Raw genomic sequence first — 144,179 nt, 5'->3', positions numbered from 1 at the left:
ATGTTGCAACCGGTGTTCGGAATCTGCAGGATTGCCACGATGATATTCGGCATATCCTTGATGCCCAAGGCCATTCTGTCCTCCAGGTTGACTCGTTTACTCGTCCCCCTCGTGGTCGTCGCCGTCAACCCCTTCGCGTTGTGAAGATCACCTTTGATGGTAGGACCCTTCCATCCTCTGTCATTCTTGCTGGTGCTCGGTGCTCTGTCCAGGAGTATATTCCTTCTCCTCGACTTTGTAATAAGTGCTGGAGGTTTGGGCATGGTGCCCTCCGCTGCTCTGGGACTGTCTCTCTCTGTCCTTTGTGTGGGAGTGAAGGTCACTCTAAGTCGGAGTGCACTGCTCCCCAAGCTCGCTGTCTCAACTGCGGTGAGGCCCATCCTACCTTCTCCCGTGCCTGTGTCCATTACAAGCTTGAGGCAGCCGTCCTCAACCTGAAGCACCGGGAGCGTTTATCTTTTCCTGAGGCAAGGCGCCAGGTTCGCCGGCTCCCGCCTTATACTAACATCTCTTATGCTCGCGTGTTGCGCTCTTCCTCTTCTCGTCCTTCCCGCCTTCCTCAGACTCACAACCGTTTCCGGGCCTTGGACCCTGATACGCCCACTGCCCCCTCCTCTGTCCCTTTGTGTTCTGTCCCGAGGGGTCCCCCTCCTGGTCCTCTGTCTGGGGTTCCCCTTCTTTCTACCCGGTCTGTCCTGTCTCCTGTGTCTTCTTCCTCGTCCCCCTCTGATCCTCCTTCCCATCCTCTTCTTCCATCTATCGACTCTCCCCGCCGCCTGTTGGTGCAGGCGGATGTCCATCGCTCTCCTAACGGCCGTCGTGTGTGCTCTCGTTCAGCTTCTCCTGTTGAGACACTGGAATCCGTTGCCCGGTACGTAGTTGCTGGGACACCAGTCTCTTTAAGTCAAAAGCGTAAGCCTGGCTCCTCTCCCTCCTCCCCGGCGGGTAAGAAGGCTTCGCTTTCTTCCTCAGCTCCTACTTCTGGCTCTGTTGCTCCTTACCCTTCCTTTCAGTGATTGCGCCCCCTGTTCCTGCTATGGAGGTTTCTTTGGCCCCTGCTTCCCTTTCGGTTGCTGCTCTTGCTGGGGTGCGCTCCCCTCTTTCTACTCCCCCTCTTCCTGCTGCTGTCCTTGACTGCCCCTCTCTGATGTCTCCTCCTCTTCCTCCTCCGGACCCCGCCCGCCCACCCACCTCTGATCTGTTCTCCCGTTTCCTTCCCTTCGTCTTTGCTCAGTTTACCCATGCCCCCTAACCAACTACTTGTATATATCTAAAAAAAAAAAAAAAACTCTTGTATATATCTCAAAAAAAAAAAACAACCTGACTTTGCTGACCCTGATCCCGACCCTGATATTCTTTAACGTGCTCTGTTGCTCTTTCGCCTTTGTTTCTTCCTTGTTCTCTGTTTTTGTCCTTTCTCTTCTCGTCGTTGTCCATTCTTCAATGGGACGTTCGAGGTTATTACGCCAATTTCCTCGAACTCCAACTTCTGATTTCGTGGTTTTCGCCCCTTTGTGTCTGTCTCCAGAAGCCGATGCTTGGTGCTCGTCCTGGTCGTTTTCGTGGCTATTCCTTTCTCTCCCCCCCCCCCCCCAGCCGTTGCTGGGGCTTCTAATTCTTCTGCTCTCTTGATTCGTGCTGATGTTCCCTTTGTTCCTTTACTTTTTCCTTCACCTCAACCTTTGTTCTGCTGCTCGTATCTTTGTGGGGAAATGGTACACAGTTTGTTCCATTTATCTCCCCCGAGTGTCCCGCTCTCTCTTCCTGATTTGAAACACCTCCTAGACTCCTTGCCGGAGCCTGTGCTCCTGCTGGGTGACTTCAATTGTCGTCATTCTCTTTGGGGTGACGTTCTGACGAATACCCGGGGTCGCCTTCTTGAGCCGTTTCTCCTCTCTTCTTCCCTGTCTCTTCTGAATTCTGGTGAGCCCACTCATTTGGACTCTCGGACTCGCACCCTTTCTTGTCTTGATCTTTCTCTCTGCTCTTCTTCTCTTTACTTAGATTTCACGTGGCAGGTTCTTGATGACCTCCATGGGAGTGATCATTTCCCTATCCTTGTTTCCTTTTTCTCTTTTCGCCCTTCCCTCTCTTTCCCTAGGTGGCAGTTTGCTAAGGCGGACTGGACCCTATTTACCCTCAGTGCTACTCTCTCTGACCTCTCCCTTCTGCCTCTTTCTCGCGCTCTCCTCCTTTTTCATGACACTGTCATCGACGCTGCCCTCCACTCTATCCCTCGCTCTTCCTCTCGGGGTCCACGGAAGTGCGTTCCCTGGTGAAATGCGGACTGTGCTCGGGCTGTCCGCTGTAAGCGTGCAGCCTGGAAGAGGCACCGCCGTAGGCAGACGACCGATTCTTTTCTTTTCTTTCGGAAAGCGAGTGCGGTGGCCCGTAGGGCCATCCGTACGGCTAAACATGAATGTTGGGCATCTTATGTCTCGACAATTACGTCCGAAACTCCTCTGGCCCAGATCTGGAAGCGTATCCGCAACATAGCGGGTAAGTTCGTTCCCGATGTTTCACCGGTCCTTCACCTCCATGATACTCTTGTGGCGGACCCGTTGCAAGTCGCTTCCGAACTGGGTTCCCACATTTCTTCTGTTAGCTCTGGTCTTCATCTTCCCCAATCTTTTCTTCTTCGTAAACCTGTCCTTGAGTCTCGTCTTTAGATTTCTGCACTCATCTTCAGCTTCCCTATAATGATCCCTTCTCTCTCTCTGAACTTCGTTCTGCCCTGGTCCTCTGCGGTTCTACGGCGGCGGGCTCCGATGATATTCATCATGAGATGCTTCGCCATCTCCCTCCGTGCACGTCTCAGTATTTACTGAGTCTGTATAATCGGATCTGGGAGTCGTCGTCAGTCCCTGAGGACTGGCTCGATGCCGTTGTCCTCCCTGTTCGCAAACCGGGGTCTCTGGGTACTTCCCCTAAGGACTTTCGCCCTATTGCTCTCACAAGTTGTGTCTGCAAACTCTTTGAACGTATGGTTAACGTACGCCTGATGTGGTTCCTGGAACACCATCACCTCCTCTCCCCTTCTCAATTTGGTTTCCGCAAGTGCCGCAGCACGACAGATATCCTGGTGAACTTGGAGGTCTATATTCATACTGCTTTTGCTGCGAAGACCTCCGTTGTTGCCGTCCTTTTTTACCTGGAAAAGGCTTACGACACCACTTGGCGTTATCATATCCTATCTCAACTTCATTCTTTTGGCCTTCGTTGTCATCTCCCTCTCTTTCTCCGCAGCTTCCTCTCTCGTCGTTCCTTTCGGGTGCGCCTTGGTACCGCTCTCTCTCCCTCTTTTCAGCAATACGAAGGTGTGCCCCAGGGTAGTGTTCTGAGCACTACTCTTTTTCTGGTTGCCCTCAATGGTCTTCTTTCCTCTCTTCCTTCTGGTGTCTTCTCCGCTCTCTATGTCGATGATCTTATGCTTTGCTGTCAGGGTGATGATTCGCCTCTCCTTCAACGCTGGCTTCAACTTGCAATTGATGCCGTGTCGTCATGGGCCACAGATCATGGCTTCAAGTTCTCTACTTCTAAGACTTGTGCCATGACTTTTACGCGGAAACGGGTTGTTCTTCGTCCCTCTTTGTCACTTTATGGTCATCCCCTTGAATACAAAGATTCCGCGAAGCTTTTGGGGTTATTCCTTGACACTCGTTTGTCTTGGTCTCCCCATATCTTTAACCTCCATGTTGAGTGCTCTAAGGCCCTTACCCTTCTTCGGGTCTTGTCCCATACTTCTTGGGGGGCAGATAGGCCCCCCAAGAAGTATGCTATCTCCTTGCTTTACATTCCTCTCTCGTCCTGTCTAAGCTCGATTATGGTTGCCCTGCTTACTCGTCTGCTTCTCCTTCTACTTTTCGCCGTCTTGATGCTTTGCACCATACTGGGTTGCGCCTCAGTTCTGGTGCCTTTCGTTCGACCCCCATCCTTAGCTTGTATGTTGACACTGGCTTCCTGTCTCTCCAGGACCGCCGTGATCGCTACTGTCTTCGCTATCTTGCGCGGTCCTTGCAACATCCTTCCTCTCGCCTCTGTCGTGCTTTAACTTTTACCCCTCCTGCGGTTCCTGTTCCTCTTCACCACCTCCCTCTTTCTGTCTGGTTATCTCGCCTACAGGATTCTCTTTCCGTTCGTATTTCTGATGTTTCTCCTCGTGTTGTTCCTTCTTTGCCCCCGTGGAGGGTCCCTCTTCCGTGGTTTTGTACATCCTTGACCCGTATCACTAAAGCTTTTACCCCTCCTACGGTTCTAAAACGCCTTTTCCTCGAGCACTTTTCTTCTCACTCCCGCTCCGTTTCTGTCTTCACCGATGGGTCTAAGTCAGCGGACGGTGTTGGCTACTCTGTTGTTTTTCCTGATCGCACTTATATGTGTCGCTTACCTCCGGAGACTAGCATCTTTACAGCTGAACTTTATGCTATTCTCTATGCTCTTCGTCTCCTGCTTTCTCATTGTCAGTCTTCCTTTGTAGTTGTTGTTGACTCTCGTAGTGCCCTCATGGCTCTCGGGTCCTTTAATCCGGTTCATCCAGTAGTTGTCGAGATCCAGCATTGGCTGTTTCTTGTTCACAGTAAATTTAAGTCGGTTGAGTTTTGTTGGGTTCCCAGCCATATTGGTGTGTCTTTAAATGAGTGTGCGGTTGCTGCCGCCAAGGAAGCTGTCCGCTCTTGTCCCATCTCTCGTAAAGGCATTCCGTATTCCGACTTTTACCCGGTTATCCATTCCTCAGTCCTTACCCGTTGGCAGGCTTCTTGGTTGTCTGTTACTGGTAACAAGCTACGTACTCTTAAATGTTGTGTTTCCTCGTGGCCGTCCTCCTTCCACCGTAATCGGCGGTGGGAAACAGCTCTGGCGATGTTGCGTATTGGCCATACTCGCTTATCCCATGGTCACTTGATGGAGCGCCGCCCTGTTCCTTATTGTCCTAGTTGCATTGTCCCTCTTACGGTCGTGCATGTCCTTCTTGAATGTCCTGACTTCCAGGACGAGCTTGTGTCTTGCTTTCCAACCGCCCCTCGCGGTCATTTGTCCCTCGATAGAATTCTTGGTGACTCGGATACTTTTGATATCGTTCGCCTTATGCGTTTTTGTTCTCGTATTGGCATCTTTGGTGATATTTAGCGCCCTCTGATTATTTTGCGCATTTGATGGTGCTACATAGCCTTCCCGGTTTGGTGCCTTCTTTTGATAATTACTTACTTATTTGCATGGCGTCAGCATAGGCAGGACCTGTGTCATCATTTATGTCTGGAGCATGCCACAAGTGTTGAGATACTGTTGCTGTTTGAAGCCAATCTTCCGGGTCCCAGCGCAATAGGGCCCAAATTGCCACCTCGTGGAACTGTAGCAATGTTAGCTTTTTTGATCAGTTGTGTTGTATTTGTACAAAACAAAGGCATTATGCAATGCCATTTGCAGGAAATAAACGTTATCTCTTTGGTCCACTTGTGAGTTTTCCTGGTAAAATGGTAATACCATTTGATCGAAGTGGTCCACACCTTTCATGAACTTATTGTACCATGCAGCCTAGTGGTGAGAAAGAGAACCTCATAGCGCGCAGCTTGAAACAAACCCAAAGTAAATCGGATTAAAATTGAATTTTATACAAATGTTTTTTTGAGGACATCATTTTATGTCCACATTGCGGAAGCGGTTAGGCAAACAGGACTCCAGGTAATGTCCTGATCCGCATAAAGTGTTAAGATATGGGCACCACACAACCACTGCATATTCTAGCTTTAGCCTAACAAAAGTCATGAACAATTTCTTTAGTATATCGCCATCCATGTATTTAAAAGCAATTCTGAAGTTAGAAAGTGTGGCATATGCTCCTCGCACAATATTCATTATGTGGTCCTCAGGTGATAGTTTTCTATCTAGAACCACCCCTAGATCTTTCTTTATCAGAATTCTTTAAAGATTTCTCACATAATATATAGGTTATGTGGGGGTCTATGTTCTCCTATTCCACATTCCATAACATGGCATTTATTAACATGAAATTCCATTTGCCAAGTGGTGCTCCATATACTTATTTTGTCCAGGTCATCTTGAAGGGCATGACAATTATCTATGTTTCTTATCCTTCCTATTATCTTAGCATCATCAGCAAACATGTTCATATAATTCTGTATACCAACTGGTAGATCATTTATGTAGACAATAAACATCACTGGTGCAAGAACTGAGCCCTGTGGTACTCCACTTGTGGCATTTCTCCAGTCCGATACATTGCCTCTGATTACTGCCCTCATTTTTCTATCAGTCAGAAAATTTTTCATCCATGTCACTTACCTGTCACCCCTCCAATATTTTCCAGTTTCCAGAACAAGCTCTTATGTGGAACTCTGTCGAAAGCCTTTTTTAGGTCCAGGTAGATGCAGTCAACCCAACCATCTCTTTCCTGTAATATCTCTGTTGCTCGATCATAGAAACTGAGTAAATTCAACACACAGGATCTTCCAGATCGAAAACCATACTGTCTGTCTGATATTATATCATTTCTCTCCAGGTGTTCTACCCATTTAGTTTTGATTAGTTTTTCCAATACTTTCACTACAGTATTACACTTGTCAATGATACAGGTCTATAATTGAGGGGGTCTTCCCTGCTGCAACTTTTGTAGATTGGAACTATGTTAGCCTGTTTCCACACGTCTGCTACAATTCCTGTACACAGGCAGTAAGGAGAGAGGCAGAAAGAAATTTTGAAAAAGGGATAGCGGATGAATCTAAAACAGAACCGGGCCTATTCTACAAATTCATAAACAACAAATTGCAGGTAAAAGATAATATCCAGAGGTTGAAAATGGGAAACAGATTCACGGAAAATGAAAAGGAAATGTATGAAACATTAAACAAAAAGTTCCAAAGTGTGTACAAAATGAAATCTTCAGAGAACCAGACACAATAAGAATTCCAGAGAGCAACATAGAACGAATAGAGGTGTCTAGAGATGAAGTGGAAAATATGCTAAAGGAGCTCAGTAAGAACAAAGCAGCTGGCCCAGATGGCATTTCACCATGGGTTCTGAGAGAATGTGCATCTGAGCTCAGCATTCCACTTCACCTGATCTGTCAGGCATCCTGTGTACAGGAATCGTAGCAGACGTGTGGAAACAGGCTAACATAGTTCCAATCTACAAAAGTGGCAGCAGGGAAGACCCCCTCAATTATAGACCTGTATCATTGACAAGTGTAATAGTGAAAGTATTGGAAAAACTAATAAAAACTAAATGGGTAGAACATCTGGAGAGAAATGATATAATATCAGACAGACAGTATGGTTTTCGATCTGGAATATCCTGTGTATCGAATTTACTCAGTTTCTATGATTGAGCCACAGAGATATTACAGGAAAGAGATGGTTGGGTTGACATCATCTATCTGGACCTAAAAAAGGCTTTCGACAGAGTGCCACATAAGAGGTTGTTCTGGAAACTGGAAAATATTGGAGAGGTGACAGGTAAGCTTCTAACATGGATGAAAAATTTTCTGACTGATAGAAAAATGAGGGCAGTAATCAGAGGCAATGTATCGGAATGGAGAAATGTCACAAGTGGAGTACCACAGGGTTCTGTTCTTGCACCAGTGATGTTTATTGTCTACATAAATGATCTACCAGTTGGTATACAGAATTATATATGAACATGTTTGCTGATGATGTTAAGATAATAGGAAGGATAAGAAATTTAGATGATTGTCATGCCCTTCAAGAAGACCTGGACAAAATAAGTATATGGAGCACCACTTGGCAAATGGAATTTAATGTTAATAAATGTCATGTTATGGAATGTGGAATAGGAGAACATAGACCCCACACGACCTATATATTATGTGAGAAATCTTTAAAGAATTCTGATAAAGAAAGAGATCTAGGGGTGGTTCTAGATAGAAAACTATCACCTGAGGACCACATAAAGAATATTGTGCAAGGAGCCTATGCTATGCTTTCTAACTTCAGAATTGCTTTTAAATACATGGATGGCGATATACTAAAGAAATTGTTCATGACTTTTGTTAGGCCAAAGCTAGAATATGCAGCTGTTGTGTGGTGCCCATATCTTAAGAAGCACATCAACAAACTGGAAAAGGTGCAAAGACATGCTACCAAGTGGCTCCCAGAACTGAAGGGCAAGAGCTACAAGGAGAGGTTAGAAGCATTAAATATGCCAAAACTAAAAGACAGAAGAAAAAGAGGTGATATGATCACTACGTACAAAATAGTAACAGGAATTGATAAAATCGACAGGGAAGATTTCCTGAGACTTGGAACTTGAAGAACAAGAGGTCATAGATTTAAACTAGCTAAACACAGATGCCGAAGAAATATAAGAAAATTCACCTTCGCAAATAGAGTGGTAGACGGTTGGAACAAGTTAAGTGACAAGGTGGTGGAGGCCAAGACCATCAGTAGTTTCAAAGCGTTATATGACAAAGAGTGCTGGGAAGACGGGACACCACGAGCGTAGCTCTCATCCTGTAACTACACTTAGGTACCCCCTCCCCGCTCAGCTCGTTGTCGCCGTGTGGGGGCTTAGTGGGCGGCTGCCGGAGTGTGATGCTCCTTGGGACAGTCCTCTGTCCATTTCTAGCCTTGTGCTCCTGCTGCCGTCCTCTCCAATTCTGCTGGGCATCTTTTCCTTTTCCTTCTGTTTCGTTTTTCTCCCCCCTCTTCTTCTATCTGCTTGCCGTTTCCTGCCGACCTTTTGCTTGTTCTGGTTCTTCCCTTGGACTTCTTCTATTTTGACGCCCGGGTGCTTGAGGAGGCATACTCTTGCACCCGTAGAACTGTAGTACCCGACGTCGGGAGCGAGGGGAACCTTTTATTGTCAATCCCCCTTTCGTCACTGAACCCGATCTCGACGGACTGTCGGTTTCTTAAGGTGGCTGGCGTTTGTGGGGCGTATACTCACGACGCACCCCTAGGAGGCCCCGACAAGATCGGCGATAGCTTCTTGTTGGGTGTCCTGCCTCTAATTGTGGCTCCATGGTGGGTGTGGGGGCACATTCGTGAATGAATTCTTCTTTTCGTCAAGATGATAACCCCTGTTTCGGCTGCTTCTGGTTTACCTTCTCAGGCTCGTGGGGTGGGTGACCAAGCCCCCGAATCGGTCCGTATTGGAAGACCGGGCTCTGTAGCCTCCGCTGCATTGGGCCCCGACCTTGCTCCTCCTTTGGCCTCTCTGACTCCTTCCCCTGGCTCCCCTCCCTCCTCTGTGGTTGGGTCGAGCCCCAAGCCCCCAGTGGTGACTACCTCGCCCCCTGGCGCGGCTCCTTCTCTAGTTGTAACTACTGCGCCTTTTAACCCCTCTCTCTCTGGGGGTTCTCACCGCCGTCCTCGTCACGGCCGCCCTCGCTCGATTCCTTCCAGTTCTGCTACCTATCAAGCCTTGTTTGGTCCCGCTTCGTGGGCCAAATATTTTGATCTCCTCCCTCTTGATTCTGCGCCTCCTGACGATTTCTCCCTCCATCGACATCTCATTGATTCCGTGGATGCCGCCATTACTTTCAACCCCACTCGTCTCGGTACACGTGTCATTGCTGCTCCTTCTCAGGATGCTGCTTCCCGCTTGGCTGCCTTATCCTGCCTTGGCGAGACCCCCGTTCGGGTCTCGAAGAACGCTCAGTTGAATGCCAGTGTTAGCACTATTTTGCTCCCGCCCCATGTTGCGACCGGTGTTCGGGACCTGCGCGACTGCCACGACGATATTCGACATATCCTCGCTGCCCAGGGCCATTCTATTCTCCAGGTGGACACGTTTACTCGTCCCCCTCGTGGCAGTCGCCGTCAACCCCTCCGGGTTGTGAAGATTACCTTTGATGGTAGGACCCTTCCACCCTGTCATTCTTGCTGGTGCCAAGTGCTCTGTCCAGGAGTACATTCCTTCTCCTCGGCTCTGCAACAAGTGCTGGAGGTTTGGGCATGGTGCCCTCCGCTGCTCCGGGACTGTCTCTCTCTGTCCTTTGTGTGGTGGCGAAGGTCACTCTAAGTCGGAGTACACTTCTCCCCAGGCTCGTTGCCTCAACTGCAGTGAGGCCCATCCTACCTTCTCCCGTGCGTGTGTCCATTACAAGCTTGAGGCAGCCGTCCTCAACTTGAAGCACCGGGAGCGTTTATCTTTTCCTGAGGCGAGGCGCCAGGTTCGCCGGCTCCCGCCTTATGCTAATATCTCTTATGCTCGCGTGTTGCGCTCTTCCTCTCCTCGTCCTTCCCGCCTTCCTCAGACTCACAACCGTTTCCGGGCCTTGGACCCTGATGCGCCCACTGCCCCCTCCTCTGTTCCTTTGGGTTCTCTCCCGAGGGATCCTCCTCCTGGTCCTCTGTCTGGGGTTCCCCTTCCTTCTACCCGGTCTGTCGTGTCTTCTGTGTCTTCTTCCTCGTCCCCCTCCGATCCTCCTTCCCATCCTCTTCCTCCATCTATCGGCTCTCCCCACCGCCTGTCGGTGCGGGCGGATGTCCATCGCTCTCCTAACGGCCATCGTGTGTGCTCTCGTTCGGCTTCTCCTGTTGAGACACTGAAATCCGTTGCCCGGTACATAGTTGCTGGGACACCGGTCTCTTTAAGTCAGAAGCGTAAGCCTGGCTCCTCTCCTTCCTCTTCCCCGGCGGGTAAGAAGGCTTCGCTTTCTTCCTCAGCTCCTCCTTCTGGCTCTGTTGCTCCTTCCCCTCCCGTTTCAGTGCTTGCGCCCCCTGTTCCTGCTATGGAGGTTTCTTTGGCCCCTGCTTTCCTTTCGGTTGCTGCTCTTGCTGGGGTGCACTCCCCTCTTTCTACTCCCCCTCTTCCTGCTGCTGTCCTTGACTGCTCCTCTCCGTTGTCTCCTCCTCTTCCTCCTCCTCCTCCTCCGGACCCTGCCCGCCCACCTCTGATCTGTTCTCCCGTTTCCTTCCCTCCGTCTTTGCTCAGTTTACCCATGCCCCCTAACCCTGACTTTGCTGACCCAGATCCTGACCCTGATATTCTTTAACGTGCTCTGTTGCTCTTTCGCCTTTGTTTCTTCCTTGTTCTCTGTTTTTGTCCTTTCTCTTCTCGTCGTTGTCCATTCTTCAATGGAACGTTCGAGGTTATTACGCCAATTTCCTCGAACTCCAACTTCTGATTTCGCGGTTTTCGCCCCTTTGTGTCTGTCTCCAGGAGCCAATGCTTGGTGCTCGTCCTGGTCGTTTTCGTGGCTATTCCTTTCTCTCCCCCCCCCCCCAGCCATTGCTGGGGCTTCTAATTCTTCTGCTCTCTTGATTCGGGCTGATGTTCCCTTTGTTCCTTTACTTTTTCCTTCGCCTCTCCATTGTTCTGCTGCTCGTATCTTTGTGGGGAAATGGTACACAGTTTGTTCCATTTATCTCCCCCCGAGTGTCCCGCTCTCTCTTCCTGATTTGAAACACCTCCTAGACTCCTTGCCGGAGCCTGTGCTCCTGCTGGGTGACTTCAATTGTCGTCATTCTCTTTGGGGTGACGTTCTGACGAATACCCGGGGTCGCCTCCTTGAGCCGTTTCTCCTCTCTTCTTCCCTGTCTCTTCTGAATTCTGGTGAGCCCACTCATTTGGACTCTCGGACTCGCACCCTTTCTTGTCTTGATCTTTCTCTCTGCTCTTCTTCTCTTTACTTAGATTTCACGTGGCAGGTTCTTGATGACCTCCATGGAAGTGATCATTTCCCCATCCTTGTTTCCTTTTTCTCTTTTCGCCCTTCCCTCTCTTTCCCTAGGTGGCAGTTTGCTAAGGCAGACTGGACCCTATTTACCCTCAGTGCTGCTCTCTCTGACCTCTCCCTTCTGCCTCTCTCTCGCGCTCTCCTCCTTTTTCATGACACTGTCTTCAACGCTGCCCTCCGCTCTATTCCTCGCTCTTCCTCTCGGGGTCCGCGGAAGTGCGTTCCCTGGTGGAATGCGGACTCTGCTCGGGCTGTCCGCTCTAAGCGTGCAGCCTGGAAGAGGCACCGCCGTAGGCAGACGACCGATTCTTTTCTTTTCTTTCGGAAAGCGAGTGCGGTGGCCCGTAGGGCCATCTGTACAGCTAAACGTGAATGTTGGGCATCTTATGTCTCAACAATTACGTCCGAAACCCCTCTGGCCCAGATCTGGAAGCGTATCCGCAAGATACGCTTAGATACGCAAGATACGCGGGTAAGTTCGTTCCCGATGTTTCACCGGTCCTTCACCTCCATGATACTCTTGTGGCGGACCCGTTGCAGGTCGCTTCCGAACTGGGTTCCCACTTTTCTTCTGTTAGCTCTGGTCTTCATCTTCCCCAATCTTTCCTTCTTCGTAAACCTGTCCTTGAGTCTCGTCCTTTAGATTTCTGCACTCATCTTCAGCTTCCCTATAATGATCCCTTCTCTCTCTCTGAACTTCGTTCTGCCCTGGCCCTCTGCGGTTCTACGGCGGCGGGCTCCGATGGTATTCATTATGAGATGCTTCGCCATCTCCCTCCGAGCACGTCTCAGTATTTACTGAGTCTGCATAATTGGATCTGGGAGTCGTCGTCAGTCCCTGAGGACTGGCTCGATGCCGTTGTCCTCCCTGTTCGCAAACCGGGGTCTCTGGGTACTTCCCCTAAGGACTTTCGCCCTATTGCTCTCACAAGTTGTGTCTGCAAACTCTTTGAACGTATGGTTAACGTTCGTCTGATGTGGTTCCTGGAACACCATCACCTCCTCTCCCCTTCTCAATTTGGTTTCCGCAAGTGCCGCAGCACGACAGATGTCCTGGTGAACTTGGAGGTCTATATTCGTACTGCTTTTGCTGCAAAGACCTCCGTTGTTGCCGTCCTTTTTGACCTAGAAAAGGCTTACGACACCACTTGGCGTTTTCATATCCTATCTCAACTTCATTCTTTTGGCCTTCGTGGTCATCTCCCTCTCTTTCTCCGCAGCTTCCTCTCTCGTCGTTCCTTTCGGGTGCGCCTTGGTACCGCTCTCTCTCCCTCTTTTCAGCAATACGAAGGTGTGCCCCAGGGTAGTGTTCTGAGCACTACTCATTTTCTGGTTGCCCTCAATGGTCTTCTTTCCTCTCTTCCTTCTAGTGTCTTCTCCGCTCTCTATGTCGATGATCTTACCCTTTGTTGTCAGGGTGATGATTCGCCTCTCCTTCAACGCCGGCTTCAACTTGCAATTGATGCCGTGTCGTCTTGGGCCACAGGTCATGGCTTCAAGTTCTCTACTTCTAAGACTTGTGCCATGACTTTTACGCAGAAACAGGTTGTTCTTCGTCCCTCTTTGTCATTTTATGGTCATCCCCTTGAATACAAAGATTCCGCGAAGCTTTTGGGGTTATTCCTTGACACTCGTTTGTCTTGGTCTCCCCATATCTCTTACCTCCGTGTTGAGTGTTCTAAGGCCCTTACCCTCCTTCGGGTCTTGTCCCATACTTCTTGGGGCGCAGATAGGCGCACTCTCCTTGCTTTACATTCCTCTCTCGTCCTGTCTAAGCTCGATTATGGTTGCCCTGCTTACTCGTCTGCTTCTCCTTCTACTCTTCGCCGTCTTGATGCTTTGCACCATACTGGGTTGCGCCTCAGTTCTGGTGCCTTTCGTTCGACTCCCATCCTTAGCTTGTATGTTGACACTGGCTTCCTGTCTCTCCAGGACCGCCGTGATCGCTACTGTCTTCGCTATCTTGCGCGGTCCTTGCAACATCCTTCCTCTCGCCTCTGTCGTGCTTTAACTTTTACCCCTCCTGCGGTTCCTGTTCCTCTTCACCACCTCCCTCTTTCTGTCCGGTTATCTCCCCTACAGGATTCTCTTTCCGTTCGTATTTCTGATGTTTCTCCTCGTGTTGTTCCTTCTTTGCCCCCGTGGAGGGTCCCTCTTCCGCGGTTTTGTACATCCTTGACCCGTATCACTAAAGCTTTTACCCCTCCTACGGTTCTAAAACGCCTTTTCCTCGAGCACTTTTCTTCTCACTCCCGCTCCGTTTCTGTCTTCACCGATGGGTCTAAGTCAGCGGACGGTGTTGGCTACTCTGTTGTTTTTCCTGATCGCACTTATATGTGTCGCTTGCCTCCGGAGACTAGCATCTTTACAGCGGAACTTTATGCTATTCTCTATGCTCTTCGTCTCCTGCTTTCTCGTTGTCAGTCTTCCTTTGTGGTTGTTGTTGACTCTCGTAGTGCCCTCATGGCTCTCGGGTCCTTTAATCCGGTTCATCCAGTAGTTGTCGAGATCCAGCATTGGCTGTTTCTCGTTCACAGTAAATTTAAGTCGGTTGAGTTTTGTTGGGTTCCCAGCCATATTGGTGTGTCTTTAAATGAGCGTGCGGATGCTGCCGTCAAGGAAGCTGTCCGCTCTTGTCCCATCTCTCGTAAAGGCATTCCGTATTCCGACTTTTACCCGGTTATCCATTCCTCAGTCCTTACCCGTTGGCAGGCTTCTTGGTTGTCTGTTACTGGTAACAAGCTACGTACTCTTAAATGTTGTGTTTCCTCGTGGCCGTCCTCCTTCCACCGTAACCGGCGGTGGGAAACAGCTCTGGCGAGGTTGCGTATTGGCCATACTCGCTTAACCCATGGTCACTTGATGGAGCGCCGCCCTGCTCCTTATTGTCCTAGTTGCATTGTCCCTCTTACGGTCGTGCATGTCCTTCTTGAATGTCCTGACTTCCAGGACGAGCGTGTGTCTTGCTTTCCGACCGCCCCTCGCGGTCACCTGTCCCTCGATAGAATTCTTGGTGACTCGGATACTTTTGATATCGTTCGCCTTATGCGTTTTTATTCTCGTATTGGCATCCTTGGTGATATTTAGCGCCCTCTGATTATTTTGCGTATTTGATGGTTCTACATAGCCTTCCCAGTTTGGTGCCTTCTTTTGATAATTACTTACTTACTTACACTTAGGTAATTACTTAGGTAATTACAGGGATCCCTGAAAGATCAGGTGAAGTGGAATGCTGAGCTCAGATGTACATTCTCTCAGAACCCATGGTGAAACTCTATCTGGGCCAGCTGCTTTGTTCTTACTGAGCTCCTTTAGCATATTTTCCACTTCATCTCTAGACACCTCTATCCGCTCTATTTTGTTCTCTGGAATTCTTATTGTGTCTCGTTCTCTGAAGATTTCATTTTGTACAAACACACTTTGGAACTTTTCATTTAATGTTTCACACATTTCCTTTTCATTTTCCATGAATCTGTTTCCCATTTTCAACCTCTGGATATTATCCTTTACCTGCAATTTGTTGTTTATGAATTTGTAGAATAGGCCCGGTTCTGTTTTACATTTATTCGTTTTACATTTATCTGTTTTACATTTATTTATCATTTATTACATTATTAAATGTTTTACATTTGTGCGGCGCTGGCAGAGCCACTGCAGCTTGCTTTCGGTATTGATGTTTCTTCTGTGTCGTTTCGCAAGCTGTCTCGGGTGTTGTTTCACCTCCGGCGTGCTCATGCGCCGCCTGAGCCATCCTGGTCTTTGGACAGAGTGCTCTTCTATCTTTCTTCCCTTCGGTTTGTTGTGGCCCCTTCGGTTCAAGATTGTTTTGCTAAGGCTCTTTTTCTATTGGCATTGGCCTCTGGGGGTCGCGTGGCAGAGCTTCATGCTCTTCTCCGGCGCAGAGGTTTTTGCCCCTTTGGTCATGGTCTTCGGTATGTTCGTGTGCAGCCATCTCCCTCTTTTCTGGCGAAGAATGAGACTGCTACTTTCTGGAGGGGTCCTTGGGTTGTTGACGCCTGGTTTGTCAGGCCGGAGGTCCACTGTGTGTTGTGTCCGGTTGCGGCCCTCCGCTGTTATCTGTGCGCCACAGCTTCTGTGTCTGAGGACGCACTTTGGATTGATCCGGTTTCCCTTCTAATCTGTTCACGGGTTCGGGTCTCTCAGATCGTCCGCAGGGTTATTAAATCTAGCCTGCCTGCGGTCTATCCCCGTGCCCATGACGTTCGTAAGTTTGCTGCTCTTGATGCTTCTATATTGGTACTCTGTACCAATATAGAAGCATCAAGAGGAAGTATGGACCAGTAGGCCCTTGCAGTTACTTCCATTCTTATGCTCTCATATATCCAAATAATACCCATTGTTCCGTGTTCTGTCTTGTGTTTGTCAAAAGTTTGTTCACCTCATCTAAAACTGTTGCAACATATCACCTCACCCAAGTGTGAGTATATAAGACGGATAAGCTGTTTAGTGTTAGCATAAGTAAAACTCTGTTTAGTGTTTTCAGGTTACAGTTGTGTGTGTAAACTAAAGTCTTTGAAAATGTAATAAGTTATTACAAAATGCGTTCAAGCGTCCTGTCAGACTAGAAATAAAAATGAATTTTGGAGAATTGATTTTTCAATTACCATCAACAGTAAAAAGAAACATAAGAAATATTAGAATTATTAATCTTACTTTTTCGGTCATATTTAACAACATCTGAATAATACTAAACAAAATACTGTATGTATTATTGTTGATTAGATGCCTCATGCCTAATGCTTTATATATTGTTGAGCAAGTGTCCTGTATGTATTATTATTATGAAGTTACACTCCTTGCTCCCATTTCCTTCTGAACATTGTTTTCTACACCAACTTTGAATTGTTGTTTAACCCTTAAATGGTGCAATGGCTATATACCATTTGACATCCACAGGCGCATACAAAAAAAAATTCTTTTTTCTTCCTAACCTGTTAATTTGTGTTCACTTATCATGGAAAAAAATAATAAAAAAATTGTAAGTGGCATATATTGCCCGCTATAGGGCGGGGAAGTCTGGCGAAAAACGGGTGCTGACTCAGCGTGCGTCCCAGGCGGTCTGATGCTCGCCAGCTGTCAGGCCAGAGTTGCCACAAAGATATAATTACCTAATTATTTCATTGTCTCTAATTGATTTTTCGTAGTTTTTTGCTGTAATATTATTCAATAGTATGTAGTGTGATATATTTATATAATAAAATGAGTGAATCATCGCTGTACTCAAAAATATGGTGTGCATATTGTTGATACAATTATGTTCATCAAACAGTGAACAAATACCTTGTCGATTATTACACTATATACACAGGTTATATATAAGTATCTGCATGTTTTGTTCACCATAACGAACCACTAAGTAGCTATTATGAGTCAAAAAGTAACGAGGAGTAACTGCCACATTCCAGTCAACCACTCACTCCCTCCCTCAACACCTCACTCGCCCACATTCTCCTCCCACCATACTGTTTTTGCTTTTATTCACTATATACAGATGTTATATATAAGTATCTACATTCGTGTTCACCATAACGAACCACTAAGTTGGCATGCTGAGTGGCAGTGACAGCCCGCCACTGGCTGCTATTTCCTCCCTCCCTCAAGTCATCTGACTCACCCACATTCTCCTCCCACAATACTGTTTTTGCTTTTATTCACTATATACAGACGCTATGTATAAGTATCTACATTCGTGTTCACCATAACGAACCACTAAGTTGGTATGGTGAGTGGCAGTGGCAGCCCGCCACTGGTTGCCACTCCCTCCCTCACCTCACCTGACTTGCCACCATTCTCCTTCCACCATACTGTTTTTGCTTTTATATACAGATGTTATATATAAGTATTTACATGTTTTGTTCACCATAACTGTACATCTAAGTTTGTATGGTGAGTAAAGGCACAAAGACGTAGGACCTCACACAGTCAGCTGGTGGCGGCCGCCCTCAAGGCCAGACGCACTAATATTTCTCCTCCAACAATACTGTTTGTGGTGTTATTATGCTATATACACACATTATATATAAATATCTACCTGTTTTATTCACTATACTTGTACAAATATATTGGTATGGTGCCCAAAGACCATCGTGGTCACCAGTAAACAACATGATAAGTCGTGCAGAAGACGCCACGGCCCTCACCAAAATGGCGGCTCCCAACCTACTCCTCTTGCTGTTTATATCCTCTATACACACGTTATATATAAGTATCTACATTTGTGTTAACATAGCGAACCACTAAGCTGGTATGGTGAGTGCAGTCAATAAAAGGTGGCCACACACAGTCAGAAGACAACACCACTACCCTCCCCTCCCACAGCATTACTCCTCGCACCATGGAGCACAGCGCTAAATATCACCACAATCCTGCTATTATCAGAACCCTGGTCAGTTTTATCACAGTCAGGGGTCTTCTGTAATAATATCATCGCTACATAATAGCATGAATAAGTATATTATGGCATTTTTAGGCGATGCTGTGGTCACAAGCTGAACATCGGTGCTGTGAGCTCATACTGCGTGCGTCAAGCTTGGTAGCTCGCTCAATACTGAGGCCCCTAACACCCTGGAATTTGGCCCACGATTTTTTAGAAAAATGTTGTCTGTTTACAAGTGCCCTGATGGCGTGGTGAACCCCGTGTATCCGCGGGCCGTTTAAATCTTGTGTAGTACTCCAAAGCATCATATGATGCGATGCTCAATTTACTGCAAGTCGGTCAAAGCATCATATGATGCAATGCGCAATTTCAGGGTTAAACTCACGATAAAATTACTGTAAATGCTTTGTTGATCTTTGCCTCATAAACATTCACTGTTTACAGTATTATTGTCCCTATATGTCTTGTTTATATCATTGTTTACTTAATATTAATATACTTTGCTGTAATTGTGATTTTTTTAGGCTACATCCTCAAGTTTATTATACTACTAAGGTGTAATATTCTGTTAATAGTTTCTTTTTTTCTTTACAGGACACTTTCAACCACTACCTAGAACACACTCCTCCACCTCCACATCATGATCCAGTTCAAGGCCTCTTACATTCAGCATATATTTCTATTGCACAGAATGCGTTTAAGGATGCTACAGAGATCTTGCATCAAGCCCACAAACTCAACCCTAACAATGGACTAGTAAGCCTAAACCATTTTCAGTTCCCACTATATGGTAATTGATGAGCATTTGTCACCAGATATTAACACTTTCGCTCTCCATTAACACCTCTGGCGTTAAAAATTTTTCTCTTGAGTCCGAGCCGGTGACTCGTGCTTGCAGTTTGATAAAAAAATATTTGTATAAAATTAATTTTTTATCAGATCAACTTTGGGAAAGTTTCAAAATGAACGCCATTAAATTTCTGTTCTCCTTAACACTTTCGCGCTTTGGTGAATTAATTACTTAAGTGTAATTAAAATTTGGTGAAATAATTACCTAAGTGTAGTTACAGGATGAGAGCTACGCTCGTGGTGTCCCATCTGCCCAGCATTCTTTGTCATATAATACTTTGAAATTACTGACGGTTTTGGCCTCCACTACCCTCTCACTTACATTGTTCCAACCGTCTACCACTCTGTTTACAAAAATGAATTTTTGTATATTTCTCTGGCAGCTTTGTTTCGTTAGTTTAAATCTATGACCTCTTGTTCTTGAAGTTCCCGGTCTCAGAAAGAAAAATAGATTCCTGTTACTATTTTGAACGTAGTGATCATATCGCCTCGTTTTCTTCTGTCTTCTAGTTTTGGCATATTTAATGCCTCTAACCTCTCCTCGTAGCTCTTGTCCTTCAGTTCTGGGAGCCACTTAGTGGCATGTCGTTGCACCTTTTCCAGTTTGTTGATGTGCTTCTTAAGATATGGGCACCATACAACCGCTGCATATTCCAGCTTTGGTCTAATAAAAGTTGTGAACAATTTCTTTAGTATTTCTCCATCCATGTATTTAAAAGCAATTCTGAGGTTAGAAAGTGTAGGATAGGCTCCTCGCACAATGTTCTTAACCACCGTGCTGCGCAGAGTTTATTGAGAAATTTCCCCGGTGCGCATGAAATGAAGTGCTCCCAAAAAATTCTTTTTTCTTCATAAAATGATAAATTCCCTTTCCTGAACATGTCTGTGTAAAAATAAGTACCAAATTCCACTTACTTTGGCTGTAGGGACGTGGACAAGATGCGCTGTGATGTCATCAGGGCCTGGTCGCCCGTGCGTGACTCGCCCAGAAACGGTCGCGCGGGCCATTCAAGCACCGGGTGTTGCCACAAATATATTTTCAATTATTTGTTTTATGTATTTCCAATGCGGTTTTATTTGTTTTTTTTATCGTATATGATGCATTTTTGTGTCCTTTACAATATGTATACAGTAGAATGTTTATAATGTTCCATGGAACTGTGATACATGTGTCAGTAATGTGTCCACAATAAATGTTTATTGTCGCAATATTACCTGTTAAAAAATCACTAAAATTACAATATGTACAGTTTCACACACTATTTACACAGTAACACACTGTATTACACACTCAGTACTTCGGAAGTGAATAATAATCAACGAAGTAGCCCATGGTACACAGCGCGACTTCGCTCTCAGTGCACTAGGTACAGATAAATTTTCGCTTCCTGTTTCTTCATTCTGTGTGCTTGCAAATAATGCACTCACATACACCCTTGGCTTTAGAACTTGTAGGTTGTATGTAACCAAGCTTGTAAAGTATAAGGTAGTATTGAAAAGATTATAGGAAAAGATAAATTTGTAAGGTAGTCTTGAAAAGATCGCTTTGTAAGGTCCCACACAGGAAGAGATTCAGCTTACCTCAAAAGTGTCCATCAGTTGGGAAGAGATTCAGATATTCTTGAAAATATCTATGGAAAACACCACCATGGAAGCCGCTAACACTGTTCATCTATGCTATTTGTATCAGATGCATCATCACTGAACGCAGAAAACGATTCATCTAAGTATCATCTAAATAAATAGCATAGGATTGCAAGGGTGACGCTCAGAGCTACAACTGGATACGCTCGCTATATCGTCCTCATAGGTGCTGTATCACTTGCATCTGACCTTTGTGTTAGGTCCATATTGCGCCTGGCTACCCCAATATTATGACCCTTATGTTCTTCAAACAATAAGGTTTGAATCTCACCGACAGAGTATTATCTTTCAACACCGCGTCAGACAGGTGTTTGGGAGCCAGAGGCGCGTGCGCCACCCATGGTTGCTCATTCAGTACTAACCCAGCCAGCAGCCCTAGGGCATTATGGGATTTTTTTCCAAGATGGCTGCCTCTAACTGGAGGTCCTAAGTCCATTTCGTACACAACCAACCTCGTACACATTTAGAATTGGTTACGAAAAATCAAAAGGAGTTTTCTTGGTTGGCGCAGTTAAGTGGTTAATGTGGTCCTCAGGTGACAGTTTTCTATCTAGAACCACCCCTAGATCCCTTTCTTTGTCAGAATTCTTTAAAGATTTCTCACATAATTTATAGGTAGTGTGGGGTCTATGTTCTCCAATTCCACATTCCATAACATGGCATTTATTCACATTAAATTCCATTTGCCAAGTGTTGCTCCATATGCTTATTTTGTCCAGGTCTTCTTGAAGGGCATGACAATCATCTAGGTTTCTTATCTTCCCTATTATCTTAGCATCATCAGCAAACATGTTCATGTAATTCTGTATTCCCACTGGTAGATCGTTTATGTAGACAATGAACAATACCGGTGAGAGAACTGAACCCTGTGGTACTCCACTCGTGACATTCCTCCAATCCGATACCTTTCCTCTGATTACGGCCCTCAGTTTTCTGTCAGTTAGGAAATTTTTCATCCATGTTAGTAGCTTACCTGTCACTCTTCCAATATATTCCAGTTTCCAGAACAACCTCTTATAGGGAACTCTGTCGAAAGCCTTTTTTAGGTCCAGATAGTTGCAGTCAACCCAACCATCTCTTTCCTGTAAAATCTCTGTGGCTCGATCATAAAAGCTGAGTAAGTTCGTTACACAGGATCTTCCAGATCGAAAACAATACTGTCTGTCTGATATTATATCGCTTTAATCCAGGTGTTCTACCCATTTAGTTTTAATTATTTTTTCCTGCTTGTGTAATTACCTAAGTGTAATTATCTAAGTGTAGTTACAGGATGTGTGCTACGCTCGTGCTGTCCCGTCTTCCAAGCACTCTTTGTCATATAACGCCTTGACACTACTGACGGTCTTGGCCTCCACCACCTTCTCATCTAACTTGTTCCAACCATCTACCACTCTATTTGCGAAAGTGTATTTTCTTATATTTCTTCGGCATTTGTGTTTAGCTAGTTGATATCTATGACCTCTTGTTCTTAAAGTTCCAGGTCTCAGGAAATCTTCCCTATCGATTTTATCAATTCCTGTTACTGTTTTGTATGTGGTGATCATATCACCTCTTTTTCTTCTGTCTTCTAGTTTTGGCATATTTAATGCCTCTAACCTCTCCTCGTAGCTCTTGCATTTCAGTTCTGGGAGCCACTTAATAGCATGTCTTTGCACCTTTTCCAGTTTGTTGATGTGCTTCTTAAGATATGGGCACCACACAACCGCTGCATATTCTAGCTTTGGCCTAACAAAAGTTGTGAACAATTTCTTTAGTATATCGCCATCCATGTATTTAACCCTTAACATGCTCGGGGTTTAATATCCTGTCATCCCCACAGGCGCATATCATTTTGAAAAAAAAAAAATATTTTTTCTTCCTAACCTGTTAATTTGTGTTCACTGATCACGGGAAAAATAATAATAAAATCGTAAGTGGCATATATTGCCCGTTATAGGGCGGGGAAGTCTGGCAAATTATAGGCGCTGACTCAGCATGTGTCCCAGGCGGTCTGTTGCTCGCCAGCTGTCAGGCCGGAGTTGCCACAAAGAGATAATTACTGTCTCCACTCGATCATCCGGACTATATGGGAAGGACCCCCAGCCGGATTATCACATTTTTCGGATAATGGTACTTTTTCACCTACGAGTCCAAAAGTGACCATTTCCAACTATTTTTATACTACAAACAACATAATTTGAATTGCCTTGCCACATACAATTATTAAATATTCAACTAGAAACCTCAACTTACCTTGTTGGTGTTCGTCTTCTTGATTGATGCCACACATCTTGAAGTTAAAAATTCTTAACAATTTACGTAACCTATACTAACACAACACTAAAATTAACACTTAAAATTACTGTACAGTTCATTAAGCTAAGTTAGTTTTGACTGCCAGCTGCTGAAGCCTCACTGGTTGAGGGCATTTGGGTTGCCTGTGAGGCCTCACTTGTTGAAGGTGCTTGCTTGCACCTCACTTGTTGAAGCGCTTGCATGCCCTCACTTGTTGAAGGCGCTTGGCTTGCCTGTGACGCCTCACTTGTTAAAGGCGCTTGCTTGCGCCTCACTTGTTGAAAGCGCTTGGCTTGCCTGTGGCGCCTCACTTGTTGAAAGCGCTTGGCTTGCCTATAATGCCTCACTTGTTGAAGGAGCTTGGCTTGCCTGTGGCGCCTCACTTGTTGAAGGCGCTTGGCTGCCTGTGACGCCTCACTGTTTGAACAACACGTAACTTGTCTTTAATTCCTAGGACAATCTTCTTCCTCTTAACACTTCCAGAACGATTGATGCTGCTACCAGACATATTCTTGGCCAAAAATGTTCAAAATTACTATGAAAATTAAGAAAGTTATTTAAAAAAATATTTCACTAATGGCGCAACACTGTGAGGCCGCATTGGTTGAGGCGTATAACTGTGACTTGTCTTTAATTGTTAGGACAACTTTCTTCCTCTTAACACCTCCAGAACGATTGATGCTGCTACCAGACATAGTCTTGGCCAAAAATGTTCAAAGTTACTATGAAAATAAAAAAGTTATTTAAAAAAATATTTCACTAATGGCGCAGCACTGTGTATAACACGAGGGACGGACGCACATGGGTTGACCAGTGTTGGACAGGTCCACTTGGGGCAGCCATAACGCGTTATGTAGGCCGCCAGGAGGAAAAAAATTCACAATATTTTTTAAGGAAACTTCAGCCTGTGCACAATGCTTTTAGGAAACTTATTTATTTGTTATTACATAATTACTAGTAGTTATTTTATTTGTTTTTGGCTATGATTATTTGTTCTAAAATTAATGGTAATTCCTGTACCCAGGTAGTCCCTCCTGATGCACCCCTCCCACCCTCCCAACACCACCCACCCACCCCACCATGCGCCTCGAGTCTCGGGCAGACGGGATTAATACCGTATGGCCTGCCTCATGTTTTCATATACGGACAAAGGCACGATTATCTGGGGGACTGACCGGATAGTGTAATTTCTGCAGAAAACCTGCTTTAATCCGGTCCCTGTGGCTATTTTGGCCGGATATTGTGATAACTTTATCCATTCACGATTTTGGCCGTATAAGGGCGTTTTTCGGATGTTCGAATCCCGGATAATCGCGGGGTTACAGTACCTAATTATTTCAATGTCTCTGATTGATTTTTCATAGTTTTTTTGCTGTAATATTATTCAATAGTGTGTAGTTTGATATATTTATATAATAAAATGAGTGAATCATTGCTGTACTCAAAAGTATGGTGTGCATATTGTTGGTTCAATTATGTTCATCAATCGGTGAACAAATACTTTGTCGGTTATTACACTATAAGCACAGGTTATATATAAGTATCTGCATGTTTTGTTCACTATAACGAACCACTAAGTAGCTGTTATGAGTCAAAAAGTAATGAGGAGTGATTGCCGTGTACCAGCCAGCCACTCCCGCCCTCCCTCCAGTTATCTGACTCACCCACATTCTCCTCCCACAATACTGTTTTTTCTATAATTCACTATATACAGACGTTATATATAAGTATCTACATGTTTTGTTCACCATAACTGTACATCTAAGCTTGTATGGTGAGTAAAGGCACAAAGACATAGGACCTCACACAGTCAGCTGATGGCTGCCGCCCTCAAGGCCAGACGCACTAATATTTCTCCTCCAACAATACTGTGTGGTGTTATTACGCTATATACACACATTATATATAAATATCTACCTGTTTAAATCACCATACTTGTACAAATAAACAGGTATGGTGCCCAAAGACCATCGTGGTAACCAGTAAACAACACCGTCGTCTGCACGGTGGCGTCGTGCAGACGACGCCACCGCCCTCACCAAAATGGCGGCTCTAAACTTTCTCTTGCTGTTTATACCCTCTATACACACGTTATATATAAGTATCTACATTTGTGTTCACCATAGTGAACCACTAAGCTGGTATGCTGAGTGCAGTCAATAAAAGGTGGCCACACACAGTCAGAAGACATCGCCACCATCCTCCCTCCCACAGCATTACTCCTCCCTCCATGGCGCACAGCACTAAATATCACCACAATCCTGCTATTATCAGAACCCTGGTCAGTTTTATCACAGTCAGGGTCTTCTGTAATAATATCATCGCTACATAATAGCATGAACAAGTATATTTTGGCATTTTTAGGCGATGCTGTGGTCACAAGCTGAACAGCAGTGCTGTTAGCTCATGCTGCGTGCGTCAGGCTTGGTTGCTCACTCAATACTGAGGCCAATAACACCCGGGAGTTTGGCCCACGATTTTTTTTTAAAATGGCGTCTGTTTACAAGAGCCCTGATGAAGGTGTGGTGAACCCCGTGTATCCGCGGGCCGTTTAAATCTTGCGTAGTACTCCAACACATCATATGACGTGATGCGCAGTTGACTGGAACAACGTCCAACACGTCATATGACGTGATGTGCACTTTAAGGGTTAAAAGCAATTCTGAAATTAGAAAGCGTGGCATAGGCTCCTCGCACAATATTCTTTATGTGGTCCTCAGGTGATGGTTTTCTATCTAGAACCACCCCTAGATCTCTTTCTTTATCAGAATTCTTTAAAGATTTCTCACATAATATATAGGTTGTGTGGGGTCTATGTTCTCCTATTCCACATTCCATAACATGGCATTTATTAACATTAAATTCCATTTGCCAAGTGGTGCTCCAGATACTTATTTTGTCCAGGTCATCTTGAAGGGCATGACAATCATCTAAGTTTCTTATCCTTCCTATTATCTTTGCATCATCAGCAAACATGTTCATATAATTCTGTATACCAACTGGTAGATCATTTATGTAGACAATAAACATCACTGGTGCAAGAACTGAACCCTGTGGTACTCCACTTGTGACATCTCTCCATTCCGATACATTGCCTCTGATTACTGCCTTCATTTTTCTATCAGTCAGAAAACTTTTCATCCATGATAGAAGCTTACCTGTCACCCCTCCAATATTTTCCAGTTTCCAGAACAACCTCTTATGTGGAACTCTGTCGAGTTGTCTTGTCTTGTCTTGTCTTGACCCTTCTGTGCCACTGTTCTGCAGGTGAGTTTATGCGGTCTGGCATCTCCTTCGTCCAGGCGCTGGTTTGTTTTTAGGGGTACGAATGGGAGTACATACGTACATGAGTACATGGAACATACTAACAGGGGTGCCTGCGACAGGCCTATTGGCTCATATGTGGCAGCTCTTGTTCCTAACCTCCCGATTCGGACGTCAGCCCGCAGGTGACTTCTGGAGGCCATATGGGGCAGCTCCTGACTGTGCCCATCCAGTCCCACTCATATGGATGTCCACCCATGCGGGCTTGGGGAGTAGATGAACTCCCAGAACCCCATCAAACAGGTTTCGTGCTTGTGTTCGAGGCCCCACCTCCACCGTGTTCCTCGGTGCATTAGTGGTGGTGCCTATTTTGTGGTGTATGTTCCTGTGTCAAGAGTGTTTTGTGGTGACATTTTGCTGCGGTTTTGATACTGCGGTAATCGCTGGAGTGCACTTGTGGCATTTTGTTCAGCCCTTCTGTGCTTCCCGGGGCCTTCCTTGTTTGGGTTATTTGTTCCCTTGCTTTTTGGGTCCCTCATTCCTTGCCGGTCTTGCTGTACCTGGCTTAGCTTTTCCATGTACAGTACATTCAAATTGGGTTCAAATGTTTATTTAGGTAATGTCCATGCTTACAAGGTGAGATAAAAACTTTGATGGAACATTGGATTCTCTGTTTTCCCCTAGTTGTGCTTGTTGGGGTTGGGCTTTGGCTCTTGGTCCCGCCTCTCTGCTGACGATCGCTTAGTGTGCGGGTTCCTGGGCCTGCTGGGCTCTTTCGTATCTCTGTTTGGCCCTGTCTGGAGTCAGGCTCCGCCATTCTCTGCCTTCGCCGCGAGACGTTCCTTCTGGTTGCATGTTTCATGTTGCATATTGCTGTTGTATGTGGTGCATATTGCTGGTGCACGTGTGCATTGGTAACGTGTGCTACGGTGACATGTGGTACTTGTTACTGTGTCGGGATGTTGTGGGGGGTGACATTTTGCTGTAGTTTTCTGCCTGGGGTTGCACTTTGGCTCTTTCGTCTTGCCTCTCCCCTGTCGTTTCCCTGCCATCTCCTGGGCTCTGTCAGGTCTGCACTTGCAGCTGTGTGTGGGGTCCGCTTCCACCGCTTCCCTTCCTCGTGCAACTCCTTCACGTTGTTGTGTGTGTTGTTTGTGCCTTTTGGCCTTCCTGTTGTCAGGTTTGGGTTTCTGTTTTCCTGGCTTGCCCCTGCCTGTGGGCTTTTTCGGGGTCTCGCAGTGTTCCTTCTCTGGGGTCTCGTGTCGGGCTCGTAGTTTCCGGTCTCCTGGCAAGCTCGCTCGCGTTGGGGGGTTTTCTGTTCGACAGACGTTCCGTCTCCATCTTTGCCGGCTTGGGTTTCTGGCTCTGCCTCCTCGGTGTCACGCCCGAGATCTTCCCGCGGCTTCACCTCTTCCTAGGCTTGGATGACTCTTGACGGGGCTGGTTGGGTTCTGCCTCGAATCTCTCACCTTTGGTAGGTGGTCGGGTGGCTTCGTAGTTGGTGTCTCACCTGTGTGCTTTTCTTGGCGTAATGGGGTAATTTGGTGGTCCTTCCTTTTCCTTCTGTCCCTTCTTAGATGGCTGCGTTTGTTGGCGTCTGCTTGACTTTTCTGGTGGGGGTTGGGGGCTATAGACTTGCCGTATACTGTCGCCTCGTTTTGTGTGGGGCTGGCGTAGCCGCTTTGGTTTGCTCTCTGTCTTGGTGTTACATCCGCGGCGTTCGTAGGTTGTCTTGTGCGTTGTTTCACCTCCTGCCTGTTCTTGGGCCGTCCTCGTCTCTGGGCAGCGTTCTCTTTCTGCTCCTCGGTTGGTGGTGGCCCCTTCGGTTCGGGTTTGTTTTGACGGCTCTTTTCCTGTTGGCGGTTGCCTCTAGGGTTCTGGTTGCTGAGCTTCTTGCTCTCCTTCGGTCATGGCGTTTGATTTGTTTGGTTCCAGGCATCTCCCTCTTTTTTAGCATGGGGTGAGGCTGTAGCGTTCCGGGGGAGTCCTTGGTTTGTTGGTGCTTGGTTGGTCGGGCCGGGGGTGTGTCATGTTTTGTGTTCAGTTTCGGCCCTCCGCTGTTATTTGCACGCCGCGGCGTTTGTGTCCTGGGCGCGCTTTCAGTTGATCCGGTTCCATTCTTCCCTGTTCGCGGGAGGTGTCCCAGGTCGTCCGCCGTGTTATTTTGGCTAGCCAGCCTGTGTTCTTTGCCCGTGGCTTTCATGGTTTCGCTGCTCTTGGTGCCGTCTTGGCGGCGTGTCCTTGCTGACTTCGGGCACGGGTTTTTGTGGCTGTCGTACAAGGGCCTGGCTTCTAAGTGTCTCGTGTCGTTCCCGGGCTCGTTCAGGCATGTTGTGCCTTGGGTTGGTGATTGCAGCCAGTTGTCTCGCTTTCCGTTAAGGGGTATGTGGTGTTCTCCTCCCGGATCCGTCCCTTTGACCTTCCTCTGTGGGTAGTTAGCTCCAGGGGAGTCGACGGGGCTTCCCCCAGAAAACCAGCATTGAATGTAATGAAACGCCATTTTCTGGGTGAGACCTAGAGGCACCGGCAACCCTCCCTCCCTCCGGTTGGCAGTTTTTCGCGTGTTTTGACATCCAGCCTCAGAACTGATTGGTGGATATCTGGCATGAGAGGTCTAGGGCTTCCCCTTCCCCCTCCCGGGAAGGGGGAAGCTGCGCAGACAGAGGAGCAGTGACGTGTGACGTCGTACTTGTTTGCTTGTTTTCTGTTGGGGAGTTCTATCCACTAGTTTGGCTTTTGATAGCAATTTTTTACCAGAATAGGGGGTTTGTTTTGGGATGCTTACCTTTCTGGATGTTTGACCCGGTCGATGGCAGACATAGAATGCTTCCAACCACACAGGGGTTTCTATAGGCCATTGCTCCCCTTGCCTCTCTGAGGGGGCCAGGTTCTGGCCGTGGTCCCTGGTAGGCCCTAAGAACTCCATACACATGACTGATGCCAAAGTCTGACATTAGCATTTCAGCCTGGTATAGCTCTGGGGAGCCTCCGGGTCTCACCCAGAGAATGGCGTTTCATTACATTCAACGCTGTTTTTTTGAGATTATAATGTACGTAAAAAAATAATCACTGTTGCCGTCAAATTATGCACTATTTTTTAGACGAAAAAATGTGTAACTCCCAAAATTATGGAATTATGAATACCAACGTGGATGACGTGGATTAAACCTTGGAACTAAGAACTATTCACATAATATGTAAAAAATTATGTGAGAATCGGTCAGAATCTGGATTTTTCAAATCGTCACAAAGTTGAAGTTCCAGTTTTAGAGATAATTGAAGATTATCTCCCTTCGGCTCTCCACAGAAAATTTGTTATTGCAGATTAAAATTTTGGGATTATTTTTGTTTATTTTGTGTATTGTATTGAGGTAAATGCATTTTTTTAAATGATTGTTGGTTGTGACAGATGTGCAGTAATATCTTTCTTTTATTTTGCAGGTCATCAACAATTTAGGAGTGTGTCTAATGTATACTGGTCGTGTTAGTGAAGCTATCAATTTAGTGGAGGGTGCTGTCTTTTCCCAACCAGAACGATTCCTACATGAAGCCATTGTACTAAATTTGGCTACAATGTATGAACTGGAGTCGTCCAATGCTCACCAAAACAAGCTGAAATTGCTTTCACTAATTGCCCAGCATAAAGGCGATTCTTTTAATGTAGCAGCCTTGAAACTTCAGCCTCAGTAGTTACTATAGTCGTTTATAAATTTTGATTAATTAAGCAAATTGTGCATTGAACATAGCAGACTGCTTCATATTGATGTATTTTATGTTTTTTGTCAAAGGATAATTAAACTTTTATTGTATTTTATTAAGTAAATTGTGAGATTAGCTTACATTGTTCCTCATTCCATGAAATATAAAATATAAGTTGAATGTATTTTCATTCAAATACAAGTATAACAGTTGTAGCAGCCTTTATTGAGTCAAATATGTCTGTGTTTAGAGGAGAAGGGTCTCTAAATGTATAGGTAACTAGTTTTGTTTTAAATGAAAAACATTTTGACATTAATAAAAGTTTTGTACAAAATTGGAAGACATAATGTATTAACATGAAGTAATAAATGTAATGAACTGTGTCCGTAACTAACATATAAAGTTAAATATAATATTGTTAATAACTTAGCAATAGAATTTTTTTTTTATTCAAAAATTTTATTTTGACAGTCACTTTTGGAGATGGAGCCTAGATACTGGTGGTATCCCAGTCATACTTAAAACAGAGAAGATTGTGTCACTCCACAGAGGAAGTAGTAAAACAGATGCATAAAATTATAGACCAATGGCTCTAACATCACACATCATAAAACTCTTTGAATGAGTGCTAAGAAGTAAAAGCACAAAACGCATGCAATCACAACATCTACATAACCCCATGCAACACAGGTTCATGACAGGGGCACTCTTGCCTCTAACAATTGTTAGACCACTGTGACATGGCTGCAGATGCCATGGAAAACAAACAAAATGCATATATAATATTCACAGATTTCACAAAAGCTTTCGACAAATATGACTTGGTATTAATACGCATGAAAGGAAAACTGGCAAAGTAGGGAGATAGATTTTTAACTTCGTAACAAATAGAACCGAGATTGTAACAGAGTAAAATATGGATCTTCCACCATAAAAAGCTCAGTCCCCTAGGGTACTGTGTTTGCTCTGGTACTTTTTCCTCATCCTCATATCAGACACAAGGATACAAACTATTTTGTAACTTATAATTACATGTAACATATTTGTAGCACATAACATGTAACATTTACATATTTGGTTGATTAGACACAGAGATCAGTGTTTTTTATATTATTTAGTATAGTCTTGGTTACAGCAGGCAGTTTGTTGGCAGTGTAGTGAAGTGTTGTAAAAGTTAAGACAAGGCCTTGAGCAGGGTAGAGAGCTGAGTGAGGCCGGAGGTAGAGAGCTCAGATGCTAGATGAGTGTGTAGAGCACGGCACTCTGAATGCGGACAGAGTCGAAGAGCTCGATGTGGGATGAGAGCATGGAAGCATGATGCAGCCAGTACCTGGCTGTTTGCTTTGTGTCGAAGCTGTAGTATCTTGTGAGGGTAGGAACTGGACACTTCGAGTGTTACATTATTGTTGGTGAATGTTGAAGATGTGTGGAATCTCTCGAACATCTATACTGAACCATTGTTGGAACTAGACTGATGATTGATTGATTGATTGATAAAGATTAAGCCACCCAAGAGGTGGCACGGGCATGAATAGCCCGAAATGATGATAATTCACTATCGACTGCTTATATTACCAGTCCACACCTTGCCTGACCATCCTCTAGTAGGTTTGGGAAGAGGTATTAATTGTAATTAGTGAACTAAGTAGAATTGACAGACTCATCTCATTATCTGCACATAAGCTAGAGAATATGGAGCAGGTACATTACTGACATAATATACTTGCTACATAACTCCCCCTTCCAGGGGATGAAAGAAAAGGAATAAAACATAAATATGAGGCTATTGTTCCTTGGGTCGCTGTAGAGCATGTGGATCCGGTACCAAAAGATGCAGGCAGCATGCAAACGAGCTCACTGTAGCAGGAGAGAAGAATGTGCATGGTTGTTACATTTTTGGTCTCTGGTGGAACGTGTAGATCTGGGCCGGATGGGCTCAGGCACTAGGTCCATAGGAAGGAATGTAGACAAGTCAGGACAACAAGGAAATCACTGTTAGAACTCAATTGTCCTGGCAGCGACGAAGAATTGGAAGCGCAAGCTGTAGGTCCTATACTGTGCAAGTGAAGTGCTTGAGTGGTAGAGTAGCAGGGTGAAGTGAATGTGGTAGATGAATCTGATGAAGGAGCATCTGTGGTGGGAGTCCCTATCGTAACAGCAGTGCCCTAGCAGCGATGGAGAGTTGACAGGACAGGATATAGATCCCGCATGATGTAGTTACTAATGAAGCTGTCGGATGTGTAAGCGATGACCTTGATGCAGCAAGATGTAGCAAAGATAATCACAGTGAAAGTCGTAGCTGTGGCAAGGTTGCAGGCAGCGTTCCACGACAGGTGGCAGCGGTTGACAGCTGGCAGTAATGGTGGATGAACTCCAGTGAGAGGACGTGTTGTAGTTTGTCGGGGCTAGGTGGCTGGGTATTGTCAACACACACTGGGTCACCAATGTAACGAATGATTACATGTACAGCACGTATATGGTTGTCCTGCATACTCGTCTGCTTTACCTTTTACCTTTCACCATTTTGATGCTCTGCACCATATTGGGTTATGCCTCAGCTCTGGTACCTGTCGTTCAACTCCTACCCCAAGCCTGTATGTTGAAACTGGTGTCCTGTCTCTACAGGATTGCCGTAATCGCTACTGTATAGTTTTTGTTACAGTAGTCAGTTTGTTGGCAATGTAGTGAAGTGTCGTAGTAGCTGAGATGAAGCCTGGAACAGGGCAGAGAGTCCAGTGAGGCCGGGGGTAGAGAGCTCGGAAGCAGAGTGATTGTGTAGAGCGTGGCTCTGAATGCAGGTGAAGTCGAATACCTCGTTGCTGGACTAGAGCGTGGAAGCTTGATGTGGTCAGAGACTGGCTGTCTGCTGTGTGTCAAAGATGAGGCATCTTATGAGGGTAGGAACTGGACACGTCAAGTGTTACATTGTTGTTGGTGAATGCTGAAGATGTGTGGTATGTCTCGAGCATCTTCCAACCTCTAGCAGGTTTAGGAAGAGGTATTAATTGTAATTAGTGGACTAAGTAGAAATAACATGAGGGTGTTGATTGCTTCCATCACATGATGGTGTTGGTCCTTTTAACACTTACATGAGGATTAACAGACCCATCTCATCATCTGCACATAAGCTAATGAGAATATGGAGCAAGTATATTACTGACATAATATACTTGCTACACTTCCTTTGCAGATGACACCATGATTTTTAAGAGTAGACAATATAGAAGAAACAACAAACCTCCAACCGATTGTTAATCAAGTCTTTCAATGGGCCACAGAAAATTAATATACAGGGTATTTGTAATGTTTCTTTATGTAATTACCTAAGTGTAGTTACAGGATGAGAGCTACGCTCGTGGTGTCCCGTCTTCCCAGCACTCTTTGTCATATAACGCTTTGAAAATACTGACGATCTTGGCCTTCACCACCTTCTCACCTAACTTGTTCCAACCGGGAGCCACTTAGTAGCATGTCTTTGCACCTTTTCCAGTCTGTTGATGTGCTTCTTAGGATATGGGCACCACACAATTGCTGCATATTCTAGCTTTGGCCAAAACAAAAATTTGTGAACAATTTCTTTAGTATATCGCCATCCATGTATTTAAAAGCAATTCTGAAGTTAGAAAGCGTGGCATAGGCTCCTCGCACAATATTCTTTGTGGTCCTCAGGTGATAGTTTTCTATCTACAACCACCCCTAGATCTCTTTTTTTTTTTTATCAGAATTCTTTAAAGATTTCTTATATAATATATAGGTTGTGTGGGGTCTATGTTCTCCTATTCCACATTCCATAACATGGCATTTACTGCCCTCATTAATCATGCCCAATCATGCCCATAACAGGGCATGATTACTGCCCTCATTTTTCTATCAGTCAGAAAATTTTTCATCCATGTTAGAAGCTTACCTGTCACTCCTCCAATATTTTCCAGTTTCCAGAGGAACCTCTTATGTGGAACTGTCGAAAGCCTTTTCTGGGGGAGCCCCGTCGGCTCCCCGGAGCTATCCCAGGCTGATATGCTAATGTCAGACTTTGGCATCAGTCATGTGTATGGAGTTCTTAGGCCTACCGGGGACCACGGCCAGAACCGGGCCCCCTCAGAGAGGCAAGGGGAGCAATGGCCTATAGAAGCCCCCGTGTGGTTGGAAGCATTCTATGTCTGCCATCGACCGGAACAGGCACCCAGAAAGGTAAGCGCCGGCTACCCACACCTCAGTTCTTGAGGCTGATGCTATAGGCGATGGTTGTGTGCTCTGGCTCCGGTGTCACTACTGCACTGTGCTTTGCGTGTGGTGTTGGTTTTGTGGGTGCGAGAGCCAGGAGTTACCTTCAGTACTCGGGCTGCATGCGCCTAGGGCTGCCTTCCCTCGACAGACGTCTGTGACGAACAAGCTAGGCTACGCCAGCCAGACAAACGTCTGGGACGAACAAGCTGGGCTACACCAGCCAGACAAACGTCTGGGACGAACAAGCTGGGCTACACCAGCCAGACAAGCGTCTGGGACATACAAGCTGGGCTACACCAGCCAGACAAACGTCTGGGACGAACAAGCTGGGCTACACCAGCCAGACAAACGTCTGGGACGGACAAGCTGGGCTCCACCAGCCAGACAAACGTCTGGGACGAACAAGCTGGGCTACACCAGCCAGACAAACGTCTGGGACGGACAAGCTGGGCTCCACCAGCCAGACAAACGTCTGGGACGAACAAGCTGGGCACCACCAGCCAGACAAACGTCTGGGACGAACAAGCTGGGCTCCACCAGCCAGACAAACGTCTGGGACGAACAAGCTGGGCTCCACCAGCCAGACAAACGTCTGGGACGAACAAGATGGGCTACACCAGCCAGACAAACGTCTGGGGCGAACAAGCTGGGCTGGGCTACAAGGGAGCCGGTCGGCCGAGCGGACAGCACACTGGACTTGTGATCCTGTGGTCCTGGGTTCGATCCCAAGCGCCGGCGAGAAACAATGGGCAGAGTTTCTTTCACCCTATGCCCCTGTTACCTAGCAGTAAAATAGGTACCTGGGTGTTAGTCAGCTGTCACGGGCTGCTTCCTGGGGGTGGAGGCCTGGTCGAGGACCGGGCCGCGGGGACACTAAAAAGCCCCGAAATCATCTCAAGATAACCTCAAGATAACCTACACCAGCCAGACAAACGTCTGGGGCGAACAAGCTGGGCTATACCAGCCAGACCAACGTCTGGGGCGAACAGGCTGGGCTACACCAATCAGCCAAACGTCTAGGTACGAACAGGCTGGGCTACACTAATCAGCCAAACGTCTAGGTACGAACAGGCTGGGCTACACCAGCCAGACAGACGTCTAGGTACGAACAAGCTGGGCTACACCAGCCAGACAAACGTCTAGGTACGAACAGGCTGGGCTACACCAGCCAGACAAACGTCTAGGTACGAACAGGCTGGGCTACACCAGCCAGACAAACGTCTAGTTACGGACAAAACCGAGCAACACCAGACGGACAAACAACTGGGACGAACAAGCTGGGCTACACCGTCCAGACAAACGTCTGTGGAAGAACATGCCGGGCGACATCGGCTGACGCAAAGGCAGCCTTTAGCAAGAAAGCTTTGGGCCTACCCACCGGGGCACCGCTGCCACAAGGGCATCTCCTGCCCGTGGGCGAGAGGGAGAGGGACAGGAAGGTAGCGGAACACAACCCAAGGCAAGCGCTCCACGGAGCGCCATGCCACGTGGGTGATGCCGACCTTGGCATGGGCCCTAGGGACAAAGACAACTAAATAACCCGGCCAGGAGGCATCACCACCAAGGGTGACGCCAGGACGCTCGCAGGGAGCCTGGCCGGGCACGCACGAACCGAGCGCGTCACGAACCCTGGCCCCTAGGGACAAGCCTAGGAGACGCAACATACTGGGTTCCAGGGAAGACGCCTGGGAGGGGGGTGGAGGAAACGAAGGTCATCCCTGGGGCGAGTGCTCCACCGAGCTCCAAGCCACGTGGGCGCCGCCTACCGGACTTGGTCCCCAGGGCTCGGGTCCACAGAAACCAGCCACGTGGCGTCGCCACAGAGGGCGATGCCAGACCATAGTGGGGACCCTGGCCGTGCACGCACGTCCAGGCGCGGGCGAAACGTGGCCCCTAGGGGCAAGCCTAGGGGCACAGCAAACTGGGCTCCAGATAAACGCCTGGGAGGGCACACCTGGGACGAATGCTCCACCGAGCATGCATTAGGGCCGGGCCCCAGGGGCACAGGACCACCGAAACCTGGCCTCGTGTCGTCGCCGCAGATAACCAGCACACCAGTCCCGACCCGGAGGCGCACCTGCAACCCCAGGCAGGCAAACAGGCGGAAGGCCCTAGGGAACTAGCTAAGGAGGCACGAACGGACCGCGAGGGACGGCGCAAGCACACGCCAGCACTGGGGATAGTCCTGACTAACTTGAACAGGAAGCTCTCTTACCTTAAGGTTTGCTGAGTAGGGCAGGGGGCCCCTGCCATACCGGCCTGGGATGTCGAAGGCCCCAACGGATCAGAGAACATCAGATATGGGTCCATAGTAGCGGGGATGGGGTCCATTTGCTTGAGAAATCTCGTGTACACAGTAAAGCAGACTGGAGATGCAGTATAGAGTACTGGCCCACGTGTTGATGAGGCGCGGCGTGGAGCTGCTTCGTGAATCGCGAACTGTGTCGGGAAATGGAGTGAGAGCGAGACCTCACTTCCCGCGCTATTTACGCCACCCAGACTGTCCGCACCGCGCCTTGCGGAACGCGGTGCGCATTTGTCTCTTCCTTCCCCATCAGAAACTCCACCGCCTTTCGTCCTAAAGGCAGTGGCTATTTCTCCATTTCATCTACCCATTTAGTTTCTAATTTCTCCATTTCATCTACCCATTTAGTTTTAATTATTTTTTCCAATATTTTGACTATTACACTTGTCAATGATATCGGTCTATAATTGAGGGGGTCTTCCCTGCTTCCACTTTTGTAGATTGGAACTATGTTAGCCTTTTTCCACACATTAGCTACAACTCCTGTAAACAGGGATGCCTGACAAATCAATTGATGTGGAATGCTGAGCTCAGGTGCACATTCTCTCAGAACCCATGGTGAAACTCCATCTGGACCAACTGCTTTGTTCTTATTTAGCTCCTTAAGCATTTTTTCCACTTCGTCTCTAGACACCTCTATGTGTTTTATGTTGTTGTGTTGATTTAGGGGCGACGACGATCGTGGGATCGGATGCGCCCCGGCTGCCCGATACCGGGAAATAGCGGAGGGATGGGGTCCCTATAGTCTCTTCAGGCCATAGACCCTACAATCTCCTCAGGCAACAAATTTTACAGTCTCTTCAGGCCACGGACATGACGGATGAAGCGGAAGGTATGGCGAACGATGTCATGACGGACGTCTTCGTCTCTCGCACCTGCCCCGTCAAGGAGAACGGGAACTGTGAGGCGGGGAATATTCAGCCTACAAACGGCACTCTGTAATCTGACGCGAGTGCTATGAAATTGAGGGCAGTGAAGTAGAAGGTGCTCCACTGTATCCTCCTGGGTCGGACACCACTGGCAGTATGGGGAATCTACCAGCCGTAGACGATGGAGATGTGTGGCCAGGCAAGTGTGCCCAATCCGGAGACGAGTGATGGCAGTGTCGAGGAGTCGAGAATGATGACGAGTCCATGGACGCGGGGAGGAATCCTCCCGTAGACCCGCCAAAGAGGAGGACCCGAGTGCTGGCTCCATCATTGCCTCCCAACTCGCGAGGCAAGCCGCCCAGAGTTGTGGGAGAATTTCGGAAAGGTCTAAAGGCACATTTGTAGAGTCATGGAGACCATGCGCCATCCCTGCTGCTGCGTCGGCTACCTCATTGCCTTTAATACCGACATGTGACGGAACCCATTGGAGATAGATGGACCAACCTGGAGTAACAGAGTATGACAGCAGTTCTCCACGGATCTGTGACACAGTATGACGATGGACTCGTGGACGCCGAGATGATATCAGATGTAGAGCTGTGATTGAGTCCACGTAGAAAACCACTGCAGAGGGCCCTGAAACTTGTCGAAGGAGTCGTAAGGCTAGTAAGATTGCAAACAATTCCCCGGCCAGGCACGAATGAGCAGGGGAGAGTTTCCACGTCTGACAGAAAGAAAAAGGAGCAAAGTATGCTGCCGCAGATGTAGATGGTGGCTGATCTTTGCGGGACCCATCCGTGTAAACCTCTAAGTATCCAGAGTATAAGGAGGCTCGTAGGTCTGCAAAAATTAAAGGGGCCAAACCCTCTAAATCTCTCTTCCGACGAGGAGGCTTGGAAAAGTCGACAGAAACTCGAATGATCTCTTCTGCCCACGGAGGCACCGGTGAGATGATCGGGCTAGGGGTGAGTACAGGGACGGGAAGGGAAAACTGTGAATATGCATCCAAGGCCCGGACGACGAAAGGCAACTGACGGCGTCTGGAGTGTCCAGCCGGCACATTCCACCAGTTAGCCTCGAGCTGGAGGCGAGTAAGTGGATGGGTAGCAGGGAGACGCACTATCCGTTGAAATTGGCGGCAGTGGGCAAGAAGACGTTGAAAGCTCAGGGGCCATAGCCCCGACTCGGCATGGAGAGAAAGAACTGGCGAGGAGGGCATAGCTCCTAACGCTCAGCAAAGGGCACCATTTTGAATGGGATCCAGCCTTGCTAAGACAGATGCTGCTGCTGAGCCATAGACTTCACTCGCATACATGATCTTGCTACGAATAAAGGCCTTGTAGAGAGCTAGGAGCGACTCCCGTGAAGCCCCCCAAGCCGCACCAGAGACCCGTTTCATGATGTTCACGTGACGAAGGCATGAGGCCCGAAGGTAGTTGACATGATGCCTCCACGTCAGCCGAGGGCTATCTAGAACGACCCCCAGCCACCTGTGTTCGGTAGCGATCGGGAGACGACAGCCCCCGAGGGTCACCACTGGCTGGTCTGGTAAGCGGGTCCAGGTGAAGTTCATGACGCAACTTTTCACAGGGTTAATGGAGAGCCCCTTCCCCAGCACAATTGCTGAGAACACAGTCACGGCATTTTGCAGGGAGCCTTGTGCCTCTAGGAGAGTGTCACCATCTGCCACGAGAGTGTCACCATCCACCATCATCGGCATAGGCTAAAACCTGGACCCCCCGGAATACAGGGAGATCAGACAGAAGAATAGAGAATAGTAGGGGGCTCAGAATCGCTCCCTGAGGGACACCACGCGAGACAGGGCGGGACGTAGAGACGACTCCACCAACCGCCACTTTGAATGAGCGGCCCTGTAGATAGTTTTGGAACCACCTTAACGCCGGACCCGAGAGACCTAGTCGAGCCAGACTCTGAAGGACAGCAGAATGAGAAGCAGAGTCAAATGCACTCTTGATATCGAAGAATGCTGCAAGGAGCACTCTTCTCCGGCGATAAGTGTCCATTATTCGATGTTCCAAGGAGAGGAGGCAGTCCATCGTGCTTCTTCCCGGCCGAAATCCACTGATACCCTCAGGTAGGAGATCTGAGGTTTCCACCACCCATTGTAGCCGGGTGTGAACAAGACGTTCCATCAGTTTCCCGAGACATGGAAGCAAACTTATGGGCCGATATGAAGTCGGGACAGACGGATCCTTCCCTGACTTGGCCAATGGTAGAAGAATGACGTGTTTCCACGGGGCAGGGAAGACACCAGAGGACCAGCAGGCATTGTAGAAGTAAAGGAGGTGGGACTGAAGGTTAATATAAATAAATAAATAAATATGTTTATTCAGGTAAGGTACATACATACAAGTGATGTTACATTAATGGATTGATATACAGTATAGATAGAGCTAGTACATACAATGCCTAAAGCCACTATTACGCAATGCGTTTCGGGCAAGAAAAACATTAATATCTAGAACTTAATACTAATTGAGCATAAAGAATAAAAAGTGTTGAAAACAAATACAAATAAAGATAAAAAAAAAGGGGGAACATGACTGAAAAAGCAGCACAAATACAATAGGTTGACAAACAGTGTTGATTAAAAAAAATAATAATAATAAAATAACAGACATGGGTTGACAATAAAGGAGTGAGGTGGGTTACAGGGAATTTATTAGGTAGTGTTTAGTTTTTATCTTAAACTGGTTGAGAGAGGTACAGTCTTTAACATGGTTGGGAAGGTCATTCCACATTCTGGGTCCCTTGATTTGTAGAGCATTTCTAGTTTGATTAAGTCGTACTCTAGGAATATCAAAACTGTATTTATTCCTTCTTGGGTGCCCTCCGAACAAATCCATATGGGACGTTGTCTATCCCTGGCATAGTGCCTGACCTAGAGAGTGACAGAGCGTCCTTCAGCTCAACAGATGTAAATGGGCGATCCAGGTCCTGAGCTAGTCCTATACCCTGTCCTATACCCTGTTCCAACCTATGGAACTCACAGAGAGGAGCGGGGAACGGTAAACATCTTCAAAGTGGTCAGCCAAGAGTTCGGCTATTTGTACTTCCCCTAGGCCCCCATTACCACTGGGGTCTCTGAGTGGGATGGTAGGCCGGGAGTACCTACCTGTCATCTTACGAACAAAGGCCCAGGCTCCCGCAGAGGAGGAGTCGAATCGGAGAGAGGCACAGTAATCAGCCCAGGCCTTGCATTTGGCAAGGAGGACTGTTTGTCTACACCTGGCGTCCGCCCTGCGGAAGGTCTGCCGCTGCAGTGGAGTAGGGTGGCGCCGCCACGAATTCCACGCACGTCGCCGGTCCAATACTGCCTGCCGACATTCAGGAGTCCACCACGGTGCCCCACGGCGGGAAGGATTGGTTGTCTGGCCACTAGTCCTCCTGAAATGCCGAGAGCCTACACTGAAGAGGGACTCGGAGAGAGCATCTGCTGACCCATGGAGATCTGCAGTAACTGGGGGAAGGGTCAACCAGTCATCTGCCTCATAGCCATGCCACCCCCTCTTCCGATAAGATCCATTTGGATCTACGGGAGGTCAGAGCAGGACGAACAGTGCCCCCGAAGGAGATGACGATGGGCAGGTGATCACTATCCAGGTACGGCCCGGTCCATATCTGCGCCATCGTGAAGGGGCCTCTTCCAATGCAAAGATCGAGTGTTGAAGTATGGCCATTTAGCGGGTCTATCCGAGTTCCCAAACCTGGCGGCGTCAGTAAGGAGAGGTCTGGGGAGTCAAGGAGAAATTGAAATAGGGCTCGGCCAGCCATGTTGTGGTGGCGACCCGATAGCATGGGTTGCCATGATGAGTGCCGAGCGTTAAAGTCACCCATGACGAGGCAGGTGTCTGTGATCTGACCAAAATAGTGTTCTAGTTCCTTAATCGTTACCGGTAGACAGGGGTTATACAGAACTCCAAAGGTGTCCCACCCATGGGAGAGGGCGACCTTCACTGCCATGAATTCTAAATGTCCACCCGGGAAGGAGTGAATCCGGAGCAAGGAACTGAGTCCCTGACCAAGAGGGCAAGTCCCCCCTCCACCCCGTACTGGCCGATCTTGTCTATAGACAGAATATCCGGGCACTGTGAAGGAAAGATCGTCTGTAAGCCAAGTCTCACAGAGTCCCACAATCAACGGTGGTGCGCTGGCGATAAAATTGCGTAGAAATTGCGTCTTCTTAAAAAAGGAGCGGGCATTCCAAAACACCACAGTATTCTCAGGATGGGGCGCCATTATCCCTGAAATACAACAGCTAACTTTTTGACCACCAGTGCACAGACGTCTCCAAAGGGGGAACCACTAGAAAAAGCCATAAAACCCTCATACAAAGTAAGTAAAATGTGTGGTATCAATGACTTCCAGTCAAGAGGATGTTGATCTATGCTTCTCTCTGCCTGACGGAAGCGGTGGTCGGCTCGCGAACTCTCTTGACGGCGTCTGCGACTGGTGGGAGCCTCACTCTGGTCCTCATGTTCCCCTGGTGTCACAATCCCTTGGGAAAGTGCCTGGGGGACCAGAGGATCATCAGGGCTGTCTGTTGGAGCAGTAACTCCTGATCGATGGGTGTGTCGACGACGCCGGTGTTGGCTTCTTTGAGGAAAGGCAGGAGGGTGACGAGTGCTAGGCTCCGGCCGAGACTGAGCGTCCATGTCTGTATCCGTGGATGAGTTTCCGTCAATGTCAAGGCTACCCAGGAGGGAAAATCGATTAGCAACCTGGGCGTATGTGGCATGTGACTGGGACAGGCAAGAGCGTCTGCTAGTTCCTACTTGTGAAGAGGCCCGACCAGGGGGAACCTGGAGGCGAGAAGAAGCGATAGGCTGATTGAGGGTGCGCAACTTCTGCAACAGCTCATGTCGAGGTGTCCCCGCTGTTTTATGATCGATGTCCAACTGGAGGGCCTCAAGATATACAGGGCAACTCTTAGGCGTAACCTTATGATGGCCATGGCATAAAAAGCAGCGAGGTGCAGCAGAGCACCCACCGTTATCTCTGTCTGAATGGCCTGTTTTGCCGCAGTTTGCACAACGTGCTGCATTGATGCATTGCATCAATATACTTAGCCCTTGTCAATATGGCTTCAGACCCAAAAAAAGCACTAACGATGCACTTATTAGTATGCTTAACTCGATTCATACAGCTCTTGATAAAAATGAGTTCCCTGTTGGGTTATTTGTGGACCTGCGTAAAGCTTTTGATACTGTCAACCACCAAAACCTTCTTCTTAAATTACATCATTATGGAGTCAGAGGACACTCCCTACAATACCTCAAATCCTACCTTACTGACAGGCTCCAATATGTTTCTGTGAATAATACAATTTCTCCCACCCTACCCATCAACATTGGTGTTCCTCAGGGCAGCATACTTGGCCCTCTCCTCTTTCTCATCTACATTAATGACCTTCCAAATGCCTCCCAACACCTCAAACCAATTCTATTTGCTGACGACACAACCTTCATTTACTCCAGTCCTGACCCCCTTGCTCTAAATGCCACAGTAAATACTGAGCTAAATAAAGTCCATCTTTGGCTATAACTGCCAACAAACTCACCTTTAACATTGACAAAACTTTCTATATTCTGTTTGGCAATAAATCCTCTAATCAAATAAATCTCAAAATAAACAATACCCAAATTTGTAACAAATTAGATGGCAAATTCCTTGGCATTCTCATTGACCACAAGCTGAATTTCCAGGGACACATTCTAAATATATGAAAAAAAGTTTCAAAAACTGTGGGCATTCTTTCTAAGATCAGATATTATGTACCACGCCCTGCCCTGGTGACTCTCTATTACTCCCTTATCTATCCATATCTCAACTATGGTATTTGTGCTTGGGGCTCTACTACCCAAAATCACTTACGTCCTCTAATTACTCTACACAAAGCTGCTATTAGGACAATATCCAACTCTGGCCCCAGACATCACTCGGTACCCCTACTCAAATCTTTGAATATGTTAGACATTAAGTCACTGCACATTCTCTCATGTGTATTATACATATATAAAACGCTAAACTATAATGCCAATCCTGATCTCAAAAGCTTCATAGAAGGTTGTAACAGAACCCATGAGCACCACAACAGAAATAAATACAGTTTTGATATTCCTAGAGTACGACTTAATCAAACTAGAAATGCTCTACTAATCAAGGGGCCCAGAATGTGGAATGACCTTCCCAACCATGTTAAAGACTGTACCTCTCTCAACCAATTTAAGTTAAAAACGAAGCTATACCTAATAAGTTCCCTGTAACCTACCTTACCCCTCTATTGTCAACCAATGTCTGTTTTTTTTTTTTAAGTGCTGTTTGTCGACATAATTGTATTTGTGCTGCTTTTTCATCTATGTTTTCATTGCTTGTTTTCATTCTACTCATTATGCTCAATTAGTATTAAGCTTGTCATTTAAGTTTATCATGCCCGAAACGCTTTGCGTAATAGTGGCTTTAGGCATTGTATGTACTAGCTCTACCTATAAGTCAACCAATCTTTGTAAAAATTTATTGTATGTATGTACCTTACCTAAATAAACATTTTATTTTTTATTTTTTTTTCATTACGGCAGGTCAGGCGACTGTGGCCCAATAGATGACAAGCGTAACATCGTAACACAGGGAAATTGTAGGGCTGAACCTGATACGAGGTCCTGTGTAGTGCCACTCGGTCAGGGAGGTGCCCATCGAACTTTACACGGACCATGGATGTCGGTCCTGCTGCTCCGCGAATCCTGGTAATTTCCAATAATCTCGCTGATGCACCCCCTAATACCTGCAGAGCGGCCTGAATGTCATCCACATCTACACTCTGGTCAATTGGGCCAATCTTCCCATACCGGGCCCGAGACTCCTCCTCCTGCGACAATACCTGTCGGCACCTGACAGGCCAGTCCCCCAACTTAATAATGTCGGATACACAGATGTGTGATAGAGCCTCCTTTCTGATATGTAGCTTCAGTGCTGCACCCCTACCCAGGGTACGTATGGTCTCAGGCAGGCAATGTGGCCACAATACGGAAGCCTCGATTGCTGCACCTAATAGGTACTAGGATTTGCAAAGACGCACTGACCTGATTCTGACTGGATTAGGACTATCACAAACGAGGAATGGGGTACCACAAGACTAAGGTCTTCTGAAGGGGAAGACATCCTCTTAGCATCTCGCTCTGGGGCAGCATCAGCCGACTCATTTTCCAGCAGACGTTTTCCTCTCTGGGACTTGCTGTCAACATCCATGGCGCCCCCGCTCGGGGAGGCGTCCATTAGGGAGGCTCCGGCCTCCCCCGGTCCTGTGAGCCCCTGGGTAGCTGCAGTGAGCACACACTGGCCCAAAGAAGCCAGCTGAATTCAAAGATGAGTTCCAGGTAAGGTGTGGAAAGTAAGTCCAGCCAGGAGCGTTCAATCTTCAGGGAATTGTATGTACTAGCTCTATCTACAAAGCCAACAAACTTTGTCAAATCTCTTTATGTATGTACCTTACCTAAATAAAATTATTATTATTATTATTATTATAATCCGCGCGCCAAGATGGCCGACCTTCGGGCGGGAATCTCGTGTTTTATATTGTTCTCACCTGCCCGAAACGCTTTGCATAATAGTGGCTTTAGGCATTGTATGTACTAGCTCTATCTATAAATATGTCAATTTTTGTAAAATCTCTTGTATGTATGTACTTTACCTGAATAAACATTTATTTATTTATTTATTTATTTATTTATTTATTTATTTATTTATTTGTTCTCTGGAATTCTTATTGTATCTGGTTCCCTGAAGATTTCATTTTGTACAAACACACTTTGGAACTTTTCGTTTAATGTTTCACACATTTCCTTTTCATTTTCCGTGAATTTATTTCCCATTTTCAACCTCTGAATATTATCCTTTACCTGAAATTTATTGTTTATGAATTTATAGAATAGACCTGGTTCTGTTTTACATTTGTCTGCAATCCCTTGCAGACAATGTGTACAGATCTCCAAACTTGATACATTAACTGTAAGTGACCTTATCATCCTTAATTGCTCTCGACTTTTTAAGTTGCATATTTGTGGCACTGGCATATTTCGATCTTTCCAAATTGTTTTAGAAACGTGCGATGCGTGGACGCTTTAAGTTTAGAGTTTAGAGGCGAGAGTGAGAGAGGTGTTGTGAACGCCCCCGACGGCAGCGGGAGGCTGCAACCAGCGTAAACAACCCGCTCACCAGCCTCAAGCTGCTGACATCAACAATGGCAACCGACAGTGAGAGAATAGACACGGCCAGGGTTCAAGCACACGTGGAGGACCTGGTGATGAAGATACAGGAGGAGGTTGAGGGACTACAAGTGGATGTAGGAGAGAGCGGCGAGAGCCTGGCAAGGAAGGCGGGCGGGCCCCTGCAGGAGGACGTGGGCATCATGCTGGCCACCAAGATGCACCTCCAGAGTGAGATTGAAGCTATGATGCAGTCAGGTGTTGTGCAGTTACCAGAGGACACTCACCTGTTGTTGAGGATGGCAAAGGAAGAAGCAGAAATTATGGCAATTACCAATGCACGGACTTTGGCTGCTTACAAACAAAAGGTAATAATATCAAATATCTAGTTGCTATGAAATTTGAAAATTTGTTACCTGAATTGAGCAATCTTAGGCTACCATGGCTGGTTGTTTTGTTTTGCCCACCTTTTTTGGTGGCATTTTCTTGGTTAAAATGATCTGGTATCCTCAGTTACAGCCCCGCTCCTGTGCCACGTAAGACCACAACAGGCTCACCTTAGCCCGTGGTACTTGAACCTTTTTGTTCCCAGTAGCTGAATCTTAAACAACAAACAACAACTCTGCTCCAGGGACTAGTTGTTACAGACACTAGATGATTCCACAAAGCTCGTTTTCTGCTCGTAAAAAGTGTATATATATTGTTACTGTATTAGCTTAGGTTGGGATGTATTGGGCTCAGTTGGGTAAGTTAGGTTGGTTGGGGGTTAGGGTAGGTTGGAGTAAGCTAGGTCAGGTTAATTAAGTAAGTTTCAAAATCTGCTGGCGAATCATCTTGTGTATTATGTGACTTGTATCCTCTGTTCCTTGTGCCTCTATAGAGTGCTAAATTTTGGCCTCTGGTCCCCAGTAGGCTTAACATGATTCACTAGAACCTGGAAGGGATCTATCAAGAGAAAGTGCCAAGCCACCACAACTATATAGCACAAGCCTAGTCTGAAGTGGATTGAATTGGATGGAGCTATCCAAGTTGCTAGCGAGAATGAGCCACCAAGGACCCACCAGAAGGAGGCATTTCGTAACATTCAATTCTGTTTTTTCCAATCCACAGTATTGTACTACTGACACTCTCCATTTCTTTTTCTCCATTATATATCTGCATATACAGCATCGGTAGCTTTCCATGTTTGAGCTTCAATGACATACTCACCTCTTTCATAGATATATCAGCTGGCAAGCAATCTTGCTTTCTTCTCAGAACAAAGGTTCCTTATATGTTTATGATAGATCCCTGTGTGTGATAGTTCTCTCAACAAATCTAATAAAATCACATTTACACTAGAACATCTTTCATCATTTTAATCTTTTAAAATTTCAAAGTATTTTTATCTCCTAAATGGTTGTGATGTGTCAAAGAGTGCATCGCAAGTTTTTTTGGTGAAGGGTGAAATGGAGCGCATGGCACTAGGCATTAATTTACATTGTCAAGCGCCTGGCGCTTGACAACTATTTAAGTCAGTGGGGCACGCCAAACAGCCCACTCACTTGCCACGCACATCCACGCCAAGTGCTCCTTGTCAAAAACAACTTTATTATGGTCAATTCATATATGCTTGCCACGACTTCTGTTAATCTGGGTCTTTATACGCATGTATAAACATTCATTACGCATTCTCTTATGTGGAACTCTGTCGAAAGCCTTTTTTTAGGTCCAGATAGATGCAGTCAACCCAACCATCTCTTTCCTGTAATATCTCTGTTGCTCGATCATAGAAACTGAGTAAATTCAATACACAGGATCTTCCAGATTGAAAACCATACTGTCTGTCTGATATTATATCATTTCTCTCCAGGTGTTCTACCCATTTAGTTTTAATTATTTTTTCCAATATTTTGACTATTACACTTGTCAATGATACAGGTCTATAATTAAGCGGGTCTTCTCTGCTTCCACTTTTGTAGATTGGAACTATGTTAGCCTTTTTCCACACATCAGCTATAACTCCTGTAAACAGGGATGCCTGAAAAATCAGGCAAAAAATCAGGCTGAAAAAGTGTGTGCACATGTGTATGTGCATACGCACGTGTGTGTAACATACCTTGTGTATGTAATATGTATATACAGTATATGATGTGTATCTTTTCTTTCGGAAGGGGCTCTGTTCCCTTCTCTGTTGACGTGGCGATGGGGGAGCAACTTGCTCTGTTGACTCTCGCATGGTCCCGCAGTTGGCGCTTTTGGATGTCTTCCGGCCTATGGTGGCGGCGGTGGACAGCTTCTCTCCCTTTGGGGGTCAGGGCTGGCGGGGTGGGCGTCTTCCCTTGTGCTTCGTCATGTCATCTTAGTGGGTGCGTTGGACGTGGTCGTTCAGCCCCATCCTTCTGGGGTTCCCGTCTGCTCTTTGCAGACATGGACCTGTCGAATCTGCGGTTCTTTTGGACTTCTTCAGTCTGCTCCCTGGATTCTATGCCCTCATCGAAGGACTGTTGTCTCCTGTCCGGCTTCTGTTGGGGCCGGGTGCCTGGATGGTGGCCCTGGGTCTCCAGGTCAATTCTTAGCACGTTCCTCTCCAGTTTTCCGGGACTGGCACAGTTGGTGGTGGGGCTTCAGGCTTGCCACTTTTGTTGCCTTCCCAATTTTGTAATTGGCATTTGGTGTATTTTTGCATCTCTACCAGATCTTGGTGTCCTGTCTGAGTCTGCTTGGGATTCGGTGTCTGGCCTACCTCGACAACTGGCTGGTGTGGTCTCCCAGTCGGTCCGCTTGTCTGCTCGCCAGGGGTGTGGTTCTGTCCAGATCGCCGGGTTTGGTTTCCTTGTGATCTGGAGGCCATTCCATATATTTCCGTCCTGGGTTCGGACCTGGCTGGGCCTTGTTTAGGTCTCTTGGGCCACTCCTTGTTTTTCCCTCCAGAAGTGTTGCTGCGGTTGTGGTCCCGACTTCGGCTGTTCATGAGGGGTCCCAGGTTGCTCAACTGTTGCTCGAGCAGTTGTGCAGGAGTCTGAACTTCGACATGCTGGTCTGCCCGCGGGGTCGGGTTTGGCTTTGTCGTTTGTTTGGTTCCTTCGGAGACTCCCCTGCCGCAAGAGGTGACCTTCAGGATGCGTTTGCATACAAGGTGTTTTTTCTTGTACACAATAAAAGTGTATTATCATATTACATACTGTACAGTATTATTACTCTACTAAAAATACTGTGTTATAGTTTTATTTACCTTATTGTTGGAGTATGTCCATCGTGAATTCTCATTGAGTTGTAAATACAGTACAGTAAATGCGTTTGGTACTGAATTATGCCGTTAGCACTGTATTGATTATGTAGTTCTGCTGTATGTTGAGTACTACAATGTAGTTTATGAAAACTATTGTACACTAAAATTACTGCAACTTCAATTTTAACACTTTAACACTGTACTTAACACTTTCGCGCTCCCAGTGAATGGAAAAAAAAACCTTTCCCCTTGTGTGCGCGGTGTTTCGAGCGCTTAAGCGGCAACACCGAAAAGTGTATACTCTTTTTCACTTTCCTGAAACTAATTGTCGGTTTACGTATTTCATTTTTGTATCAATGTGTTCGCAATAGAATTGTCTATAAGAACATACCTATAAAATGCAACCAAAGCATAAGGTAGATCACCACCAAATAAAGAACTACCTTTACTCAGATCACTAGCCGAGAGCGCCAAACAGCAACAAAATGTTTCTACTCTCTTCAGGGTTGTCAAGCCCACAGTTGTCCTACAGCATTAATTTTGGTATCACTGGTATAGCAATAAAATTCCCTACACGGACATACACATATAAATGTAGAATCACGGTCCCTGCTCACCCCCAAGAGTGTGGGAAGTGGGCGCGGTGTTACCCGTGAGCGCACAGGCGACGACACGTGGGAAACCTCGCTTTGAAAGTGTATTCTTTTATAACTGTCCTGACTTTAATTTTCGATGTACGTATTCCTTTTTTGTAGCAATGTGTTCACAATAGAATGCTCTAGAAGAACATACGTATAAAAATTCAACACAGCATAAGTTAGAACGACACCAAATATAAAACTACGTTGATCGATATGCGTGCGCGCCAAAAACGGACGAAATACGGCTCACCCAAAAAAAAAATCTAGTTCATCATGCTCAAATTTGAACTTGCCAGTAGGATAATGACAAAATGCTCACATTTACATAAAGTATTTATGATTAGCTATTATAATCTCCAGACCTTAAATATAAAACAAATGGTATGAACCAGGAACAGTAGTTCACAAGAAGCCACAAGCTCTAATTAGAATGAGCTGTTGAAGTTCATAGAGGAACGGTTAAAATACTCGGTGCCTAAACCAATTGGCTACAAGTGTCAAATAAGTTATAAGTTGTCAAAGCCAAAAGGTAATAAACATACCGATTGCTAGGCCATGAATAAGCATAACACTCTACATAATCAGATGTAATTTCAACTTTTTAAACTATTCTAATGCAAATATTCATGATTTATATTGTCAAACAAAATGGACAAACAATATTTTTAAATTGCTAAATTATCAAGGGTATGAATAAATTTGGAGCCAGCTGTACATATGCAATATATATAACATTTTATATTCATCCTGTTCCCCCGGGTACGTCGGTTCCGTCCTTCCGGAGGTTTTCGGCTTATCGCATCCAACTTGGTGTGGTGCGAGCGGCCTTTGCTGCTTACCTCCTGCGTGACCCGGATTATGCCTCGGAAATGGATCCGTCCGCATTCAGGTTTGGGACTTCGTTCCCTTTCTGGCTCCGTTACGAGGTTCCGGAGTCATCTTGGCTAGCAGACTGCCCCTTGTTTGTTCTGGATTCCTGGCATTCCTTCTGTCGTTCCCGCACGCTGGAGTGGCGGGAAGCTTCCACGGTGCTTCAGGTTTTCCTGGGGGGCGAGCTTGAGTATCTGAATGAGTGCTTGTTTGCCCCTGCCCTTCCCCGCGATGTGGGCGTTATTCAGCTCCATGTGCAGGTTCCCTCCCTTTCGGCAGCACTCATTGCGGAGGACTTGCGCACCCGGGGGCTTTTGGCTTCGGCCTTGCGGTTCTTTTCCCTCCTGGAGCTGTCTTCGGATTGGCTCGTGGAGGATGTGAGAACGCTTGGGTCCGTCCCGGGGTCCGGCACCTTGTCCTCGGCTGCGCGTTCGTCGGCTGCCTTGTTGAAGCTGTTCACGCCGATTTTGCGGGATGCGGTTTCCCTATTTTATGCTTCCTGTCTCGCGTGTCGGCAGGCGGTGCTGGGTTCCTCCCTGGAATCTGCTTGGGCTCTGGCTCTTAGGCGTTCTTCACCTTTTTGTCCTCTTCTGTTCGAGGAGTCGGCCGTGGCGCAGTTTATTCAGGCTGCGTCGGTGGCTTGTCGTCCGATGTCGGACTTGTTGGTTTTCCGGGGGTCCCGGGGTGGGTCTTCCCGGAAAGGTCGTGCCAGGGCTCAGGGTTCCTCTAGTCATGGTAGGCCTCTGGTGTCAGGTTCGGGGTTGGCTCCTCCTGCGGACCCTCCCTCGTCTGGTCGGTGCGGTGTTCGTGCTGTGTGGGGTTCTGGGTCTCGTAAGGGTCGCCGGCCCTTTCGCGGTTTGCCCCCTTGACGGGGCGATGGGGGGGCGGCTTGCACTGTTCGCCCGCGCCTGGTCCCACGATTCGTGGGCCTTTCGGGTCGTGTCTCGCGGCCTGCGGTGGCGTTGGGTGGCCCCTCCCCCCTTTGGGGGGTCGGAGCTGGCAGGGCAGGTTTCTTTCCCTGCGCTCTGTCGAGTTGTCTTGGAGTGGGTACGCTTGGGCGTCGTCGAAACGACGTTGTCCCTCAGATGGGTTTCCCGTCTGTTTCCGGTTCCGAAACGGGACTGCGCGGACCTGCGGTTCATTCTGGACTTGTCCCGTCTGAACCCCTGGGTTCATTGCCCCTCCTTTCCGATGACTACGCTGTCTCAGGTTCGGCTCCTCTTGGAGCCGGGAGCTTGGATGGTGTCCCTGGACCTCCGGGACGCTTATTGGCATGTCCCGATTCATCCACGGTTCAGGGACTGGCTCGGTTTTGTTGTGGGGTGTCTGAGTTACCGCTTTCATTGTCTGCCGTTCGGGTTGAACCTGGCACCTCGTGTGTTCACGCGCCTTACACGGGTTGTGGTGGCTCGTTTGCGTCTCCTAGGTGTTCGGGTGTTGGCCTACCTCGACGACTGGCTGGTTTGGGCTCCCAGCCAGTCAGCTTGCTTGCTAGCCAGGGATTTGGTTCTTTCCCAGCTTGCCGAGTTCGAGTTCTTGGTGAACTGGAGGAAGTCCCATCTGGTTCCCTCTCAGGTTCGGACTTGGCTGGGTCTCGTTTGGGACTCTCGAACCGCCTCCTTGTCTCTCCCTCCGGAGTCTCTCCTGCGGCTGCGGTCCCGCCTTCGTCTGTTTCTGGAGGGCCCTCGGGTCACCTGGCGGTTGCTCGAGGGGCTGTGCGGGAGCCTGAACTTCGCGATGGTGGTCTACCCGCCGGGTTGGGTTTGGCTTCAGCGGCTGTTCTGGTTCCTTCAGGGTTCCCCCTTCCGCACCTCTCGCGTTCGCAGAGTTCGACCCCCAGGGGCCTTGCGTCGGTTGCTGCGTCACCGGCTTCCTCTTCGGGTTTTTCGGGGTTCAGTGCCTTGGCGCCTACCCGAGCCCTCGCTCGATGTATACACGGATGCGTCATCTCTCGGCTGGCATTTTGTGACCAGTGCTCACCAGGCCGGCCAGGGGCGTTGGGATCCGTCCTTCCGTCGAGCTCACAGCACGGGGCGGGAGTTCGCGGCAGTGTGGTTTGCTCTGGGGAGGATTCGGGTGGCCCGCGGATCGATGATTCGGCTCCATTCGGACTGCTCTCCGGTGGTTCATTGCCTGAACCGCGGGGGTTCGATGCGGTCCTTGTCTCTTTGGGGTTGGTCGCTTCGGGTGAACCGTGGCGGTTCACGTACGGGGCGTGTCCAACGTCTTGGCCGACGCCCTGTCTCGCTTCGTTCCCCTCTTCACGGAGTGGACGGTCGACGACGAGTCCTTCCGTTGGCTTTGCCAGACGTTCGGGCGCCCCGAGGTGGACCTCTTCGCGTCGGCGTGGTCGCAGCGTCTTCCTGTTTATGCTGCGCCCTTCCCCGATCGCGAGGCCGTCGGGGTCGATGCCTTTCGGCTAGACTGGTCGAGGTGGGGGTTCCTGTACCTCTTTCCCCCGGTTCGGCTGTTGCTCCAGGTCCTGACTCTCTTAGAGACTTACCAGAGGAGAGTTGTCCTTCTGGCCCCTTGGTGGCCGGCCCAGCCTTGGTTTCAGGCGCTGGTTGCTCGGTGTCCAAACCCGAGGGTTTTCCCGCGGCTCCTCCTCTTTCAGCAGATCGGGCCGGTACGTCACGTGGCTGGTTCGATCTTCTCCTCGAGTCTTCGCGTATGGTTTTTTTGACTCGAGTCTATCATCATCTCTATGGTGATCAGGTGGCCTCCTTGTTGGTGTCCCACCTGAGGGCTTCTTCTCGGCGGCAGTATGAAGTTTCCTGGCGGTCCTTCCGTTTCTTTTTGTGTCTTCGTCGTGTTAGTTCCTTGTCTGTTCAGGTGGTCTTGTCCTTCCTCTCGTGGTTGTTTCAGGACCATCATCTTATGCCTAACACTGTCACTTCGTATCGTGCGGTGCTGGCGGAGTCGCTTCAGCTTGCTTTCGGTATCGATGTTACGTCTGCGCCGTTTCGCAAGCTGTCTCGTGCATTGTTTCACCTCCGGCCTGCTCATGCGTCGCCTGAGCCGTCCTGGTCTTTGGACAGAGTGCTCGCTTTCTTATCGTCTCCTTGTTTCGTTGTGGCCCCTTCGGTCCAGGATTGTTTTTCCAAGGCACTTTTCTTGTTGGCTTTGGCCTCTGGGGGTCGGGTAGGGGAGCTTCATGCTCTCCTCCGGCGCAGGGGTTTCTGCTCTTTTGGTCGTGGTGATTGTTTTGTTCGTTTGCAGCCGTCTCCTTCTTTTCTGGCGAAGAATGAGACTGCTGCGTTCCGGAGGGGTCCATGGGTGGTTGATGCTTGGTTGGTCAGGCCGGGGGTGCATCATGTTTTGTGTCTGGTTGCGGCGCTTCGCTGTTATTTGCGCGCCACAGCTTCTGTGTCCGGGGACGCGCTGTGGGTTGATCAGGTTTCCCTTCTTCCCTGTTCGCGGGTTCGGGTCTTCCAGGTCGTCCGCAGGGTTATTAAGTCCAGCCAGCCTGCGGTCTATCCCCGGGCCCATGACGTTCGTAAGTTCGCTGCTCTTGCTGCCGTCTTTGGGAATGTCTTGGTCAGATATTCGGGCGCGGGGATTTTGGCAGTCGAACAGGGTCCTGGCTGCTCGTTACCTTGTGAATGTCCCTGGGCCCCATCGGGCCTGTGTTGCTTTAGGTCGGCGGTTGCAGCCAGTTGTCTCGGCTTCGAGTTTAGGAGTGAGCGACGACCACCTCCCGTGTAAGTCCCTCTTTTTTCCGTCTGTGGGTAGTTAGCTCCGGGGAGCCTACGGGGCTCCCCCCAGAAAACCAGCGTTGAATGTAATGAAACGCCATTTTCTGGGTGAGTCCCGGAGGCTCCCCGGCATCCCTCCCTCCCTCCGGTCGCCGGTTTTTCGCGTTTTTGACATCCAGCCTCAAGAACTGAGGTGTGGGTAGCCGGCGTGGGGGGTCTGGGGCTCCCCCTTCCCCCTCCTGGGGAGGGGGGAGCTGCGCAGACAGCGGCGCGGCAGTGTGTGACGTCACACTAGTTTGCTTGTTTTCGGTTGGGGAGTTCTATCCACTAGTTCGGCTTTTGGTAGCAATTTTAACCAGAATAGGGGTTTGTTTTGAGGCGCTTACCTTTCTGGGTGCCTGTTCCGGTCAATGGCAGACATAGAATGCTTCCAACCACACGGGGGCTTCTATAGGCCATTGCTCCCCTTGCCTCTCTGAGGGGGCCCGGTTCTGGCCGTGGTCCCCGGTAGGCCTAAGAACTCCATACACATGACTGATGCCAAAGTCTGACATTAGCATATCAGCCTGGGATAGCTCCGGGGAGCCTCCGGGACTCACCCAGAAAATGGCGTTTCATTACATTCAACGCTGGTTTTTTCTTCACTCCACCTGCTTCAGGTCAACTATCCTGAAGTTGCTCAACAGATGTTTCGTAGGTGGAGTGAAGCTGTTGCAGGTGGTTACTTCTTGGTCACCCAAAATGCCTTTTTCCGGTGGTATCTTGTGTAGCAAGGTACAACGCACAGTCCCACATCACACTTTTTGCATCCGTGTCTAGTGTCCCTCCTTATGCCAGACTTGTAGCAAACACTGCACTTTAGACGTTTTGGCAGGTTGATAATTTTGATAATTTCGTGTGTCAACTTGTAGTTGAGACGATGTTCAGAATCCACAATACGTCTTTTTCTTTTATGAGAAACAAGACGACTTGTGTCTGAGTCTTGATGAGGAACAGGACGACTTGTCCTGTTATATCCGTCAGGTCAAGGGGTTCTATGCCAGACATCTCATGTTGTGATGTTGAGGACGCGTGGGCTTGAGGTGTTGAAGTGAAAAGAGGCCGCCTCGCACCAGATGGCCCGGGTGTTGAAACTGCAGCATCAGCAGGATGACCTTCATTGGCATCTATGTCTGGAGCATGCGGTATGTTGTAGTTGTTGCAGGCCATTCCTCAGCGTTCCACTTCAGTCGGGACCAAATTGCCACCTCGTGAAACTCTAGCAAGGTGAGCTTTTTGCTATCAGTTGAGTAGTTTCTATGCAAAGCGAATTCATTGTGCAAAGCCATTTGCATAAAATAAAAAGTGATCTTGGTCCATTTGTGGGTTTTTCTTGCAAACTCGTAACACTTGATCATTTGATCGAAGTGATCAACACCTTTCATGAACCGATTATAATCACATATGACTTTCGGTTTGTTCACTGTCGCCAGTTCGAGTCCAGTTGTTCCATCACGTTTACGAATGCGTTTCCTACGCTGTACCTCAGTAGTGTTTGCATTGTGCAGATTGGTGATGAGTGAGACAACGCACTTGTCTTTCCATAGTATAACAAATGTGTTATCTTTGCGCCTGTATAGGGTGGTATCAATTGCAATTTTACCCTTTGCCTGTTGTTGCAGTTCCTTGGGTGCGCCAAGTTGCAGTCTAAATGTGCCACATGTGTAAACCCCAACTTCACGTAACTTTTCTGTCAGGGTAACTGAGTTGTAGTAGTTATCCATGTACAGATGATAACCCTTGTTTTCTAGGGGCTCAAGCCACCCCATGACGGTTTGCACTGTAGTTTTTCCAATGCCAGAATATACGTCAAAATCATATATGTAGCCAGATGTTGATTCAGCCAACATATAAAATTTTATACCATATTTGTCGGGTTTGTTAGGATTGTATACCTTGAAAGAGAGTCGGCCACGCCATGGCATCGCACTTTCATCCAGACTCAATTCTTTCTTTGGAACATATATTTCTGCAAATTTCTTTGTAAAATATTCCATCACTGGTCGCACTTTTATCAACCAGTCACGATTGTTCTCGGGAATTGCTTTGTTGTTATACGTGTGGAAGAACTGGGCAATATGTTGGAACCGCCTTGACGACATAAGCACGTTGAAGAATCGAGCATGCCAGAGCTTGTTTGTTTGCCAGTACATCCTCATCGTAGGGAGCTTGATTATTCCCATTAGTAGGCAGAGGCCCAAATATCTGGCCATTTCTTTTACAGACACTGGTTTCCACAAATTCCTTGAGGTTTCAGAAGCCAGGTGTATGATGTGTGAGGCATACAAATTTGTTTCGAAGGCAAGATATTCTACCAACGCTCTCGTAAAGAATATTTGTATGAATTGTAATGCAGTCGTGTCGTTGGTGTTTGGATGGTCAAGCCTGGGGTTGCAGTAAAATCATCAACGATGGGAGGAGTGTTGATATGACTCCAGACATTACCAACTTTTCCACGTGGCGGGGCTGGTGCTTCTCCTTCAGTCTCATCCTTACTCTCCGTCAAACTGTCCTGCTCACTTGAGGAAAGCTCATATTCCTCAGCCTCACTAGACTCATCTTCACCATGGAAAATATCGCATTCTCGTTCATCACCCTCCATCATCATCTACACCTGATAATGCCTCAATAAAGCCAGGAATCTTGGAGGGTGTGAGCTTGACCACATGATACCTCTTATAAATCATACTTATCTGGTCTTCTTTGTCAGATGTCTTGGCTCCATTTTTGCGTACCACTGCCTGTGCCTTGTCCAGGATCCATGGTAAACGTATTGAATGGGTCACAAACACACGGGAACGGAAATAAATGCGTAAAACGGATCAAGTTTGGTGCGCGAGGGGAGACCGGTCCGGGCACTTCTCGTGACAACAAAACAATTGGCCGACCACATGATCGCATAGGCCGAGGTGCCAAGTGGCTTATTGGGGAGAATGGGAATTCGTAGATCGGAGGGAAAATGGAATTTATACAAATATTTTTTCTTGAGACTTGGGACCTTACGCGGACATGAGAGAAAACTTGGTAACGATGTCTGGCGCCACCGATGCGTGAAAGTGTTAAATTTATCACTTGTTCTAACTGTACACTTCACACACGATGTTCTAGATGTTTGCATCAGCTTTGCTGGTGCTCGCTGGTGCTGTGTTGGTTTCAGCTTCTTAATGATTCTCCGGCAATTTTCCTGTTCTTAATATTATTCCTATTCTTAAATCTTTCCAACCTTTCTTCACTAGCTCAAAAATCTGGAATGTTCATCTTTGAACATCAATCACATCATCATGGATGGATTGGTGGCTGACTGGCGGCAGGCTTCAGGTGGATGGGCGGCTATTTGGGCAGGCGGTGTGGGTGGGCGGCTATTTGGGCAGGGTGGGTAAATTTGGGCAGGGTGGGTAAATTTGGGCAGGTGGATGGGCGGCGGTGTGGGTGGGCAGGTATTCATCGGACAGGGTGGGTCGATTTGGGCAGTCGGATGGGTGGCTATTTGGGCACGTTTTTGGGCAGGCGAATGAGCAGCAAACACTGAGGAACTAGGTTTAACACCCTACAGTAGGCTGAAGTTTAAGCCAGATCCAGAAACAAATTTCTCTCAAATATTGGATTTATATCATATTACTGTACTGTATATATTGTTGGGTTACATATTTAGTTTATAAATACAGTGGAACCTCTATTAACGAGTTTAATCCGTTCTGGCACCGAGCTCGTTACCTGGAAAACTTGTCTTTGGAAACAAATTTCCCCATTTAAAATAAAGGAAATAAATTTAATCCGTTCCACTCCCAAAAACATCCATACTTGTATGACTTTTTTTTATGTAAATATAATACTGCACATGTAAATATAAATGTTTTGTTGTAGTGTTTTAATATTTACTTTACCTTATGAGGAGTAGTTGCTGGCTTGAGGGAGACGATAGAGAGGTGGGAAGAAGGAGAGGGGTTATGGTGTGGAAGGAGAATCCACCTCTGAGTCAGGCGGACTCTCTCTTCTTGGGAATTTCACCCAAATTTCATTTCAAATGTCACACAAGGATGCGTTAGACCAGCACCAAATAAAAAACTACGTTGATTACACTCGTGTCAACAATATAATAGTCTTACCACGAAGATACAATACAATGCCGTTTTCTCAAATAGGCAATGTGGTTATTAAAGAAAACGGAAATTTCATGGCAAACATGTATACAATCCCCAAGTCGGTAGGATAAGAATTGGATTTTATAGAAATATTTGCTCAAATGACGCTTGAGCGCGATGTTTGGGTGCATTCAAGAGAAAAAAAGTGTGTTACATTCAAGCAACATATACCTGCGAAAGTGATAACACTTTCATAAAGTGTTATCACAAAGTGATAAATTAATTAAACATTTTCACACACCGGGTTGTCACTGCTTTATCAGAGCAGCTTTTCCAAGAATGCGTTCACCTTTTCAAACATTCCAAACACTTTCCTGATCTCAGTGGAAGAGGCAGCATCCTCCCTTACCTCCTCATTCCCTTACTAATGGTGTAAATTGTTGATGAGGACCTGCCATACTTCCTTGTGAGATCAATCACACAGACACCACACTCATGCTTTGCTATAATTTCCTTCTTTAAATCCACAGTAATTGTGTCTTTCTTCCTCTTGACAACACTATCTTTAGCAAGCAGCTTCTTTGGAGACATCGTGTGTTACAAATTGTAGTCGCAAAACCACTAAAAACCCAAAGAAAAGCTCAAATAAATCCAGAGGGATGCTTGTCGTGTGAGATACAACAACAACACTGGCGTCGGAGGCGTCCGAGAATTTGCGAGAACCCGCGAGACGCTAGGAAGCGCCATGTGGTTTCACTCGTTAATAGAGGCGAGCTCGTCAATAGAGACAAATTTGCTGCGAGTGGCTTGCTCGTTACTGGAAAAACTCGTTAATAGAGCCACTCGTTAATAGAGGTTCCACTGTATTATTAGGATAATAAGAGCTATAAAAAATACTTAATTTAGAACTGATTTATTTATTTTATTATTTTGAGGCCGTAGGTCACTGAACTGTGGCGATGAAATCGAACGAAACACACATGGTGCTGTGTGTACATGGATTAGACCTGTCCACTCGCACTGGAGTTGTTGTGCTAATAAATAATTTTTAAAATAGCAGTTATCTGTCATATTACAGTACTGTATATTTTTGGTTTTATTTAGTTTATAAATATAATTATGATGATAAATAGCTATTAAAACATTGGTTTTAGAAATTATTTATTAATCTGAATCTTCCAAAGACATGGGTCACTAAACTATGATGACACAGATGAAGGAAATAGTACAGTATTCCCTTATCTGTCCACCCTCACTCATCTTGTTTCATCACAGAAAATGTCTATAAGGAGATTTCACCACATGTAGCTAGCTACTCATGCTTCAGCCTTTAAATTAATTTACAAAGATGCATGTGCCATAAATCAGTGAATGAAAATCATGGAAACTCGGTCGTTCACTTGGGTGGACCCCTCTGGCTTGTGTTTGGTTAATGTGGTCCACTTGTGTGATACAACTTGTCATATGAAGGCATTATTAATTGTAACCTGTGATAGAATGGGAAAGTTTTCCACCACTGTGAACTCTGTCCCAACATCCTGAGCTTGTGGACCACTTGTGGACCACTTGTATGGTCCACTTGTCCACTTGTGTGATCCAATTTGTCATACGAAGGAATTATTAATTGTAACCTGTGATAGAATGAGAAAGTTTTCCACACTTTATGAACTCTGTCCTAACATTGTAAGCAAATCCACACATACCCTGCTCCGGCGAACCAGAGTACGTCAAAACGGGTAAGTAAATCCAGCCTGAAAAGTGCGCGACTTAGCCGGAGATTCGACGAATCAGGGTTTGTTGAATCAAGGTTACACAGTACAACCTTAATTCAACGTACCCCGATTCAACGAATCTCCGGGCTAGTTCGCACACTTTTCAGGCCGGATTTACTCACCCGGTTCGATGAAGAGGGGGATGTTCAGATTTGCTTACGATGTCGAGACAGAGTTCACAGACTGGTGGAAAACTTTCCCATTCTATCACAGATTACAATTAATAATTCGCTCATATGACAAGTTCGATCACACAAGTGGACCACACAAGTGGACCACACAAGTGAACCGCACAAGGGTCCACATGTGGTCCACAAGCTTACGATGTTGGGACAGAGTTCACAATGTGGTGGAAAACTGTCTCATTCTATCTACAATTAATAATTCCTACATAAGACAAGTTGGATCACACAAATGGACCACACAACAAGTGAACCATATAAACCAAACACAAGCCAGAATGGTCCACACAACAAGTAAAGCATATTAACCAAACACCAACCAGAGTGGTCCACAGATGTAAACGACTGAGTTTCAATGATTTTCGTTCACTGATTTGTTGCACATGTATCTTTGTAAATTAATTTAACCCTTTAACTGCACGGCCTATAAATATGACCCCCCCCCCCCCAGTGCGCAAGAAATAAATTCTCGGGAAAAAATTCTTTTTTGTTCTGAGAGTGTCAAAAACCCCTCCCTGTATATGGGTATAGCAACGGAATTTTGAAATTGTACTTAGTTTGGCTGCTATGGGGTCCGTAAGGTGGCGCATGACATCATTTCCCGTGTGCCCTTGCAGTAAGCTCCCGGGGCGGAACGCGCAAGTTGCCGCGAATATATTTTTGTTCATTTTTTGCGTACAGTTCCAAATACGTTTAATTTGTTTTTACGTGCTAATCCTATGTATAATAAACACGTACACTATATTAAGGCAGTAAAACATCCGTACTGTCTGAGGACACTGTTATGTGCATGACACTTGTGTACACATATGTTGCACATATTTACCATGTATCATGCTAATTTATGTGTATATACAATCTATTTACAGACTATACACTCTCACACACTATATACATTCACCATCAACACATTCAGAACACCGCGAGTGTGAGCAGCCACACCCAGCCAGCCCTTCCTCACTCCTCCAACATTGTATTCGCCAACATTGCTCCTCCCATCATACAGTTATTCACACCAATGTTTCATGTTCATTTATGTATATTTACAACATATGTACACGCTATACACTGTCACACACTATATACATTTACCATCAACACATTCAGAACATCGTGAGTGTGAGCATCCACACCCAGACAGGGCCCTCCCTCACTCCAACATCTTACTCGCCAACATTGCTCCTCCCACCATACTGTTATTGTTTTTATTACACTATTTACACATGTTATATATACTTATCTACATGTTTTATTTACCAGAACTATGCAAGTAAGCCGGTATTGTGTCCAAACAGTACAGTGGCCACCATACACTGCATGAGAAATGACACAGCAGATGACACTACGATTACGACGTCACCTCCCTCACCAACATAGCTCCACTCAACATACTCCTGTTGCTATTATTACACTATATACACACACACTGTATATACCCATGTACATGTGTGTTCCCCATAGCGAACCACGATGCTAGTATTGTGAGCAAAACAAGAGTGGCTGCCACACAGTGAGGTTACCTCAATTCTCTCCCTCCCTCCCTCACCAAAATTCCTCCTTCCACAATACTACGCTCAACGCTAATTATAACCACAATCCTAGTCACTAATTTCTGTAAATGAATAATTGACCACAAGTTTATTTTGAAAAGGAACCTAAGAAGTTGTTTGAAGATTCCTAGATGGACAAAATAATGCTGTGGTGCTATGGCTAGCGCTGTGAACATCGCGAACAGCATTGAATCACTGATATTTGAACATTGTACCCAGTCATTATCACACTCAGGTTCTTCTATAATACTATCAGTGCTATGGCTAGCGCTGTGAACATCGTGAACAGCATTGAATCACTGATATTTGAACATTGTACCCAGTCATTATCACACTCAGGTTCTTCTATAATACTATCATGGCTAAATAATACAGGTTATATATATATTTTGACATTATTAGGCGATGCTGTGGTCACACGCTGAACAGCAGAACTGTGCGCTCATGCTGCGAGCGCCAGCCTTGGTTGCTCACTCACAACTGGGGGTCTCACACCCGGCAATGTGGACCATGATTTTTTTTAAAGATGGCGTCTGTTTACAAGAGCCCTGAGGAAGCTGATGTGAACCCCATGTAGCCACGGGAGTTTTGAATGGAACGTGAAAAATAAAAACACCCTGAGGCGCGTTGCACACCCGAAGCCTGGGCCTGCAGGCGCGTTGCGCAGTTAAAGGGTTAAAGGCTGAAGCGTGAATAGCTAGCTTATGTGTTGAAATTTTCTTATTTACATCTTCTGTGATGAAACAAGATGAGTGAGGGTGGACAGATAAGGGAATACTGTACTGTAAACTTCACTTTACAGTGAGGTTTCACTCACTTTCGACTGTGTCGTCATAGTTCAATAACCCATGACTTTGAATGTTTCAGATTAATAAATAATTTCTAAAACTGGTGTTTTAATAACTTTATTATTCTAATTAAACTAAACTAAATAAAACAAAAAATATACTGTAATATGATAGATACCTGCTATTTGAGAAATTATTCATGTTATTGGCAGCTCACAAGTCCAGCGTGAGTGGACAGGTCTAATTCGTGTGCACACAACACCATGTTTGTTTTGTTCAATTTTGTCGCCATAGTTCAATGACCTACGGCTTCGAAATAATAAAATGAATAAATCAGTTCCAAAATAAGTATTTTTATAGCACTTATTATTGTAATAATGTTGCTAAACTAAATATATAACCCAAAAATATATAATTTGATATAAATCCATTATTTGAGAGAAACTTATGTTACTGGAAATCGAACACAACACCATGCTTGTTTTGTTCGATTTTTGTCGCCACAGTTCAGTGACCTACGGCTTTGAAATAATAAGATTAATAAATCAGTTCTTTATAAGTATTTTCTGGGGGGGAGCCCCTACGGCTCCCCGGAGCTATCCATGGCTGATATGGATACCCTAACTATTTTGCATCAGTTGATATGGGTGGAGTTCTAGGCCTACCGGGGACCACGAGCCAGAACCTGGCCCCCTCAGAGAGGCACGGGGAGCAATGGCCCATAGAAATGCACATGTGATTTGGAGCATTCTATATCTGCCATCGACCGGGACAGGCACCCAGAAAGGTAAGCGCCACAAAACAAACCCCTATTCTGGTTAACAACAAAAATTGACAAATGAGTGGACAGAACTCTCCCAGGAAAATGAACTAACAAGTATGACCTCACACGAGCCGCGCCGCATGTCTGCGCAGCTCCCCCATCCCCGGGAGGGGGAAGGGGGAGTCCCAGACCCCCGCGCCGGCGATCCCTGCCTCAGTTCCTCGGCTGATGGGATAATGCACAGTCGTGTGGCTCCAGCTCCGGTCTTGTCTCAGTGCTGTGACTTTTTTGCAGTGCTGCTCTTACGGTGGTCGTGTAAGCTGGGAGTAGTATTCTCAGGTACTCGGGCTGCATGTGCTTAGGGTCACCTTTCCTGAGTGCCCTGTAAGTACCGCCCTTGGGGCTTGGGGTTGCCTTCCACAAGTCGCCTTGGGTCTATCTCTGTTGGCTTTTCGCTGCTTGGCGTTTGACCGCCCCGAAGGTTTGGGGGTTTTACTCCCTTGTTTACCTTGGGGTAAGTGGTAGTTACAGCACTGGTGGGGCGCAGGATACTGCGTAGCTAGTTTTCACCTATGACAGCGGCCGTCTCTGTTCCCTCTGGGTACGTTGTCCACTTGTGTGGTTTTTCTTTTATATTTGTTTTGCCTGGTAGGGGGGTCTGCCTTGTGTCCCCCCCCCCCCTTATATTAGGTTCATTTGTGTGGTGGCACCCCCCTGCTTCGCCCTCATGAGTGGACACGTCCAGTGGGTTCAGCTTTAGTAGTTTGCTTGGTAGTTTGCGGCGCCGGTTAGTAGTGCCCTGCCTGGGATAACCCTTAGCAGACCCAGTCCAGGGACCCTGGAAAACCCCCCGGGGGCTCTCGTGTCCGATAGTGGAGACCCTTGCGTTCCCTCTCGCTTTGTGCGAGTTGAGGGTTGCTCTGGCCCTTTGTCTCAGGGTGACTCCTTGTTTTTGCCTCCATCATGCTGCCTGTTGGGTCGGTGATACATTCGACCCTGAGTCCTGCGAGCTTTGTTGCTTGTTCGTGACTCCATTCGCCCAGTCTGCTGATGAATTCCCGTGGGTGCAGGCAGCTTGCGCATTGCAGGGTAGGATTTCCTGGATTTCCGTCCTTCTGAGCGGGGCTTACTGTTGCGAGGAGTGGGGTTTTCTTTCCCCCCTCTGCGTACGGTTTGGGCTTGGGCTCTGCTCCTCCCCGGGTTCGGTTCCGTGTCCCTGTGGTTTCTTCGGTTCAGTCTTCCGGAGGTTTTCGGCTAACTGCATCTCTTCGCCTGCGGTGCGGTTGACTTTTGCAGCTTGCCTCCTGCGTATCCCGGAGTTTGCCTCCATACTGGTTCCTTCTGTTCTGGACAGGTTGGGCTCCTTGTAGCCGTTTGGGCTCCTTGTAGCCGTTTGGGCTCCTTGTAGCCGTTTGGGCTCCTTGTAGCCGTTTGGGCTCCTTGTAGCCGTTTGGGCTCCTTTGTAGCCGTTTGGGCTCCTTTGTAGCCGTTTGCGCTCCTTTGTCGCCGTTTGCACTCCTTTGTCGCCGTTTGCGCTCCTTGTCACCATTGGGCTCCTTGTAGCAGTTTGGGTTACTGTCGCCAGTTGGGCTGCTTGTCGTCAGTTGGGCTACTTCTCGCCTTGTTGGGCTCCTTGTATCCGGTTGGGCTACTTCTCGCCTTGTTGGGCTACTTCTTGCCTGGTTGGGCTACTTCTTGCCTGGTTGGGCTACTTCTCGCCTGGTTGGGCTACTTCTCGCCTGGTTGGGCTACTTCTCGCCTGGTTGGGCTACTTCTCGCCTGGTTGGGCTACTTCTCGCCTGGTTGGGCTACTTCTCGTCTGGTTGGGCTACTTCTCGCCCGGTTGGGCTACTTCTCGCCCGGTTGGGCTACTTCTCGCCCGGTTGGGCTATTTCTCGCCTGGTTGGGCTACTTTTCTTTCACGTCCTGCGCATGCGCCGTGGGAGTTTGTTTTGGTTCCGGGCGGTGTGCACACGTGTTCTTCATCCATTTTCTCGGGGAGGGGGGGGGGGCTTCGCCTCTCGCTCTTTTCTTAATCCAATCCGAGCCCCGTTGCTTTGAGGGTGTTCTGGGGTGCCGCTGTGGGGAAGTCACGAGGTTTTTCCCTGCGTTCTAGGGTGGGGAGCCTCCTTCGCTGCTCCCTTCCTCTCCAGCATGGGCACCCTGGCTGCCTCCAGCAGATATGAACTCGAAAGCTTGCTTCATGGCCCTTCAGCGCCTATGTTCTGCAGGTGAGTTGGTGCAGTTTGGCGTCTCCTTCGTCCTGCCGCTGATTTTGTTTTTGGGAGTAGGAATGGGTGTACGTGCGTACTTGAGAACGTGGACCGTATCACCCGAGGTGCCTACTGCAGGGCTATTAGCCCATACTGGGCAGCTCTTGTTCTCTCCACCTGATTCCTTCCTCGGTTCCCAGGTGTCTGCGGGTGGCCTCTTGGCCCTTCCGAGGCGGCTCCTGCCTGTACTCCTCCTGCCCCTCTCCTATGCTTGTCTAACCTTGCTTGAGTTCGGGGCCCCGCCTTCTCCTTGTTCCGCAGTGCAACGGTGGGGGTGCCTGTTTGGTAGTACGTTTTCCTCTGTCGGAGGTTTTGTGTTCGCCTCCTTGTGCTTGCAGGTTGGGTTCCGGCTCTTTGGTTCCGCCTCTCCCCTGTCGTTTGCCTGTCGGGCGGATTCTGTGCTTTATGGGCGCTCTCGTCTCTGCTCTTGGGGCTGTGTATGGGGTCAGCCCATGTTGGGCTCCCTAATGTTTTCCTTTGATTGCCTGTTACACTGCACACGTTTCTTCTACCGTCCCTGTGGCTCAGTTGGGTGCTCGGTTTCTGCCTGTGTCCCCTTGTGTGCTACTCGTGTACGATTTATCTATCTTCTCTGTCCCTTCCTCGGGGAGTGTGGTGACGTTTTGCTGCGGTTTTGGTACTGCAGCTGCGTGTCGGGGTTGGTTGTGGCATTATGTTCGGCCCTTCCGTGCTCCCTCTGGGGCTCTCCTTTCTTGCCGGTCTTGCTGTGCCGGGCCTGGTTTTTCCGTGTTCCTTGGATTCTCTGTCTTGTCCTCGCCTCATTGTGCTGGCTGGGGATGAGCTTGGGGTCTTCGTCTCGCCCCTCGCCTATCCTCCGGTTTCGGTTCAAGTTCCAGAGCCTAGTGGCCTCCCTTCCTTCGTGTTTTTCACGACTGCCCCGGGGTTTTTCTTGACGCTTGGGCTTTGAGGGGACAGCTCGGCCCCGGGGCCTGCAGGGTGGGTTCCCGGGGCTGGGGTGGGGCTAACGTGAGGGGCCTCAGGCCCCGTTGGTCCCCGCCGGGGTGTTTCTACCCCTCTGGGCGGGACTTGCAGTTTTGTGGTGTGGGGTTTTTCCGTTCCCTCCTCTCCGCACGTACACTGTGGGTGTCGGCCCCTCCCTGGGCTTCGTTTCCTTGTCCATTGTGCCCGTTGTTTCCGTCCTGTCTGTGGGTGCTTTTCTACGGTCTTCGCCCCTTTTTTCCGGGACGGGCCTTCTCCGTCATGTCCCCCACCTTCGTCCTTTGTGTTTGCATCTTTTTGTTCTCGAAGGTTCGGGACGGTTTTGCTCCTTCCCGTTTTCTGGTACGTCTGTCGTCATTCGGTTGAGCTTCCCTCTGGTCCTTTCTAGGGCTTGTGGGTCTTCTTCCTGGCAGCTTCTGGGTGTTTGGCCTTCTTGTTCTTTTGTGCATATCTCTTCTCTTCACGCTGTCTCGGCGCTACTCGTTTTCCTGGGGGCGATTTTGCTCCTCTTAATGAGTCTTTTCGCTCCTGCCCTTTTGCTGGATGTTGGTGCGGGGCGGCTCCTTATGCTGGTTCCTTCCTTGTCAGCTGCACTTGTGACGGTGGACTTGCACGCTTGTGGCATTTTCGTTTTGGTCCTGCGTTTTCTTTTCCCTTCTGGGGCTGTCATAGGATTGGCTTACGGAGGATGTAGAGGCACTTGGGGCCGTTCCTGGGTCTGGCACCTTGGTTTCTGCTGCTAGCTTTCTGCTGCTAGCTTTCGGTTTCGATATGCCTTCTGTGCCGTTTTGCAGGCTGTATCGTGCGTTGTTTCACCTCTGGCCTGCTTATGCACTGCCTGTGTTGTCCTGGTCTTTGGACAGGGTGCTCTCCTGTTTTTCTTCTCCTTGGTGGTTGTGGCTCCTTGGGGTCAGGTTTGCTTTGCCTCGGCTTTTCTTTTTTTGTTGGCATTAGCCTCTGGGGGTCGTGTGGCAGGGCTTCTTGCTCTTCTCAGGCGCAGTGGTTTTTGGCTCCTATGGTTGTGGTCATAGGTTTCTTCGTCTGCGGCCGTTCTCCCTTTTTTCTGGCAAATGATGTGCCTGCTGCTTTCCGGAGGGATCCTTGGGTTGTTGTCTCGACTTCGTATTGAGGAGTGGTTCACCGACCGCCTCCCGGGTATGTCCCCTTGTTTTCTTAGGTAGTCTTTGGTGAAGTAGCTCCGGGGAGCCGTAGGGGCTCCCCCCAGAAAACCAGCATTGAATGTAATGAAACGCCATTTTCTGGGTGAGTCCCGGAGGCTCCCCGGCACCCTCCCGCTCTCCGGTCGGCGGGTTTTTTCGCGGTTTTGATATCCAGCCTCAGAACTGGGGCGGGGATCGCCGGCTCCCCCTTCCCCCTCCCGGGGAGGGGGGAGCTGCGCAGACATGCGGCGCTGCTCGTAATTACCTAAGTGTAATTACCTAAGTGTAGTTACAGGATGAGAGCTACGCTCGTGGTGTCCCGTCTTCCCAGCACTCTTTGTCATATAACGCTTTGAAACTACTGACGGTCTTGGCCTCCACCACCTTCTCACTTAACTTGTTCCAACCGTCTACCACTATTTGCGAAGGTGAATTTTCTTATATTTCTTCGGCATCTGTGTTTAGCTAGTTTAAATCTATGACCTCTTGTTCTTGAAGTGCCAGGTCTCAGGAATCCTTCCCTGTCGATTTTATCAATTCCTGTTACTATTTTGTACGTAGTGATCATATCACCTCTTTTTCTTCTGTCTTCTAGTTTTGGCATGTTTAATGCTTCCAACCTCTCCTCGTAGCTCTTGCCCTTCAGTTCTGGGAGCCACTTCGTAGCATGTCTTTGCACCTTTTCCAGCTTGTTGATGTGCTTCTTAAGATATGGGCACCACACAACAACTGCATATTCTAGCTTTGGCCTAACAAAAGTCATGAACAATTTCTTTAGTATATTGCCATCCATGTATTTAAATGCAATTCTGAAGTTAGAAAGCATCGCATAGGCTCCTTGCACAATATTCTTTATGTGGTCCTCAGGTGATAGTTTTCTATCTAGAACCACCCCTAGATCTTTTTCTTTATCAGAATTCTTTAAAGATTTCTCACATAATATATAGGTTGTATGGGGTCTATGTTCTCCTATTCCACATTCCATAACATGACATTTATTAACATTAAATTCCATTTGCCAGGTGGTGCTCCATATACTTATTTTGTCCAGGTCTTCTTGAAGGGCATGACAATCATCTAAATTTCTTATCCTTCCTATTATCTTAGCATCATCAGCAAACATGTTCATATAATTCTGTATACCAACTGGTAGATCATTTATGTACACAATAAACATCACTGGTGCAAGAACTGAACCCTGTGGTACTCCACTTGTGACATTTCTCCATTCCGATACATTGCCTCTGATTACTGCCCTCATTTTTCTATCAGTCAGAAAAATTTTCATCCATGATAGAAGCTTACCTGTCACCCCTCCAATATTTTCCAGTTTCCAGAACAACCTCTTATGTGGAACTCTGTCAAAAGCCTTTTTTAGGTCCAGATAGATGCAGTCAACCCAGCCATCTCTTTCCTGTAATATCTCTGTGGCCCGATCATAGAAACTGAGTAAATTCGATACACAGGATCTTCCTGATCGAAAACCATACTGTCTGTCTGATATTATATCATTTCTCTCCAGGTGTTCTACCCATTTAGTTTTGATTAGCTTTTCCAATACTTTCACTATTACACTTGTCAATGATACAGGTCTATAATTGAGGGGGTCTTCCCTGCTGCCACTTTTGTAGATTGGAACTATGTTAGCCTGTTTCCACACGTCTGCTACGATTCCTGTACCCAGGGATGCCTGAAAGATCAGGTGAAGTGGAATGCTGAGCTCAGATGCACATTCTCTCAGAACCCATGGTGAAACGCCATCTGGGCCAGCTGCTTTGTTCCTCCCGAGCTCCTTTAGCATATTTTCCACTTCATCTCTAGACACCTCTATCCGCTCTATGTTGTTCTCTGGAATTCTTATTGTGTCTGGTTCTCTGAAGATTTCATTTTGTACAAACACACTTTGGAACTTTTCATTTAATGTTTCACACATTTCCTTTTCATTTTCCGTGAATCTGTTTCCCATTTTCAACCTCTGGATATTATCCTTTACCTGCAATTTGTTGTTTATGAATTTGTAGAATAGGCCCGGTTCTGTTTTACATTTATCTGCTATCCCTTTTTCAAAATTTCTTTCTGCCTCTCTCCTTACTGCTGTATAGTTGTTTCTCGCATCTTTGTATCGCTGGTATGTGTGTGTGTACGCATGTACATGTGTACACTGTGTGTGTGTGTGCACATGTGTATGTTCATATGCATGTGTGTAATTACCTAAGTGTAGTTACAGGATGAGAGCTACGCTCGTGGTGTCCCGTCTTCCCAGCACTCTTTGTCATATAACGCTTTGAAACTACTGACGGTCTTGGCCTCCACCACCTTCTCCCCTAACTTGTTCCAACCATCTACCACTCTGTTTGCGAAAGTGAATTTTCTTATATTTCTTCGGCATCTGTGTTTAGCTAGTTTATATCTATGACCTCTTGTTCTTAAAGTTCCAGGTCTCAGGAAATCTTCCTTATCAGTTTTATCAATTCCTGTTACTATTTTGTATGTAGTGATCATATCACCTCTTTTTCTTCTGTCTTCTAGTTTTTGCATATTTAATGCCTCTAATCTCTCCTCGTAGCTCTTGTCCTTCAGTTCTGGGAGCCACTTAGTGGCATGTCGTTGCACCTTTTCCAGTTTGTTGATGTGCTTCTTAAGATATGGGCACCATACAACCGCTGCATATTCCAGCTTTGGTCTAATAAAAGTCGTGAACAATTTCTTTAGTATTTCTCCATCCATGTATTTAAAAGAAATTCTAAGGTTAGAAAGTGTAGCATAGGCTCCTTGCACAATGTTCTTAATGTGGTCCTCAGGTGACAGTTTTCTATCTAAAACCACCCCTAGATCCTTTTCTTTATCAGAATTCTTTAAAGATTTCTCACATAATTTATAGGTTGTGTGGGGTCTATGTTCTCCAATTCCACATTCCATAACATGGCATTTATTCACATTAAATTCCATTTGCCAAGCGTTGCTCCATATACTTATTTTGTCCAGGTCTTCTTGAAGGGCATGACAATCATCTAAGTTTCTTATCTTCCCTATTATCTTAGCATCATCAGCAAACATGTTCATGTAATTCTGTATTCCCACTGGTAGATCGTTTATGTAGACAATAAACATTACCGGTGCAAGAACTGAACCCTGAGGTACTCCACTCATGACATTCCTCCAATCCGATACTTTTCCTCTGATTATGGCCCTCATTTTTCTGTCAGTTAGGAAATTTTTCATCCATGTTAGTAGCTTACCTGTCACTCCTCCAATATGTTCCAGTTTCCAGAACAACCTCTTATGTAGAACTCTGTTGAAAGCCTTTTTAGGTCCAGATAGATGCAGTCAACCCAACCATCTCTTTCCTGTAAAATCTCTGTGGCTCGATCATAAAAACTGAGCAAGTTCGTTACACAGGATCTTCCAGATCGAAAACCATACTGTCTGTCTGATATTATATCGTTTTCCTCCAAGTGTTCTACCCATTTAGTTTTAATTATTTTTTCCAATATTTTGACTATTACACTTGTCAATCATACAGGTCTATAATTAAGGGGGTCTTCCCTGTTTCCACTTTTGTAGATTGGAACTATGTTAGCCTTTTTCCACACATCAGCTACAGCTCCTGTACACAGGGATGCCTGAATAATCAGTTGAAGTGGAATGCTGAGCTCAGGTGCACATTCTCTCAGAACCCATGGTGAAACTCCATCTGGACCAACTGCTTTGTTCTTACTTAGCTCCTTGAGCATTTTTTCCACTTCGTCTCTAGACACCTCTATGTGCTCTATGTTGTTCTCTGGAATTCTTATTGTATCTGGTTCCCTAAAGATTTCATTTTGTACAAACACACTTTGGAACTTTTTGTTTAGTGTTTCACACATTTCCTTTTCCTCTTCCATGAATCTATTTCCCATTTTCAACCTCTGAATATTATCCTTTACCTGCAATTTGTTGTTTATGAATTTATAGAATAGACCTGGTTCTGTTTTACATTTGTCTGCAATCCCTTTTTCAAAATTTTTTTCTGCCTCTCTCCTCACTGCCGTGTAGTTGTTTCTCGCATCTTTGTTTCGCTGGTATGTTTGGGGGTTCGGCCTCTTCCTGTATTGATTCCATTTTTGTGTCTTTTGGTCTCTAGCCCTCTCGCAATTTCTATTGAACCAATCCTGTTTCCTAGTTCTGCATCTCTGTTTTGGTATAAATTTTTTTGTGCCTTTATCATATATTTCACAAAACTTGACATACATCTCATTCACTTCCTTGCCCAGCATCAAGTCTTTCCAATTATACTCACTAAAAAAATGTCTAAGGTCACCATAATGTCCTCTCCTGAAGTCTGGTTTTTCAACTGCTTCAACCTCCTTATTTTCTTCCAGCTTTTAACACATTGCATACTTTATTCCCAAAAAGACATGGTCACTTTTACCCAAGGGAGGAAGGTACTGAATGTCAAATATCTCTTCCTCCTTCCTGGTAAATATCAAATCTAGCATGGAGGGAACGTCCCCCTCCCTCATCCTCGTAGCTTGTTTAACATGTTGATACAAGAATGTTTCCAGGATGAGGTCTACAAATTTACAGGTCCAAAAATCTTCTGTTTTAGCTTCATATGCTTCCCAGTCTATGGATTTCAAGTTGAAGTCACCGACTATCAACAGTCGTGATCTATCGTTATCCGCTCTCGCTATAATCTCTCTCATTATTGTTATAAGACCTTCTCTTTTACTATCTAGCTCCTCCTTTGACCATGTGTTGCTTGGTGGTGGACTATATGCATTTATTATCATTAGTTATGTGTGTGTAACATACCTTGTGTGTATTTGTATATACATGATATGTATATATGTGTATGTGTACTTTTTCTTTCGGAAGGGGCTCTGTTCCCTTCTCTGTTGACAGGGTGCTGGGGGAGCAGCTTGCTCTGTTGACTCTCGTATGGGCCTGCTGTTGGTGGGTGCTTTTGGTTGTCTTCCGGCCTCTGGTGGCGGCGGTGGACGGCTTCTCCCCCTTTGGGGGGTTCAGAGCTGGCAGGGTGAGCTTCTTTCCCTGCGCTTCGTCACGTCATCTTGGTGGGTGCGTTGGGCGTGGTCGATCCGCCCCATCCTTCTGGGGTTCCCATCTGCTCTTTGCAGACATGGGCCTTTCGAATCTGCGGTTCTTCTGGACTTCTTCAGTCTGTGCCCTGGTTTATATGCCCTCCTCGGAGGACTGTTGTCTCCTGTCCAGCTTCTGTTGGGGCCGGGTGCCTGGATGGTGGCCCCTGGAACTCCAGGTCAATTATTGGCACTTGGTGTATTTTTGCATCTTTACTGGATCTTGGTGCCCTGTCTGAGTCTGCTTGAGATTCGGTGTCTGGCCTACCTTGACGACTGGCTGGTGTGGGCTTCCAGTCGGTCCGCTTGTCTGCTCGCCAGGGGTGTGGTTCTTTCTAGATCGCTGGGTTTGGTTTCTTGGTGATCTGGAGGCCATTCCATCTGTTTCTGTCCCAGATTCGGACCTGGGCCTTGTTTAGGGCTATTAGGCCACTCTTTGTCTTTCCCCTACTGAAGTCTTACTGCGGCTGTGGTCCCGCCTTCGGCTGTTCGTGAGGGGGTCCCGGGTTGCTCGAGCGGTTGTGCGGGAGTCTGAACTTCGACGTGCTTGTCTGCCCGCTGGGTCGGGTTTGGCTTCGGCATCTGTTTGGTTCCTTCGGAGACTCCCCTTCCGCCTCTTGCAATCGTTGGGTTCGTTCCTCCGGGGATCTTGTTTTGGTGCTGCGTCACCAGCTTCCTCTTTGGGGTTTTCGGGGTTCCGTGCCTTGGCACCTCCCCGAGCCTTTGCTCGATGTGTTCACGGACGGGTCATCTCTCAGCTGGGGCTTGGTGACTAGTGCTCACCAGGTCGGCCGGGGATGGTGGAGTCTGTCCGTCCGTCGAGCTCACAGCACGGTTTAGGAGTTCGTGGCTGTCTGGTTTGCGCTTCGGAGGGTTTGGGTCACTCGGTGCTCTACCATTCAGCTCCATTCAGACTGTTCTCTTGCAGTTCTTGCCGGAACCACAGGATTTCTCTTAGGTGTTGACCTTTGGGGTTGGTTCCTTAGAGTGGCTCGTTTGCTGGATTCTCGGGGTTTGGCTAACCGTGAGATTCATGTCCGGGGTGTGTCCTGTGTCCTGGCGGACAGCTGTCTCAGTTCATTCCTCTGTTCACGGATTGGCCAGTCGTCGCCGACTCGTTTTGTTGGCTCTGCCGGACATATGGACTCCTGGCCATGGACGTCTTCGAGTCGGCGTGGGCTAGGCGTCGCCCATTTTATGTGGCGCCCTACCCACCTGCGAGGCGTTCACGTTGGATGTTTTTCGGCAGACTGGTCGAGGTGGGGGTACCTGTTCCTCTTCTCCCGGTCCAGCTGTTGCTTCGGGTTCTGGCTCGGTTGCAGCCCATCCCGCGAGAGCAGTCCTTATGGTTCCTTGGTGGCCAGCCCAGTTTTCTTTTCAAACGCTGCTTGATAGGTGTCCGAACCTATCAAGCATGTTTTCCAGCGGCTCCGCCTCTTTCAGCAGGTCAGATCAGTCCTGTACGTGACTGGTTCGGCCTTCTCGTCGGCTCTTCACGTCTGGTATTTTGACGTGGGTACCACCATCTCTGTGGTGTTCAGGTGGCCTTGTTGACGGTGTCCCACCTGTGAGCTTCGTCTTGGCGACAGTATGACGTTCTTGGTGTTTCTATGCACTTTTTCTTGCTCTTTGTACGTTGTCTTCTCTTTCGCATCGGGTTGTCTTGCTCTTTCTTGGGTTTTCAGGACTATGGTTATTTGTTGTTTCTTACTGTTGCCTCTTTTGTGTGGCGCTGTCGGAGCCGCTCCAGCTTGCATTCAGGGTGGACGTCACATCTGCCCCGTTTCGTACGCTTTCTCGTGTTTTGTTTCACCTCCGGCCTGCTCATGCGTCGCCTGCGCCGTCCTGGTCCTTGATCAGGGTGCCTTCTTATCTTCTCAGTTTGTGGTAGCCCCTTCGATTCAGGTTTCTGCTCTTTGGTACTGGTGGTAGATTTGTAAGTGTTCAGCCTCTCTCCGTCCTGGCGACGGCTGGTTTCCGGAGGGGTTCTTGGGTTATTGATGCTTGATTGGTTTGGCCGGGGGCTTTTGCTGCTGTGTTGGTGACGTCTAGGGCTCATTTCGGGTGCAGGGATTTGAGGGTCGCACAGGTTCTTGGCCGCCCATTCTTTATGCGCGTCTGCTCCTGTGCGTTCTTGTTGCCTTGGGTCGCAGGTTGCATCCTGTTGTCTCGGCTTCGCGTTGCGGAGTTTGTGGCGGCCGCCTCCCGGGTTAGCCCTTTCTTTTCCTTCTCTTTGGGTATGAAGCTCCAGGGAGCCGTAGGGGCTCCCCACAGAAAACCAGCGTTGAATGTAATGAAACGCCATTTTCTGGGTGAGCCCCGGAGGCTCCCTGGCAACCCTCCCTCCCACCGGTCGGCGGTTTTTGCGCGTTGGTTGAAGCTTAACTTCTGAACTGTAGCTTGGCAGCCGGCGTGGTAGGTCCGGGGCTCCCCCTTACCCCTCTCGGGGCGGGGAGGGCTGCACCGACAATCGGCGCGGCAGTAAATGTTTGCTTGTTTGCTTGTTTCCTTGGGATTGTAGGGAGTTTCTACCTCTCTGTTCGGTTTTTTGTTTTATTTTTTTACCATGTGGGGTTTGTTTTGTCATGCCTACCTCTCTGGGTGCCTGACCCCGGTCGATGGCAGATAAGGAAAACCCCAACCACAAGAGGGTTTTCCAGTGCCATTGCTCCCTGAAACCTCTCTGAAGGGGCCAGGTTCTGGCGCTGGTCCCTGGTAGGCCTGAACTCCTTAGCTAATGTCTCGGTCTAATATAACATACATTAGCCCGATAAGCTCCAGGGAGCCTCCGGGGCTCACCCAGAAAATGGCGTTTCATTGCATTCAACGCTGGTTTTTTAGTAGGGTAAAAATATATAGGTACAGTATATAATATGATAATGCATTTTTATTGTGTACAAGAAAAGAAGGACACTGACACAAACGCGTCCTGAAGGTCACCTCTTGCAAAGCATCCAATGCTCCAACACACTGGGGTTGGTCCTATATAGTACATTGAATCAAGGTTGTACTGTATTGTACAAGCGGGAAACAAGGCCCGCAAGACCCCGAGTCGATGGTGTTCCCGACCCAACAGGCAGCGTTACGGATGATCATTTCCCTGATGCAGGGGCAACAAATAACCTTCAAGGCGAGAGCAGGCTCATAAAAAGTAGCCATTGTACGACCGAGCCCACAGGGGGTTTTCCAGGGCCCGTAGGGTGAATTAGCGCTACGGGAAGCCCAGGCACTGGGGTCAGCTAAGCCAGTAGAACCTTGTCAGGTAGCATGCAAACTGACCTCCAGTAGCAGCTGTGAAATCTTGGGGGCAACAGAGGTGCACTACCACCTAGGCTTGCCTAATAAGAAGCTAAAAAGACCTCCTCTGTCTAAACAAAGCAAAAATTCCAGAGAATGAAAAGAAAATTAAAATAAAAAACCCCAAAGACACAACTAACAAACTGGCCGTCAGAGAGAGATATATCGGCCGCTGCATTGAAGTAAGCTAGCTGTTCCCTACCCACGTAATAACCAACCCATCCTCCGAATAGACATTCCGTTTTAATATTAAATGTAATAAGTACATTCCTGACTTTTTGCATAGTGCATAAATACACTTAATTGTGCTGTTACATTTACCTTCCCATATATTCTCCTCATTTCCTGTTAACACACTCAAAATTTTTAGGTTGAAGTTTTTGTGTTAAATTCTATATACACAAGTTTTAAATATAAAGAATATCTTTTTTAGTTTTATTAAACAGTAGAGATTTTATACAAAATTTGAAAATATCCTGAGTTACTTTATAATTTATTGAAAGACTTTAGTTTTGTTTTATTAGTTTTATAAAATTGTAATATCAATATAGCTATAGGTTAAGTACTAATTGTAATTAAGAAACTATAAATGCTATTTACATCCTTGTCCTCCTACACTCCCAAAGTTAGGTTAGGTCGTGGTTTTCTATACAACTTTTCAGGAAAACTTTTCAGGTTTTCAGATGCTGGCGATTAAGTGTATTTATGTACTATGCTGATAGTCAGGATTGTACTTATTACATTTAGTATTGAAATGTACTGTCTATTCGAAGGATGGATTGGTAATAACACTTCCCTCTCCGGGGCAAGACGGAAAGCCCTAGGGCCCCGTCGTACCCCAAGGGCGAAGACATTATCAAGCACCCGACCCCAGTTTCATGTTTCCCGGTGGAAGACTGTGATCTTATTGACCTCTGTGTAGTTTCTTTCTTAGTAATCAAATTTTACTCGTCTGAAATGATGTGGGTGGTATCTTGATCGACAGGGATCAGTTCACCCAGGGCAATCCCGAACTCCAGATGTGTTGCAGTGGGAACAAGTGGCCGAGTCGGTGCAGACTGTGAGTTGTCTTTGATATTTAGTGAAGTATTGGGAACAATGTCCGTCTGTTAAGTCTTGTTATAATTGAAGCCTGTGTGGAAGTCTGCCTCTGTGTTGCTGGAGACCCCTGCCAGTTTGTTGCTGGAGACCCCTGCCAGTGTGTTGCTGGAGATCCCTGCCAGTGTTTTGCTGAAGACCTCTGCTAGTGTGTTGCTGGAGAGTAGAAATGGTGTTTTAGCACCATGATAACACTGTGTAGGACTGACACATGATTTACTGATAAAGGTGAACTCGCCGGTGTGAGGACTATAGAAGACAGACTCAGGGAGGGAACCTCGGTGGGGGGTGTTCGATAGAACACAGAAGTGGACTCACCTGGAAAAAAGATTCTGAAGTTTTATAGTGTCCTGTGCGAAAGTGACACCTGCAGTGTTATATCATGTACATACGTGTATATATAATTTAGAACTACACATTGTGATGGTTCTGTTTAGTGTTGTTAACCCCCCTTTTCCTTTAAATTGACTATTACTGCCAGCTCATACTAACTTACATATGACACAGGGGTCAAGTAAGAAAAGGCACTAAGGCCCAATATACAGTTTGATAAGTAAAGAACCCAGTTACTGGCTAAGTGAAGCCATAACAGGGAGTGATTCCCAAACATCCCAGGAACGATAACCCTGACACGCAAGGGTTCCCTAGGTACTCTAAAGAGTACCTAGGGAAGGTCACCCTAGGCGTATGCTGCTCCTGTACACTAAGACACCTGGCCACCACACCACACACACAGCTGGAACTGCCACACAGGGCAGAAATCCAAAACAGGAACTTGAGGCAAGAGGTGACTGAACTGACCACCAGCACATCAGTTTAAGAACTGGCATGGTGAGCTGCCAGCTCCCACTCCTCCCCTATGGGGGGAAGTGGGTAGCACTAACAAGTGGAAGTGCTTGTCGCATGAAGGGTTGCTTGTTTGTTTTTTTCTAGGGTAGTTATTTTGATCTTTTGGGATGTAGATTGCACAGGTTAACTAGACAGTGGTCTGTTTTGATTGACCTACCTTTCTGGGCCCTTTCTCATTTGATGGCAATTATGACATACTGTTCTTTAAATGTAAAGTGCTCATAGGCCATTGCTCCCTGTCCCTTTTTGAGGGGACCAAGGTTCTGGCTCGTTGTTTCTGGTAGGCATAAGAATTCCTGTGACTGATGACCCCAAACTAATATAGCAGACATCATTTTAGATAGCTTCAGAACCCCACAGAGCTCCTGAGCTCCCCACAGAAACTGTTTATATTCTCACTTCTATCATCATTTCATGAATAAGCCATAAGTGACCACCTTTACTTTTTCAAACTTGAATTTCTTGCACAAGTACCTTGAACATCAATGAGTAAATTTCATGCATAATAAAAAAAAGTGCTCATTATTCACTGAACTGCGCAACGCACCTGCAGGCGCTCGACAGGGGGTGCACAACGCGCCTCCAGGATCTTATATTTTTAGAGTAAGATTCAAAACCCCCACGGCTATATGGGGTTCACATCAGCTTCCTCAGGGCTCTTGTAAACAGATGCCATTTTAAACAAAAATTGTGGGCAACAATCCTGGGTGTGAGTACTCTGAGAGTGCCTCCTCGTTGTTGGACTAGTCAACCAGGCTGTTGGACGCGGCTGCTCTCAGCCTGACGTACGAATCACCGCCTGGTTGATCAGGTATCTTTTGGAGATGCTTATCCAGTTCTCTCTTGAACACTGTGAGGGGTCGGCCAGTTATGCCCCTTATGTGTAGTGGAAGCGTGTTGAACAGTCTCGGGCCTCTGATGTTGATAGAGTTCTCTCTCAGAGTACCTGTTGCACCTCTGCTTTTCAACGGGGGTATTCTGCACATCCTGCCATGTCTTCTGGTCTCATGTGGTGTTATTTCTGTGTGCAGGTTTGGGACCAGCCCCTCAATTATTTTCCAAGTGTAAATTATTATGTATCTCTCCCGCCTGCGCTCAAGGGAGTACAGATTTAGGCTCTTTAGTCGGTCCCAGTAATTTAGATGTTTTACTGAGTGGATTCTAGCAGTAAAGGATCTCTGCACGCTCTCTAGGTCAGCAATTTCTCCAGCTTTGAAAGGGGCTGTCATTGTGCAGCAGTACTCCACTCTAGATAGCACAAGCGTTTTGAAAAGTATCATCATCGGTATAGCATCTCTAGTGTGAAAAGTTCTTGTTATCCAACCTGTCATTTTTCTTGCAGTTGTGACGGCTACTTTATTGTGTTCTTTAAAGGTAAGGTCTTCCGACATGAGTACACCCAGGTCCTTTACATTGCCTTTTCGTTCTATGTTATGATTTGCCTGCATTTTGTACGTGGTTTCTGTTTTTATATTTTCAATTTTTCTGTACTCAGTACTCAGTACTCAGAGCCTTAGTACTGAGTGAACAACCAAGGCTGGTGCACGCAGCGAGAGCTCGCAGCACTGTTGTTCAGCTTGTGACCACAGCATCGCCTAATGCTGTGGTCAAAGTATATATATAACTGGTATTATTTAGCCATGATAGTATTACAGAAGAACCTGAATGTGATAATGACTGTGCACAATGTTCAAATATCAGTGCATCAATGCTGTTCACCATGTTCACAGCACTAGCCACAGAACCACAGCATTATTTTGTCCATCTAGGAATCGTCAAACGACTTTATATGTTACTTTACAAAATAAACTTGTGGTCAGTTATTCATTTACAGGATTTAGTGACCAGGATTTTGATAATAGCAGGATTGTGGTGATAATTAGCGCTATGTGTAGTATTGTGGGAGAAGGTGTGGTGAGGGAGGGAGGGAGTGAATCCAGATAGTGTCACTGTGTGTGTGGCAGCCACTCTTGTTTTGCTCACCATACTAGCTTAGTGGTTCGCTATGGTGAACACATATGTACATGGGTATATACAGTGTGTGTATATAGTGTTATAACAGCAACAGGAGTATGTTGGGAGGAGCCATTTTGGTGAGGGAGGTGGCATCGTACTCGTAGCATCATCTGCTGGCTGCTGTGTGATTTCTCATGCAGTGTATGGTGGCCACTATGCTGTTTGGACACAATACTGGCTTACTTGCATAATTATGGTGAATAAAACATGTAGATATGTATATGTAACGTGTGTAAATAGTGTAATAAAAACAATAACAGTATGGTGGGAGGAGCAATGATGGCTAGTAATGTGCAAGGAGTAAGCTAGGTGTTGGAGGAGTGAGGGAGGGCTGGCTGGGTGTGGCAGCTCACACTCGTGGAGTTCTGAGTGTATTGATGGTGAATGTATATAATATGTGATAGTGTATAGTGTGTAAATATGTTGTAAATATACTTAAATGAATATGAAACATTGGATATATGAGCAATATATGTGGACACATTTGAGACACACATAACACAGTGTCTTGGGATAGTATGGATGTTCTACTATCATAATATTGTGTACATGTTCATTATACATAGGATTGGCAAGAAAAAACAAAACAAATGTATTTGGAAATGTACGCAAAAAATGGACAAAAAAAATTTGTGGCAACTCATTCATGTTGAAGCTGGCGGGCGACTGGGTTCGGAAGTCTACGTCACTGGCAACTGCCAAATTATGACATCACACGCCATTTTCTGGACCCCATTGCGGCCAACGTAATTACAATTTTGATTCTTTTTTTACATATCTGTGATCAGGGAAGGGTATTTAACATTTTCAAAAGCAAAAAGATTTTTTTCCCGAGAATTTATTTCCTGTGCATAGAGGGGTGCCGTATTTGGAAGGCAAGCAGCACAGTGGTTAAGGGGCAAAATCCTTCCATAATGCTCTCTTTTTCTTTCATTTATTTTCTTAAAATATTTGTACTATTGCATTCTTCATTACAGTATTATTTTATTTTACCATTCTTAACCACCGTGCTGAGTGGAGTTTATTGAGAAATTCCCCCAGTGCGCATGAAATGAAGTGTTCCCAAAAAATTCTTTTTTCTTCGTAAAAGGATAAATTCCCTTCCCTGAACATGTCTATGTAAAAATAAGTACCAAATTCCACTTACTTTGGCTGTAGGGACGTGGACAAGATGCGCAGTGACGTCATCAGGGCCTGGTCGCCTGTGCGTGACTCGCCCAGACACGGTCGCGCGGGCTATTCAAGCACCGGGTGTTGCCACAAACATATTTTCAATTATTTGCTTTATGTATTTCCAATGCGGTTTTATTTGTTTTTTTATCGTATATGATGCATATTTGTGTCCTTTACAATATGTATACAGTAGAACGTTCATAATGTTCCATGGAACTGTGATACATGTGTCAGTAATGTGTCCACAATAAATGTTTATTGTCGCAATATTACCTGTTAAAAAATCACTAAAATTACAATATGTACAGTTTCACACACTATTTACACAGTAACGCACTGTATTACACAATCAGTACTTCGGAAGTGAATAATAATCAACGAAGTAGCCCATGGTACACAGCGCGACTTCGCTCTCAGTGCACCAGGTACAGATAAATTTTCGCTTCCTGTTTCTTCATTCTGTGTGCTTGCAAATAACGCACTCACGTACACCCTTGGCTTTAGTACTTGTAGGTTGTATGTAGCCAAGCTTGTAAAGCATAAGGCAGTATTGAAAATAACTATGAAAACACCACCATGGAAGCCGCTAACACTGTTCGTCTATGCTATTTGTATCAGATGCATCATCACTGAATGCAGAAAACGATTCATCTAAGTATTATCTAAATAAATAGCATAGGATTGCAAGGGTGACGCTCAGAGCTTCAACTGGATACGCTCGCTATATCGTCCTCATAGGTGCTGTATCACTTGCATCCGACCTTTGTGTTAGGTCCTTATTGCGCCTGGCTTCTCCAATATTATGAACCTTATGTTCTTCAAACAATAAGGTTTGAATTTCACCGACAGAGCATTAACTTTCAACACCACGTAGGACAGGTGTTTGGGAGCCAGAGTCGCGTGCGCCACCCATGGTTGCTCATTCAGTACTAACCCAGCCAGCAGCCCTAGGGCATTCTGGGATTTTTTCCCAAGATGGCTGCCTCTCACTGGAGGTCCTAAGAGTCTATTTCGTACACAACCAACCTCGTACACATTTAGAATTGGTTACGAAAAATCAAAACTAGTTTTCTCGGTTGGCGCAGTTTCCCACCGACCGAGAAAACTCGGTTGGCGCAGTTAAGTGGTTAAAAAGCATTTTGCTCACTTCCAAATTCTTCTGTTTCTGATTTATTTCTCCCATATTCCATACAGCAATTGGAATCTGCCTTGACCCCTGACCAGAGTTTATTTTTGGAAGCCGGGGCCCCAGCCTAATACCCCCATTGTATGCAAGGCTGATTGAACCACATAGTGGTGGGTGGTTCAATATAAAGCCTATTGTTTCCATATGAATATTTTTCATATTTACATATGTAAAACATACTTAACGAGTGACTTTCTTTAGCGTGGCTTTTGGTACTAGCCTTAGGTGATAGTTGTGTATTTCTTGGAGTGGCAGATTACTGCTGACATTTCTCTACATTAATGTACAAAAGTAACATTTCTGTAGTAGTCTGGGTTTTGACCATTTATTAAATACTGATAGTGTTTATATTAAAGTTTTCTTTTTTTCCCAGGTGATGAAATTACAAGAAAGAAAAAGGATGTATGAGGAAATGCTGAAGAAAGCAACTCTTGTTAATGACAAGCTGGATCAATTACTTGTCAGACAGTCAGAAAAGGACCAATTAGAATTAGTTAAAAGAAGGTATTTCTGGTGGGGAGCCCCTACGGCTCCCCGGAGCTTACTAGGCTGATATGCTAATGTCAGACTGGCATCAGCTATGTGTATGAAGTTCTTATGGACCTACTGGGGACCATGAGCCAGAACCTGGCCCCCCTCTAGAGAGGCAAGGGGAGCAATGGCCTATAGAAACCCCCATGTCATTGGAAGCATTCTATGTCTGCTATCGACCGGGTTAGGCACCCAGAAAGGTAGGCGTCCCAAAACAAACTCCTTTTCTGGTGAAAATTGCACCCAAAAAGCTGAACGAGAGGATAGAACTCCCCAAACAAAAACGAGCAAACTAGTATGACGTCATCCGTCGTTGCGCCGCTGTCTGCGCAGCCTCTTCCCCCCTCCCCGGGAGGGGGAAGGGGCAGCCCCAGACCTACCGCGGCGGCGATCCACACCCCAGTTCTTGAGGCTGATGCTATCGACTCGGTTGTGTGCTCTGGCTCCAGTATTTTTGTGGCGCTGTGCCATGTGTGTGGCTGCTGTACTCCAGGGGTGCGAGAGCCAGGAGTTATTCCTTAGTACTCGGGCTGCATGAGCCTAGGGTTCCCTTCCCTAGGTGTCTTGTAAGTACTGCCCTTGGAGCTTGGGGTTACCTTCCACAAGTTCCTCAGGGTCTGCCTCTGTGTGTCCATTTTACTACTCAGTTTCTCAGCCGCTCTTTGGGTACTTGGGGGTTTTGTCTTCCCTAGTTAACCTTAGGGTAAGAGGCAGTTTTCGCACTGGTAGGGGCGCAGGGTGCAGTGCAGCTAGTTGTCACCTATCACAGCGGCTGGCACTGTTCATTGGGGTACTTTATCCTCTTGCGGGATTTTGTTTTAATTTTTACCTTGGTGGGGGTTCTGCCCTATTTGCCACTGGTGTTTGGCCTCACTCTGATACTTGGTGGTGCCCCCTGCCTGAGTTTACCTGTGTGTGAGTCCTCTTCAACTAAACGCTCAGGACCCTGGGAATCCCCTAGGGGACGCGTGGGTCTGATGGATGTGACCCCGGGGTCCCCCCTCACTTCATGTGAGTTTGAGGGTTGTTTGGTCCCCTTGCCTCAAGGCAACCCTCACTGTTTTTGCCTTTGTCATGCAGCCTGTTGGGTCGGTGACACTTTCGACCCTGAGTCCTGTAATTACCTAAGTGTAGTTACAGGATGAGAGCTACGCTCATGGTGTCCCGTCTTCCCAGCACTCTTTGTCATATAACGCTTTGAAACTACTGACGGTCTTGGCCTCCACCACCTTCTCACTTAACTTGTTCCAACCGTCTACCACTCTATTTGCGAAGGTGAATTTTCTTATATTTCTTCGGCATGTGTGTTTAGCTAGTTTAAATCTATGACCTCTTGTTCTTGAAGTGCCAGGTCTCAGGAAATCTTCCCTGTCGATTTTATCAATTCCTGTTACTATTTTGTATGTAGTGATCATATCACCTCTTTTTCTTCTGTCTTCTAGTTTTGGCATGTTTAATGCTTCTAACCTCTCCTCGTAGCTCTTACCCTTCAGTTCTGGGAGCCACTTAGTAGCATGTCTTTGCACCTTTTCCAGTTTGTTGATGTGCTTCTTAAGATATGGGCACCACACAACAGCTGCATATTCTAGCTTTGGCCTAACAAAAGTCATGAACAATTTCTTTAGTATATCGCCATCCATGTATTTAAATGCAATTCTGAAGTTAGAAAGCATCGCATAGGCTCCTTGCACAATATTCTTTATGTGGTCCTCAGGTGATAGTTTTCTATCTAGAACCACTCCTAGATCTCTTTCTTTATCAGAATTCTTTAAAGATTTCTCACATAATATATAGGTTGTGTGGGGTCTATGTTCTCCTATTCCACATTCCATAACATGACATTTATTAACATTAAATTCCATTTGCCAAGTGGTGCTCCATCTACTTATTTTGTCCAGGTCTTCTTGAAGGGCATGACAATCATCTAAATTTCTTATCCTTCCTATTATCTTAGCATCATCAGCAAACATGTTCATATAATTCTGTATACCAACTGGTAGATCATTTATGTACACAATAAACATCACTGGTGCAAGAACTGAACCCTGTGGTACTCCACTTGTGACATTTCTCCATTCCGATACATTGCCTCTGATTACTGCCCTCAATTTTCTATCAGTCAGAAAATTTTTCATCCATGATAGAAGCTTACCTGTCACCCCTCCAATATTTTTCAGTTTCCAGAATAACCTCTTATGTGGAACTCTGTCGAAAGCCTTTTTTAGATCCAGATAGATGCAGTCAACCCAACCATCTCTTTCCTGTAATATCTCTGTGGCTCGATCATAGAAACTGAGTAAATTCGATACACAGGATCTTCCAGATCGAAAACCATACTGTCTGTCTGATATTATATCATTTCTCTCTAGGTGTTCTACCCATTTAGTTTTGATTAGTTTTTCCAATACTTTCACTATTACACTTGTCAATGATACAGGTCTATAATTGAGGGGGTCTTCCCTTTTGCCACTTTTGTAGATTGGAACTATGTTTGCCTGTTTCCACACGTCTGCTACGATTCCTGTACACAGGGATGCCTGAAAGATCAGGTGAAGTGGAATGCTGAGCTCAGATGCACATTCTCTCAGAACCCATGGTGAAACGCCATCTGGGCCAGCTGCTTTGTTCTTACCGAGCTCCTTGAGCATTTTTTCCACTTCGTCTCTAGACACCTCTATGTGCTCTATGTTGTTCTCTGGAATTCTTATTGTATCTGGTTCCCTAAAGATTTCATTTTGTACAAACACACTTTGGAACTTTTCGTTTAGTGTTTCACACATTTCCTTTTCATCTTCTGTGAATCTATTTCCCATTTTCAACCTCTGAATATTATCCTTTACATGCAATTTGTTGTTTATGAATTTATAGAGTAGACCTGGTTCTGTTTTACATTTGTCTGCAATCCCTTTTTCAAAATTTCTTTCTGCCTCTCTCCACTGCCGTGTAGTTGTTTCTCGCATCTTTGTATCGCTGGTATGTTTGGGGGTTCGGCCTCTTCCTGTATTGATTCCATTTTTGTGTCTTTTGGTCTCTAGCCCTCTCGCAATTTCTATTGAACCAATCCTGTTTCCTAGTTCTGCATCTCTGTTTTGGTATAAATTTTTTTGTGCCTTTATCATATATTTCACAAAACTTGACATACATCTCATTCACTTCCTTGCCTAGCATCAAGTCTGTCCAATTATACTCACTAAAAAAATGTCTAAGGTCACCATAATGTCCTCTCCTGAAGTCTGGTTTTTCAACTGCTTCAACCTCCTTATTTTCTTTCAGCTTATAACGCATTGCATACTTTATTCCCAAAAAGACATGGTCACTTTTACCCAAGGGAGGAAGGTACTGAATGTCAAATATCTCTTCCTCCTTCCTGGTAAATATCAAATCTAGCATGGAGGGAACGTCCCCTTCCCTCATTCTCGTAGCTTGTTTAACATGTTGATACAAGAATGTTTCCAGGATGAGGTCTACAAATTTACAGGTCCAAAAATCTTCTGTTTCAGCTTCATATGCTTCCCAGTCTGTGGATTTCAAGTTGAAGTCACCGACTATCAACAGTCGTGATCTATCGTTATCCGCTCTCGCTATAATCTCTCATTATTGTTATAAGACCTTCACGTTTACTATCTAGCTCCTCCTTTGACCATGTGCTGCTTGGCGGTGGACTATATGTATTTATTATCATTAGTTTATCATCCTCATGGCAGATCTCTAGTGCTATTATGTCAACTTCTTGTGGATTGGCAGTCATTATTTCGTTCACCTTTAGGTGTTCTTTTACCAGCACAGCAACGCCACCGCCTTTCCTAATTTTTCTGTCCCGTCTCCAAATTGAGTAGCCCCTTGGGAATATGACCTCATTTAAAATTACATCTTCAAGTTTTGTCTCCGTGAGTGCAACAATGTCTGGTGTCTGCAGCTGTATTACATCACTTAACTCCAGTATCTTCGATCTCACTCCATCTATGTTGGTGTATGCAATCTTCAGGAACTTGTTCCCCCTCTTCTTATTCTTCACTCCCCGTCTCTCTATTGATTTTGTTGGTTTGCCTTTATGTACCACTTTACTGGTTTGCCTACCCCTATCACTTTGTAGAAAAAGAATTTATTTCTTCTTCATTCCTGCTCTCATTTAAATGTTTTGCCTCGGCGAGGTTCAGTTTCAGCTTCTCTCTATCTTCTTTTGAAAGATCTCGTCTTAACGACCACCCTTTCCCATCCTCATCACTTTGCAATTTTCTAGCATTCCTTAGTACTTCTTACATCTGTTTGGCACCGTTTAGGGTGATCTTCAAAGGTCGATCTTTCCCTTTTACGTACCTGCCTATTCTCCTGTAGTCGCACACTACAGGAGAATGACAGGAGTCCTGTGAGTACTGTTGCATGCTGGTGACTCAATTTTCCCAATCTTGGATGATAATCTTTGGGTACAGGCTGCACAGGCGTTGCATTCTAGGTTTCGGTTGTTGCAACGCGCTAGTTGGTTGCTCACCCTGATGCCTCGCGGCCGCCCCGTTTTGCTTATAGGGACCTGGACTTGGGGGTGGGGGTTGCTTCAACCCTGGTTCAGTCCGCAGCTCCTGGTCCTTCCCCTCCTGTTGTTCATTCTGGTCCCCCTCCTCTGCTTCCGGCCCCGAAACATCTGAGGGTTTCGGAGTCGGGGCAGGGGTTAGTTGGTCTTGAGACTCGGGCAGCCTCGGGGAATGCCCCTTCCGGTGTGGCGACGGAGGCATTCGAGTCTCCTCCTCCGGCCGGAGCCTCTGGGTCTGACCAGTGGGCCTCATTCTATCCGGATTCTACGGCTGCGCTGGCCTTGTCTAGTGGGGTCGGTGCTTGGGGGGAGGACTCGGCCCCGGGTCCTGCTGAAGAGGACCCTGGGGCTGGGGGGGAGCTGACTTGGGGGCCTTGGGCCCTGCTGGACCCCACCTGGGATTTTCTACCCTCAGAGCGGGGCTTACTGATACAAGGAGTGGGGTTTTCATTTCCCTCCTCTGCGTACGAGTTGGATTTGGTGTCTGCCCCTCCCCTGGTTCGGTTCCGTCTTTCCAGGAGTTTTTGGCTTATCGCATCCAACTGCTGCGGTACGGGCGGCCCTTGCAGCAAACCTCCTGCGTGACCCGGATTATGCCTTGGCAATGGATCCTTCGGCCTTCAGGTTTGGGACTTCGTTCCCTTTCTGGCTCCATTACGAGGTTCCGGAGTCGTCCTGGCTGGTGGACTGTCCTGTCTTTGCCTTGAAGGCTTGGCTCCACTCCTGCCGTTCCCGCACGCTTGAGTGGCGGGAGGCTTCGATGGTGCTTCAGGTTTTCCTTGGGGGTGGCGACCTTGAGCATCTCAATGAGTGCTTGTTTACTCCTGCCCTTCCCTGGGATTTTAGTGTCGTTCAGCTCCATGTGCAGGTTCCCCTCCTTTCGGCTGCGCAGGTGGCGGAGGACTTGCGCGTTCGGGGCCATTTGGTTGCGGCCTTGCACTTCTTTTCCCTCCTGGAGCTGTCTTCTGACTGGCTCACGGAGGATGTGGGGGCGCTTGGGGCTGTTCCTGGGTCTGGCGCCCTGGCCTCGGCGGCTCGCTCGTCGGCTGCCTTGCTGAAGCTTTTCGCGCCGATCTTGCGGGATGCGGTAGCTCTGTTTTATACCTCCTTTCTCGCGTGTCGGCAGGCAGTGCTTGCCTCCTCTGTGGAATCCGCTTGGACCTTGGCTCTTAGGGTGTCCCCTTTTTGCCCTCTCTTGTTTGAGGCTTCAGCCGTTGCGCAGTTTATTCAGACTACTTCGGCTTCTTGCCGTCCTATGTCGGACTTGCTGGTTCTCCGGGGGTCCCGTGGTGGGCCTTCCCGAAAGGGTCGTGCCAAGGCTTGGGGTTCCTCTCGTCGTGGTAGGCCACTGGTGTCAGGTTCGGGTTCGGCTCCTCGTCCTCCTCCGGACCCGCTTTCGTCTGGTCAGCGCAGTGTGCGTTCTGTGCGAGGTTCTGGGTCTCATAAGGGGCGCCGGCCCTTTCGCGGTTCGCCCGATTGATGGGGCGATGGGGGAAAGGCTTGCGCTGTTCGCTCACACGTAGTCCCACGATTTGTGGGCGTTCTGGGTCGTTTCGCACGGCCTCTAGTGGCGTTGGGTGGCCCCTTCCCCTGTGGGGGGTTCGGGGCTGGCGAGGTAGGCTTCTTCCCCTGCACTCTGTCAGGTCATCTTGGAGTGGGTTTGCTTGGGCATGGTCGAAACAACGACGTCCCTCAGATGGGTTTCACGTCTGTTTCCAGTCCCGAAACGGGACTGCGCGGACCTGCGGTTCATTCTGGACTTGTCCTGTCTGAACCCCTGGGTTCAGTGCCCCTCATTTTGGATGACCACGCTGTCCTAGGTTCGGCTGCTGTTGGAGCCGGGCACTTGGATGGTGTCTGGACCTTCGGGACACTTATTGGCATGTCCTGATTCATCCGGGGTTCAGGGACTGGCTCAGTTTTGTTGTGGGGCTTCGTGCTTACTGCTTTCGTTGTCTTCCTTTTTGGTTGAACCTGGCACCTCGCGTATTCACGCGCCTCACGCAGGTCGTAATTACCTAAGTGTAGTTACAGGATGAGAGCTACGCTCGTGGTGTCCCGTCTTCCCAACACTCTTCGTCATATAACACTTTGAAACTACTGACGGTCTTGGCCTCCACCACCTCACCTAACTTGTTCCAACCGTCTACCACTCTGTTTGCGAAAGTGAATTTTCTTATATTTCTTCGGCATCTGTGTTTAGCTAGTTTAAATCTATGACCTCTTGTTCTTAAAGTTCCAGGTCTCGGGAAATCTTCCTTATCAATTTTATCAATTCCTTTTACTATTTTGTATGTAGTGATTATATCACCTCTTTTTCTTCTGTCTTCTAGTTTTGGCATATTTAATGCCTCTAACCTCTCCTCGTAGCTCTTGCCCTTCAGTTCTGGGAGCCACTTAGTAGCATGTCTTTGCACCTTTTCCAGTTTGTTGATGTGCTTCTTAAGATATGGGCACCACACAACTGCTGCATATTCTAGCTTTGGCCTAACAAAAGTCATTAACAATTTCTTTAGTATATCGCCATCCATGTATTTAAAAGCAATTCTGAAGTTAGAAAGTGTGGCATAGGCTCCTCGCACAATATTCTTTATGTGGTCCTCAGGTGATAGTTTTCTATCTAGAACCACCCCTAGATCTCTTTCCTTATCAGAATTCTTTAAAGATTTCTCACATAATATATAGGTTGTGTGGGGTCTATGTTCTCCTATTCCACATTCCATAACATGGCATTTATTAACATTAAATGCCATTTGCCATGTGGTGCTCCATATACTTATTTTGTCCAGGTCATCTTGAAGGGCATGACAATCATCTAAGTTTCTTATCCTTCCTATTATTTTAGCATCATCAGCAAACATGTTCATATAATTCTGTATACCAACTGGTAGATCATTTATGTAGACAATAAACATCACTGGTGCAAGAACTGAGCCCTGTGGTACTCCACTTGTGACATTTCTCCAGTCCGATACATTGCCTCTGATCACTGCCCTCATTTTTCTATCAGTCAGAAAATTTTTCATCCATGTTAAAAGCTTACCTGTCACCCCTCCAATATTTTCCAGTTTCCAGAACAACCTCTTATGTAGAACTCTATCAAAAGCCTTTTTTAGGTCCAGATAGATGCAGTCAACCCAACCATCTCTTTTCTGTAATATCTCTGTTGCTCGATCATAGAAACTGAGTAAATTCGATACACAGGATCTTCCAGATCGAAAACCATACTGTCTGTCTGATATTATATAATTTCTCTCCAGGTGTTCTACCCATTTAGTTTTAATTATTTTTTTCAAAATTTTGACTATTACACTTGTCAATGATACTGGTCTGTAATTAAGGGGGTCTTCCCTGCTTCCACTTTTGTAGATTGGAACTATGTTAGCTTTTTTCCACACATCAGCTACAACTCCTGTACTCACCTAATTGTGCTTGTGGGGGTTTTGGTCCCGCCTCTCAACTGTCAGTCAACTGGTGTACAGATTCCTGAGCCTACTGGGCTCTATCATATCTACATTTGAAACTGTGTATGGAGTCAGCCTCCACCACATCACTTCCTAGTGCATTCCATTTATTAACTACTCTGACACTGAAAAAATTCTTTCTAACGTCTCTGTGGCTCATCTGGGTACTAAGTTTCCACCTGTGTCTCCTTGTTCGTGTCCCACCCCTGCTGAAGAGTTTGTCTTTGTCCACCCTGTCAATTCCCCTAGGAATTTTGTAGGTGGTTATCGTGTTTCCCCTTATTCTTCTGTTTTCCAGGGATGGGAGGTTCAGCTCCTTTAGCCTTTCCTCGTAGCTCAATCCTCTCAGTTCCGGGACAAGCCTGGTGGCATACCGCTGAATCTTCTCTAACTTTGTCTTGTGTTTAACTAGGTATGGACTCCAGGCTGGAGCTGCATACTCCAGGATTGGTCTTACATAAGTGGTATACAGGGTTCTGAAAGATTCCTTACACAAGTTTCTAAAGGCAGTTCTTATGTTGGCCAGTCTAGCATATGCCGCTGATGATATTTTTATGATGTTGGCCTCTGGGGACAGGTTTGGTGTGATATCAACCCCCAGGTCTTTCTCTCTATTTGACTCTTGCAGGATTTCACCTCCCAGATGATATTTTGTGTTCAGCCTCCTGCTCCCTTCGCCTAATTTCATCACCTTACACTTTCCCGAGTTGAACTTTAGCAGCCATTTTCTAGACCATTCCTCCAGTTTATCCAGGTCATCCTGTAGTCTCTGTCTATCTTCTCCGTCTTGATTCTTCTCATAATTTTTGCATCATCAGCAAACATTGAGAGGAATGAGTCTATACCCTCCGGAAGATCGTTCACATATATTAGAAACAGGATGGGTCCAAGTACTGAGCCCTGTGGGACTCCGCTGGTGACATCTCGCCACTGATGTCTTCCCCCTCACCGTTACTCGCTGTTTCCTGTTGCTTAAGTACTCCCTTATCCACTGGAGCACCTTCCCTTTTACTCCTGCCTGTTGCTCCAACTTTTTTAACAGCCTTTTATGGGGTACTGTGTCAAAGGGTTTTTGGCAATCCAGGAAAATGCAGTCGGCCCACCCTTCTCTTTCCTGCCTAATTTTTGTTGCCTGATCATAAAATTCTATCAAACCTGTGAGGCACGATTTACCATCCCTGATCCCATGTTGGTGGTGCGTTACAAAGTTATTTCCCTCTAGATGCTCTACGAGCCTTTTCCTCACAATCTTCTCCATCACCTTGCATGGTATACAAGTTAAGGAAACTGGCCTGTAATTCAGTGCCTCTTGCCTGTCACCCTTTTTGTATATTGGGACCATGTTAGCTGTCTTCCAACTTTTTGGTAAGTCTCCTGATTCCAGTGACCTGTTATACACCATAGAGAGTGGCACACTTAGTGCTTCTGCACCTTCCTTTAGTATCCATGGTGAGATTCTGTCAGGCCCAACAGCCTTTGTCACATCCAGCTCCAGCAGACACCTTTTGACCTCATCGCTGGTGAGGTCAAATTCCTCCAAGGTTGCTTGGTTTGCCGCCTCCTCATTTAGTGCAGGGGCTTCTCCTTGTTCTATTGTGAAGACCTCCTGGAATCTCTTGTTGAGTTCTTCACACACCTCCTTGTCATTCTCTGTGTATCTGTTCTCCCCTTTCCACAGCTTCATCACTTGTTCCTTCACTGCTGTTTTCCTCCTGACGTGGCTGTGGAGCAGCTTTGGTTGGGTCTTGGCTTTACTCCCGATGTCATTTTCAAACTGTCTCTGCTTCCCTCCTCACTCTGAGGTACTCATTTCTGGCCCTCTGGTATCTCTCCCTGTAAACAGGGATGCCTGAAAAATCAGTTGAAGAGGAATGCTGAGCTCAGGTGCACATTCTCTCAGAACCCATGGTGAAACTCCATCTGGACCAACTGCCTTGTTCTTATTTAGCTCCTTGAGCATTTTTTCCACTTCGTCTCTAGACTCCTCAATGTGCTCTATGTTGTTCTCTGGAATTCTTATTGTGTCTGGTTCCCTGAAGATTTAATTTTGTACAAACACTCTTTGGAACTTTTCATTTAATGTTTCACACATTTCCTTTTCATTTTCCATCAATCTATTTCCCATTTTCAACCTCTGTATATCATCCTTTACCTGCAATTTGTTGTTTATGAATTTATAGAATAGACCTGGTTCTGTTTTACATTTGTCTGCAATCACTTTTTCAAAATTTCTTTCTGCCCCTCTCCTCACTGCCGTGTAGTTGTTTCTCGCATCTTTGTATCGCTGGTATGTTTGGGGGTTTGGCCTCTTCCTGTATTGATTCCATTTTTGTGTCTTTTGGTCTCTGGCCCTCTCATACTTTCTGTTGAACCAATCCTGTTTCCTAGTTCTGCTTCTCTGTTTTGGTATAAATTTGTTTGTGCCTTCATCATATATTTCACAAAACTTGACATACATCTCATTCACTTTCACTGTGCGGGAGTTCACGGCGGTGTGGTTTGCTCTTCGGAGGATTCGAGTCGCCCACGGGTCGACGATCCGGCTCCATTCGGACTGCTCCCCGGTGGTTCATTGTCTGAACCGGGGGGCTTCGGTGTGGTCCTTGGCCTATTTGGCGCTGGTTGCTTCGAGTGACTCGTCTGCTGAGTTCTCGGGGTTTGGCTCTCCTGGCAGTTCACGTGCGGGGAGTGTCCAACGTCTTGGCTGATGGCCTGTCTCATTTCATTCCCTTCTCCATGGAATGGACGGTTGACGCCGACTCCTTCAGTTGGCTTTGCCAGACGTTCAGATGCCACGAGGTGGACCTCTTTGCGTCTGTGTGGTCGCGGCGCCTTCCCCTGTATGTGGCGCCCTTTCCCGACTGCGAGGCCATCGGGGGCGACGCCTTTCAGCAGAAATGGTCGAGGTGGGGGTTCCTGTACCTCTTTTCCCCGGTTCAGCTGTTGCTCTAGGTTCTGACTCGCTTAGAGACTTACCAGAGGAGAGTTGTCCTCTTGGCCCCTTGGTGGCCGGCCCAGCAATGGTTTCAGGCACTGCTTGCTCGGTGTCCGAACCCGGAGGTTTTTCCGCGGCTCCGCCTCTTCCAGCAGATCGTCCCGGTACGTCACGTGGCTGGTTCGATCTTCTCCTCGAGTAAAATAAATTATAATTGCAGGTATTATGCAAAAGGACAGTGCAGATATGGGCCCAGAGGCACGGAATGCTCATTCATGCACCCACGGAAATGCCGAAACTGGTTAGGGAAAGGCAGATGTCGTTTTGATACAGAGTGTAGATATTTTCACCCTAAGCTATGCAAACTCTCAGTTAATGAGAGGAAATGCTACGATCTTCATTGCCCTGATTTCCACGTCAGAGGTACACAGCGCTATATAAGAGAGGAAGTCCAATATAATAGCCCTGAAAATTTTTTAGAGGCAGGTACAAACAGAGGGAGAAACAGACAGGCAGAAACGTGGCAGGAGTACGGATGGAGAGGGGGAAATGCCCAAAACTGGACTACGGTTCGTCATCAAGCCCACACATACTACACCCCCTAACTACACAGAGACTACCACACTTCCCAGTACTGTCTCCACTCGACTATCCGGACTATATGGGAAGGACCCCCAGCCGGATTATCACATGTTCCGGATAATAGTACTTTTTCACCTCTTGAGTCCAAAAGGGACCATTTCCGACAATTTTTATACCACACGCATGATTTGAATTGACACACTAATTAGTGTGTGGGGCTGGTGCATGGGTGGTTAGCTGCCTAGCTGGTAGGTGGGCTGGGAAAGTGCGTGGGCAGGCAGGTGGGTGGGTGGCTAGGCAAGTGGGTGGGTGGGCAGGCAGGGTTAGGTGGGTTTTGGATGAGTGGATGGCAGGTAGATGGGCTTGGTGGGTGAACAGGTTCGAGCAGGCAGGTGGGTGAGTGGGTAAGCAGGCAGGTGGGTGAATAGGTGGGTGGGTGCATTGACAGGTGGGTAAGTGGGCGTGCAGGCATGTGGGTAAACAGGTGGGTGGGCAGGGAAGTGGGTGAACAGGTGGGTTAAGCAGGCAGGTGGGTGTGCAGGTAGGTGGGTGGTTGGATTGACAGGTGGGTAAGTGGGCGTGCAGGCAGGTGGGTAAACAGGTGGGTGGGCAGGGAAGTGGGTAAATAGGTGGGTGGGTGAACAGGTGGGTAAATGGGTGTGCAGCCAGGTGGGTAAACAGGTGGGTGGATGGATTGGCAGGTGGGTGGGCAGGGAAGTGGGTGAACAGGTGGGTAAACAGGTGGGTGGGCAAGGAAGTAGGTGAACAGGTGGGTGGATGGATTGGCAGGTGGGTGGGCAGGGAAGTGGGTGAACAAGGTGGATAAGTGGGCATGCAGGCAAGTGGGTAAACAGGTGGGTGGGCAGGGAAGTGGGTGAACAGGTGGGTAAGTGGCGAGACTGGAACAGAGACAGATGACACGTGTGATCTCCTGCCTGGTCAACCCCCCCTCCACCACTTCACGCCAGCCTTCCCATCTCCCCTCCACATGTGTCGACAGACACGTGGGTGTTGACACGCTGTACGATGCGCCTTAAGTTCTGTTAAATCCCATTTTATTTTATTGTAAATATTTAAATGAATAAATAGCAAAAAAATACTGTACTGTACTGTTCATCTGTTATAGTGTTATTTAATTAATATTCGTAACTAGCTCTCCACAGCAATAAGAAAACAATATAATTCTTGCAACACCGCCAACACCACCTTTGTTAGGCTTAAGCGAGTCCCATACACACCACAATAGTTTTTCCTCCTTCCGTGACCAACTCCCTTCCTCCCTTCCTGACCAACTCCCTTTCTCCCTTCCTGACCAACTCCATTCCTCCCTTCCTGACCAACTCCCTTCTTCCCCAACTCCCTCCCTCCCTTCCTGACCAACTCCCTTCCTCCCCAACTCCCTCCCTCCCTTCCTGACCAACTCCCTCCCTCCCTTCCTGACCAACTCCCTTCCTCCCTTCCTGACCAACTCCCTTCCTCCCTTCCTGACCAACTCCCTCCCTCCCTTCCTGACCAACTCCCTCCCTCCCTCCCTGACCAACTCCCTCCCTCCCTCCCTGACCAACTCCCTCCCTCCCTCCCTGACCAACTCCCTCCCTCCCTCCCTGACCAACTCCCTCCATCCCTCGCCAACTCCCTCCCTCCCTCCCTGACCAACTACCTTCCTGACCAACTACCTTCCTGACCAACTACCTTCCTGACCAACTACCTTCCTGACCAACTACCTTCCTGACCAACTACCTTCCTGACCAACTACCTTCCTGACCAACTCCCATCCTCCCTTCCTGACCAACTCCCTCCCTCCCTCCCTCCCTGACCAACTCCCTCCCTCCCTCCCTGACCAACTCCCTCCCTCCCTTCCTGACCAACTCCCTCCCTCTCTTCCTGACCAACTCCCTCCCTCTCTTCCTGACCAATTCCCTCCCTCTCTTCCTGACCAACTCCCTTCCTCCCTTCCTGACCAACTCCCTCCCTCCCTTCCTGACCAACTCCCTCCCTCCCTTCCTGACCAACTCCCTCCCTCTCTTCCTGACCAACTCCCTCCCTCCCTTCCTGACCAACTCCCTCCCTCCCTTCCTGACCAACTCCCTCCCTCTCTTCCTGACCAACTCCCTCCCTCTCTTCCTGACCAACTCCCTCCCTCCCTTCCTGACCAACTCCCTCCCTCCCTTCCTGACCAACTCCCTCCCTCCCTTCCTGACCAACTCCCTCCCTCCCTTCCTGACCAACTCCCTCCCTCCCTTCCTGACCAACTCCCTCCCTCCCTTCCTGACCAACTCCCTTCCTCCCTTCCTGACCAACTCCCTTCCTCCCTTCCTGACCAACTCCATTCCTCCCTTCCTGACCAACTCCCTTCCTCCCTTCCTGACCAACTCCCTCCCTTCCTGACCAACTCCCTCCCTCCCTTCCTGACCAACTCCCTCCCTCCCTTTCTGACCAACTCCCTCCCTCCCTTTCTGACCAACTCCCTTCCTGACCATCTCCCTTCCTGACCATCTCCCTTCCTGACCAACTCCCTTCCTGACCAACTCCCTTCCTGACCAACTCCCTTCCTCCCTTCCTGACCAACTCCCTTCCTCCCTTCCTGACCAACTCCCTCCCTTCCTGACCAACTCCCTCTCTCTCTTCCTGACCTTAATCCCCCAGGTGGTCCCTCCCAACACTCCCCTCTCTCCCGACACCACCCACATACCCTACCCCCTCCAACACCATGGCCTTGAGCCACAGCTGTACGGGATTAATACGGTACAGCCCACCGGCTCAGATTTTTAACTGGCCAAACCGGCTTTTATCCGGCTCCCATGGCCATTTTGGCCGGATATTGAGATAACTTTATCCGTTCACGATTTTGGCCGTATAAGGGCGTTTTCCAGATGTTCGAATCCCGGATAATCGCGGGGTTACAGTATCACTTCCAAAACTGGACAAACCATTGCCACAACAACACACCCTGGGTCAGGGTAGAGAGGAGGGAGAACTACCAAAACCTTCCAGAAGTGACACACAATATGGACAATCATTCATATTTGCAAACATTCAAGGTTTAAAGCCAAAGTCAAGAAATAAAGTTAAGTTCATAAATGGCCTCCTATTAGAGTCAAACTCAATATTTGGGGCATTCACGGAAACTCATACAAAAGATTATATGGATGGTGAAATCTGGATTCCAAATTATAATTTACATAGATGTGATAGAAAAACTAGGTCAAATGGAGGAGTAGGTCTGTATATTAAAGAAGACCTGGTATGCACAGAACTACTAAACTCAACTAATGAGGTGGTAGAGGTACTTGGAATTAAGGTAGAGAAACTAAACCTAATTATTATTCTAATATATAAACCGCCAGATACAACGGTTGAGGAATTCACAGAGCAGATGCACAAAATAGAGAACATACTTGACAACTTAGCAAACCTAGCTCCAGATATTATCTTCCTTGGAGATTTCAATTTACCGAGTCTAAGATGGAGAATGGCAAACACAAATATCATAGCAGGGAATGACCCGGGAAATAACCAACCACAGGTCAGAGAACTTTTGAGATTCTGTGACAAATTCTCGCTCAATCAACAGATTACAGAACCAACTAGGAACGAAAACACACTAGACTTGTTATTCACAAACAATGATGAACTAATCAGAGACATCACAATCTCAGATACTTCATACTCAGACCATAAGCTCATTGAAGTGCGAACTAGCATAAATAACGGTAGTAGGTCTAAGAGACCCAACAAGTGAGAAGGAATATTCAATCAATTCAATTTCAACAAGAGGATTGACTGGGAAAAAATAAATGAAGACCTTGCAACCATTCAATGGGAGACGGTCTTAAGCGACAAAACTCCCACACAGGACACAAAAATTAGGAAAGGCGGTGGAATTGCTGTGCTGGTGAAAGAACACCTAAAGGTGAACGAAATAATGACTGCCAATCCACAAGAAGTTGACATAATAGCACTAGAGATCTGCCATGAGGATGATAAACTAATGATCATAAATGCATACAGTTCGCCGCTAAGCAGCACATGGTCAAAGGAGGAGCTAGATAGTAAAAGAGAAGGTCTTATAACAATAATGAGAGAGATCATAGTGAGAGCGGATAACGATAGTTCACGACTGTTGATAGTCGGCGACTTCAACTTGAAAGCCATAGACTGGGAAGCATATGAAGCTAAAACAGAAGATTTCTGGACCTGTAAATTTGTAGACCTCATCCTGGAAACATTCTTGTATCAACATGTTAAACAAGCTACGAGGATGACGGAAGGGGACGTTCCCCTCCATGCTAGATTTGATATTTACCAGGAAGGAGGAAGAAATATTTGACATTCAGTACCTTCCTCCCTTGGGTAAAAGTGACCATGTCTTTTTGGGAATAAAGTATGCAATGCGTTATAATCTGGAAGAAAATATGAAGGTTGATGCAATTGAAAAACTTGACTTTAGGAGAGGACATTATGGCAACATTAGAAATTTTTTTAGTGGGTATAATTGGACAGACTTGTTGCTAGGCAAGGAAGTGAATGAGATGTATATCAGGTTTTGTGAAATATATGATAAAGGCACAAAAAAATTTATACCAAAACAGAGAAGCAGAACTAGGAAACAGGATTGGTTCAACAGAAAGTGCGAGAGGGCCAGAGGCCAAAAGACACAAAAATGGAATCAATACAGGAAGAGGCCAAACCCCTAAACATACCAGCAATACAAAGATGCGAGAAACAACTACACGGCAGTGAGGAGAGAGGCAGAAAGAAATTTTGAAAAAGGGATTGCAGACAAATGTAAAACAGAACCAGGTCTATTCTATAAATTCATAAACAACAAATTGCAAGTAAAGGATGATATACAGAGGTTGAAAATGGGAAATAGATTGACGAAAATGAAAAGGAAATGTGTGAAACATTAAACGAAAAGTTCCAAAGTGTGTTTGTACAAAATTAAATCTTCAGGGAACCAGACACAATAAGAATTCCAGAGAACAACATAGAGCACATAGAGGTGTCTAGAGACGAAGTGGAAAAAATGCTCAAGGAGCTAAATAAGAACAAGGCAGTTGGTCCAGATGGAGTTTCACCATGGGTTCTGAGAGAATGTGCACCTGAGCTCAGCATTCCTCTTCAACTGATTTTTCAGGCATCCCTGTTTACAAGAGTTGTAGCTGATGTGTGGAAAAAGACTAACATAGTTCCAATCTACAAAAGTGGAAGCAGGGAAGACCCCCTTAACCCTTAAAGTGCGCATCACGTCATATGACGTGCTGGACGTTGTTCCAGTAAACTGCGCATCACGTCATATGATGTGTTGGTGTACTACGCAAGATTTAAACAGCCCGCGGATACACGGGGTTCACCACACCTTCATCAGGGCTCTTGTAAACAGACACCATTTTTTAAAAAAATCGTGGGCCAAACTCCCGGGTGTTATTGGCCTCAGTATTGAGTGAGCAACCAAGCCTGACGCACGCAGTATGAGCTAACAGCACTGCTGTTCAGCTTGTGACCACAGCATCGCCTAAAAATGACAAATTATACTTGTTCATGCTATTATGTAGCGATGATACTATTACAGAAGACCCCTGACTGTGATAAAACTGACCAGGGTTCTGATAATAGCAGGATTGTGGTGATATTTAGCGCTGTGCGCCATGGAAGGAGGTGTAATGCTGTGGGAGAGAGGGTGGTGGCGATGTCTTTTGACTGTGTGTGGCCACCTTTTATTGACTGCACTCACCATACCAGCTTAGTGGTTAGCTATGGTGAACACAAATGTAGATACTTATATATAACGTGCGTATAGAGGGTATAAACAGCAAGAGAAGGTTTGGAGCCGCCATTTTGGTGAGGGCGGTGGCGTCGTCTGCACGACGCCACTGTGCAGACAACGGTGTTGTTTACTGGTTACCACGATGGTCTTTGGGCACCATACCAGTTTATTTGTACAAGTATGATGAATAAAACAGGTAGATATTTATATATAATGTGTGTATATAGCGTAATAACACCACACAGTATTGTTGGAGGAGAAATGTTAGTGCGTCTGGCCTTGAGGGCGGCCGCCGATCAGCTGACTGTGTGAGTAGCCACATCTCTGTGCCTTTACTCACCATACAAGCTTAGATGTACAGTTATGGTGAACAATACATGTAGATACTTATATATAACGTCTGTATATAGATATATAGCGTAATAACACCACACAGTATTATTGGAGGAGAAATATTAGTGCGTCTGACCTTGAGGGCGGCCGCCGATCAGCTGACTGTGTGAGTAGCCACATCTCTGTGCCTTTACTCACCATACAAGCTTAGATGTACAGTTATGGTGAACAAAACATGTAGATACTTATATATAACGTCTGTATATAGTGAATTATAGCAAAAACATTATTGTGGGAGGAGAATGAGGGTGAGTCAGATGACTGGAGGGAGGGCGGGAGTGGCTGGCTGGTACACGGCAGTCACTCTTCATTACTTTTTGACTCATAATAGCTACTTAGTGGTTCGTTATAGTGAACAAAACATGCAAATACTTATATATAACCTGTGCTTATAGTGTAATAACCGACAAAGTATTTGTTCACTGATTGATGAACATAATTGAATCAACAATATGCACACCATATTTTTGAGTACACCAACGATTCACTCATTTTATTATATAAATATATCAAACTACACACTATTGAATAATATTACAGCAAAAAAAGTATGAAAAATCAATCAGAGACATTGAAATAATTCGGTAATTATCTCTTTGTGGCAACTCTGGCCTGACAGCTGGCGAGCAACAGACCGCCTGGGACGCACGCTGAGTCAGCGCCTATAATTTGCCAGACTTCCCCGCCCTATAGCGGGCAATATATGCCACTTACGATTTTTTTATTATTTTTCCCGTGATCAGTGAACACAAATTAACAGGTTAGAGAGAAAAAATAATTTTTTTTTTTTCAAAATGACATGCGTCTGTAGGGATGACAGGATATTAAACCCCCAGCATGTTAATAACACTTTCGCGCTATCAGGACTCACCGGTGAGTCCCGTTTCGCCTAACGCTACCGCATAGTGGACATAAAGTTATGTCCTCTTTTAAAATATTTGTATAAAATTCAATTTTTATCCGATTTACTTTGGGTTTGTTTCAAACTGCGCGCCATGAGGCTCTCTTTCTCACCACTAGGCTGCATGGTACAATAAGTTCATGAAAGGTGTGGACCACTTCGATCAAATGGTATTATGTCCCAAACGGGTTGCAGGTGGGTGACTTTAGCCATTTATACTGGTAATGCTTCCCCCATATCATGTATTATATGCATATGTCTGTTTAGGGAATTTTATTCCGATCAATATACAACCAAAAATAACTGTGTGCAACAAGTATAAACTTGACAAACATAACAAAAGTAAAAACATTTCGTGTGTGTTTGACGCTCACTGATATGTTCCAGCGTTGTTTTATATTTGGCACTATTCTAACTTACGCTTTGTTGATCTTTTTTACCTATGGGCTCATAGAACATTCTATTGCGAAAACATTGACACAAAAATGAATGACGTACATAGAAAATTAATGTCATGAGAGTGAAATAAGTATAAACTTTCAAAGCGCCGTGCGTCGTCCCGTCACCGATACCGGGTAACAATTTCACCACTTCCCACACTCCTGCGGGCGGGCCGCATCATTATTCTACGCTTATATTCATATCACCTCGTTGGGAATTTCATTGTGAGTCCATTGATACCAAAATTAACGCTGTAGAACAAGTGTGGAGGTGATTACAATCCCAAGAGTAAAAACATTTTGTTGCTGTTGGGCGCTCACGGCGAGTCATCTTCGTAGTTATTTATTTGGTGCTGGTATCCCTATACATTTCGTGACTTTTTTTACTGATGGTCTTCTATAGAATTTTATTGCGAACACGTTGGTACCAAAATGAAATACGTAGCATGAGAACTAAGGTCAGAAGAGTAAAAAGAGTATACACATTTTTGTTTTTACGCTTAAGCAATAAAAAAGCTGCGCGCACATACGGTTGGCTGAGTGACCTTCGCGGAGAGTGCGAAAGTGTTAAGGGTTAATTATAGACCGGTATCATTGACAAGTGTAATAGTCAAAATATTGGAAAAAATAATTAAAACTAAATGGGTAGAACACCTGGAGAGAAATGATATAATATCAGACAGACAGTATGGTTTTCGATCTGGAAGATCCTGTGTATCGAATTTACTCAGTTTCTATGATCGAGCAACAGAGATATTACAGGAAAGAGATGGTTGGGTTGACTGCATCTATCTGGACCTAAACAAGGCTTTTGACAAGAGTTCCACATAAGAGGTTGTTTTGGAAACTGGAAAATATTGGAGGGGTGACAGGTATGCTTCTAACATGGATGAAAAATTTTCTGACTGATAGAAAAATGAGGGCAGTGATCAGAGGCAATGTATCGACTGGAGAAATGTCACAAGTGGAGTACCACAGAGTTCAGTTCTTGCACCAGTGATGTTTATTGTCTACATAAATGATCTACCAGTTGGTATACAAAATTATATGAACATGTTTGCTGATGATGCTAAGATAATAGGAAGGATAAGAAACTTAGATGATTGTCATGCCCTTCAAGATGACCTGGACAAAATAAGTATATGGAGCACCACTTGGCAAATGGAATTTAATGTTAATAAATGCCATGTTATGGAATGTGGAATAGGAGAACATAGACCCCACACAACCTATATATTATGTGAGAAATCTTTAAAGAATTCTGATAAGGAAAGAGATCTAGGGGTGGTTCTAGATAGATAACTATCACCTGAGGACCACATAAAGAATATTGTGCGAGGAGCCTATGCCACACTTTCTAACTTCAGAATTGCTTTTAAATACATGGATGGCGATATACTAAAGAAATTGTTCACGACTTTTGTTAGGCCAAAGCTAGAATATACAGCAGTTGTGTGGTGCCCATATCTTAAGAAGCACATCAACAAACTGGAAAAGGTGCAAAGACATGCTACTAAGTGGTTCCCAGAACTGAAGGCAAGAGCTACGAAGAGAGGTTAGAGGCATTAAATATGCCAAAACTGGAAGACAAGAAAAAGAGGTGATATGATCACTACATACAAAATAGTAACAGGAATTGATAAAATCGATAAGGAAGATTTCCTGAGACCTGGAACTTTAAGAACAAGAGGTCATAGATATAAACTAGCTAAACACAGATGCCGAAGAAATATAAGAAAATTCACTTGCGCAAACAGAGTGGTAGACGGTTGGAACAAGTTAGGTGAGAAGGTGGTGGAGGCCAAGACCGTCAGTAGTTTCAAAGCGTTATATGACAAAGAGTGCTGGGAAGACGGGACACCACGAGCGTAGCTCTCATCCTGTAACTACACTTAGGTAATTACAGGGAATAGCTCAACTGACAGCTGAAGCTTACAAGGTCTGCTTGAAGCACGTACCTGTGAGGAGGGGCAGAAAGAGAACGCAGACGACTGTACAGGAGAAGGAAAAAAATAACGGAAATGCTTCGGCAGACACAACTATCACAAGCAAGGAAAACAAGCCTAAGCAGGGAGATCGAAGAAATACAACAAACGTTGAAGCGATCATATGAGTCTGAGGAAATGGAATTGGAATAGAAAGCTATACAAGAAATAAGGAAAAATCCGAAATATTTTTTCACATACGCAAAATCAAAATCCAAAACCTCGACCAGTATTGGACTGTTAATTACAAATGAAGGTACAGTACGTACACAGAGGACAACAAAGAGATTAGTGAAATTCTAAGAAGCCAGTATGAGGCTATGTTTAGCACACCAATAAACAACATGAAAGTTGATGACCCAGACAGCTTCTTTATGAATGACATTCAAGCTGCAGATAATATAACGGATATTACCACAAACTCGGAAGACTTTGAAAGAGAAATTGACAATATGCCTATGCACTCAACTCCTGGGCCTGACTCATGGAATTCAATATTCATAAAGAAATGTAAAGTACCAGTAGCGAGAGCACTCGGCGTAATATGGAGAAAGAGTCTGGATACAGGGGAGATACCAGCAGCACTTAAATCCGCAGATATAGCTCCATTGCACAAGGGGGGGAGTAAAGCCTTGGCAAAAAATTATAGGCCAGTTGCACTAACATCACACATAATAAAAGTGTTTGAAAGAGTGATTAGGAATCAAATTTCTAGTTTTATGGAAAACAATGAATTGCACAATCCAGGACAACATGGATTTAGAGCGGGAAGATCCTGTCTGTCACAGTTACTCAACCACTATAACAAAATCACAGAAGCCCTAGAATAAAAGCAAAATGCAGATGTTGTATACACAGACTTTGCAAAGGCGTTTGACAAATGTGACCATGGGGTGATAGCTCACAAAATGAGGTCAATGGGAATAACTGGAAAAGTAGGACGCTGGATACTCAATTTCCTGTCGAACAGAACACAAAGAGTAACAGTCAATCAGATAAAATCGAGTCCAAATGATGTTAAAAGCTCTGTACCTCAAGGTACGGTCCTTGCACCGGTACTGTTCCTTATTCTCATATCTGATATAGACAAAAATACACGTCACAGCTTCGTGTCGTCCTCTGCAGATGACACAAAAATCAGCATGAAAATTACCTCTGCTGAAGACATTGAAAGCTACAAGCAGATGTCAACAAAGTTTTCGATTGGGTAGCAGAAAATAACATGATGTTTAACAGTGATAAATTTCAGGCACTCGGGTACGGCAAAAATGAGGATCTGAAACATAATACAGGGTACAAAACACAATCGAATCTTCCCATAGTAGAAAAACAGCATGTTAAGGATTTGGGAATAATGATGTCCGATGATCTAACGTTTAGGGAGCATAACCAAGCAAATATCGGGTCAGCCAGAAAAATGATCAGATGGATTACGAGAACTTTCAGATCCAGGGATCCCATCACAATGGTTGTACTCTTGAAGTCACTTGTGTTGTCCCGTCTCGAGTACTGCTCAGTACTCACTTCCCCCTTCAGAGCAGGAGAGATTGCTGAAATAGAGGGAATACAGAGAACATATACGGCACGCATAGACGAGATAAAACACCTAAATTATTGGGATCGTCTCAAAGCTCTCCAAATGTACTCTCTAGAAAGGAGACGAGAGAGATACCAAATAATATACACATGGAAAATACTGGAGGGTCAGGTCCCAAATCTACACAGTAAAATAACAACGTACTGGAGTGAACGATATGGAAGAAAATGCAAGATTGAACCAGTGAAGAGCAGAGGTGCCAAAGGCACAAACAGAGAGCACTGTATAAACATCAGAGGTCCGCGGTTGTTCAACGTCCTCCCAGCGACTATAAGAAATATTGCCGGAACAACCGTAGACATCTTCAAGAGAAAACTGGACGGTTTTCTAAGAGAAGTTCCGGATCAGCTGGGCTGTGGTGGGTATGTGGCCCTGCAGGCCGCTCCAAGCAACAGCCTGGTGGACCAGACACAAGTCGAGCCTGGCCTCGGGCCGGGCTTGGGGAGTAGAAGAACTCCCAGAACCCCATCAACCAGGTATCAACCAAGTATCGAGTCTTCGTGTATGGTATTTTTGACTCGAGTTTATCATCATCTTTTTGGTGATCAGGTGGCCTCCTTATTAGTGTCCCACCTGCGGGCTTTGTCTCGGCGGCAGTATGAAGTTTCCTGAAGGTCCTTCCGGTTCTTCTTACGTCTTCGTCGTTGTACTTCGCTTTCTGTTAGGGTGGTGGTGGTCTTTCTCTCTCGGTTGTTCCAGGACCATCGTCTTATGCCTAACACTGTCGCCTCGTATCGTGCGGCGCTGGCGGAGCCGCTTCAGCTTGCTTTCGGTATCGATGTCACGTCTGCGCCATTTTGCAAACTGTTTTGGGCATTGTTTCACCTCCGGCCTGCTCATGTGCCACCTGAGCATCCTGGTCTTTGGACAGAGTGTTCTCTTTTCTTTCTTCTCGTTTTGTTGTGGCCCCTTCGTTTCCGGATTGTTTTTTGAAGGCTCTTTTTCCGGTTGACATTGGCCTCTGGGGGTCGGGTGGGTGAGCTTAATGCTCTCCTCATGCGCAGAGGTTTCTGCTCCTTTGGTCTGGGTGATCGGTTTGTTCGTCTGCAGCCTTCTCCTTTTCTGGCAAAGAATGAGACTGCTGCGTTCTGGAGGGGCCCTTGGTTTGTTGATGCTTAACTGGTTCGGCCGGGGGTGCATCATGTTTTGTGTCCGGATGCGGCTCTCTGCCGTTATTTGTGCGCCACGGCTTCTGTGTCCGTGGATGCACTTTGGGTTGATCCGGGTTCCCTTCTTCCCTGTTCAAGGGTGCCGGTCTTCCAGGTCGTCCGCAGGGTTATTAAGGCTAGCCAGCCTGCGGTCTTTCCCCGTGCCCATGACGTCCGCAAGTTTGCGGCTCTTGCCGCCATCTTTGGCAATATGTCCTGGGCTGACATTCAGGTGCGGGGATTGTGGCGGTCGAATAGGGTCCTGGCTGCTCGTTACCTTGTAAACGTTCCTGGGCCCAGTCGGGCCTGTGTTACTTTGGGTCGGCGGATGCAGCTAGTTGTCTCGACTTTGAGTTGAGGAGTGAGCAGCAACCGCCTCCCGGGTAAGTCCCTATTCTTTTCCTCTGTGGGTAGTTAACTTCGGGGAGCCGGAGGGGCTTCCCCCCAGAAAACTAGCGTTGAATGTAATGAAACACCACTTTCTTGGTGAGTCCCGGTGGCTCCCCAGCATCCCTCCCTCCCTCCGGTCGGCGTTTTTTTCATGTGTTTTGACATCCCGCCTCAGAACTGGGGTGTGGATCGCCGGCACGGTAGGTCTGGGGCTGCCTCTTCCCTCTCCCTGGGAGGGGGGGGGGGGGCTGCGCAGACAGCGGCGCGACGACGGATGACGTCATACTAGTTTGCTCGTTTTTGTTTGGGGAGTTCTATCCACTCGTTCGGCTTTTGGTTGCAATTTTCACCAGAATATGGGTTTGTTTTGGGACGCCTACCTTTCTGGGTGCCTAACCCGGTCGATGGCAGACATAGAATGCTCCCAATTACACGGGGGTTTCTATAGGCCATTGCTCCCTTGCCTCTCTAGAGGGGGACAAGGTTCTGGCTTGTGGTCTCCGGTAGGCCCATAACAACTCCATACACATGACTGCTGCCAAAGACTGACATTAGCATATCAGCCTAGTAAGCTCTGGGGAGCCTCCGAACTCACCCAGAAAATGGTGTCTCATTACATTCAGCGCTGGTTTTTTTGTTAACTGCAATTAATTTTTGTTATACAAACAAAAGCAGCCTTTAATAGGGTTGTACTAGATAGTAAATATTATAGATACTATATACTATACAAGGTATCAAAAAACTTGTGTAGCAAGTTACGTCTTGTACAGTGGTACCTCAGCTTACAAATTTAATCCATTCCCAGAGACGGCTCGTAAGCTAAATGTTCGTAAACTGAAGCTAATTTCCCCATAAGAAATACCTGTAATGTAAATTGAATTAACCCTTAACATGCTCGGGGTCTAATATCCTGCCATCCGCACAGGTGCATGTCATTTTGAAAAAAAAAAAAAATTTTTTTTGCTAATCTGTTAAGTTCTGTTCAATGATCACGGGAAAAATAAAAAAAAAATTCTATTGTACTTTTGTTGCAATAGAGCCGAAAAGCTCGGTGATGACGTCACAATCTGCATGTTCGCTCATGCAGTACACGCCCGGGAGGTGTTGCGCGCGGTCCTCAAACAGCCAGAGTTGCCACAAATATATTTTCGCGCTATTTATTTACAATGTCTAAGCGCATTTTATCTAATTTTTTTTCACTAATTGTGTTTCAAATACTGTTTGAACATATTTTGTATCAATAATTGTTGCATATTTGAGTATACACAGGCGCACACAAATGTTTTCAATTACGGCAATATAATATGTCATTAGTCTATTATATTGTATGTTCTGCTTATATTTGTATATATTTACACACACGCACACGCTATCTGCTTATATGTTTACATATTTACACACTCGCACACGCTATACACACTTTGAAGCACACTTAGAAGATTTCTAGACTGTGGTAGTCATTGAAGCAGTCGACAGCACATAATGGGATACCACACGTTTCACACCATGTTTGCACAAGCTTCCGTTTCTTGTCTCTACGTGTCGTTGTTTTACACACCAAGCAATCACGTTGGGCTATTGCACGCTTCACACCAGGTGGCAAATACTTAAGTTTGTGTGCTAGGAAGCCTTCAGTGTGAGCGAGGCGTGGAGTACCAGCATGCTGCAACGGTGGGTTTATGATGGGCCGCTGAATACCTGGGACATCTTTTGCAAACTTTCCTAATAACTGTATTGCAGCATCAAATACAAAGTCACGGAAAGTGGGCTTACGTCCAGTTCTCACAAGGTACATGTTGAAACAGTTCAGCATGCTCATGTCCACAAGATGGAAAAACACTTTTTTCGTCCACCTACATGTCTTCCGCACACACTCTGCAGTGCCAATCATCATGTCTGATTTATCAATCAACCGCATGTTGATATTATAGTCTAAAACACAGTCTGGCTTATATAGTGGTGCGTTTGTTTTATGGCTCACTTTCCCACTGTTCACCATTGTTCCATCATGAATTGTTGTCAACAAGTTCACCTCTCTTTTGTCTTTCCACCGAACTGACAGAATGTTATCACTTTTCCTTCTCTGACACTCACCAACTGCAATGTCGTTGTCAAACACAGGCCCTTCGTTGTGGCTTTACTGTACCAACCAATCCGGTTTTATTTTCTAGCAAGAACCGAGCTAGCAAGGGACTTGTATAGTAATTATCTGTGTATAAAATGTGTCCCTTGTTCATCCACGGAGCCATGATGGTCTTCACTACACTCCCCGAGAATCCATGTTCGTCGTTACCGGGAATGTCTACATCACTAGCCGAGTACAGAATCATGTGTAACACGTATCCTGTCTCACAATCACAAAGAACAAAAAAGTTCAGGCCAAATCGGTTTCGTTTTGAGGGAATGTACTGTTTGAATGGAACACGTCCCTTGAAAAGTACGAGAGATTCATCAACCACCAGCTTCTGTGCTGGTACGTAAAAATCTCTGAATTTTCCAACAACATCGTTCATGTAGTGCCTCACTCGCCACAGTCTATCATCAGGTGTTCGGTCCTGAACACTTCCAAAATGTAGACACCTGAGGAGTATCTGAAACCTGTCTCGTGACATATATTTCCCGAATAAAGGTGTTGGTATTGTCTTGTCCTTGCTCCAATAGTCACTTATTGCATGTTTGTGACAGTGCTTCATCAACAAACAGAGTGCCAAAAACACATACATTTCCGCCACTGTGGTATTTTTCCAACGCTGCAGTCGTGAAAATTCTGTGATTTCCCTCTCAATCAGGTAAGCAGCATGCAGGTTCGTTTGGTGTACAATGTATTCCATGAGTGGTTCATCATAGAATGCTGTAAAATATTCCATCTCAGCCATGTCCTCACCTTGATTAGGAAAAAGGTTTGTAATCCCTACATCTTTATCGTCAAAGTGAGGAATATTAGGAATAAAATCGTCACCATCACTCCACTCAAGTACACCAGGCGTTCTGCGAGATGCAGAGGAAAGACGGCGAGGAAGTGATGCATACCGGCGACCAGGAGCTGAATACCGTCTGCGAGGATCACGGCGGCTACGTGCACGTGAGGTGGGTGCACGTGAGGTGGGTGCACGTGAGGTGGGTGCACGTGAGGTGGATGCACTTGAGGTGGATGCACTTGAGGTGGATGCACGTGAGGTGGATGCACGTGAACACGAGGGTCTTGGTCCCTCATGTGGTGCCATGCGGTGGCGCTTGGCCGGGCGAGATGCTGCTGACGCGATAATTTCTCGCACAGTTACACCACTGGTACCAGCCACAGGCTCAATAAAACTTTGATCTGAGTCACTAAACCCAGAAAAGGAGTCACCTCCCTCTGACTCGTCACCCTCAAACAAAAAATATCCACAGGAACTGTGAGGTCGTGGTAGAATTGGGGTAGAAACTGGCCGAGGAGGCATGGGTGAGCGTAGAGGCCTCGCCATGGCATGGCGGTCATTCTCACTTTCACTGCTGCTGCTGCTATCACCCGACAACTGTGTATAATCCTCATCGTTGTCTGAATCGTCAAACACACTTTCTTCACCTTCAGAGAATAATTCGTGGGCTATTTGCTCTGGGGTGAGGGACTGAGTGGTGCGTGCCCGTGAGGCGTTTGACCGTGCACTCGCCATGGTGACTCTCGCTAAACTGAGGCCTCCCATGCCTTCGGTTCGTGAGCGGGAATTTTTTTCAAAATGGCCGCTGTTTACTAGAGCCCCTGGGCAGCGTATGGGACCCCCAGCTACACCGCGGGCCATTCAAATCGTGCGCGGTACCCATAATCTTCATATGACGTGAAGCGCAGTTGACTGGTAAAACAATTTACACTTCATATGAAGTGATGCGCACTTTAAGGGTTAATCTATTCCAGACTCTCAAAAAAATTAACTTCTAAGTCAATTTTTATACCTAATTCACCTAAATCTCAGTACTAAAGTATGTACAAGTTATTACTTACCTTTACTGATGACTCTTGTTGGCGTATGGAAGATGGTGAGTAGGGAGGAGAATGAGAGGTATTAGTGTTTGGAAGGGAAGTCCCCTTCCATTATAACATCAGGCAGTGATGACTTCTCTGGAGTACACTCTCTGGCACGTTTTGCCTGCATACCACTAGGACCTGCTTGTGGCTCACTGCTTGTTTTCTCATTAACCCCTTAACTGCGTTGAATCCAAATGTGACACCCCCGCAGTGCGCAGGAAATAAATTCTCTGGAAAAAATTCTTTTTTCTTTTTAAAGTGTCAAAAACCCTTCCCTCAGTATGGGTATGTAAAAAAAAAGTCGAAATTGTACTTACTTTGGCTGCTATGGGGTCCGGAAGTTGGAGCGTGACGTCATCATTCCCCGTGCGCCCGTGCCGTAAGCTCTCGGGGGCGGTGGGGCGCTCGGGGCGGGGCGCGCAAGTTGCCGCGAATATATTTTCGTTCATTTTTTGCGCACCTTTCCAAATACATTTTCATTGTTTTTATGTGCCAATCCAATGTATAATGAACTCGTACATTATAATATCGCAGAACAACATCCGTACTGTCCTTAGACACTGTGTTACGTGCATGAAACTTGTGTACACATATGCAGCACATATTTACTATGTATCATGCTAATTTGTATATATATACAATCTATTTACACACTATACACTGTCACAGACTATATACATTCACCATCAACACATTCAGAACACCGCGTAGCAGCTGCTTCGTATGGGCCAATAGCAGCTGCCTCGTATGGGCCAATAGCAGCTGCCTCGTATGGGCCAATAGCAGCTGCCCCGTATGGGCCAATAGCAGCTGCCCCGTATGGGCCAATAGCAGCTGCCCCGTATGGGCCAATAGCAGCTGCCTCGTATAGGCCAATAGCAGCTGCCTCGTATGGGCCAATAGCAGCTGCCTCGTATGGGCCAATAGCAGCTGCCTCGTATGGGCCAATAGCAGCTGCCCCGTATGGGCCAATAGCAGCTGCCCCGTATGGGCCAATAGCAGCTGCCCCGTATGGGCCAATAGCAGCTGCCTCGTATAGGCCAATAGCAGCTGCCTCGTATGGGCCAATAGCAGCTGCCTCGTATGGGCCAATAGCAGCTGCCGCGTATGGGCCAATAGCAGCTGCCCGTATGGGCCAATAGCAGCTGCCCCGTATGGGCCAATAGCACCTGCCCCGTATGGGCCAATAGCAGCTGCCCCGTATGGGCCAATAGCAGCTACCACGTATGGGCCAATAGCAGCTGCCTCGTATGGGCCAATAGAAGCTGCCTCGTATGGGCCAATAGCAGCTGCCTCGTATGGGCCAATAGCAGCTGCCTCGTATGGGCCAATAGCAGCTGCCTCGTATGAGCCAATAGCAGCTGCCTCGTATGGGCCAATAGCAGCTGCCTCGTATGGGCCAATATCAGCTGCCCGTATGGGCCAATAGCAGCTGCCCCGTATGGGCCAATAGCAGCTGCCTCGTATGGGCCAATAGCAGCTGCCTCGTATGGGCCAATAGGAGCATTTGGCCATGAACACATTCAGAACACCTCGAGTGAGCAACCCGTTCTCGCAAATTCGTAAAGTCAATATTGACTTATTAACTACGTGCATAGGTGATACACTAAACATAATAGATACCCTTAAAAAGATTCATAGAAAACACCGACCTTACCTAACCTTGTTAGTATCTTAAGATAAGCATCTTATTGCTTCGTAATTACAATTATTACTTAACCTATACCTATTATAGGTTAGGTAATAATTGTAATTACGAAGCAATAAGATGCTTATCTTAAGATACTAACAAGGTTAGGTAAGGTCGGTGTTTTCTATGAATCTTTTTAAGGGTATCTATTATGTTAAGTATGTCACCTATGCACATATTTAATAAGTCAATATTGACTTATTAAATTTGCGAGAACGGGTTGGAGTGAGAGCAGCCACACCCAGCCAGTCTCCCTCACTCCAACATCTTGCTCGCCAACATTGCTCCTCTCACCATATTGTTATAGTTCTTATTACACATGTTCTATATATCTATCTACATGTTTTATTTACCAGAACTATGCAAGTAAGCCGGTATTGTGTCCAAACAGTACAGTGGCCACCATACACTGCATGAAAAATCACACAGCAGACGACGCTATGATTACGTCACGTCCCTCACCAAAACAGCTCCTCTCAACATTCTCGTTGCTGTTCTTACACTATATACACACACTATATATACCCATGTACATATGTGTTGCCCATACCGAACCACTAAGCTAGTATGGTGAGCAAAACAAGAGTAGCAGCCACACACACACAATGAGGCTACCTCAATTCTCGCCCTCCCTCCCTCCCTCATCAAAATTCCTCCTTCCACAATACTACGCACAACGCTAATTATAACCACAATCCTGGTCACTAATTCCTGTAAATGAATAATTGACCACACGTTTATTTTGAAAAGGAACCTACGAAATCATTTGAAGATTCCTAGATGAACGAAATAATGCTGTGGTGCTGTGGCTAGCGCTGTGAACATCGTGAACAGCATTGAATCACTGATGTTTGAACATTGTACCCAGTCATTATCACACTCAGGCTCTAATATAACACTATCATAGCTAAATAATACAAGTTATATATATATTTTGACATTATTAGGCGATGCTGTGGTCACATGCTGAACAGCAGTGCTGTGCGCTCATGCTGCGAGCGCCAGCCTTGGTTGCTCTCACACTACTGAGGCTCCCACACCCGGGAATGTGGACCACGATTTGTTTTAAAGATGGCGTCTGTTTACAAGAGCCCTGAGGAAGCTGATGTGAACCCCATGTAGCTGCGGGAGTTTTGAATGGAACGTGAAAAATACAAATACCCGGAGGCGCGTTGCGCAAACCAGACGTGATCCTGCAGGCGCGTTGCGCAGTTTAAAGGTTAAAAACCTGACACTTGTCTGAAGTGAGACAATGTGAGACATTGTCATTAACCCTTAAACTGCGCAACACATCATATGCAGGGTTGAGTACCTTGCAATAAATTGCGCATCGCATCATATGACGCATGGAGTATTACGCAAGATTTAAACGGCCCGCGGATACACAGGGTTCACCTCACCTTCATCAGGGCTCTTGTAAACAGACGCCATTTAAAAAAAAATCGTGGGCCACATTCCCGGGTGTGAGGTCCTCAGTAGTGAGTGAGCCACCAAGGTTGGCACACGTAGCATGAGCTCACAGCACTGCTGACCAGCTTGTGGCTACAGCATCACCTAAAAATGCTATAATATATATGTATATGCTATTATTTAGCGATGATAGTATTACAGACGACCCCTGACTGTAATAAAAATTACCAGGATTCTGATAGTAGCAGGATTGTTGTGATAATTACCCCCTCCTTGTTCAGCTCGTTGCCGTGAGGGGGGCTTGGTGGGCAGCTGCCGGAGTGTGATGCTCCTTGGGACAGTCCTCTGTCCTTTTGTAGCCTTGTGCTCCTGCTGCTGTCCTCTCTAATTGTGCTGAACGACTTTTCCTTTTCCTTCTGTTTCGTTTTTCTCCCCCCTCTTCTATCTGCTTGTCGTTTCCTGCCGACCTTTTGCTTGTTTTGGTTATTCTTTTGGACTTCTTCTATTTTGATGGCCGGGTGCTTGAGGAGGCATACTCTTGCATCCGTAGAACTATAGTACCCAACGTCGAGAACGAGGGGAACCTTTTATTGTCAATCCTCCTTTCGTCACTGAAGCCATTCTCGACAGACTGACAGTTTTTAAGGTGGTGTTTGTGGGGTGTATACTCATGACGCACCCCTAGGAGGCCCCGGCATGATCGGCGATAGCTTCTTGTTGGGTGTCCTGCCTCGAATTGTGGCTCCATGGTGGGTGTGGGGGCACATTCGTGAATGAATGTTTCTCTTTCCGTACTTATGTCGATTTCTGTTTCTCTTTTACCTTCTCAGGCTCGTGGAGTGGGCGACCAAGCCCCCGAGTCGGTCCGTTTTGGAAAACCGGGCTCTGTAGCCTCCGCTGCATTGGGCCCCGACCTTGCTCGTCCTTTGGCCGTTCTGACTACTCCTCCTCGGCTTCCCTCTCTCCCTCCTCTGTGGTTGGGTCAAGCCCCTAAGCCCCCAGTGGTGACTACCTCATCCCCTGGCACAGCTCAGTCTCTAGTTGTGATTACTACGCCTTTTAACCCCTCTCTCTCTGGAGGTTCTCAACGTCATCCTCGACATAGCCGCACTCGCTCGATTCCTTCCCGTTCTGATGTGTATCAAGCCTTGTTTGGTCCCGCTTTGTGGGCTAAATACTTTGATCTCCTCCCTCTTGATTCTGCGCCTCCTGACAATTTCTCCCTTCATTGGCACCTTGTTGATTCCGTAGATGCCTCTTGTCACCTTCAACTCCACCCGTCTCGGTACTTGTGTCGTTGCTGCTCCTTCTCAGGATCCGGCCTCCCGCTTGGCTGCTTTATCCTGCTTTGGCGAGACCCCTGTTCGGGTCTCCAAGAACGCTCGGTTGAATGCCAGTGTTGGCACTATTCTCCTCCCTCTCCATGCTGCAACCAGTGTTCAGAATCTGCAGGACTGCCACGATGATATTCAGCATATCCTTGAGGCCCAGGGCCATTCTGTCCTCCAGATAGACACGTTTACTCGTCCCCATCGTGGTTGTTGCCGTCAGCCCCTTCGGGTTGTGAAGATTACTTTTGATGGTAGGACCCTTCCGCCCTCTGTCATTCTTGCTGGTGTCAGGTGCTCCGTCCAGGAGTACATTCCCTCTCCTCGGCTCTGTAATAAGTGCTGGAGGTTTGGGCATGGTGTCCCCCGCTGCTCTGGAACTGTCTCTCTCTGTCCTTTGTGTGGGGGCGAAGGTCACTCTTAAGTTGGAGTGCACTTCTTCCCAGGCTCGCTGCCTCAATTGTGGTGTGGCCCACCCTACCTTCTACCGTGCGTGTATACATTAAAAGCTTGAGACAGCCGTCCTCAGCTTGAAGCACCGGGAGCGTTTTTCTTTTCTTGAGGCGATGCGCCAGGTTCACCGACTCCCACCTTATGCTAACATCTCTTATGCTCGCGTGTTGCGCTCTTCCTCTCCTTGTCCTTCCCACCTTCCTCAGACTCACAACCGTTTCCAGGCCATGAACCCTGATATGCCCACTGCCCCCTCCTCTGTTCCTTTGAGCTCTGTCCCGAAGGGTCCCCCTCCTGGTCCTCTGTCTGGTGTTCCCCTTCTTTCTGCCCGGTCTGTCATGTCTCCTGTGTCTTCTTCCTCATCTCCCTCCAATCCTCCTTCCCATACTTCTCCTCTGTCTATTGGCTCTCCCATCTGTCCATCACTCTTCCAACGGCCCTTGTGTGTGCTCTCGTTCAGCTTCTCCTGTTGAGACGCTGGAATCTGTTGCCCAGTAGGTAGTTGCTGGGACACCTGTCTCTTTAAGTCAGAAGCGTAAGCCTGGCTCCTCTCCTTCCTCCTCCCTGGCGGGTAAGAAGGCTTCGCTTTCTTCCTCGGCCCCTACTTCTGACACTCTCGCTCCTTCTCCTCCCATTTTGGTGGTTGCGCCCCCTGTTCCTGCTATGGAGGTTTCTTTGGCCACCGCTTCCCTCTCGGTTGCTGCCCTTGCTGAGGTGCGCTCCCCTCTTTCTACTCCTCTGTCCTTGACTGCTTCTCTCGGTTGTCTCACTCCTCTTCCTCCTCTGGACCCCGCCCATCCACCTCTGGTCTGTTCTCCCGCTTCTTCCCTCCGTCTTTGCTCAGTTTACCCATGCCCCCTTACCCTGACTTTGCTGACCCTGATCCCGACCATGATCTTCTTTAACGTGCTATGTTCCTCTTTCGCCTTTGTTTCTTCCCTTGTTCTCTGTTGTTGTCCTTTCTCTTCTCGTCGATGTCTATTCTTCAATGGAACGTTCGGGGTTATTATGCCAATTTCCTTGAACTCCAACTTCTGATTTTGCGGTTTTTGCCCCTTTGTGTCTGTCTCCAGGAGCCGATGCTTGGTGCTCGTCCTGGTCGCTTTCGTGGCTATTTCTTTCTCTATCTCCCCCCCCCCCCCCAGCTGTTTCTGGGGCTCTCTTGATACGCTCTGATGTTTCCGTTGTCCCCTTACTTTTTCCTTCGCCTCTCCATTGTTCTGCTGCTCGTATCTTTGTGAGGAAATGGTACACCATTTGTTCCATTTATCTCCCCCCCGAGGGTCCCGCTTTCTCTTCCCGATCTGAAACACCTACTTGACTCCTTGCCGGAGCCTGTGCTCCTGCTAGGTGATTTCAGTTGTCGTCATTCCCTTTGGTGTGATGTTCTGATGAACACCCGGGGTCGCCTTCTTGAGCCGTTTCCTCTCTTCTTCCCTGTCTCTTCTGAATTCTGGTGTGCCCACGCATTTGGACTCTTGGACTCGCACCCTTTCCTGTCTTGATCTTTCTCTTTGCTCGTCTTCTCTTTACTTAGATTTCACGTGGCAGGTTCTTGATGACCTACATGGGAGTGACCATTTCCCAATCCTAGTTACCTTTTTCTCTTTTCACCCTCCTCTCTCCTTCCCTAGGTGGCAGTTTGCTAGGGCGGACTGGAACCTATTTACCTTCAGTGCTGCTCTCTCTGACCTCTCCCTTCCGCCTCTCCCTCGTTCTCTCCTCCTTTTTCATGACACCATTTTCGACGCTGCCCTCCGCTCTATTCCTCGCTCTTCCTCTCGGGGTTCACGGAAGTGCATTCCTTGGTGGAATGCAGACTATGCTCGGGCTGTCCGCTGTAAGCGTGTAGGCTGGAAGAGACACCGCCGTCGGCAGACGGCCGATTCTTTTCTTTCCTTTCGGAAGGCGAGTGCGGTGGCCCATAGGGCCATCCATACGGCTAAACGTGAATGTTGGGCATCTTATGTCTCCACCATTATGTCCGAAACTCCTCTGCCGTAGATCTGGAAGCGTATCCGCAAGTTAACGGGTAAGTTCGTTCCCGATGTTTCACCGGTCCCTCACCTCCGTGGTACTCATGTGGCGAACCCGTTGCAGGTCGCTACCGAACTGGGTTCCCACTTTTCTAATGTTAGCTCTGGTTTTCATCTTCCGCAATCTTTCCTTCTTCGTAAACCTGTCCTTGAATCTCGTCCTTTAGATTTCTGCACTCATCTTCGACTTCCCTATAACGATCCCTTCTCTCTATCTGAACTTCGTTCTGCCCCGGCCCTCTGTGGTTGTACAGCGGCGGGCTCCAATGGCATTCATTATGAGATGCTTCGCCATCTCCCTCCGTGCACGTCTCAGTATTTACTGAGTCTGTATAATCGGATCTGGGAGTGGTCATGAGTCCCTGAGGACTGGCTCGATGCAGTTGTCCTCCCTGTTCGCAAACAAGGGTCTCTGGGAACATCCCCTAAGGACTTTCGCCCTATTGCCCTCACAAGTTGTGTCTGCAAACTCTTTAACCCTCAAACCGCTAGGGGCCCAAATGGAATTCACACCCACAGGCGCAACAAAAAAAAAATCCAAAAAATTCTTTCGTCTTATAGAAGTGTTCATTTTTGTTCCCTGATCACGGAAAAAATAACAAAAAAATCGTAGCTGGCATATTTTAGCCGCAATAGGGTAGGGAAGTGTGGCAAAAAAAGGGCGTTGGCAGAGCCTTCGCCAGACGAGGTCTACTCCGCCCGAGCTGTCAGACGGCAGTTGCCACAAATATATTATTACCTAATTATTTCAATATCTCTGATTGATTTTTTCTTAGTTTTTTTTGCAGTAATATTATTCCATACAGTGAATTGTGGTATATTTATATTATAAAATGTGTGAACCATCGCTGTACTCAAAATTATGGTGTGCATATTAATGATTCAATTATTATGTTCATAAAACAATAAACAAATAGTTTTGCTGTTGTTACACTATATACACAGGTTATATATAAGTATCTGCATGTTTTGTACACCATAACGAACTACTAAGTTGGTCTTGTGAGTCAAAAAGCAACGAGGAGTGACCGCCAAACACCAGCGAGCCACTCGCTGCCACTCGCTGCCACTCCCTCCCTCAACACCACCTCACTCGCCCTCATTTACCTCCCACAATACTCTTTCTGTATTTATTCACTATACACAGACGTTATATATACGTATTTACATGTTTTGTTCACCATAACTGTACATCTAAGCTTGTATGGTGAGTAAAGGCCATAAGACGTCGGAACTCACACAGTCAGCTGATCGGCGGCCGCCCTCAAGGCCAGACGCACTAATATTTGTCCTCCAACAATATTGTTTGTGGTGTTATTACACTATATACACACATATATAAGTATCTACCTGTTTTATTCACCATACCTGAACAAATAAGCTGGTATGGTGCCCAAAGACCATAGTGGCCATCAGTAAACAACATGCCAAGTCGTGCAGACGACGCTCCTCCTTCACCAAAATGGCGGCTCCCAACCTACTCCTCTCGCTGTTATCTCACACTATACACACGTTATATATAAGTATCTACATTTGTGTTCACCATGGCGAACCACTAAGCTGGTATGGTGAGTGCAGTCAATAAATGGTGAGACCACACAGTCAGAAAACGACGCCACAACCCTCCCTCCCACAGCATTATTTCTCCCTCCATGGAGCACAGCGCTAAATATCACCACAATCCTGCTATTACCAGAATCCTGGTCAGTTTTATCACAGTCAGGGGGCTTCAGTAATACTATCACTGCTAAATAATAGCAGTATCATTTATATTATGGTATTTGTAGGCGATGCTGTGGTCACAAGCTGAACAGCGGTGCTGTGAGCTCATGCTGCGTGCGCCAGCCTTGGTGGCTTGCTCAATACTGACGCTGTAACACCCAGGAATGTTGGCCTGGATTTTTTTCTAGGTGGCATCTGGCAACTATCGGTCGTGGCTGTACTATAGCTGCCCCTATCCCAGGCAGGGCGTTTAAATTATAGTGCTAGACACGAAATCATATATAAATGATGAGTGCGGTTTCGGTTTTGTCACTGATATCATTTATATATGATATGCTATTATATATATGATATATATTATATATATATATATATATATATATATATATATATATATATATATATATATATATATATATATATATATATATATATATGCTATTATATATGATATATATTATATATGATATCAACCATCTCAAGATAACGTTCATGTGATGTGGTTCCTGGAACACCATCACCTCTCCCCTTGTCAATTTAGTTTCCACAAGTGCCATAGCACAGCAGATATCCTGGTGAACTTGGAGGTCTATATTCGTACTGCTTTTGCTGCGAAGACCTCCGTTGTTGTCCTCCTTTTTGACCTGGAAAAGGCTTACGACACCACTTGGCGGTATCATATTCTATCCCAGCTTCATTTGTTTGGCCTTCCTGGTCATCTCCCTCTCTTTTTCCGCAGCTTCCTCTCTTGTCGTTCCTTTTGGGTGAAGCTTGGTACTGCTCTCTCTGGCTCTTTTCAGCAATACGAAGGTGTGCCCCAGGGTAGTGTTCTGAGCACTACTCTTTTTCTGGTTGCCCTCAATGGTCTTCTTTCCTCTCTTCCTTCAGGCGTCTTCTCCGCTCTCTGTCGATGATCTTACCCTTTGCTGTCAGGGTGATGATTCGCCTTTCCTTCAGTGCCGGCTTCAACTTGCAATTGATGCCGTGTCGTCTTGGGCCACCGATCATGGCTTCAAGTTCTCTACTACTAAGACTTGTGCCATGACTTTTACTCGAAAGCGGGTTGTTCTTCGTCCCTCTTTGTCAATTTATGGTCATCCCCTTGAGTACAAAGATTCTGCTAATCTTTTGGGGTTATTCTTTGACACATGTTTGTCTTGGTCTTTCCATATCTCTTACCTCCGAGTTGAATGCTTCAAGGCCCTTACCCTCCTTCGGGTATTGTCCCATACTTCTTGGGGAGCGGATAAGCACACTCTCCTCGCTTTACATTCCCCTCTCATCCTGTCTAAGCTCGATTATGGTTGCCCTGCTTACTTGTCTGCTACTCCTTCTACTCTTTGTCGTCTTGATGCTTTGCACCATACTGGGTTGCGCCTCAGTTCTGGTTCCTTTCGTTTGACTCCCGTCCTCAGCTTGTACGTTGACACTGGCTTCCTATCTTTCCAGGACCGCCGTGATCGCTACTGTCTTCGCTATCTTGCGCAGTCCTTGCAACATCCTTCCTCTTGCCTCTGTCGTACTTTAACTTTTACCCCTCCTGTGGTTCCTGTTCCTCTTTACCACCTCCCTCTTTCTGTCCGGTTATCTCGCTTACAGGATTTTCTTTGTTCGTATTTCTAATATTTCTCTTCGTGTTGTTCCCTCTTTGCCCCCGTGGAGAGTCCCCCTTCTGCAGTTTTGTACATCCTTGACCTGCATCACCAAAGCTTTTACCCCTCCTACGGTTCTAAAACGCTTTTTCCTTGAGCACTTTTCTTCTCACTCCCGCTCCATTTCCGTCTTCACCGATGGGTCTAAGTCTGTGGACGGTGTTGGCTACTCTGTTGTTTTTCCTGATTGCACTTATATGTGTCGCTTACCTCCAGAGACTAGCATCTTCACAGCGGAGCTTTATGCTATTCTCTATGATCTTCGTCTCCTGCTTTCTCGTGGTCAATCATCCTTTGTAGTTGTTGTTGACTCCCGTAGTGCCCTCATGGCTCTCGGGTCCTTTAATCCGGTTCATCCAGTAGTTGTCGAGATCCAGCATTGGCTGTTTCTTGTTCACAGTAAATTTAAGTCGGTTGAGTTTTGTTGGGTTTCCAGCCATATTGGTGTCTTTAAATGAGCATGCGGATGCTGCCGCCAGGGAAGCTGTCCGCTCTTGTCCCATCTCTCGTAAAGGTATTCCTTCTTCCGACTTTTACCCGGTTATCCATTCCTCCATCCTTACCCGTTGGCAGGCTTGTTGGTCATCTGTTACCAGTAACAAACTACATACTCTTAAAAGTTGTGTGTCCTCGTGGTCGTCCTCCTACCACCATAACCGGCAATGGGAAACAGCTCTGGCGAGGTTGCCTATTAGCCATACTCGCTTAACTCATGGTCACTTGATGGAGCGCCGCCCTGCTCCTTATTGTCCTAATTGCATTGTCCCTCTTACAGTCGTGCATATCCTTGTTGAATGTCCTGACTTCCAGGACGAGCGTGTGTCTTGTTTTCCGACCGTCCCCCGCGGTCGCTTGTCTCTCGATAGTATTCTTGGTGACTCAGATACTTTTGATATCGTTCGCCTTATGCGTTTCTGTTCTCTTATTGGCATCCTTGGTGATATTTAGCGCTCTCTGATTATCCCGCACATTTGATGGTGCTACGTAGCCTTCCTGGTTTGGTGCCTTCTTTTGATAATTACTTACTTGTGATAATTAGTGCTGTAGTGGGAGGAGTAGTCTTGGTGGGGAGGGAAGTAGTGTTATCTGCTGACTCTGTGTGACCCCCTTTTACTGTTTGGACTCACTATACCAGCTTAGTTGTTCACTATGGTGAACAAAACATGCATATGCATATATATATAACGTCTGTATAAAGTGAATTAAAGCAAAAACAGTATGGTGGGAGGAGAATGGTGGCAATTAAGGTGAGGTGAGGGAGGGAGCGAGTGACAGCCAGTGGCAGGCTGCCACTGCCACTCGGCATACCAACTTAGTGGTTCGTTATGGTGAACACAAATGTAGATACAGTACAACCTTGATTCAACGTACTATATGGGACCAACCCCAGTTCGTTGGAGTGTTGGATTCGTTGCAAGAGGTGACCTTCAGGAGGCGTTTGTGTCAGTGTCTTTTTTTTTTTCTTGTACACAATAAAAATGCATTATCATTTTACATACTCTACCTATATATTACTTCTCTACTAAAAAATACTGTAATTCATAAATTTACCTTATTGTTGAAGTAGTGTCCATCTTGAAGTATAGTGAAGTTGTGAATGCTCTACAGTAAATACGTACTGCAGTGCATTATGCCGTTAACACTGTGTTGATTAAAAGTAGTTCTGCTGTATGTTGAGTACTACAATACAGTTTATGAAAACTATTGTACACTAAAATTACTGCAACTTTAATTTTAACACTGTGTACACACTTAAATTTAACACTTGTTCTAACTGTTCACGCTGCACACGATGTTTTTAGATGTTTGCATGAGCTTTGCTGGTGCTCGCTGCTGCTGTGGGTTCAGCTGCTTCTGAGCTGGTGCTGGCTGCTGTTGTACCAGTGATGGGTACAACTGTGCTCGTGCTGGGTACGGCTGTTCTCGTGCTGGGTACGGCTGTTCTCGTGCTGGGAACGGCTGTTCTCGTGCTGGGTACGGCTGTTCTCGTGCTGGGTACGGCTGTTCTCGTGTTGGGTACGGCTGTTCTCGTGCTGGTTGATTTTCTGCTACTAGTTCTTGCAAAATATTGCTTCATTTTTGGCATTAATAAGGCACTATTAGTAAGCCCCTGAGACATTTTGTTTTATAACCAAAGAGCTGTAGTAAAAAAATGGTCAATTCTACGATTATTCTTCCACCGGCGGATAAATACCGTACGTCAATCGCAGACAAAGCTAAGGGCACTGGGTGCATACTGTACGAACGCAGACTAAGTCTATACGTACACCCTTCAGTAGGCTGGTGTTTAAGCCTGATCCAGTAACATGAATTTCTCTTAAATATTCGATTTACATCAAATTATATATTTTTGGGTTATATATTTAGTTTAGCAACATTATTACGGTAATAAGAGCTATAAAAAATACTTATTTTGGAACTGATTTATTAATTTTATTATTTCGAAGCTGTAGGTCACTGAACTGTGGCGACGAAATCGAACAAAACACTGCCTGGTGTTGTGTTCGATTTCCAGTAACATATATTTATCTCAAATATTCAATTTACATCAAATTATATATTTTTGGGTTACATATTTAGTTTAGCAACATTATCACGATAATAAGAGCTATAAAAAATACTTTGGAACTAATTTATTAATTTTATTATTTCGAAGCCGTAGATCGCTGAACTGTGGCGACGAAATCGAACACCACAAGCATGGTGTTGTATGGACAGGGACTAGACCTGTCCACTCGTGCTGGAGTTGTGCTGTCAATAACGTGAATAATTTCTCAAATAGGAGATATCTATCTTATTACAGTATATTTTTGGTTTTATATAGTTTAGTTTAATTAGGATAATAAAGAGTTATTAAAACACCAGTTTTAGAAATTATTTATTAATGTGAAACGTTTAAAGCCATGGGTTACTGAACTATGACAATACAGATGAAAGTGAGTGAAACCTCACTGTAAAGTGAGGTTTACTGTACAGTATTCCATTATCTGTCCACCCTCACTCGTCTTGTTTCATCACAGAAAATGTATATAAGAAGATTTCAACACATTAGCTAGCTATTCACGCTTCAGCCTTTAAATTAATTTACAAAGATAAGTGTGCCACAAATCGGTGAACGAAAATCATTGAAACTCAGTCGTTCACTTTGGACGACTCTGGCTGGTGTTTGGTTAATATCCGTCACTTCTTGTGGACCATCTGGCTGGTGTTTGGTTCATATGATTCACTTGTTGTGTGGTCCACTTGTGTGATCCAACTTGTCTTATGAAGGAATTATTAATTGTAATCTGTGATAGAATGAAACAGTTTTCCACCACTCTGTGAACTCTGTCCCAACATCATAAGCTTGTGGTCCACTTGTGGTCCACTTGTGTGGTCCATTTGTGTGATCCAACTTGTCATATGAAGGAATTAATAATTGTAATCTGTGATAGAATGTGAAAGTTTTCCACCGGTCTGTGAACTCTGTCTCGACATCGTAAGCAAATCCGAACATCCCCCGCTTCGTCGAACCGGGTGAGTAAATCCGGCATGAAAAGTGTGCGAACTAGCCGGAAATTCGTTGAATCGGGGTACTTTGAATCGAGGTTGTACTGTACAGGCATACCTCAGTTTAAGAGTTTAATTGGTTCCTGGAGACGCCTCGTATTCCGAAAACTCGCATTCCGAAGCTAATTTCCCCATAAGAAATAAAGGGAAATGAATTAATCCGTTCCTGACTACCCCAAAAACCCCACATCAAACTAAATTTTTATACCTAATTCATCTAAATAAACCTACAAAACTATGTTCAAGTTATTACTTACCTTGCTGTTGAATGCTGTAGGCGTATGGAAGATGGTGGGAGGAAGAGAGGAGTTATTGTTTGGAAGGGGAGTCCCCTTCCATTATAACATCAGGCAGTGAGGACTTCACTGGTATGCACACTCTGGCACATTTTGCCTGCATACCACTAGGGCTTGCTTGTCTTACTAAGAATTTGTCTAATGACACTTGTTTTTCCCTACATTTTAACACTTGTCTGTAGTAAGACATCACATTACCCATTTAAAAGGTCAATGCAACGGCCTGCTACAGCTTTATCTGGGTGAGTTTTTTCAACAAAATTTTGCAGTTCTTCCCATACTTCACACATTTTCTTAATCAAGAAGGGACATCCTCTACTGCCTCTACTCACAGCTATTTTCTTAGGTTGAACCTTACCAATGGCTTTCTTGAGACCCATGGCAAGATATATAATGACAACTTTTATGCTCAAATGGCCAAAAAAACGATAAAAAACTGTAAATCCTTGTGAAGAATTCAGGTGGGATAGTCACTGGACACGAGACACTGGTAAACTGAGGCGCGATCGCCATGCCACCACGCGCCAGTCGGCCTGTACACGTACAGTGGTACCTCGGAATGCGAGTGTCCCTGTATGCGAGTTTTTCGGAAGACGAGCAGGATTTACTCCAAAAATATGTCTCGGAAGGCGAGGGTTACCTCGGGACGCGAGTTTGTTGATACGTGTACAGGCCGACTGGCGCGTGGTGGCATGGCGATCGCGCCTCAGTTTACCAGTGTCTCGTGTCCAGTGACTATCCCACCTGAATTCTTCACAAGGATTTACAGTTTTTTATCGGTTTTTTGGCCATTTGAGCATAAAAGTTGTCATTATATATCTTGCCATGGGTCTCAAGAAAGCCATTGGTAAGGTTCAACCTAAGAAAATAGCTGTGAGTAGAGGCAGTAGAGGATGTCCCTTCTTGATTAAGAAAATGTGTGAAGTATGGGAAGAACTGCAAAGTTTTGTTGAAAAAACTCACCCAGATAAAGCTGTAGCAGGCCGTTGCATTGACCTTTTAAATGATAATGTGATGTCTTACTACAGACAAGTGTTAAAATGTAGGGAAAAACAAGTGTCATTAGATAAATTCTTAGTAAAACAAGCAAGTCCTAGTTGTATGCAGGCAAAATGTGCCAGAGTGTGCATACCAGTGAAGTCCTCACTGCCTGATGTGATAATGGAAGGGGACTCCCCTTCCAAACAGTAACTCCTCTCTTCCTCCCACCTCCTCACCATCTTCCATACGCCTACAGCATTCAACAGCAAGGTAAGTAATAACTTGAACATAGTTTTGTAGGTTTATTTAGATGAATTAGGTATAAAAATTTAGTTTGATGTGGGGTTTTTGGGGTAGTCAGGAACGGATTAATTCATTTCCCTTTATTTCTTATGGGGAAATTAGCTTCGGAATGTGAGTTTTCGGAATACGAGGCGTCTCCAGGAACCAATTAAACTCTTAAACTGAGGTATGCCTGTATCAACAAACTCGCGTTCCGAGGTAACCCTCGCCTTCCGAGACATATTTTCCGAGGAAATCCTGCTCGTCTTCCGAAAAACTCGCATACAGGGACACTCACATTCCGAGGTACCACTGTACTTATATATAACGTGTATATATAGTATAATAACAGAAAAAGGAGTGTGGGGGGGGGGAGAAGCCATTTTGGTGAGGGAGGTGGTGACATCTGCATGATTTATCATGCTGGTAGGGGTGGCCACAATGCTCTTTTGGCACTATACTGGCTTAGTTGAACAGTTATGGTGAACAAAACATGTAAATACTTAATAAATACAGTACTTATATATAATGCATGTGTATAGGGTAATAACACCACAAACAGTATTATTGGGGGAGAAATTTTAGTGTGTCTGACCTTGAATGTGTGAGGGAGGCAGCCGCCACCTGGCTGTGTGTAGCGACGTCTCTTAGTGCCTGAACTAACTAACTATATCAACTTAGTTGTACAGTACTTATATATAACATGTGTATATAGTAAATAAAAGCAAAAACAGTATGGTGGGAGGAGAATGTGGGCGAGTGAGGTGTTGAGGGAGTGAGTGGCAGCAAGTGGCTGGCTGGTGTGTTGCGGTCACTCTTCATTGCTTTTTGACTCATAATACCAACTTAGTGGTTCGTTATGGTGAACAAAACATACAGATACTTATATATAACCTGTGTACATAGTGTAATAACTGACAAAGTATTTGTTCACTGTTTGATCAACATAATAATGTTCAGCCTCCTTCACACATTCAAGGTAAGACGCACTAAATATTTCTCCCCCAACAATACTGTTTGTGGTGTTATTACCCTATATACACACATTATATATAGGTATCAACAATATGTACACCATAATTTTGAGTACAGTGATGAGTCACATTTTAGTATATAAATATATCACACTACATACTATTGAATAATATTACATTAAAAAAAAAAAAAGAAGAAAAATCAATCGGAGACATTGAAATAATTAGGTAATTATCTCTTTGTGGCCACGCCTGCCTGACAGCTGGGGCTGAGCAGACTGCCTGGGACGCATGATGAGTCAGCACCTGTTTTTTGCCAGACTTCCCTGCCCTATAGCAGGCAAAATATGCCACATGCGATTTTGTTATTATTTTTCCCATGAACAGAGAACACAAATTAACAGGTTGAGAAGATTTTTTTTTTTTTTTTTTTTTTTTTTTTTTTTTTTTTTTTTTTTAATGCACCTGTAGACAGTGGCCAAATAGTCCTTAGCAACACAAGGGTTAAAAAGGTTGACACAACGGTCTGCTACAGCTTGATTTGGGTGACACTTTTCAACAAAACTTTGCAATTCTTCCTATACTGCACACATTTTCTTAATAAATGAGGAAGAGACATCCCATACTCTACATACCATTTTAACCCTCATTTTTATTTACCATTTCACCACTTTACTACTGTATTTACCACTTTACCATTTCTAACCCTCATACCATTTTCATGTTTACGAATGATCTCTTGTTTTTTCCTCTATGGTCATTCTCATGTAAGTTTTCTTGGCTTGAATTTTACCACTGGCTTTCTTGGGCCCAATGGCAAGATTTATAATAACAACTTTTATGTTCAAATACCCAAAAATCCAAAAAATCTAAATCTTTACAAAGAATTCAGGCGCGATTGTCACTAGGCGGAAAGCACTGGTAAACTGAGGCATGATCGCCGTGCCACCACGCGCTAAGTCGGCCATACGTGTATCAACAAACTTCTTTTCCCGAGGCAAAGCTCATAACCCAATTCAGATTTTATGAAGAAATTTGGCTCGTAACCCGAAAAGTTTATAAATAGAGGGCATTCATAAGCCGAGGTGTCACTATATATGCATAGCAAGTTCAGATATGTCTGGATAATTTGATAAAATTAATAAATCACAATGTTTATGATTTGTCTTAAATCAGCAAACTTAAAACTTAACAGACACCTTCGAAGTATATCTGATCAATCAGGGTGTAACTAATGTCAGGCTGTGAGCAGCTGCAACGACCAACCTGATTGACCAGACCACCAACCAAAATGCTTGGCCAGAAACTGGGCCACGGGGACATTAACCCTTGGAATCATTGACTGGTATATGACAGGGGTGTAAAGTGGCTTGAGAGAGAGGAAAGGTGGGAAGCATATCTTCCTTATTAGTTAACCAATTATGACACATTGTTCAGATTAGATAACTTTTTAATGTAAAGTACTTTTATACAGTACTGTATATCACTTAATAATTGCGGTTGCTCTGGTTTAAATTTTTTATTAAATTTTAATGTAATTTTTGGTTACCTTTTTCATACAGGTTTGATCGATCAGCAGTCGTTTTTAGAGCACTGCGCCAGGAACTTCACACTATACTCTCAGAATTTTATCCTGAGGATGTAAGTATTTTGCAACGACATATTGTGTATTTACCATATCGGCTGAAATTTGTGTATGATAGATCCCTCCCATCTGATATTACAGGAATATACTGGGGCATAACTGTCTGACCTCTTATAGTGTTCAAGTGAGAACTTGATAGACACCTTCAAAGAATACCTGATCAACCAGGCTGTCTTTCATATGGTAGGCTGCAAGATGCTGCATTGAACAGCCTGGTTGACCAGGCCACCAACCAGGATGCCTGGTTAGAGACCGGGCTGCAGGGATGTTGATCCTCAGAATCATCGTAAGATAACCAAAGGGCAAGCCACTATGACTACAATGAAGAGGCATTTCATTACATTTGACACTGGCTTCTTGCATTATTGGTCTGAAATGAGGGGTGTGCTACAGCAGTCTCACAGCAAGCCTACTTGATCAAGTGGGGTGGACCTCACTCTACCAAATATTATCTGATAACTGGAGGAGGCCGGTTTGGATTTTCTGTTGTCCCAGTTAACCTGAGAATTTGTTTAGTGGGATCTGGATAATGAAGGTTTCTTTTGCAGTAAAATTATTGGAAAAATTTGATAACAATGTTTGGATATTTTAGGTCCAGATTTTTTTAATGTTTTGAAAGTTAACATCCCTGTAGCAAATTCTTTCAGAAATTTAAAGGTTTCCATGACTATATTGTGTGCTATGATAAGAGATGGATACCTCCTACACTTGCAGTAATACCATTTCTTCTGCCAATGCATAATAAATGTCAAAATACTTAAATACTTAAATATTACAAATACATGTTTTATTAATTTGCTTGTACAATGTTTTCAGGGAGACATGATGTCGATGGAAACCCTACTAGAGCGGTTAATCTCAAAGATGTTAGAGGATCAAAATGAGCCTTACATTGACATTGATGATACCATGAAAATGAACCATGTAGAGTTTCTCGTTCGTGCTAACCTAATTACAAGACACCATAAAAATATCTCTCAAATCAGATTCATTGACCCAAGAATGTAATTAGAAATTCAAAGTTCGGTGGCAGAGAACCCTCACTTTCCAAATACCTTTTAGCCCTCTGTATCTTACTTTAAGTTTATACCATCATAAAATTTATACTTTTGTTCCTTTCATGTATTTCCTTTGCTTGTTTAAGTTTCAGCTACAAACTATAAAGATGCTACTAGCACTATCATCATTATCCACTCTTACATCAGTGTTGGCATCAGTGTGGTGCTTGGATAATGGAGAAGAAATGATTTGTAAACATTGAACTTTGGTTCATTATACTTTATGTTGTCTCATATCCCTTTGTTTACATTATGTCTTGCCAAATATCTTAACTTGATTCCCACTGAAGCTTGTAATAACCAAGTATTTTATAAATAATATACTGTATTTATATATGAGAGCCTCTGATTTAATATTGTAACCTTTTTATATTTATGAATGAAGAAGCACAAACCTCTTGGCCCATAGTTCAAAATGTTCAACATGATTCTGGGTATCCGACAGACCTGTGTTTTAGCTTGACGTGGCAGGGCAGCCTGGTCACTTATTAACCCTGAGGACAGTTGACAGTGGTTTATGAAGCCCCTCTTCTAGCTGAAGTTAGACTAAGCTGTTCATTTTGATCTCACACCACTGTACTGTACCTGTATATTTACCTGCATGAATACCTGTTTACCATCCACCCTCTGCATCAGGGTTACATTCCTGGAAACCTACATCCAGAGGCAATCTTTGAAGAAAGAAAGAAATTAAGCTCTAGATACTTCACACAAAAAATCACTTGTTTATTCATACAGTACTAAATTACTGCATTTCTTTAAAACGTTTTGGATGCTTGGGAGTAAACAAGATGCTGGAATGTAACAAAAAAAATTATATTTGTCAGAAGTAACAAAGAAAAAACAGAATCGAATGTAATGAAATGCCAATTTCTGGGTGAGCCCCCGTGGCTCCCTGAAGCTATACATACAGATATGGTACTACCTACTAGGTCGCAAGAGCTGCAAAGTTATGCAGGTTCTCTTTTAAATTCAGCTACTCGGAAGAAAACATTCCAAGTAGCTGAGCCCATATGGTGAGTGCATAGTGGACTTACCTGGCACAGGAGTGGGGCTGTATGCTGTCTACAGCATACAACTGTAGGTTTTGATGCCAGTCCCCAGTAGGGACTGAGCCTTCAATAGAGACTTCCAACCTGGCCAGGACCTAGAGCAACATCTGAACTGGGAGGAAGATACAAGAACCACCACCATTCCAGCCAAAAGACTTCCGCCAAGAGGGAAGTGCAATTGGGAATGGAACCGCATATGAGACCATGGCACTGAAACCATGAGTCGGCCTGTGCCTGTGCGTGGGAGGATTGTGGGTTTGCGCGCTCCACAAATAAACCGAAATATACTAGGACAAAATCGGGTTACAGTAACATAACACGGATCACAGTTATCACAAAGTGTATAATCACATTTAAGAAAGAAAAATACAGTGACAGATGCTAGAACTTTGTGTTAAATAGAGAATAACCACCTGCGCCAGGCCGCGTGGTACTGTAGTGCCCGAGGCCCATGTTTACTTATTTGTGTCTCGGTATACTTGGACTATAGTGGAAGGGATACAGTGAATAGTGAAGGGTAACACAACGTAAAAAGGTGTGAAAGTGTAGGAAAACTGTCGTGCGGAAAATTGGTAACGTATAATTCAGTGCAAAAGTAAGGCAACACAGACCAGTCTCCGTGTACAGTGGCCAAGAGGCTTGACCTAGGGGGACACTCTGTGAATATACAGTAGTGAATATATATTGTAATACGGGATGTGCATCAAGTAACTAATAATATTGTAAATCACATAATATTGCTAGCCGGAAATTAAGCAGAAAACTCCTTTTAGTAATAGTCAATAGGGCAATAATATAAGATCAAGTAACTGGCAACTCGTCGCATCCACCTAGCGACCTGGGACAGGATGACTGTCAAACACATCCCAGTGGGACTGCCTACCAGGGGGGACTACCTTCCTGTACCATTCAATAAGTACCTGTGCAAAAGGTTTGAACATATAATTGTATACATATATTACAAATAGTAAAAGAGTACAGACAACAAGGAATAAAGATGATAAATCACAAATAGGGAAACACAGTCTCTACACCACGAACCCAACATGGAGGTGTGTGGCAGCTGCTTTAAATAATTTCGGAAGAGTGTTGTAGGGATTGTATGTAACATTTGTAACACAAGATTTCACCTGAGTTGTACAGAACTACCTACACACTATGCAAACAGACAAGGTACAGTACCTACTTTATCTGTCACAATGATAGACAGATATGGGAAAATATCACCAGACTAATGAATGACATTCCTGAGGCACATAGGCTAACATTCACACAAAAGCTACCAGAAATATATGCAGATTGTGTAAAAACCGCAATGAACACGGAACATAACCCAAGGACAGAGTTTAGAGAACCAAATTAGCAATGTGGAAGGACATTTGTGTCGAGGTACCCAAAAACCGACAATATGAATAAGGAAAGCAAAAATGAGAATGAAGAGAACAAAAGTGAGAAAAATAAGAGCATCAAGGAGAAAGATGAGCACAACCAGGAGAAAGATAAGAGCAATACCGAGAAAGAATGCGGAAATGAGAAAGTTAGGACAAGAAGCACAGACTGCCTCAAAACAGAGGTGGCCAAGGCATGCACAGGTATAAACAATCAGAAAAAAATAACAGATGAAAATATTTGCAGATATTATGCAAAAGGAAAGTGCAGATATGGGACCAGGGACACAGAATGCACATTCATGTGTAGCGAGTAAACATTATACTCGCTCTAATCTCTCATTACCTTAGTGACAACTCATTAGCACTGATTATGACTACTCAAATCCTTTCCCTAATTACAGGTAACATTCTTTCCATCCTGTTGGAGGAAGCTGAGGTGTAATCCCCAAATATAAGCAAGTGAGAAGTGAATAGCCAACAGTACATTTCCAGTGATTCAGTTAACTTCAGTACAGACGCTTCGAATTTACCACACCTCTACAACCTTAAGAATGTAGCACTCAGCATGTATAGTTCCAACCGACCCCAAGACACAACAGCTTCGACACAGAGTAGACAGCAGATTACGACCACATCGAGTTACAACTCTCTCGTTCCCCATCGAGTTTAGACATGATTTCCCATTGAGCCGCCATGCTCTCCCGCATAGAGCTCTGCGACTCCGGCCTCACTCAGCTCTCTGCTCTGCTCCAAGCTCCATCTCAATGTCTACAACACTGCCAACAACTGACTGCTGTAATAAAGGCTACTAGATAAATATGAAACCCACTAAACACTGTGTATCTAATCTACCCAACAACGTAACTTAATCGAACGTTACACATGCATCCCCGAAAATGCCGAAACACGCTAGGGAAGGGCAGATGTTTTAGAACAGAGTGCAGATATTTCCACCCAAAGCTATGCAAATTCAATTAATGAGAGGAAATGCTACGATCTTCAGTGCCCTGATTTCCACATAAGAGGTGCACGGTGCTATACAACATAACATAACAACACAAAGCTGCTATTAGGACAATATCCAACTCTGGCCCCAGACATCACTCGGTACCCCTACTCAAATCTCTGAATATGTTAGACATTAAGTCACTGCACATTCTCTCATGTGTATTATACATATATAAAACGCTAAACTATAATGCCAATCCTGATCTCAAAAGCTTCATAGAAGGTTGTAACAGAACCCATGAGCACCACAACAGAAATAAATACAGTTTTCATATTCCTAGAGTACGACTTAATCAAACTAGAAATGCTCTACAAATCAAGGGGCCCAGAATGTGGAATGACCTTCCCAACCATGTTAAAGACTGTACCTCTCTCAACCAGTTTAAGATAAAAACGAAGCTATACCTAATAAATTCCCTGTAACCTACCTTACCCTTCTATTGTCAACCAATGTCTGTTTTTTTTTTAAAGAGCGCTGTTTGTCGACATAATTGTATTTGTGCTGCTTTTTCAGCTATGTTTTCATTTCTTGTTTTCATTCTACTCTTTATGCTCAATTAGTATTAAGCTTGTCATTTAAGTTTTTCATGCCCGAAACGCTTTGCGTAATAGTGGCTTTAGGCATTGTATGTACTAGCTCTACCTATAAGTCAACCAATCTTTGTAAAAATTTCTTGTATGTATGTACCTTACCTAAATAAACATTTATTTATTTATTTTTTATTTATTTATTTTATTATTTATAACACGACATAACAAATAACATTTTATTTAGGAAAAGTATATACAATGAGGCCTCGACTTCCGATGCTAATCCGTTCCCAGAGACGGATCAGAAGTCGAAGCAAATTTTCCCATAAGAAATAAAGGGATTTGAATTAATCCGTTCCCCACCCTCCAAAATATTAACATAAAAATACATTTTATACTGAATACAATGGTTTTTTTCTAACTATAATACAGTACTAAAGTTACTCTTACCTTTATGGAGGGCTCTTGATGGCGTATGGAAGATGGTGATGGGGGGAGGAGGAGAGTTGTTACTGTTTGGAAGGGGAGTACCATTCCATTATCACATCAGGCAGTGATGTTTTCTCTGGGGTACTCTCTCTCCTACGTTTTGCCTGAATACCACTAGGACCTGGTTGTGGTTCAGTGCTTGTTTGTCTCACTACAAATTTGTCTAGAGACATTTGTTTTTCCATTCGTTTTAACATTTGTCTGTAATGATGCATCACTTTAGCACCCATAATGTCCATTTTCTTAGCTAGTATGGTGGATATCGTTGACTGAGATTTGTTGTACTGCCTAGCCAGTTCACCTACCCGCACACCATCTTCATATTTACGAATGATCTCTTGTTGTTTCTGCTCTATGGTCATTCTTACATGGGATCTCATTTGTTGAGCCTTACCACTGACTTTCCTGGGACTCATGGCATATTATATAATAACTACTTTAATGTTCAAAATGCAAAAAATCACCACAAAAGCGGAATTTCTTATAGGCGCAATCGTCACTAAGCAGGTAGCTGTAGTAAACTGAGGCAGGTCGGACCGCGTGACCGGGAACCACGTGCTCGGCCGACCCGAACATGTACCAACAAATATCGGATGTCGAGTCACATTTTTGGATGAAATTTATATCATAACTCGAAATTATCGTAAGTAGGGGCAATCGTTTGTCGAGGTGCCACTGTACATAGATGCAGAGTTACGAACATACTGTTGGATTTATAGGTAGAGCTAGTACATACAATACCTAAAGCCACTAATACGCATAGCATTTCGGACAAGTTATGGAGGAAAAACACTTAGACTAAAACTTAATAGTAATTGGGAGTAAAGTACAGAATAAATTGTGTTAAAAAAAGGGAATAAAAAGGAGAAAAAAGGGGGGGGAACATGGCAAAAATCAGCAATTGAACAAGTTGGTCAACAAACAGCATTGTTTAGAATAGCAAGACATGGGTTGACATTTAGGGGGTAAGGTAGGTTACAAGGAGTTAATTAGGTAGTACTTAGTTCTACTCTTAAACTGGTTGGGAGAGGTACAGCCTTTGACATGATTAGGGAGGTCATTCAACATTCTGGGTCCTTTGAGTTGTAGAGCATTTCTAGTTTGGTTAAGTCGCACTCTTGGAATATCAAATAAGTATTAGTTTCAAGTGTGGTGCTCATGGGTTCTGTTACAACCTACTAGGAAACTTTTAAGGTCAGGATTGACATTTGCGGTTCAGAGTTTTAAATATATAGAGTACACATGAGAGGATGTGCAGTGACCTAATATCTAACATATTCAAAAGATATTCCAAGAGTACGAATATCAAGATCAAGATAATACCAAACCAAAACCAAATATTTTGATATTCCAAGAGTACAACTTAATCAAACTAGAAATGCTCTACAAATCAAGGGACCCAGTATGTGGTATGACCTTCCCAATCATGTTAAAGACTGTACCTCTCTCAACCAGTTTTAAGATAAAAATTAAACACTACCTAATAAATTCCCTGTAACCTACCTTACCCCTATATTGTCAACCCATGTCTGTTATTTTTTAAACAATCACTGTTTGTTGACCTAATTGTATTTGTGCTGCTTTTTCTGCCATGTTCCCCCCTTTTTCTGTGGGGAGCCCCTACGGCTCCCTGGAGCTTATCGGGCTAATGGATGTTAAGTTAGACCGGGACATTAGCTATGGAGTTCAGACCTACCAGGGACCAGCGCCAGAACCTGGCCCCTTCAGAGAGGTTTCAGGGAGCAATGGCCCTGGAAAACCCCATATGGTTGGGGGTTTTCCTTATCTGCCATCGACCGGGGTTAGGCACCCAGAAAGGTAGGCGTAACAAAACAAACCCCACATGGTAAGAAACTACAACAAAAACCGAACAGAGAGGTAGAAAACTCCCTACAATCCCAAGGAAAACAATCAAACAATCAATTTACTGCCGCGCCGGTCGTCCCTACAGCCCTCCCCTCCCCGGGAGGGGGAGGGGGGGCCCCGGACCTCACCACGCCGGCTGCCGTCAGTTCGCAAGCTAGTGTCAACCGGGATAGACGCTTCTCTGGCCTCAAATTCCTTGGCGGTGTTTGCCTCGTGTGGCGTTCTCTGCTGTTTTTGTGGTGTGTGGTGACCAGGAGTACTTCATCAGTGCCGGGGCTGCATGCGCCTAGGGGCTTCTTTCCCTAGGTGCCCTGTGAGTACTGCCCTTGCGTGTCAGGGTTATCTTCTCTGGGGCGTTCGGAAACCACTCCCATAGAGGTTTTTGCTGCTCGGCATTTGCCTCGCCCTTGGGGCCAGCTGGGGCTTGGGGCCCTTGTTTGGCCTTGGGTAGGGAGTGGTATTGTGCTGGTTAGGGCGTCAAGGTGTTGCACGGCCTGCCACGTAAGCGGCGACCGGTTCCTTTTGCTCTGGGGACGGTGTACTTTTGCGGGGTTTTTTCTTTTTTGTTTTTGTTTGCCTGGTGGAGGTTCTGCCTCGTGGGCCCATAGTTCCTCTGGTATTGTTTTGGTGGCCCTCTGCTAGGCCCCCGTGCTTGTACACGTCCCAGGGGTTTTCAGTATTATCATTTACCCTTGTTTTGTTTGGGTTTCTTAACCGGTTAGCAACACCTTGCCCGGGCTTCCCGTAGTTGCTACCCTACGGGCCCTGGAAACTCGTCGGGGCTTGGGGACTCATGGATGCGTCTCCCGAGTTCCAGCCTGCCTTGTGCGGGTTTGAAGGTTGCAGTGTGCCCTTGTCTCAGGGTGACAGTCACCTGTTTTGCCTCCGTCATGCTGCCTGTTGGGTCAATGACACCTTTGACCCGGACTCTTGCGAGTCCTGTTCTCTGCTTGTGCTTCAGTTTTACTCTGAGGATGTTCCTATTAGAGTACAGGCAGCATCAGCGTTGCATGTTAGATTTAGGTTATTGCAACGCGCTAGGTCGGTTTCCCGCCTGGATGCCCCGAGGCTGCCCCGTTTTGGCTTTAGGGACCCTGACCTGGGGGCGTTGGTTGCTATTGCTTTGGCTCCTGCCGCGCCCTCTGGTCCTTCCCCTGTGGTTCTTCCTGCACCTCCCCCCCCCCCTGTGTCCGGCTCCAAAACGTATGCGGTTTTTGGCCTTGGCACAGGATTTAGTTGGTGGAGAGACTCGGGCTGCTTCGGGGGCTGCCCCTTCCGGGTCGGGGACGGAGGCATTTGAGCCGGTTCCTCCTGCCGAGGCTTCTGGGTCCCACCAGCAGGCCCCCTTCTTGTCTGCCTTTCCCTTGGACTCTATCTTTTCTTCAGGGGTAGAGGGTTTGGAGGACGGCTCTGCCCCGGGTCCCGACGTAGGGGATCCTGGGGCTGGGGAGGAGTCGGCCTTGGGCCCCCTGTGACCCCGCTTGGATGCTTTTGCCTTCCCCACGGGGTTTATTGTTGCAGGGGGAGGGGTTTTCTTACCCTCCCTCCCTGTATGAGTATGATTTGGGTTCGGTTCCGGGCGCCTTTGGGTACCTCGGCTCCGTCTTTCCAGGGGTTTGCTACTTCCCGTCTCTCCGCAAAGGTGGCATGGGAAGCTCTTGCTGCATACCTCTTGCGAGACCCGGGTTATGCCTCCCCAATGGATCCGTCCTCGTTTGAGTTCAGTTCTTCTTCCCATTTTTGGGTGCGTTTGGAGGTTCCGGGGTCTTCCTGGCTAGCAGACTGCCCTTTCTTTTCGTTGGGGGCGTGGCATGGGTTCTGTCGGACCCGCACGCTTGATTGGTGGGAGACTGCTACTTTTATGCAGGTTTACCTGGGGGGCGAGTTTGAGCACCTTAATGCGTGCTTATTCACTCCTGTGCTTTCTCGGGATGTTGGCCTTTTCCAGCTTCACGTGCAGGTTCCTCAGCTTTCGGCTTCCTTGGTTGCGGAGGAGTTGCGCTCCCGTGGGCATTTGGCTTCGGTCTTGCGTTTCTTTTCCCTTCTCGAGCTCTCTTCTGCTTGGCTTGAGGAGGATGTGGGAGCGTTGAGTGAAGGGCCTTCGTCCGGGGCGCTTTCTTCGGCAGCTAGGGCGTCGGCTGCACTGTTGAAGCTCTTTGCGCTCATCCTGAAGGAAGCGGTGTCTCTGTTTTTTGCTTCTCGCCTCGCGTGCCATCAGGCTGTGCTCGTCCTCTCTTTGGAATCCGCTTGGGCCCTGGCTCTTAGGTTTTCGTCTCCTTTTTGTCCGTTGCTGTTTGAAGAGTCTGCAGTGTCCCAGTTTCTGCATGCGGCTTCGTCTAGTTGTCGTCCTATGGCGGACTTGTTGATTCTCCGGAGCGGTCATTCTCGGCAGTTTCGGAGGGGTCGTGCCAGGGTTTCGGGTTCCGCTGGTCAAGGTGGGCCATTGGTGCCAGTTTCTGAGCCGTTGTTCCCTTCGGGGCCAGCGTCGTCTGGTCGGCACAGTGATCGCCCTGTTCGACGGTTGGGTTCTCGTAAGGTGCGTCGGCCCTTTCGCGGTTTGCCCCGTTGACGGGGCGATGGGGGGGAGGCTCGCTCTGTTTGCCCACGCTTGGTCCCACGATTTGTGGGCCTTTTCGGTCGTGTCATCCAGCCTGCAGTGGCGTTGGGCGACTCGTCCTCCTTTGGGGGGTTCGGGGCTAACAGGGCAGGTCTCTTCTCCTGTGCTTCGTCAAGTCATCTTGGAGTGGGTGCGCTTGGGCGTGGTCGAAACGACTACGTCCCTCAGGTGGCTTTCCCGCCTGTTTCCAGTGCCGAAACGGGACTGTGCGGATCTGAGGTTCATTCTGGACTTGTCCTGTCTGAACCCCTGGATTCCTTGCCCCTCCTTTCGGATGACTACTCTGTCTCAGGTCCGCTTCTGTTGGAGCCGGGTGCCTGGATGGTGTCCCTGGACCTCAAGGACGCGTATTGGCACGTTCCTATTCATCCGGGGTTCAGGAACTGGTTAGGTTTCGTGGTGGGGCGTCACGCTTACCGTTTTCAATGCCTACCTTTTGGCTTGAATCTGGCACCTCGCGTTTTCACGCGTCTGACCCGGGTTGTGGTGACCCGTCTGCGTCTTCTAGGGATTCGGGTTTTGGCCTACCTCGACGACTGGCTGGTGTGGGCTCCCAGTCGGTCAGCTTGTCTGCTCGCCAGGGATATGGTTCTTTCCCAGCTTGCCAGGTTCGAGTTCCTGGTGAACTGGAGGAAGTCCCATCTGGTTCCGTCCCAGGTTCGGACCTGGCTGGGTCTTGTTTGGGATTCTCGGACCGCTTCCTTGTCTCTCCCTCCGGCGGCGGCTGCGGGACCGCCGTTTGCTGTTTCTGAGGGGGTCCCGGGTCACTCGGCGGTTGCTCAAGCGGTTGTGCGGGAATCTGAACTTTGCCGTGCTAGTCTACCCGCCGGGTCGGGTTTGGCTTTGGCGTCTGTTTTGGTTCCTTCGGGGACGTCCTTTCCGCCTCTCTCACGATCGTTGGGTTCACCCTCCGGGGGTCTTATGTCGGTTGCTGCATCACCGACTTCCTCTTCGGGCTTTTCGGGGTTCGGTGCCTTGGCGCCTTCCCGAGCCCTCGCTCGATGTGTTCACGGACGCGTCGTCTCTCGGCTGGGGCTTTGTGACCAGTGCTCACCAGGCAGGCCAGGGACGGTGGGGTCCGTCCTTCCATCGGGCTCACAGCACGGTTCGGGAGTTCGCGGCTGTCTGGTTCGCGCTTCGGAGGATTCGGGTCGCTCGGGGATCGATCATTCGCCTCCATTCGGACTGTTCTCCAGTGGTTCATTGCCTGAACCACGGGGGTTCTCTTCGGTCCTTGGCTCTTTGGGGTTGGTCCCTTCGAGTGGTTCGTCTGCTGGATTCTCGGGGTTTGGCTCTCTGTGCGGTTCACGTCCGGGGAGTGTCCAACGTTCTGGCAGACGGTCTGTCTCGCTTCCTTCCCCTGTCCACAGAATGGACGGTCGACGACGACTCGTTTCGTTGGATCTGCCAGACGTACGGTCTCCCAGATGTGGACCTCTTCGCGTCGGCGTGGTCCTGGCGTCTCCCTATATATGTGACGCCCTTCCCCGACTGCGAGGCATTCGCGGTGGATGCCTTTCGGCAGGACTGGTCGAGGTGGGGTTACCTGTACCTCTTTCCTCCGGTCCAGCTGTTGCTTCGGGTTCTGGTTCGGTTAGAGACATTCCGGGGAGAGTAGTCCTCGTGGCCCCTTGGTGGCCGGCCCAGCCTTGGTTTCCGGTGCTTTTGGCTCAGTGCCCGAACCTGGGACGTTTCCCGCGGCTCCGCCTCTTTCAGCAGGTCGGCCCGATCCGGTACGGGGCTGGTTCGACCTTCTCTGCTCTTCGCGTCTGGTCTTTTTGACGCAGGTGTATCACCATTTCTATGGTGATCAGGTGGCTTCTTTGATGGTGTCCCACCTGAGAGCTTCGTCTAGGCGACCGTATGAAGTTTCCTGGCGTTCTTTTCGCCATTTTCTGGCTCTTCGTAGGTTGTTTTTTCTTTCGGATCAGGTTGTTTTGTCCTTTCTTACTTGGCTTTTTCAGGACCGTCATTTGATGCCCAATACTGTCGCCTCGTATCGTGCGGCGCTGGTGGAGCCGCTCAAGCTAGCTTTCGGGGTGGACGTCACATCCGCCCCGTTTCGTAAGCTTTCACGTGCTGTTTCACCTCCGGCCTGCTCATGCGCCTCCTGAGCCGTCCTAGTCCTTGGACAGGGTGCTCTCCTATCTTTCCTCTCCTCGGTTTGTGGTGGCCCCTTCGGTTCCTGATTGTTTTTCCAAGGCTTTGTTTTTGTTGGCATTGGCCTCTGGGGGCCGGGTAGGGGAGCTTCATGCTCTCCTCCGGCGCAGGGGTTTCTGCTCTTTTGGTCCTGGGGGTAGGTTTGTCCGTTTGCAGCCTTCTCCATCTTTTCTGGCGAAGAACGAGACGGCTGCTTTCCGGAGGGGTCCGTGGGTCATTGATGCTTGGTTGGTTCGGCCGGGGGTGCATCATGTGTTGTGTCCTGTTGCTGCACTTTGCCGTTACCTGGGTGCTTCAGCCGGGGTGGCTGGGGATGCGCTTTGGGTTGATCCGGTTTCCCTCATTCCCTGTTCCAGGGCTCGGGTCACCCAGGTTGTCCGCAGGGTTATTAAGTCTAGCCAGCCTGCGGTCTATCCTCGCGCCCATGATGTTAGGAAGTTTGCAGCTTTGGCTGCCGTGTTTGGTAATATGTCTTGGGCACATATTCGGGCGCGTGGATTTTGGAAGTCGAACAGGGTCCTGGCCGGCCGTTATTTGGTGAACGTCCCTGCTCCTCCTCGTTCTTGTGTTGCTTTGGGTCGCAGGTTGCAGCCAGTTGTCTCGACTTCGCGTTGAGGAGTTTGTGGCCGCCGCCTCCCTTTTCTGGGGGGAGCCCCGTCGGCTCCCCGGAGCTTTACCAGCTGATATGCTAATGTCAGACTTTGGCATCAATCATGTGTATGGAGTTCTAGGGCCTACCGGGGACCACGGCCAGAACCTGGCCCCCTCAGAGAGGCAAGGGGAGCAATGGCCTATAGAAACCCCTGTGTGGTTGGAAGCATTCTATGTCTGCCATCGACCGGGTCAAGCATCCAGAAAGGTAAGCATTCCAAAACAAACCCCTATTCTGGTGAAAATTGCTACCTAAAGCCGAACTAGTGGATAGAACTCTTCAACAGAAAACAAGGAAACTAGTATGACGTCATACGTCACCGCGCCGCTGTCTGCGCAGCTCCCCCCTCCCCGGGAGGGAGAAGGGGGAGCCCCAGACCTCCCACACCGGCTATCCACCCATCAGTTCTTCGGCTGATGCTATAGGCAACGGTTATGTGCTCCGGCTCCAGTGGTTGTTTCAGCACTGTACCTAGAGTGTGGTGTCTGTTTTCTAGGTGGTGCGTGAGCCGGGAGTGATTCTCCAGTACTCGGGCTGCATGCGCCTAGGGTTCCCTTCCCTAGGTGCCCTGTAAGTACTGCCCTTGGGGCTTGGGGCCACCTTCCACAAGTTCCTTGGGTCCTGCCCCTGCTTGGCCGTTTACTGCTTGGTTTTCGGCCACTCTTTGTGTGCTCGGGTGTTCTGTCTCCCTTGTTCGCCTTAGAGTAAGGGGCAGTTTATGCACTGGTGGGGCGCAGGGTACTGTGCAGCTTGTCTTTACCAATCATAGCGGCCGGCTCTGTTCCACTTGGGTATGCTGTCCTCTTGCGGGGTTTTCTTTTTCTTTTTGTTTATCTACCTGGTGGTGGGGGTCTGCCTTCGTTCTTGCCCCTTGTGTCCCTTGTGTTCTGAGTATTTTCTGGTGGTACCCCCTGCTAGGTCCCCGTGAGTGTACACGTCCCGGGGGTCCAGCTCTTAGAAAGTTGTTTGGTAGCTTTGGGTGCCGGTTAGCAGTACCCTGCCTGGGATTACCTGAGCGTGAGTCCTCTTATAGTAAACGCTCGGGACCCTGGGAAACCCCTGGGGGCGCGCGGGTCCGATGGATGTGACCCCAGAGTCCCCCCCTCGCTTCCAGCGAGTTTGAGGGTTGCTCTCACCCTTTGTCTCTGGGTGACTCTCTGTTTTCCCTCCGTCTGCTGCCTGTGGGGACGGTGACACCTTCGAACCGGAGTCCTGCGAGTTTGGTTGCTCGTTGTGGCTCGGTTACCCAGTTGTGCTAACAAAGCGGGTGCGGGCAGCAGGGGCGTTGCACTTGAGCCTTGGTAGTGGCAACGTTCTCGTGGTTTCCTCCCCGGTAGCCCCGGGGCTGCCCCGTTGTAGTTCGTTTTGGGACTTGGGGGTGTTGGTTGCTTTGGTTCCATCCACACCCCCTTGTCTTTCCCCTGTATCACCCTTCCTGCCTGCATCCGGTTCCTTACCGTCTGTAGGTTCGGGGCGGGGTTTTTGATGGTGTTGAGACTCGGGCAGTCTCGGGGAATTCCCCTTCTGGGGTAGTGACTGGGGCATTTGAGCCTGTTCCTCCAGCCGTGTTGTATGAATCTGCCAGTGGGCTCCCTTCCTTAGTGTTTTCACGGCTGCCCCGGTTTTCTGGTACGGCTGGGGCTTTAAGGGAACGGCTCGGCCCCGGGGCCTGTCGTGTAGGTTCCCGGGGCTGGGGAGGGGCTGACTTGAGGTGCTTTGGCCCCGTTGGACCCCGTGGGGGTTTTTATCCCCCTCTAGGCGGGGCTTGTGGTTACGCGGAGTGGTGTCTTTCCTCCCCACTCGCCGTAAGTGCTGTTGGGCGTCGGCCCCTCCCCGGGCTCGGTTCCTTGGCCTTTGAGTCGGTTGGTTCCGTCCTGTGGGTGGATGTTTCCTCCCACCCCTTTTTGGGACGGTGTTTTCGTCATGTGCCTTCGGGACTAGTGTTGGCTTCTGTGTTCTCGAGGGTACGGGAAGGTTTTTCGCTACTTCCCGCATTATTGGAACGTCTGTCGGCTCCTCGTCCTTGTCGCCCTGTTGGGCTACTTGTCGCCCTGTTGGGCTGCTTGTCGCCCTGTTGGGCTGCTTGTCGCCCTGTTGGGCTGATTGTCGCCCTGTTGGGCTGCTTGTCGCCCGGTTGGGCTGCTTGTCGCCCGGTTGGGCTGCTTGTCGCCCTGTTGGGCTGCTTGTCGCCCGGTTGGGCTGCTTGTCGCCCGGTTGGGCTCCTTTTTGGGCTCTTTGCTTCTTTGGCCGGTTTTATTGTTCCTGCTTCCTCTTTTGGCTACTTTTCTCGTGCAGTAGTCCTGGCTGACGCCTTCCCGCAGAGAGGGTGTGCGGTTCAGCCAGCGTGTTATGCGCATGCACCGTGGAGTTTGTTTTGGTCTGGGCGGTGTTTCAGTGCTGGTGTTTTGCGCCCTTTTTGCTACAGTGCTTCGCCATTGTTCTTCTCCCTGGCTGCGGTATGTGCCCCTTCGCGCCGGGGGTGTCCTGGTTCCCAGTTGTGGGGAGGACACCGCGGTTTTCCCTGTGTCATGGGTGTGGACCGCCTCCTTCGCCTCTCCCTGCTCTCCTGCGGGTCCGGCAG

General features: G+C 46.5%; 2 protein-coding genes across 5 annotated transcripts in view; both read left to right on the top strand.

Annotated features, from left to right (window-relative positions):
* The window catches only part of LOC123757619 (protein CASP), a 285,090-nt gene extending 255,127 nt beyond the window's left edge, over positions 1–29,963 (top strand). For all 4 annotated transcript variants that reach the window (XM_069326988.1, XM_045741432.2, XM_069326987.1 and 1 more), the window contains 2 exons: positions 18,648–18,809; positions 29,526–29,963. In XM_069326988.1, coding sequence (XP_069183089.1) covers positions 18,648–18,809; positions 29,526–29,774 — 411 coding nt within the window. In that variant the 3' untranslated portion in view covers positions 29,775–29,963. The remainder of the gene's footprint in view (positions 1–18,647; positions 18,810–29,525) is intronic.
* Positions 29,964–45,331: 15,368 nt separating this feature from the next.
* LOC123757620 (centromere protein K) lies at positions 45,332–130,168 on the top strand. Its single transcript, XM_045741435.2, has 4 exons — positions 45,332–45,774; positions 82,463–82,593; positions 128,692–128,770; positions 129,591–130,168. The coding sequence occupies exons 1-4, from the start codon at positions 45,442–45,444 to the stop codon at positions 129,780–129,782; spliced, it is 735 nt and encodes a 244-aa protein (XP_045597391.1). The 5' UTR covers positions 45,332–45,441; the 3' UTR covers positions 129,783–130,168.
* The last annotated feature ends 14,011 nt before the right edge of the window (positions 130,169–144,179 follow it).

The sequence above is a fragment of the Procambarus clarkii genome, chromosome 19 (assembly GCF_040958095.1).
Source record: "Procambarus clarkii isolate CNS0578487 chromosome 19, FALCON_Pclarkii_2.0, whole genome shotgun sequence".
Classification (NCBI taxonomy): domain Eukaryota; kingdom Metazoa; phylum Arthropoda; class Malacostraca; order Decapoda; family Cambaridae; genus Procambarus; species Procambarus clarkii.
This window is presented reverse-complemented; position numbering and strand designations above follow the sequence as displayed.

Coding starts and splice junctions, on each gene's coding strand:
- LOC123757620 (XM_045741435.2), top strand. CDS start 45,442: ATGGCAACCGACAGTGAGAGAATAGACACGGCCAGGGTTCAAGCACAC. Junction 82,594..128,691: donor TTAGAATTAGTTAAAAGAAG/GTATTTCTGGTG, acceptor TTTTTCATACAG/GTTTGATCGATCAGCAGTCG. Junction 128,771..129,590: donor CAGAATTTTATCCTGAGGAT/GTAAGTATTTTG, acceptor CAATGTTTTCAG/GGAGACATGATGTCGATGGA.